The sequence below is a fragment of the Uloborus diversus genome, chromosome 8 (assembly GCF_026930045.1).
Source record: "Uloborus diversus isolate 005 chromosome 8, Udiv.v.3.1, whole genome shotgun sequence".
NCBI lineage: Eukaryota > Metazoa > Arthropoda > Arachnida > Araneae > Uloboridae > Uloborus > Uloborus diversus.
The window spans coordinates 95,829,388-95,973,566 of NC_072738.1; the positions used below are offsets into that span (position 1 = coordinate 95,829,388).

Consider the following 144,179-nt stretch of genomic DNA (forward strand, 5'->3'; position numbering starts at 1 on the left):
GCGCTTTTTCCCCTTCGATTCTTGAAGACAAAATTTATGAAAACCGCTAGAGGGCAGTGCGGTCGAGGTGTACGTTCAATTTCGCGGTGTTTACATTAGTAGACGCGGGATTTTGTAACAATTTAGTTCCGCGTTTCTCTTTTTTACCTTTATTTCGTGAATATTTCATTAAACAGCGTTTAAGGCTTTTAATGGAGGCATCAAAGTTTAATATTAGAAGAAGAAAAGCTTCATCTTGTTTCGTACCAGGGTGCAAAAGTGGATATAAAACATGCAAAGAAAAAGTTTCGCTTTTAAAGCTACAGCAGATGAAGAAAAACTAAAGAAGTGGAACTCGTTAATTCCCAGGTTAGATAAAGTTTTTAATAAATATTGCTCAATTTGTGCTCTGCATTTCGAAAAAATTTTATTGAAACGCATTATAAGCATATTATAAATGGTGAGGAAGTTTTGATTCCTCGAGGAAGACCTTTTTTGAAAGATGAGGCAATTCCGACAATTTTCCCAAATCTGCCAACATACTTTACTAAAAAAATACCAAAGCAAAGGTCCATCAGGAATTATGCAGTTAAGAAAAATGTTCCCTGTTTGAAAAAAATAAAACTTGATCTTTCCGCAGATGAAACTGAAATAACCACGTATAAATCTATTATAGATGAAATTGTTCATATTAATTTGCCTAACGAATATTGGGTTTGTATGAAATTTAAAAAATCTCCAAATATTGTAGTTTTTGTATATAATGAAAATTATGTGGAAAATAATATTGACGATAAAAAGATCATTATTGAAGTAGAAGAAAATTTACAAATCAATGCTACTATTTTAGTACAACGCTACGCCTGGTAACTGTAAGCGACCGACCATAAGACTTTCGGACAAACGGAATCAACGAGCACGTAAGTTATATTTAAAATAAAAGTTTTTTTTTCTTGAATTTCAGCTTTTTAAAATCCTGTATAAAGTTAATAATTATTATTGTTATTGTCCCTCGTTATCGAGATAAAAGGTATTTAAGTCTCCCGAAATTTTAAGAAAAGTGGCAAATTTAAACACTTGGCGAGAGATTGAAGGTACCAATTTCTCACAGACGATTTCCTCCTCTGCATGTGGCAGGACATCCATATCTACAGAGCGTGAGAAAGATGTCTGTCCCCATCGAAACTCGCTAAATTTGGAACAACGAGACTCGCTTTTCTTAAAATTCCCGTAGGCTTTAAAATCTCATATATCGACAACGGGAAAATATTTTTTGCGTCCAAAAACATGCATCACAATGTTCTTTTGATCGCTACTTCTTTAGATTTTTTAATTGTAACACTGTCTTGTTGTTTCCTGATTAAGGGTAGGGAGATTCAGAAGCTGCGCTTCCTTTTAAAAGAACATTTTAAAGATATCATAAGCAATGTTAGACAAAGGAGAGGGACGAGGAGGTTCAAAATTACTGTTAGCACAGAAAGTTTAAATTGTATATTTTTTGAAAATGGTTGGAAGAAATATTTTTACATACTTTTGTTTGTATACAGATTAGTAAAAGCAAAATGTAAAAAAAAAAAAAAAAAGAATAAAAAAAACTTTCGAAATAAATAACAAAATTTGTTTTAAGTTTGCTTTTTTTAAGGTTTTAATGTTTTTAATTTAAGATTGTTTTAAAATGTATGCTACAAGTTTGAAAGTTATTTAAAAAAAAAAAACTTTTTTTTTAAGTCTTTGGTATGAAGCCAAACCCACTATAAGATCAAAGAAAATTCTGTCTCGTAAACAGCTATAGGTTTAAGTCTACCCGAACATGTATTTTTTATTAAGCTTTTCTCAAAAATAAAAGTTTTCGAAAACGGAACCTAATCGTTAAATTTTATTTGTTTTAGCCATCTTTCATCAAAAAGAGTACTGAATTTTCTTCTATAACAAAGTACGTAATGGTCCTTTGGGCATATATGAACACAATGTTGTACATTCACCTTAATGGGCCACTGCAAGAATTACAGAAATGTTGCAACAGTTTCTTAAATGCTTTTCTGAACTCTAAGTTGAAAATCGTATAAATTACAGGATTAACACAGCTGTTGATGTAGCCTAACCAGGTGGTGAGAAGAAACACTGTCATGCCAGGACGCCACGTGTGAGATTCAAGTTTAATACAAATGGCATCTAAAATGTTGGCGGTAAAGAAAGGAACCCAACAGATCAGGAACATAGCTAAAAAGAAAAAGAAATAGTTAAGTGTTACAGTCAAATGTTCAATTTTTTACTGAAGTTTTTAAAAGTAAAATTAGCTCCCCAGTTCATAAAGTTTCTTCACGTTTAAATTATTTTTAAGAGTAGGTGTAATGGTATTTTCCCCCCTAACCCTTAAAAATTCGCGAATTGGTTTTTTCCCCACCCGTTGTTACATATTTTGCTATATCACGTCATTCCTTACATTGATAATGGGGCCCATCTGTGTAGCTAACGTTTAGCAATCCCCCAACCCTCATACAGAATTATGATAATTTATTTCGGTATTTCAACGTCGTATAAGTTTCGGAAATGTATTTAGGTCTTTTAGGACAATAGCAAAGCAACCTAGTCCGCTTCCCGACAGTTACTTTCTTTCAGCGTACGCTGCAAGTGTTTATTTTAATTATTTTTTTATGTATTAAATGTTATGTATTCTATTGGCTGAAGCAAACCCTTAAAGAAATCATTCAAAATTCTTTTTCATCTCATAGATCGTCAGGGCGTAGAAAAGACCAAAACGTGAGCACTAACGTAATAATATAAAGAGACGCGACTACACTCATGTTAACATTACACTCGTATCTTGTTACCTTTTTTTATTTTTGTAAAGGCAATAGATAAACCTTGGGGAAATATCCAAAACAGCTAGAAAACTTGCTGCTTCGGACCCCGTAACGAATCCGTCGCAAAATTTACAATAAAGACTGTCCAAGACTGTTTAGGCAGAATATTTTAATAAAATACTTATACTACCCTCAAATATGTGTGAAATCAGTGAAGTTGATCCTATGAAAGCAGAACACCTTATTAAGTACCCAAATCGAGACCTAAAAGCTCAGAGACTTACGTAAATATTGTTTTATGTTATTATATATTAGTATGTAAGGAAAATTTTGTTTATCTCAGTTAATATTTTCAATGCTTCTCGGCCAATCATTATACCAAACTTGCTAATTTTAAAGTTTTTTCGATTTTTTTAAAAATAAGAATTAAAAACCTTAGTTTCAAAAGTACCGAAAAGCTGTCATGTGGTATCCTTAGATTGTGTGCAAATTTCTATTGATGTAGCTCAAAGACTTATGGGCCATTCCACGAAAACAGGTATAACTCGATGGTAAATTCTAAAACTATTTTTTCATGAAAAATTTTGTTGTTTATGAAAAGTTAAAATATTAAATTTAATGTTTTGAGCAAGATATCAAAGTTTCTTTTTTCTGGGTTGGCAACACAGTATTCTAAAGATAGAGTGCAGTTGCGAGCAAGCGTGCTGCATTTCAGAGTCAAATTGAAGCTCTGATTTGGTTTTAAAAAATCGATTTAAATTTTTAAAGTCAAGTTTATAGATAAGTCTAAACTTTATTGTTTTAGCATTATTAAATGTCAAGATCCAAGATTCTTATTAATTACTATCATTGTTGCCAACTGCTTCGCATTTTGCGGAGTTGCTCCGCAAAAATGGCGAAACTCCGCAGCTCCGCAAAGAAGTTCTTTTGCTCTTCATTTCCCGGCCAAACGCTTTCAAGCTTAAATTTGACCATTTTACTATAACAAACGTGTAAATATAGGGAATTAAAGATGCTTATATTCAAAGATTGAAATAGTGTTTAAAGCTGTTTTATTAATTTAAAAATAATTATTTCTAGACTAGTGCTTATAATGATTATTAAAGCTCTAAAATAATTTTATATAAGGGATTTTAGTTATTTTATTGATTTTTATACAAAATTTTGAAGTGTTCCGCAAAATTTTAAATTGCTCCTCAAAATCAGCACAGATGCTCCTCAAATTGGTTCTCCAAGGTTGGCAACCTTGTAACTGCACTAACACATACAAAAACCTTAATTTTTGTGCCCAGCACGTGAAGCAAAAAATGAATATTTGAAGTTAGAATAAAAATGAAAGTCATTTATTTTGTGTGTTTTTTATTTCTAAAGCTAATTATTGTAGTACTTTTATGTTATGACAGTTTTAGAACTTCAAATAAACTTTGCTTAGAGAAAGTTCTGAAAACAAAACTGTCCCGTACGTGACGTATTATACAAACTAGCGGCAGATAAACAGTTACAACTTGAAAATACTGAATAAAACATTTTACACATAGTTAGATTCTAAAATATATTATTCTGGAGTAAGAACTCATTTTTATTTTACATATATACGACAATTTTTATTCACTAATCAATCGTTCATGAGGAATTTATTTTTAATCTTGAAAGTGTTTAACTTCATTACGGATTGCGCTAAGTATTTCAATAATTACTTTTGTTTTAAGAATATATTACTCATTACACACATACATATAACGCCGTATGAAAATAATAGTAACAAAATAAAAGTATTTTTATATTTTCTATGTAAGAACTTCTGGCGGAACAAATATATTCCGTACATGAAATACACCGCCAGCTCAGTCATTCCAACCGAGGACATATTTTGTGTTTTAAATATTGAATTTTTCCTTTTCATTCTTCCTTCTTTTTTATCACTGCTTAATATTTGTTTCTGTAGAAGGCAGGCGATCATTTTATTATTTACTAGCTGCGTCGGCCACTTTGCACGGTCTACCTCGAAAATAAAAGTTATGTCAAGTGACGCGTGTTCAATAATCAAACATGAAAAAAAAAAATCTGCAAAATTTTCCCGACGGATTACGGGAAAATAACCAAAAAGGGAAAATTTTAAATACTTAGAATACAGGAAAAGCCTCCAACGCATACCAGACATAACGCTGTGTGGGGATTTTGAGGAATTGGTTTCGGTTATGCCAATGGATTTTTTGTTCAAAATCTGTTTTTCTTATTAACTTTATGAAGTCAGGTCTAAATATATAGTTATTAACAAAGTGTTTACTTATTTGACAGAAATGGAAGGATTGCTCGTCCATATCGCGAACAGTCTTTTAGCAAAGTTATACACAAAACACTTACAGCTTTGCTCCATTCACTACAAAAGCAGTGTGCTGTGACACAAGGCTTGCAAAAAAGAGTCTGTTCTGCTATGACAAATTGCTTAACAGATGCACTGTTACAGCCAAAAATTGCCCTATCATGCTTTACACTAAGAAAAAAATCCTTTCTCAAAATAATATGAGTCATTCATATATTCGTTATTCGTTAATATGAGTCATCCCGAGATGAACTTATGATGCAAACCTCGTCAGAAAAGGTTGCTTCTGAGTCAAGTTTTGTATAAATGTCGGTGAAATTACAAGAACAATTCTTCAGAATATATTGTATTTCATATTCATTAGTAGTTCATTTAATTCAATTCAATTCAATTCAATTCAATTTATTTCAATCAGGGAAATATATATACATATATATACACACACACACACATATATATACACATATATATATACATATATATATACATATATATACATATATACACACACATATATATATATTTTACAAATATGCATTTCACATATAAAATAAAAAGAAATTACAAACAGAAATATATTTCTCTCAGTCGAATTGAGAATCCCTGATTGAGTAGATGGGAGTAAAGGCTATACAAAATTAATAGCACATTAATCTGAAATACGTTTCACTAAAATACTTTTTCCTTATAAAGTGTTTAGCAAATACTTTATTTTGTGCATTGACTCAGTTTCTGACATTCAAAAAATATGCTCTTGCATAAAATTTGCAAATGTCCTGCACGTGACAACTCTGTCCCGCACGTGATGCTATACATCATATTTTTTTTCAAGTTTAATTTATCATTTCTTAGGAAATTATATGTGTTTCATTAGAGCCTTGACTTTTAAGGCCTTTAGTTTGTTTAGCAATCGCATTTTTATTAGAGAAGAAATATTAACTAAATCCTGTAACAAATAGTTAGAGGTTGACTTTAGATGTCCCGCACGTGACGCTTCCATTTTTTTTTTAAGCAACAAAAATATGTAATAAAAATATAACTACGTGTGACGTCTCTTTGTACTAATAAATTTAAAAATAAGAAAATGTGATATCTCCAGTTTTTTTTTTAAATATTAAGCTCTATAACAAATTTTTGGTGAAATAATAGAGTGAAAATGTCCCGCACGTGACGGTTGAATGGCCTTTATACGCTTCTGGGGATGTTCGTTACGCAAAGTTCGTTAATTTGATCCTTTTTGCAATGCTTTTTTTTTTTTTTTTAAAGAAATTATAAACCACATTTTCCATAGTTCCAAAAAGTAGCCAAGTGGTTTGAATAGAGCTTTTGCAGACATTGGAAAAAACGATAAAATTAACGAATTTTGTATAGTGAACGATCTCAGACGTAGCTGAAGCCATTGACCTACATCAATAATAATAATAATAAAAACAGATGCTATCATGCGGAAACCTTTCAGCACTGTTGGAAATAATGATTATAATTTATCTTTTTCAAGGAATATATTGAAAAGACGATAAAAATTTTATCAAAAGTATAATGAACGACTCCATGCGCAACTGAAGATATTAACTCACATCAACACAATTTAGAACATATACCAACTACAACATAAGGTGGCCCAATTCCGCACTATTGAAACTAAGGATTCTAATTTCCTATTTAAAAAAAAATTATATTGGGAATTCGGGGGATTAACAAATTTTGTATTAAGCAAGTACCCAGAGTGTGTTAGGATTTCAACTCAGAAAAGCAAAATTTTCCACATTTACAAACAAAAATGTTAGGCAACTTTCCCACACTATTAGAAATTTGATACCAAAATATTTTTTTTCGGTAAAGTCAATGGGTGAAACACCAAAATTATGTTAGACTGCCCGGAATTCTAATAAACACTTATTGTTTGAACTCATCCCCCTTACCATTCTTTTGTGTATATCATATTTCTTTTATTTATTTACTGTGTTTCATTTTCTTGTTTCTTTTTTAAGTAGTGGAATGCAAGATTTCCATACATTGATTTCCGGTTCACCAAATGTGAAAGCAACATTTATTTTTATATTTTTCTTTGAAATTTAGAATCTTATATTTAAATTTTCTGCTTAAGTGTAAAAAAAAAACAATGGTGGATTTTTTTTCCCTTGTTACTCAACTTTTTTAGAAGTTATTTTTCTTTTAAAAATTACATGAAAATATTATTCATACACTTTTGGTCCGTCACGTCTTTTCCAGATGGATAAGAAATTGGATTTGTGAGTGGAGAATCATAGGTTTGAGGTCAGTTAGTCGAAAATTCTTCGTGTTCATTAATTATGACTAGAGCATGTAAAATATGTCATGTTCTCAAATTAAAAAAAAGAAAAGTTATCGATTTATTTTGCATTCATTGCTTTTTGCTTTTACTCACACTTTAAATAAATAAATTTTCAATGTTATATAATTATTAACGCATCATTTTAATATTTTAAAAGGAAATCAGACTCTCTCTCTCTTTGTTTAATGCTTTTTACATTTCTTGCTAATTTTATGCACCGTAAGAAGTAAAAAACATCAGGCGCAAATGCCTATTGTATGAGCATTGTTACTGCTTTTATTCATTTTTTAAGGATCGAAATTTTTAATGGTTTATAATTGTTAACATTACATCTTAATCTTTTAGAAGGAAATCCTACTATATCTCTCTTTGTTTTATATTTAACAAATCATACTCTCATATAATACTTTGAAATCATATTATCTCTCTTTGTTTTATATTTAATAAATCATACTCTCATATCATATCATACTTCGAAATCAGACTATCTCCCTATGTTTTACATTTAACAAATTATATTCTCAAGTCATACTTTGAAATCATAATTCCTCTCTTTGGTTTATATTTAACAAATCATACTCTGAAATCATACTTTGAAATCATACTCTCTCTCTTTGTTCTATATTTCACAAATCATACTCTCAAAATTACTGTTTCTTTTGCTCATTTTGTGCAACGTAATAAGGAAGAAACATCAGGTGCAAATAGTCATTGTATTACTATAAAAAATGGCATCGTAAATAGTTTGAAAGCTTTTGAAAATAAAAGTATTTTTTCCCCCAGCGATCAATTGTTCTATTTTTTCCGATTTTTTAAAAACAAAACTCAAGTGTTCTCCTTATCTTGCTTTGACACAAAATGCTTTCAAAATACAGTAAAGAGCAGCGCCCTATTTTTAGTCACTAACATCAAAAAATATTGTTGTCTTTTTTTAGGCTTGTAAATACTTCAAGAAAACTTGGCAGCCTCTTTGTTTGAAAGTCAAAAGAGAAAAAAACAATTGACAAAAAATATTTTAAATTATTAGAGAAACTAACACATGTATGTTTTCTTTTACATCCGGTTTTAAAAAGTATTTCATTAGATGTGAAAGTAAAACATAAACATCAATTAGAATAGTTTGTGTTAACAGCTTACACATTTTTAAGCTTAGTATAAGGTGAAATAAAAAAGACGTAATTAAAGATTGTGCAGTTTCATTATATAATTAGAAAGAGGCAAAGCTGAAGTGTATATTTAAATGGGTATACATTAGGGTTGGCCGTTAAAGGAAATCGAGAAGCAACTTCTAATAGCATAAAAAAAAATGTGTATTGCCATCCTAAACATGGCAAAAATACTCAAAAAAATTAATATTTATGCTTCTGATCGCGCATGGGCAACAAAGTTTGAAAAAAGGGTAAAAAAATGGTAAATTTTCAGATATTTTTATAATATCCAAATGTTCAAAATTTTGTTTTCAAAACCATTTACATGCTTCCATTTACATTCCTTTAGTTTTAGTCCGCGCATAAGCCGCAAAATTTCGTGAAATTAATTAAAAATCGACATTTTCAGCTTATTTTAAACATTGCGGTATTTCTTCTTAGAGATTCAAGTTATAATTTTTTTTACAATAAATGTGCAATATACAACTCTTTGTTGGAAATCCAATTATTATATTTTACTGCAATTGACCCAAAACCCACCACAAGTAGGTGGTTGCACTTTGTGTTCCACTTTGCCATTTCCAAGAAGACTGGTTTGCAGAACTTATACATTTGTAAAAAAAAAATATTCACACAAAAACGATAATATTTTAAATAAGTATCTAAGTTTCGATCAAGGTTTGAATTTGGACTTGTGACTCAATTTTTGCCTTGATGATCGCGAGTATAAAGTTTTTCACATTAATCCATGTCACGTATTTTCCCAAAATAACCAACCTACTGACTCACTAACCAGTTAAGTAACCCTTTCAACAGCCGGAGTGTAAAAGAGAAACAAAAACTGAATTATGGGGAAAGCTTCAATTGTTTTTTTATAATTATATACAATTAACTTAGATAGAACTCGGTCGGGAGAAATCGGAATTTTTAAACTGACTTAAAAAGCGAGCAAAAGTGTTGTCAATTTAATACAGAAATGAAAACGTGATATTGAACTCGATCTCCCAAAACCAACACCTTTCAATCATTATCATTCGTTAACAAGTGCTGACAGAGCACTAGGTCTGTATATTTTTCTAACTAAACTAGTAACAGAATGAGGACACTTGTAAAAATTTTGCATCTATGGCTTGATGAAATTTAAAGAAACGAACGTCCATGAAACATGGACCCGTACACTCCTTTAATGTTACAAAATCTACAAATGAGGTGTTTGATGATCCTTTGAATATCATGGATCTGGTGATTGAAATAAATGCTTAATTTGCTATTTTTGAGATTTTGTTATCGGTCATGGCAGTGGACAAGAGACAAAACATGAAGGAATTGGATTACAGTATCACAATACAACAGATTACCCATCACAAAATAGTTCTATATCTATAAGAGAACTTCATCCACCAATACTAAGAATTGAAGCTTCGAAATGTTACAGTTTAGTAATTGATCAACTTATTTACTTTCCTCTCCTTCAGTGATGATGTGTAAAACAAGGATGTTTTATCACTTCTGGAAACTATACATTTGCTTAAGTATGCATTTTTAAAATTCCGATATCACACTCGGGCAGGTAAAAGGATTGTAGAACTGGTCAGTGAATCTGTAGAAATTCATTTGAGGTATCGGACGTAAGAGATGGATTTATCTGAAAAACTTTTTATTCGGAAAGATCAATGCCAAAACTGAGTCGTAAGCTCAACTTCAAATCTTGCTCAAAACGTAGAAAATTGTTTAAAATCATATATTTATTGTGAATGTAAGTTACTTTACAAATATATAAGTCCTGCACAAAACTACTCTTAGGAAAAGCAGGGTGGAACACAAAGTGCAATCATCTACTTGTGGTGGGTTCTAGGCTGTGAATGCAATAAAATTAAGTTGTATTTACAGCCAAGAGAGCTGTTTAACGACATTTATTGTAAAAAAAAACAAAAACTGGGATCTATGAAAGAAAAAATGCTGCATGAGCAATATAAGCTAAACACGTCAATTTTTGGTTAATGTCATGTAACTTTGCGGTTTATGCGTGAACTATAGAAACTGCAAAGGAATGTAAATATTTTTAAAGATATATAAGGAACTTATTAAAAGGAAGCATATAAACGGTATTAAAAGAAAAATTTCGAATATTTGGATTTTTAGAAACAAAAATTGAAAATTAATTATTTTTTAACTTTTTTTAAAAAACATTGCTGCCAATGCGCGATCTAAAGACATTATTATTTTTTTTCAATATTTTAAAAGTTGTGTATTGCAATACACAACTTTTTTATATTTAAAGTTTAAACAATATACTTACCTCCTAAACTACTTTGCATATTTTACATTATCTCACTACGTAAAAGGTGATATAGGGTAGACCGACCAGTAAATAAACAGTTAAGCACACATTCATTTTTTAAAAATCCTAGTAATTTTAAATTCTATACTATATAAATCGTGATAGTTAAAACATTTTAATTGATCTATATAAACATCTCTAAAAAATCGCGAGAACCTAAATGGTACCGCTTCCGACTTTTTTAGGTGTTTAAAGAAAAAATGGCACAACGACCCAGTGAATTAACCCCTCGAGCCAGTAAATGAACACAAATTGGTCCAGTGAATGAACATGATAAATTTTGATTCAAAGAGAAACTAAGTTTCTTTGAGATCTATCTATTTATCTATATAACTATCTAAATCTGTTTATCTACCTATCTCTTTATATAACTATATCTATCTATCTATCTATCTATCTATCTATCTATATCTATCTTTTTATATCTGTATCCATCTATCAATATAACTTTATATCCATTTTTCTATCTACACACCTATCGGTCTATCTCTATGTCAATTTACCTATTTATCAATGTACTTATCTATTTTTCTATCTGTCTATCTACTTATCTGTATCTAGCTATCTATATATTTATCTATCTATCTATCTATATACATATATCTACTTATCTATATATCTATCTATATATCTATCCATCTATTTATATATCTTATCTATCTATCTCTCTACCTGTTTTTTTACCTGTCTATCTATCTTAGCTATCTATCTATCTCCTTCTCAATACATCTACCTATCTATATCTATCGGTCTATCTACCTGTCTATATATCTACTATCTATCTCTATATCAGTCTCTCTACCTAGCTATATATCTGTACATTAAACTCTCTATCTAGCTATCTATCTATTAACCACTACCTATTTATCTATCAATAAATCTATCAATCTATCTACCTATCTATTCTATCTCTATATTTATCTACGTATATATCTATTTACCTCTTATTTTTTACACTGTAAAAAATTTCAGAAACGTAACTGAGTATTTCCGTGTAACGTTTCGGGATTTCAAAGGTTTTTATCCTTTTCCTGGAAAAATCAAGTATCATTGTCAAAAAGTTTCCTGAATGGGGACAAGTTGGAGGAATGTATACTTCTCTCTGTTGCAAAAAAATATTTCTAGCTCCCAGTTTAAAGATTAACTGAGAGTATTTATAAGGTATATCGACATGTTTTCTATTACGGGTTGTCCGGACTGTTTAAGCTCCCAAAGGGAGCAAAAAAGTCTTTGGACTACTGAAAAACTTTGCGAAAATTGCAATTATTACTTGCAATTCTGGCTTAGCTTTGGCCATGATTGCAATACTGCTTATAGAGCTGTTATATTAGCCCTACGAAAGATTACTTTAAAGTTTTAGCGACACGACTGGCTATAAACGGGATTATTTCTGGATTTCTCAGGATAATTTCAAGAAGGTTGCTGAGTTTTAGCGGGAAAAATTCCTGGTTTTTGCGAGATATGTTACTGGCTGAACTTGGGCACATCAGCTGCCTATGATTTTCCGGGAACGTTTCTGAATCGTTTTTACAGTGTATGTATCTATCTTCATATCTTCCTCTATATATTTATCTATCTATCTATATACAAAATGCATACATATCTACCTATCTATTATCTGTCTTTGTAGATATATTTCCATTTCTCTATCTACCTGTCTATCTATCAAGAGAGATTAAGATATAGAAAGATAGATGTACACTGTAAAATCGATTCAGAAACGTTCCTGGAAAATAGTAGGCAGCTGATGTGCCCAATTTCAGCCAGTAACATATCTTACAAAAACCAGGAACGTTTTCCGGTAAAAGTCAGTAACCTTCCTGAAATACTGGGAAATCTCCCCTGTTAAAGCCAGTCGTGAACCTTCTAGAAAAATTAAATAGGTTGAATTTATTTGATTAGAACCTTCCTGATTTACCAAGAAGCTCCAGAAATATTGGAGCAACCACGGCCAAGCTACGCGAAAATTGCAAGCATGAACCAAGCATATTCCTTGCAATTCCTACCTCGCAAAGCTATCCAGTGACTTATTTGCTTTCACTGGAAGCTTAGTCAATCCGGACGGGCCATACACAATCGAAAGCCAATGCACTTAATAAACACGCTCCGTCAATATTTAAACTGGTAGCAAAAAATATTTTTCACACCAGTGCAAGGTCTGCATTCGTGCATCTTTTAGGAATTCAGGAAACTTTTTTGCGAAGATACTTGATTTTTTGGGGAACTAGGAGAAAACCTATGAAATCCCGAAACATTCCACGGAAATAACCAGTAATGTTTCGGAATTTTTTTACAGTGTAGGTAGATAGGTTAATATACAGATAGAGATATAGATAGATAAAAGATAAAACTCAGTAAATAGTGCATTGTTTGCAAAGATAAAAATAAAGAAATTATAAAGTATATAATGAAATACATAAATAAATAAGCATATAAAATCATCTGCATTACAAAAAAGTACGAAAATGAAAATACCTCAAAGAAACTTCAAATTTCTTTTTAAATCAAAAGAAATTTTGCCATTGTTTATTCACTGGGTTTTTGCAATTTTTCGTAACCAGTGACTGAACACCCCTCTACCTGAAAATTTACGCATTCTGCATTGACTGAAACAATTTAAATCCATAGCCTAAATATATATACTTAATTTTTCTTTTAGAGATTTAAAAAATAAAATGTATCGATAAAAATAATTTGTATCAAAATAATTGCTAGCACGAAACCAGTCTTATTATTTTGAAAGAGAGAAAGAACTAATTCACGGCAGTAAAAATTTCAAATTTTTTCCAGGAAAAAAATACGCATCCAAAGTAACCAATCAGGTGTCAGATAGCTTAGAATATCAATAAAGAACGCTTTTGTAGTGAATTTCTTCAGAAAATTTTTTTGGAAGTTTTTTTTTTTTTTTTTTTAAATAACTCGCTGTTCATTCACTAGGTTGTGTTCACTCACTGGTCGGTCTACCCTATACTGTTAAAATTTAGCATTAATGATTCGTGTTATTTTATTCAAATATTTTTTTTAACGGCAATGATTTATTTGAAATGACGTTATTGCTCCTTCCAAATGACATTGGCTTTTTTTTCTAAAGTCTAATTTGTGTTATTCTGCTGATAAGAACTATGTTTCTGATTTTCTGATATTTTATTAGAGACAACGAGGTAATATTCCAGGAAACAAACTTTGAGGAGAAAATTATGAGCGCAACCTTTTTAAATACAAAAGTAGGAAAACTCTTTAATAAAATTATTATTAAACAAAATGCTAGTTATGGTCTAAACCATCTTCTCCGCAATTTTTACTTTTTTATGAATTAACCTTTCTCTCTGTCTTTTTTTTTGCAAATAAAATTTTTTTACGGCTGCTTTATCTTTCGTAAAACAACACTGGCTTTAGTTATTGTCATATTTTTATAAATATCGTCAAAGATTGTTATCAGCTGAAATTAGAAAGTTTTCAATGAATTAATTTTGATTGAAATATTTCTTATTTTAAATATTGACTTTTCTTAGCGATTTTAAATAACTTATATGGGTGCATCCAGTTGTGGATTTAGAGGGGGACTTTGAAAACTATACCCCCTCATTAAGTCAAAACTATACAAAATTAAAATGTCAGATATTTTTATTGTTGCAACATTTTTTAATAGATATATACACCAAATTTTACAGTAGTGGTCCAACGGTGGTGGCGGAGGCAGGCTAGGGGGAATTTATGTCCTTCTTCCGCTAGGGTCAAACTTAAAACAGATTAAATATAGATTTGCAATAGAACAGAACGTTTTGGAAGAAACAGTTTTGTTCTGCGATCGAGGTCTTTCTACTGCAAAAAGGAATTGGTCGGAAATAAATTAGGCATTACTCTCAGAACCATAGGAGTTCAAAATAGAATCACTTTTGGAAAAAGGAAATGTAGATGCAAAAAAAAAAGCAGATTCTGATTGATCATATCACATTTTGAAGTCCAATCTCATCATACCAACACCAACTTTGAATAACAAATAAAAATGATGCATTAACTGGTTCTAAACACATAGAAAAGTATATAAAAAGGTTGGAAAAAATAGCCACCGATGAGAAAGTAGTCATTAGCCTCTTGACGCCTTGACGGGAACACAAGGAGCCTAAAACTGCGTTTTTTGCTAATATTTTCTTTTTTTTTAAGAGGGTAGGGGACGAAAGCCCACTTTCATTTATACTATCACCTGAAATTTTCACCAGAACATTTACTTCAAACGATTTCTGGAGGAAAGTTTCTACCCTTTTCCCCAAATTATTCAACCTTTCTTCACATACTTCTCCACCAAATATAGAATACAAAAGTGTTTCCGTCAATTATAAACAACTTTCGGTAGGAAACCGCTCCTTTCTTTTCCTTTTCAAACGTCAGACAGATTTAAAATGGGCTTTGAGGAGGGAGATGAGCCCCCGAATCTCCAACCTCTTTCTCTAAGCAAAAAAAAAAAAAAAAAAAAAAAACATGAAATTCCGTTCGTATAACCCCAATGCCAAGAATTTTTATGGAAAGCTCAAACACTCTCTGTTCTCCTAACATCACCGAGCAAGAATGAGATTTTAGGCGTTTAAATAATTGCGTTTTCAAAACTTCAATATTGAAAAAATTCTGAACTTAGCCCTTGAACCTGGATGAATATCGTCCAAGTGAACCTAACATTTGTTATGAAGACTAACTTTTGATAAAATTCTTAGAATGCATCCCCAAATCTTCATTTGCTTCCTAATATTACTTACCAAGATTGTCTAATTTTTTTAAAGCTTCAATTTTTAAAAAGAACCGCAGAAAAATTCCTAAATCCAAACCTTCACACCAAACGTCTTTAAAGATACACGAAAGTTGCGTTTCTAGGACAACAACCTTAATAAAAAATTCCGAGAGAGGAGCCCTAATCTCCCTCCTCTCAAATATTACCACAGATGACTTAATATTTCGTTTTAGAATTGTCCACGAGATAATGCCCGAACTCACTCTTTTTCTTCAAATATGACCTAAAAGTGATTGTGTAAAACAACACTTGTGAAGGGGGGGGGGGATTCTCTTTCGCGAGTTTTCCCAAACGTATGGCTAAGGTTGCCTCTTAAGGATGTCAATGTAGAACAATTTCTGTGGTATAGCTCTCTGACCATGGGCAACAAGAATTTACATATTTGGAGAGGTGAAGTTCTTATTTTAGTCAAAAACTCGCTTATTTTGATTGATCTGACTTGGAATTGCTCATCTACAGAAAATATGTAGACATTCTTGGTTTTTTCCTTTTGCAGCGTCTTGTCATTCGATGCCAGTCTTAATTTTTTGTACTGTGGAAGAATAGTGTTGCGAAATAAAATAATTTTTTTCAAAAATTTCTGAAAAGCGGGGGAAGGGGGGAGGCGTTTTGATACATTCAGTGTCAAAATTTACGATGAATGACTTGACACTTAAATATGTCGTAAGAAAGTCATGGAATATATCAATAGAAAGCTCTGTTTTTTTTAGACAAGCAATGATTTTTGAATTTAGATTCTACTAAAAATAGATTAGACGATACAGTCATTCGTAAGGAAACATTTTTTATTTTTTTATTGCGCATTTAGAATTTGGAACAATTTTTAAAACAGAAATAAAAACTGCCAGGAGTACTTATCTCTTCCTATGTGTCCTCCATACCAACTATTATTGAACTCGGAATTAATAAGTAAGACAGTATTTGATCCGACATGGAGTTGCTCTATAAGGTGCTTCATTTTGTATGTAAATTTCTATTGATTCTCTAATTGATGATAACTTTTTTTTAATATGTGCACAGAGAGTAATTTTGAATTTTAATGTTTCTTAACATAGGAAATGTATTTACATTTTGAGCACTTAGTGTATTTTAAGGTAAGAACTAATGTTACGCAGCATAAAATAATGATTTACATACCTAAAACAATAGCAAGCGTTTTCGTAGCTTTTCTTTCTCTCTTTACTGATGCCTTTTCTCTTTTCTTGCTGCTACTTTTATGTCTCCTACCTAAATTGAACCTAGATTTCTTTTTCCTCTCTACCACTATTTTATCGATTCCACCTTTTCCTCTTGATGTTGTTTTCACCAATATACCATTTTTCCTTGGCTTTGGCGAAATCTCTATATTGTTGCTTTTAGGAGAATCGTCTAGGCTACCTCTATGGTTGGGCATATCCGCCTTGGGGTTAATAGTAAATTGCGTTTCTTGCTGAGATGGGCCGTCATAGCCAGAGTCTGTGTTACTGCAACGTGTTGTCAACTTGACAACAACGGGTGTTGATCCCTTCGTTGCTAAAGGATCTTCTCCATCGGCAACAATCGTTAGTTCGTCATCATCTTCATCTTCTATTTCATCTTCTGGAAAATTATTGCTTGTTTGTGTGGTTATGGTTTCTCTTCGCGTTGTAACTTTTTGTTGGGACGAAGATGAAGCAGAAGAATTTTTCTGCGTGCATTTGCTTTTGCTTGTTGAAATACTTGGACTAGGACGATTTCCGCCAGTTGCTCTTTCTTTGTTCTTTTTAGCTCTTTCATGGATGGCCTGAAAACATTAAGATACATTTTAACTTCAAGTGTGAAGATATGATTTTTTAAATGTTATAATACACATAAATGTTTTATCCCGTGAAATTCTAACCATAAGGTTCAACACGTAACTCTGCGTACCGTCTCCCCAACAAGTTCCTGTTTTTTTACAAAGCTTTAGGTTAACGAAATAGCTCGAGAGAGCTGATATGTTCAGTTTCATAACTCGAACGAAATGTTACCCTGGATCATTGGGTGGACAGCTGTCCTAATAACTTAAATTAATGTTTTTTAACTGGTTGTACGTGAATCCGTTGGAGTACGTGTCAACATTTAAGGGATACGCCATTACCTACTAAAAGATATTTAATATAAGATTGATAGTAGTAATTGAGTTTAATAGTGACAAAAATTTGAATAATATTGTGTAATCTTACACAGGAAACAAAAGTATTGTTATGTTAACAGTATTGCTACTTTATTAATTGAATGATCGGTTGGAACAACGTTGGACATGTGTGTGTGTGTTTTTTCTGTTTTAAAATTAGTTTTTCGGTGAAATATATAGTTTGATTCATTGAAAAAACGTATTTGGGTCGTATATATCTTTTTACTTTGAAGGACAACGTTTATCACAGTGGGGCAACGTTGGATGGGACATTTTTTGGAGGAGCTTTTTCAAGCTTAATTGCGCTCTCAGAAAAACGCTCGTTCGTAAAATTTGCATTTTGTAACATACAACGTTGTCCCAGTCGACGATTCAATGAACATTTGAATAGTATAGAAAGTGAATGCAAGCAAGAAACCTTAATTGCAGCCAAAATTCTTTTAGGGTTTACGACTAATTACTAGTGCGGAAAAGGGTTTTCGAGTTTAATTTATCTGAAGTGCAGGTATAGAAACGAGTTTAATGCTGAGTAACATTTATGGCTGTAGTTGAGTAATCTGGAGTCATTGCTGAATTTGTAAAAAAAAATAAATAAATAAATAAAATGATAATTAAAAAAAATCAATAGTTATTTCATGAGACTTTAGATTCACGTCTGATTAGTAAAAACTTAGTAATGCATGTCGAGTACAATAAAATTGTTTTTAATTTAAATTACAAACTCTTTTTTTTAACTTGAATAGTTTAACAGTTAAATTTAATTAATTCTTAATAAAACTGAAGAGTTTTTGTTGGATTAACGTACAGTTAAAAATACATGTAAATGGATACACATGTTGAAAAAGATTAAGAACTCCTGCACTAGACAACATGGGACCGTCCAGCGGGCCCTGTATGGGTATTTAAATCGTACGTGTACGACACAAGATGATTTAATCTCTAAAACCCAGCCTGGCCAATAGTGATAGTTTCTGTTCATTGCTAATTTGCATGAAAATACGTTGTAATTACGTATTTGCAGCTTTGATTTATGAAAGTTGTAGTGACTTAAAGTGTAAAAGTTTAAGCAGTTTGACTTTCAAGTTTAACAATCTAGAATATAACTGTGACTTGTGAAACGAAAAACAAAAATTTATTTCCGATAGTAGGTGGTGCATAAAAAGTAACATTGGTGGAACAAAATGTACACAAAAATTTTAACTCCTTACGAAAATTCTGTCTACAAAAACTGTAATGCTCTTGTAAATGCTGTTCTTTGAAATTTTTAACGAATTGTGACAAAAAAAAAGTAATGTGGAAAAAACGCCATTTGTGACAATAAATTCTTATAAAATTTTTTGGAGAGTGTTGAAATTCCTTCAAATGCTGCAAAGGCATAGAATTTCAAGCAATTTTCTGATTTTTTTTTTTTTTTAAAGCTTGTAGTAAATTGCGTCAAAATGCTGAAATACTGTACGCTTCGGATGTATCTGAAATAATCATATAGCTTAGTAAATATTATAAATTTTTTTAGAAGCTTAGATGCAATAAAATAGCTATTTATTGCTTTTAAGTTCGAACAGGGGGTACATAGTGTTAGAAATCTCTGCACAATTGTCAGCTTGTTCTGGTTCAAAATCAAACAACCCATAATTTACTCTCACTGATATATCTGTCTAAGAATATAATATTTATTTCTTAACAGCAGTCGGGTGCAACAGCACTCCCGATGCAACCAGAAAAAATATAGCAGTGTCATTGCAGACGTTGAAAAATAAAATATAATAAAATAATGAAATGCAGCATTTGGTGTGCATTTCCATACGAATGAGCTCTGTTGGAAATTTGACCTCCGATCCGGACTTTCTGGTTCAATCGTAGTCAAGCTAATGGGATGTTAAAACTCACTTATTCTTCCGTTCTAGTACACTACTATCACGTTAAATGCGCAAAGGAAAGGGAAAACACAGAAAATTTCAGCCGTAGATCAAATATATATATACTTGATAGTTGTGCAATTGTTTTTCCAGATCATGAAAACTGCTAACCAGAATTTATACCGTATACCAAGGTGGCTCGCAGTTGCCTACAAAACTCAATACTTACCTGGTAACCTATAGTTATAGCCTGTTAACCTGTTAACCTACAGTTAACCTGTTAACATATAGAAGCCCTAAGATATATCGCGCTGTACATAATATGAGCTTATATGCCCGTATAGTTCTCCCAAAGAAACAATAGGGGTACGCAAACGCAAAAAAAAAAAAAAAAAAAAATTATCAAGTTTGATGTTAAAAAGTACTGGCATCCCAGCTGCAAGTACTTTTTATCGTGAAATTTTACGGTAGAAGAACCAACACGATGTGAAATTTGCGCCGCAGAAAAAAACGTGTTCAAGCACTGGGTTTCAAACTCTGGCACTCTTTTTTCGCATTACAGAGCGAGCCATTACCCTGGATTGCGGTTGGCGATCGTTTATTTTTCCGAAAAATTTCATTGTAAGATTTTTTTGTGCAGTAAGAACTCCATTTTGCAGTAATATTTACAGTATTATGTTCCTGCATTTTTAACAGTGAAGGATCTAGACAAATAAATAGCATGGCCATCTGAATACTATTGTCAATGCAGTTAGAACAATAGCAACAAATGAAAACCAAGATTTTTAAACGTTGCCATGAAAAACAACTAAACGAAAAATGTTGTAATTTAAAACAAGTGAAGATCAACAGAGTTCAAAAGCCTAAATTTCCAAAAATGGTTTTTAGGACTATGAAACGCTACGAAACAATATCAGCGAGCATCTAACTACGAAAAATCTTTCGTCTGACGAAACTGAAAGAAGCAGTTTTAAGAGCCATTATTTTGAAATTCAGACAAAAAACGGAAATTTTGGCAGTGACCATTTTTGATTTTCCTAATTTTTTCAAATGTCAAAGTACGTCATGAGAAGTGAACATTCTGAAATTTTTAGCCTTCCAAAAAATTTTTTTCGCTCGTTAAAAATTCCCAAAGTTTGACGTTTTGCAGAGCTTTTTAGAAAAATTCTAAAAGTCGCATTTCAGTGCGCTTTAGCTCTTTACAGAAACACCACCCCACGGTAATGTTTATATTAATTGGTTGTACTGTATCTAGTGATGACGACTTCATAGTTATTTTGGTTGGGGGTTGTTGCTTTCTTCAGATAAGGGGTCGCAAAGTATGGATTTTATCCGTTTTCGCGCAAGTTGATCCTGCGTTATTTCCCCCAAAAAGCCACCCCCCGAAAAAAATGTAGCATATACTGAAAGTTTATACTATGAAGAGAGTAAATGACACAAAATTTGTTTGAGGTTTAATTTTTTTTAGGAGAAAAATGCCCTGATATTTTTCAAATTATCAAAAACTGTGCTTTTTTTATCACAATTAACTCAAAACAGCATCACTAGGAAAAAAAAACCTTTTATATATTATGGTACCTGGCTATGTGTAAAACATCATGAAAAAGAAAGCAGCATGGGATCTCTTCTTGTTTTCCAGAAAATAATTTTTTTGTAGCTCATTTTATGCGTTTTCTCGTACGTAAAACATGTGTCCAGTATGCAGATAAGATCTTCTAAAACTTTAAGGATGTAGTAAGAATGTATATATGTGTGTATAGAGAAAGAAAAAGAGTAGTAATACTTTATTTTTCTGATTTTTACAAATTGATGGTATTTTAATTGCAGGTAATTCAGAAAACGATAAATCGATATCATATATATATATATATATATATATATATATATATATATATATATATATATATATTATCGTATCAATCCCAAAATAATTCGTTCTTATTTATGTCCGTAGCAATGGAAGAAATATCATGAACAATATCTGTTTCACTTTCCTCTAAATGCCTTTTTTCTATGTCATCTTCAAATACCTCTAAAAGGCTGTCGGTTCTTGATAAATCAGTATTATCCGCTTTTTTTTTCCTTTGTACATCGGTTAAAAGCAGCTTCAATTTGACTTTTTGTCAGATATTCGTTCGGTTGGAATATTTTTATGTCTTCAATCATCTCTATTCTCATTGCATGTTCTGCAACAAAAGAGAAAACAAAGAAGAAAACATTTTGGAAATCTCATGTGAGGGGTGGGCTCTCCCAACTCGTAAAAGTACACAATTTTCATTGAAACAAATAGAATTTCTTTATGAAAAGTTCCTTTATGGTAAAAAACCGGCAGAAAACAGACGTCCGACCAAGTAGAACATGCAATGAGAACAGAGATGATTGAAGACATAAAAATATTCCAACCGAACGAATATCTGACAAAAAGTCAAATTCAAACTGTTTTTTGCTGATATCCCAAGCAAGAAAAAGCGAATAATACTGATTTATCAAGAACTGACAGCCTTTTAGAGGTATTTGAAGATGACATAGAAAATAGAAATTTAGAGGAAAGTGAAGCAGATATTGTTCATGATATTTATATATATATATATATATATGATATGGATTTATCGTTTTCTGAATTACCTGCAATTAAAATCCCATCAATTTGTAAAAATCAGAAAAATAAAGTATTACTAGTCTTTTTCTTTCTCTATACACACATATATACATTCTTACTACATCCTTAAAGTTTTAGAAGATCTAATCTGCATACTGGACACATGTTTTACGTGCGAGAAAACGCATAAAATGAGCTACAAAAAAAAATTATTTTCTGGAAAACAAGAAGAGATCCCATGCTGCTTTCTTTTTCATGATGTTTTACACATAGCTAGGTACCATAATATATAAAAGGTTTTTTTTTCCTAGTGATGCTGTTTTGAGTTAATTGCGATCAAAAAAGCACAATTTTTGATAATTTGAAAAATATCAGGGTATTTTTCTCCTAAAAAAAAATTAAACCTCAAACAAATTTTGTGTCATTTACTCTCTTCATAATATAAACTTTCAGTATATGTTACATTTTTTTCGGTTGGTGGCTTTTTGGGGGAAATAACGCAGGTTCAACTTGCGCGAAAACGGATAAAATCCATACTTTGCGACCCCTTATCTGAAGAAAGCAACAACCCCCAACCAAAATAACTATGAAGTCATCATCACTAGATACAGTACAACCAATAAATATAAACATAACCGTGGGGTGGTGTTTCTGTAAAGAGCTAAAGCGCACTGAAACGCGACTTTTAGAATTTTTCTAAAAAGCGCTGCAAAACGTCAAACTTTGGGAATTTTTAACGAGCGAAAAAAATTTTATGGAAGGCTAAAAATTTCAGAATGTTCACTTCTCATGACGTACTTTGACATATAAAAAAATTATAAAAATCAAAAATGGTCACTGCCACACCTTGTCTGAACTTCAAAATAATGGCTCTTAAGAATGATTTTAGTTCAAGGCTCCTTTACAGCCCCTTCGTCAGCTGTGAATATAGAAAGATTAAAATAGTGATGCGAAAACTGCTAGTGGCCATGGTGGTGGATATACTTTTATAGCACAGCTGCGATAGAAGTAAAAGGGTTGAAATACGGGAATTAGCGACACTGTTTACAAAGTAGTGAATAAAACGCAGTTGGGATTGCGGGTGGGTGGAACTTTTTGTACAGCATCCTCTTTCTTTTTCTTCTTTTGAGTTCAGGGCGGTTATGACTTGGTTTTGAAAGCAAAGCAAACAGCGCTAACAAAGTCGATGAATAGCATATTTCAAATTTAATTACAGTAAATAGCAGATTTATAACATACCGAGCATCAAAAACTGCATAATACCTGATAAAATATGTAATTACTTCAGAAAAATACGGCGAAAACATTAATTCAACGTTTTGGCAAAATTTATGTAAAACGTTAACGAAACAAAGAATTGCAAATATGTCGATGCATTTGTGGCAAAGGAAGGAATTACACCACACTTCAAACTGATTGTAAACATTTATTGCACCCTTACAGTACCTTTCCACACTCCTTATAAACGAAAATCGTTTTATTTTTTTAAAACAAACTTTGCAAAAAATATCAAAAACAGCACTTGATTTAAATTTCAATGCAATTGCGGCAGATTAAGAAATAGCCCCTAAAAATATCATACCTTCTATGAAGGTACACTTTGCTTCCGCACTACCATAGTCGAAATTCGATTTTTTTTTCTTTTGAATGTTGATAACTGCTCAAATTTGAGTCCGTTTTTCAAGTGTGGTGACTTAAACAAATGGCTAAACTAGGACTAAACATTGATTTAAAAAAATAATCTTATGTGCTATTTAAAAATTGAGACAATGAGAAGCAAAGGAATGTAAGTGGAAAAATTAAAAATTTGGAGATAACCAGGACAACTGGTGGGTGAACTTCTCCTCTGTCATGGGGCACGAAATAGTGCTAGTAGCCCTGGTAGTTGCTGCTATAGTGATCATGACCGGAGAATTGAACTTTGTGGTCGTTACCGAAACTTCCATAAGACGATCAGCTCCCATAAAATCATCCACTGTCGCAATAGACTAAGCTTCAATGATTTTTTTCTTTCTGTCGGGCATGTCAAGTACAATGATTACAGCTCAAAGCTTCTTACAGTCAATGAGTTGGGAGCAGCCGTTGAGAAAGGATATGCCCAAATTTCATTAGGAGTCATTTGAAACGTTTTGGATTTCGTTGATCAGCATTGTCAGTTGTGCCTGAACCCCATTGGCCGGCCAATTTGAACTCTTTTGTTTAATGATTGTTTTCTAAATTGGCTCACTTTATTTTAAAATTTGAAACTTTTCTGTATCATAATTATTCAAAAGGGACTGCTTTGTCTTCAAATACCTGCTAGAGGACGCTCGGAGCGAGTTTCAGCACAGAACTCAAAATAGTTGTAGTAGTCGATAGGGCAACTGTGTATACGCGCATAGTCTGTTCTGTGTATCAGTGTATTATAATTTAGAATGTAGTTATGTATTTTACAAGATATGTATTCAAAATCACTAAATTGTTGAGTGCGAACCAGAAATAAGGCGTGAATTGCAGTCACTTCGAATATCTCGACGAAGCAAACTCTTCCCCGGAAGAAACCCTACAGAATGAGGTAGGGCTTTCAATTTCAGTATCGTTCAGTACGTAATTCTGAAAATAGTAAAATAAATTTTACAATAATTGTTTGTGTTCCGGTCATTCAATGAGGGGATACATTTGTTGGGACTCTGTATTTTTGCAGTACTCAGCAAAGTAGCTAAATGTAGTAGCAAAGTAGCTTAAATAAACTTTGTGACTGATGATAACCATATTATTTCATTGATATATATTCAGCTTCTAATATTACATTCAGTATTTTTCAGTGGTGCAAGTGGTGTAAATGTTTCAACTAGTTTAATATATGGTGCCAGTTACGAATGTATAGAAAACTTCTACTGTTTAGCAGTTCATAATTACAATATTTTCATAGTTTTTGTTTAATACATAGACTTTTTTTTTCTTTTGTAGATTTTTTTTATTGTTGAAATATTTCGAATCCAAACAGAAAAACAATTTGTTAGAAATAAACAATGAAAAGTACAATTAATTTTCTTATTTTCAAAGGAATAATATTTTATTATATTTTCTGTAATAGTAGTTTTACATTTAAAAAAGTATTATTTATTAATTTTTTTATTTATGTATTTTTAAAACAATTTAAGAAGGTTGTGAGGTAAAGTGTCCAGGGTCTATACCTGTTCAAATTAAGTGACCTACTATTGAGCTACATAACATTTTTTAAACGTTTAACTTAAAAACAGGAAAACTATCGGTAATTATTTAAGAAAAAAAAAAACCTTTTCTGCGGTAAGAAATGTAACTTATTTAAACGTTTTGAAATTTCAATCACTGATTTGCGATTTATTTAGCAGTAGTAAATTCAGGACACTATTCCTTAATTTAAGAGGAAAAATAAATTTCTGGTAATATAAAATATTTTTTGAAATTAGTCGTAGTCAGTCATTGAACTTATGGTACTTGGTTTCAAACCATAATTTTGATATAGAAGCATACTGTCATTATACCATAATTTAAATTTTAGCTAAAAGAGATACTTAGGTGCAAACACAGATTCGTTTTATAATATATCTAGCATGTGAAAATATTTTTTCTGTTATAAAGACAGCTATTATAAAGAAAACTATAGAACAAGTATGTATTTATCAAAGTATTACAGTCTCCTTTAATATTAGTAAACAAAATAAGTATATAAATGAATGAACAATTTAGCTTACCTTAAATATTTTGTAATAAAGACATACCATAGCAATGCATGGTATATAGAATGAGAACAGAGATGAAAAAATAATAAAATCTGAGTTGTAGAAAACACAAAGCTGAGGATCTCTTTCTGGAGAAGTATTTAATCCTAAAACGATTGGAGATCCAATTGCTGCTGCTAAAACCCAGACAATTGCGATGCTTAAGAAGACTCTCTTATTGTTTCTGTGCTTGGAATACTTAATTGGCTGGGTAACAGCAATATACCTGTAAGAGGAAAAATACTGAATGAGAGGTTATTTGCTAAACGGAGTAACTGAAAAGAAACTCGTCAAAGACTATGAGCCGTTGTTGATGCTCAAATAATAAGAAGTGAATGTAAAAAATACCGGGCGATTATAATTAAAAGTTACGATTTCGAAACTTTCAATTTAAAAACTACTGATCAGAATGACTTAATATTTCAAAAGGACAATTATGAGCCCATAGGAATTTGTTTTGCACAGGAAAAAAGATAGTTCAAATGCATGCCGTTAGATGGCGCAGTCAGGGTAATATGACGGAAGAGCCCACTTAAGGCTTCGCTAAACATGGAAATGTTGTTAGTCGAAAAGTATGAATGGTTGCAAATGTTATACGAAAAAAAATGTAAATCAACAGATAAAGTAACGTTTTACAAGAAAAATAATGACTGTGCCTAGAAAAAAATTAGAGCGTTATGAAGCATACGACTTACTGACTATAAATGTATAAATGTTTTGTATGATCTCCTTCTTCCAATAGCAGTTAGAAGTACAAAATGGGATTTTACGCAACAGATCGAAAGGTATGTGTGGGTGATTCTCCAAAATCCTAACAATATTATGTCACAAGAGCCTAGCACAGTGATTGTTTAACTTAGAATGATTTTCCTTTTTGTAATAGTTAGAAATACCTATTCCGATGCAATTCCATTCTTATTATTACAATCACTCATTTATTTTTGCCTACAAGTTTTTTTAACAACCAGATTTTTTTTCTTCTTTTTGTTGTTCAAACGAATCTTACAAAAAGAGATTTCTTGGTAACACATTTTTATAATTTTAATGTTGCTCGAATAAGTAAATGAAGTAATGAAGTAAATGAAGTATAGCAATTGTTTTCCTTTATTTATATTAAAATAATTGTCTATTATTGTGAGCATAAGATATTCAGAGAGAATAATATGGGAGCATGTATATAAAGGGACCGGGACTCGGAGAAATATTCATTAGTAGGGAGTGTCCGTTAAGAGATGTTTTACATAGATTCTGTTTTGTCATGTAATAAAACACTTAATGGTTTAAGTTACCATTATTTCTCTATTACTATAGTTAAATTTTTGATAACCTTCGATGAAACTTACTGCCTGTAACTCTCCTGGTGTGTGAGTTTTGAGTGGTGTAGCATTGTTCCCTCTTTATTTCCATTAATAAGTTTCTAACAAATAATAAGGGTTTTTTTTTTCAGATTTTTTGAAGCATTTTTATTTTTAACATTTTTGTGATTGGAAAATATCACATTTTTGGAAAATCACTTATGTGTTGATGCTATGCCTGCGATACGCAAGTTGCATGTAAGTTGTTAATAAACATTCACAATGGGCAATATTAACCCTGACAAAATCATCTTTCGAATAATTTTGTAGCTTTTTGTTTTTTACCAAACAAAATCCCATCGCCTCATGACTTTTTTGGCGAAGTATCAAGTTATTTTGACCAGTAATTTTTAAATTAGAAGGTTTTGAAATATTAATAATATTTACAATCACCGTGGATACTGTAAAACTACTTTAGTTGCTTTTTGTGCAGTAAGCAACATTTTTTTTCTTCAGGAAAGTAAGGATAGGAATTGAATTGTAAAATAACATTCCCCTCCCCCCATGTGGTAAACATAATTCTCTCTCTAAGATTCGAATGAATATTATTCCCAAGGATCACTGTAAAAACGATTCAGAAACGTTCCTGGAAAATAATGAGGAGTTGATAAGCCCAATTTCTGCCAGTATCATATCTTGCAAAAAACAAGAACGTTTTCCGCGAAAATTCAGCAACCTTCCTGAAACTATCCCTAGTAACCTTCTGAAAAGTTCAGAAATCTTACCGCTTAAAGCCAGTCGTGTCTCTGCAAATTAGAATAAACGTAGGACGGTATAATTAGCTTGTCACCTTCGAGATTTTTGAAGGAAGTCCAAAAGCAGTATTGCAAACATAACCAAAGCTAAAACAGAATTGCAAGTAAGTATCGATAATTTTACGCGCTTACAACTCGTGCAATGCTCAGTTGACCATATATATTTTCGCTCCTTTTATGAGCTTAATCAGTCTGGGCGAGCCGTAATCGAACTGAAGCCGACATACTTTATAAATACGCTCAGTTAATCTTTGAACTGGGAGCTAAAATATATATTTTACAACAATGAAAAGTCTGCATTCATGCAACTTGTAGCATTTCAGGAAAATTTTTGAGATGATACTTGATTTTTCCAATAAGTGGGTAAAAACTATTGAAATCCCGAAACGTAACAAGGAAATACTCAGTAACGTTTCAGATTTTTTACAGTGATGTTTACTATCATAAATACCTTTTAATTTTTCCTGTTACGAGTCGGACAAACTTAGAAATTCTTTAAAGGATGAAACAGTTGTTGCAAAAGAATATGAGAGATTATTTACAAATATAGACAAGAAGCTTGGTAAGAATTGCTAAAATGTCTGTAGCAATCAAGAAAACTTCCGCAATCACCGTAAACCCAAATGTAATACACGTATTTAAATTCAAATAAGCAAAATCCCTAGATTAAAATTGCAGCTATAACAGGCAACGGTCCTTACACGCTCTTAGCCGAGTCAAAAACCAGACGAAACTCCCATTGAAGCGGCTTCTCTTATAAAGCGTTGAATAAACTTTTCAATTTCCATTCAGAAATATAGTATTTTCTATTGAAGAATATTTTACTACTCAAGAGGTAAGATGCTATCCATTAATGACATTCCAAAAATGAAAAAAAAAAGTATCTTTATCGTTGAAAACATTCTTGAGAAATTAGTTTTTTTCCCGGTGAAAAGCATGATGAATTTCAAACGTGTATGTCAAAAATTAGAAAGCTGTATAAAGGAAGTAAATAGAAAAACCCACATCATTCAACGTTATGAAAAACTATTTTTTTAGACTGTACTGCTAAAGAACGAAACATAAAGATATGCTTTGCTTTTAGATTGTTAAAAAAAGTACGAATGTTTTTCTATATTTATTTATTTATTTATTTATTTTTTAGATTTTAGAATTGATTCTACATTAGTGCATTATTGCTGGCTATTCACGAAGATCCAATCATAGTAAAGTAGTCTAAAAATGAACTAAAAAGTGTAAAGACGGGAGAAGTATGCATAATTATGTTCGTGATATCCAGCTTTATTCCTTAAAAACCAAGGTTCTCAAAAAACAGCATTTTTACGAAGAAAAGTCAAGAGTTTCGACCACTGTCAGTGATTTTTGCACACAAGATGGTTAATTTTTGTGATTTTTATCCCATAGCACATCGATTAAAATTGTAATTTCAAACAAATTTTACGCTGAACGAAATTCTCGAAAACGCTTTTGTCTGAGAAATTGTCCATAAAGGAGTGTTGAAAGTACCTTAGTTGAAATACGCACTCATTTTTACAAGGTAAAGATATTTCCAAAAGAAATACTGGTGTCCAGTGGTCAAAAACTATCGTACTTATCTTTAGAAAACAAAGAAGACTCAGGCAAATACCTACCGCAGGTTGATGAGCGAAGCGGAGAGCAGCAGAGCTTCCTTTTTTACCAGGGTTGGCTTTCTGCCGGCAGAAACTAGTTTTTGCCGTGCCAGTGGCAGAAACTGGTTATAACCGGTAAAAACCGACAGAAACTGCCAAAAACTTAAAAGCGTCTTTAATAACCAAAGTAATTATTAAATGAGATTTGTTTAAGTTAACTAAAAAATGAAACTTCATTTCATCATTTTAAAAAATAAAATCCTATGCTAGTGCCCTTGATTAGGTTCAGATTGTCAAAATTCAGAAAGGAAATGCATTTTCTATTGTATGTCAGTAATTTGTTGTCATTTTGTGAGTTTTTGCCAGTTTCTGCCACAAATGTGGCAGAAATTTTGCCATGTAGGTTTTAACCGGCTTCTACCAGTGGTTTCAACCACCTCGGTAGAAACTTGCCAACCCTGTTTTTTACACTGTAAAAATATTCCGAAACGTTACTGGTAATATCCATGGTATGTTTCGATTTTTCACAGGTGCTTACCAATTTCCAGTGAAAATTAAGTGTTCTTGTCAAATCATTTCCTGAATTACTCCAAGTTACACAAATGCAGTCTTTTAGCTGTAGGGAAAAATATTTTTAGCTACCAGTTTGAAGATGAACAGAAATTATTTATTAAGTGCATTGGCTTAAAAGCACTTGGGGGTCCATCAAAATTGACTAAGCTCCCGTGAAAGCAAATAAATCTCAGGATTCCGTTGCATTGCAAGCCAAACCTGTTGCAATACCGCTTCTAGAGCTTTCCTGGTAAATCACTAAGGCGCCAAGCTGCCACTTAAGCTTTCTTTGAAGGTTCCAGAAACATGACTGACTTTAAACGAAGATATTTCTGTAACATCTAGAAATATTTAAGGATAAGTTCAGGAAGGTTTTTGAAATATATTTCAAATGTGTACTTTTATGATATTTCCTTTTTTATTACAGACATCCTTATATATTATTTCTGTAGCCTGTTTTTTGGTTTCTACGCCAGATTTTCCTCAACTCCCTTTCTTGATCGATTTCTTTGATTTACACTTTATTTTAAAGGTTATGGTGCTGGCTACTGACGAAAAATAGACCCATTGTCTAAAAATTGTTTTTTTCAGCCGAAAAACCTGTTTTAAAGAACCAGAATGAGGTTTTCGGTTAAACTTATAACTTTAACTTGCACTATGACCGACAGAGCTGAATAGCTTGATCGGCAGAGCGTTCTCCTCGTAACCAGGAGAATGAGCGTTCGGCCCCACGTCCGGACAATCTGCATCAAAAAATTAGAGAAATATCGCGCATTGCATGAAAACTTAATTAAGCGAATAATAAATATGAGGGAATAGAATAAATGGGAAAGAAACGCTCCTTGCTGTTATGAAAACTTGATGTGACTTTGTGCTGAACTACTTCTGAATTGTACGGAATTTTTTTTTTTCTTTTTTAAAGCTTTGGCTTTGGTAAGAAAATTAAAGCATAGTGTAAGCGAAAATATAAGTAACAGGTTTAAGATTTCAGACTACAATATAACTGTTTTTTGTTCAGAAAAAAAATAATAAAACGTATATTGAAACATATATTCTTCTAATGCGTTTTTGACTCTTTGTACAAAAAAAAAAAAAAAAAAAAAAAAACTACCTCAATTTGAAGGGTAAAATAGATATTTCTTCTTCTTTTTGCAAAAAAAAAAAAAAAGCTTATCACATTTTTACTACATTCGAAAAGCTACGCTTAAAATAGAGCATAGTTCAATTAATTTTGTATTTTAACCGTGCTGTTAAATGATGAACACGTGCTGCCATCTAAGTTATAACGGTTCAAGCAGCCTGCGGTAACGAATTGTAAAAAGTTTCAAAAAAATAAAAACATCTCTTCAATATCTTATCTTATATATTATTCCCTTCTCATTTTAAAACTTATCAGGCTGGCTAATGATGAAAAAACCTTGATGCAGGCTGTAGTTCTTATGCATTTTTTTTTTTTTTTTGCAAAGTTCTAATGCAGTTTTCCAATTTTTTACGTCGCTTTCGGCAAAAAAAAAAAAAAAAAAAAGCCTGTGTGTGTGTGTTCATATTTTAATAAAGCTTAAAAGCACTTGAATTAGTTGTTTGGTTAAATTGATAAGTTTTTTTTTTTTTTTTTTTTTTTGGTAGAGCGTTCGGCTATAAACTATATCAACTTCGGGCAAGCCTGGGCTCTCCGACATAATATCAAATTTATATTAGTATTACGCATTACATGTACTCATAACATACACATGAAATAAAATAAATGCAGTGGGAATGCTACTTGGTGTTTCGACTCCTTTATGTTAGGGGTCAGGCTACAGTTATCATTAAGATAAGTTGACTGTTAATCGAAGGGTGTTCTTCCTTTTTTTAAAGCTCTGACTACATCCAAATCACTCAGCATAATATAAACATAAAAAAGTATTAGATTTACCTAAAGGAAATCCTTTTTGTGCAGAAAAACATTTTCATTGTATGCTGAAATGTAGATGTTTCTAATAGCAGTGTTCAACCTTTTGTACAAATGAAAAAATACTACGCCAAATGAAAACTACGAGTTTCACCCAGTAAACCTTTGATTTTTTATTCGCGCAAATACGATATAAAGCATTAAAATTATTATCAACTTCATTAGCCAGAAATCATTTTCTACTCCTCTGCTTTCTGTTGAAAAAAAAAAACATTTTGTCTACGTTCGAAAAATTACACTTAAAAAACGGACTCAGTTCAACTGGTTTTGGTTTTGAATTTTAAGTGTTCGATTAAAAGAGAAACATGTGCGGGCATTTAAGCCGTAACGGTTAAGGCAATCTTCTATGTGAAATAGTTCAATATTCAAAGATAAAAACACTTATTTTCAATATAAATTATTACTTCTCTAGAATGCTTATTTCAATCGCTACGTGAGATCTTCGTCATTCTTTAATCAAATTCCATGCTTTACGAATGATTTTAAATTGTATCATGCTGGTTAATGACAAAATATAGAAGCATGATCTTATTATTATTATTATTTTTTTTTTTTTTTGGCAAAAAGCTTTTTTGCTGTTTTTTACTACGCATTCCTTCAATGAATAGCTTTCGAAAAGGAAGGCGCAATTGCTAGGTTTGTTGAGGTGTCAGGCTGTTAATCAGAATGGCGCCAATTCGAATCCGTGCCAATAAATATATCTTTAATGTTTCTTTTTTTCCCGTCAGATGCTCACATGGGCAGGACTGTATTTGCCACAACCTGTGTTTTTACATGCACAATTATTGCTTTTTCACGAGTCACTACTCAGCCACTTTTAATGATATTTATGTTTGCATTGAAAATATGTACGACCAAAAGGTGAGCGATGATCAAATTATCACAACGTTGTATTTAATGAGGTTTTGGTACTGATGTCTTTAAATTACATGCCTTCTTTTCTGCGCTTACTTGTTTTCGGTTCTTCTTCCTAATGTTCTTCCTTTGAAATTTTTAAAGAGCGAAATGCCTTATGAAACGATTCGAAGCACAGTGCGGAGTTCCGCACGGGTCGACTAGTAAAAAAATATTGTATGTATGTTCAAGTATTCACTCTCGAAGCAGAACTCGTTTAAATTTTGATTGCTTGTAATTTTCTTAACAAAGGAAATAACAAAGCAAGTACCCAAAATCGTGTTTCTGGTTTTAAATTATAAAATCTAAATATTTTAAAATTTCAAAGACGCATACAACTTTGAAATAACCACTTACAGCCATTCTAAAATTTAACATGTGAGCACATATGTTACATTTGAAACTGTCAGGATTGCCGTGATGTTATTAAATTCAGTGTCATCAAATACGCCGCAATATCTGATGCTCTGATTCTGGTTATTGAATCTGAACCACCCATTTTACTTCCGGCTGAAGAGCTTCTGATTTGATAGTTTGAAATCGCACTAAGTAGATACTTCAATCTAAACCTAACCACGTCGATTGACAAGATGACTGTCAGCTTTCTGATGAAACCAAAATAGCATAAATTAATACAAACAATAGTTTTAATCCATATCACATCTAGTGTTGTCATGTTTAGAATTTGATATCATTTTTGCTTGCGTAGTCATATTTCATTTGTTGGCTTCGCTCATAAAACGATCAAAAGATCTGCAATATTTGCTTATTGTAACCGAGTCTTCACAAAAAAGGGGGAAAATATCATACAAATCCTATAAAGGATAAATACATATTTTTTTTGCTAGTGTTTTATTTCGGTACAGTACCAAATGAGTTGTTTAACTTTCTTTAACTGCTTTATTATTTGTTTTGAGTTATTGTTTTACTGGAATTACTTATCGGCTCAAAAAAAAAAAAAAGATCACTCTATGCACTCCTGATTTCGAAATAAGTTTCCAGTTTTTCTGCACATTAAAAGACTCTATGTAGATGGTCAATCAGTTGATATAACTCAAAAAAGCAGCAATGTTAAAAATGTAGGTTTTACGCAATAGCAGTTTGAAAAAATTTAGTCTCAAAGATTACAATACGTGCAAAACCTAATAATGGGTGTTTACTGGTTGGTTTTTGATATCTAAATTAATTAATTATTAAGTTTCATTATTCAAGTTTTATTACTTCAAGTTTAAGCACGAAAATTTTTCTTTTAAATTACAGAATTTTAATGATATTTCATTATTGATTTTACCGTTTTGACATCCCCCCCCATCCACCAGTTATGTGTGCTAATTTTGTGTTAGTTTTGTGGCAAGAATGAGCGACAAACTTAGATTTTAAATCAATAGCTGGTATGTTTTGTACAAATTTTAAATTATGAAACTACCCTTGCTGAGATGCGATCTTTCGTTATTGTAGTCGCTTTTATTATTTTTGTTATTGGTACCTATTCCCCTGGTGTGGGAAAGACTACACCAGGTTCAAAAGGTTCCGACGCGCTAGATCCTGGTAAATAAGATCCTGCTCATCACACAACTGCCTCCATGAGGCGCCAGTACAAGCAAAAAGATGAGCAGGACTTCTAGAAAGGGAACCGGAACAATCTTCTCCCAGTTTAAATACCTTAAAGACTTTAAATGTCCACTACGGAATTGAGCCATGGCCGATTGAAGAGGGACCGAGGACCACTGCAAGAATTCGACAAACCAGGACTCATGGCTGCATACCAGTGGTGGGCCAGCGGAACGTGCCATTTCGAAAGAATTTGCTGTCTGGTCAAGGAGTGGGTTTCCGATGGTGTAAGCTCACAATAATTATCTTTCTCAAGATCATAACCATTTTTGTCAATTTTTGGCATCATTATTTTTATCTGCTTTAGTTTTAATTTGAGTTTAGCATTTCAAAAGTAAAAGTAAATTTGAGTTTCCGTCACAACATGCATAATTTATCACATGGGCGGATACAGATTACTGTTTTAGGAGGTTCATGGTGAAAAAACAATGACCCCCCTCCCTCCGCCATAAAAGAACATACGTTTTTTGGATTCGAAATTTTTCTGAAATTACATGGTGCCAATTAAAAGCTCCAAATCAGCCAGGAATAAGGTACCTAATAGGACACAAACGTTACTAATTAATTTTAAGAGCAATGAAAAGAACTAGTATTTCAAATATTTGCTTAAAAAATATGAATTGATAGTACGTTTACTTTAACTAAAGTCGTTTATATTTTATTCTTAAAGTGTTTGAACACATTATGGACCCATAATAATATTGTCAGCGGTTTGAGGGGGGAGGGGAGTTCATCTACCCTAACACCCTCTCCATGTACTCTAACCTGTGTTCTCACTATGACTCATGACTATCTTTCGACTAAATTCGGAATGTCAAAGGTATTTTCCAAGCAAGGACAACACAGCTGAAAGTTAATAGACATTTTATGAATCACAAATTTATTGTAAGCGCTTTAAGCGGGATTTCCTCGTTATAAACGAGTTATGCTCTTGTATATTTAGAACAGATCCAACCAAGTATTTATGATTTCCTCCCTAAATTCGGTTTCTTGTTAAATCAGGGCTAGTTATTAGCAATTTAACAATTATAGTATCACCTGGAGTGGGACTAAAAAAATATGTTGGTAACTTTACAGTTTCTCAAAAAATATATTTTTATTGTACATAAAAAGTAAAACCCTACTTATGAAGAATGAGAAATTTTTGTAAATGAAAATAAATAAAAGATTGAAAGTTTAAGCTTTGTAAGAAAAAAAATCAACTTTTTTATCTGTAGAAATTATCTACAGTTGCTCTGCCTAAATTATAACTTTTTGCGTCAATATTCAAGAAATTTCATTTTTATTGAATCAAATTTACAAATGCATTTTTAAATAATCGAAATTCATTTCTCTAAGAATGACTTCACTATCCCTAACAAATTATACGAGAGTTATTCATAGTTTGTCTCGTGAAATGTAAAATAATTAGAAGCTATAAGATGAAACACCAATAGTGGCCACTTCAAGTTTATTTATATACTTTGAAAAAGGAAATGAACAATATTTTTTTTGTTGATACTTAAACTATCATATTGTAACTATTATATTGAATCAATTTAATTCATCAGTTATTTGAATTTAAATTAAGTAATGAAAATTATTCGGATAGGAGCATGTCAGATGGCCACAACTGAAAATTTCAGATTTTGGAGTGGCCGTTAATGGATCAAATTTGAGTTTTGGGGGAAAATTGATAAAAAAATTTAACAAATTGAAATTCTGGCATTTTTATATCATGGGACAATTAAGAAAGATTTGGAATATAATACGCTCATTAAAATTCAAGAGAGGTAATTAATATTATACACCTAGAGTTAAAAAAAATTATTTCAGTGTGACCACTACTACTGTGTTTTAAACCTTAAAGTGGCTACTACTAGTGTTTTACCTTAGTTTTCTATATTATAATTCTATAAAACATTAAAGAAAATTTTCTTAGCGTTACGAAGGTTCTACGTAACTAGTTTGGAAATTCAAAACAATTATGAAATATTTAAAAATTTATACGATTAATCTCTGGCAAGTAACTCGATTGTTATATTTCTTACTTATAAATTTCTATTAATATTTCAAGCATTGCAATCTGCCATCAGAGGAAATTTTTATAATCACCAATTAAAATATGTCAAGATTCGCGAGATGAATAAATACATTTTTAAACGCAATTAAAAATAAAGACAATATTCAATCAAATTAAAAAATTAAAATCTTCTGTAAAAAAAATATATTTTTGATTCAAGCATGGAACTATTAATTTACTTTTTTCCTTAAACCAGAAAGTCCTGAAATAAATGAGAGAAAAAAACACCAAGTGCAAAAATGATGAAACTCAGAAAAAAATGTAGTTTTTGATTAACTTTAAAATTACTTACCATTTTCTACTTTAATCTGTTATTGCAATTTAGTATACTTTTACGTTTTTTGAATCCATAAATAGCATTTTAATTTAAAAATAATGTGTGACGGCTTTAGTTTGATTTTTACCCTCTTAGACGACAATTTTAAGTATGCATTTTTTATGCCATTTGCTGAAGAATTTCATATCGGATATTAAAGATGGTAAAAAATTAGAAACATTCTAATTAGGTAACTTCTGCAAAAAAAAAGCGAAGAAAAAATACATGGTTTTAGAAAAATTAATTGCACATGCTGCGATGAGATTAAGCTTTTGGAAGTTTAATTCCTTTTAAGATCAAGGTAGCGCTTTTTAAAATACAATAAAAATATAAGTAAAAATATATTAATGATAATATATTCATTAGAATTAAAGAAAATGTATTACTTTGTGTGGATATTAGTTAATGTAATTATTCCGACTTTACTATTAGTAAATAAGTCTGAACAATGTTGACAATGAAGTTCTTTTAGACAGCTGAATGTTGTGTTTTATTAAATGGATGTTGCAAATCTGTTCATAGTCCATTGTTACAAATATTTGCATAGCTTACGGACAATACACAATCTTATTGATCAGATAAATCATACATGTTTGCAAAAAGGTATTTATATATAAATTCATTCGGAAGTATTTCTTACTATCTAGTTAAATAATATAAGTTTCTGCAGTATAACAAATCTTGTACTTAAACCATTTAAATAAGTACGTTAAACTAAGTTAATTAAGATAAATTAATGTATGCGAATGGGGCATAAGTACATAGCCGATGAGAAACGCAGATAGCCAAAGTTTTTTCCTCACTTAAAAATTTTATATTTCATTGAAATTTTGAAAATAATTAGCTACGTTCATAAAGCTAAATAATTTGAGTTTAACTCGCATAACCTCAGTAGATAACTATTTTGCCTCTTACACGATTTATTTCTTACTTGTTTATCACTGACAGTTGAACCTGCCCACAAACCAAAATTCGTCAAAATGTCTCAAGATTTGGGAACTGTCAAAAGTATGGGCACTTGACAGTATTTAAAATTAGAGGCAGCGTCACAGTGCACTTGAAGATTTTGAAAAAAAATCCATGCATAGTTCAGCCACAATTTCTGGCACTGTACACGGTAAAAACGATTCAGAAACGTTCCTGGAAAATAATGGGCAGCTGATGTACCCAATTTCTGCCAGTAACATATCTTGCAGAATACAGGAACGTTTTCCGCTAAAATTTAGTAATATTCCTGAAATTATTCTTGAAACTTTCTGAAGAAATCAGTAATCTCCCCGGTTAAAGTCAGTCAAAAGAAACCTTACTTAGGTTCAATATTATGATAGCAGCGCCTTCTTGATTTACCAAGAATAAAGCCCCAGAAGCATTGTTGCAACTAGGACCAACGCTAAGCCAAAATTGCAAACACCTCTCGTGCTTGCAATGCTGCGGAACCCAGAGCCTTATTCGCTTCCTTTGGGAGCTTAAATCTAGACGGGCTATAATCAAACGAAACCGATACACTTAATATATGTACGCTCAGTTAATCTTAAAACTGGGAGCTAAAAGTATTTTTCACAAGAACGAGTGGTCTGCAGTCGTGCAAGTTAAAACAATTCAGAAAACCTTTTCACGTTGATGCTTGATTTTCTCAGGAAGTGGATAAAAACCATTGAAATCCCGCAATGTTACATTAAAATATTTAGTAACTTTTCGGAATTTGTTTACAATGTGGATGCCAACAACGCTAACTGTAAATTTTAAAAGTGTAACCATATTTCAGTTTCAAATTTTAATGGGTAGCTTTAACTGTTTTTTTCTCTTTCGTGTGAAATTGGTTTTCAGGAATACTTAGCAGTCGTTTGCAACCTTGACTTCCAGAAAAAGTTGAAGTTTTTCTACACCTAAAGCAGTTTTATGATTCCCAAAAATAATTCTTGCTTTCAGCCGGATTCACTCGTTTAGAGCGAGTTGTACTAACATTGACTTAACATTGCACTAAACAAGTATGTCAGATTCCTTCGCTAAATACAAGTTATAAGAAAGTTTGACTGTATATCTTTTCTCCACAACACCCCACCTCTTAATACATAATACTTATTGTTTAGAAATATAGCTATAGTTATATACCAAAATATGTTTTTTTTTATAACAGTATGAACATTACTGACTTTCAACTCTTTTTTGTTTGTATTATGCTTCTGTTAAACCGAAATTGAAAGTATTTTCAATCCTCTCAAGAACTTTGTGGTATAATTATATAATCAGATGTAACTTACCTGTCTACACTTATAGCAACAAGATTAAATATTGACGCTGAACTGCAGGTAACATCCACAGCAATATAAAAGTCACATAACGTATCACTTAATTCCCAATCTACGTTAACCTGTAAGAAAAAAGGACATATAAGACTCTTAAGCAACTTAAAAATACTAATACTCTGATTGGTATCTAGGTACACTACATCAATTTCAGATTTTATTTTTGTCGTAAATTTAATAACTTGAACTCATGAAAAATTTATAGTAAACCATATTATTTGCTTTTAAATTATCGTAATAAAAATATTGGATAGGCTTTGGGATAACAGTGGGTACTTCATATAAATCAAAACTGAATGTTAATTTCTTTAATTATTAGAAATATTTTTCTTGCACCATTATTCATCAACCAATACCCTAAAGAAAAATCAAATGACTGCAGTCCTATCAAAGTGTACAATCCTTGAGGTTTTTTTTTTTTTTAAATATTTATTTTAATCGGAGCCACTAAAATTTTGATAATTTTAAAGCGTTTTTGGCATAAAGTGGGACATTTTTCTAAATTCATTGTGTAGTTATCCCAAATTAATTTAATAGTAACTATTAAATCATCCCACCATTTAAGGAATTTTTGAGCCACGTCAGTGGGATGTAATATTAATTATTTTAATGAAAATAGTGCAACTTTGAAGTAGAAATTTAACTTTCTAAACTACGCTGCTCAAAAAGATTACGGGAGCACATGGTTTTAACAAAATTGGGAGAAATTTTTATCCGGAAACTATCTTCCAATAAAGTCTCCATGTTTTCTGAAAACATGAGAATAAAACGTAAACTTCGGAAGCAAATCAACATTTTTGTCGTCGAAAAGCAGAAAAAGGATACAAGTGCAGAAATCGCTATTTAGCAGAAGCCCATTTTTTGACTGAGCAATAAAAATCAACCATTTTTTTTTTATTCGAAATGCCACGACATCGTTATTTACCGGATTCCATGGCTTGACGTTTTATAGGGGGACTGGAATCCGGGAAAACACAAAGAACTGTACAGACGATGTTGGAAAGGCATACTTTCATGTTCGTTTCACTCTTCTATAGAAGTAAAGTTCCCAGTCAAAAGTTTTCTGCTTCTTTTTTGCAGTATTGCATCTAAGTACACAGGTAACCTCCTCTTTATGCCTTTTCAACACTGTAAAAAAATTCCGAAACGTTACTGGTTAATTCCGTGGAACTTTTCGGGATTTCAGAGGTTTTAACCTATTTCCCCGCAAAATCAAGTATCTTCACAAAAAAGTTTCCTGAATTGCTAAAAAATGCAGGAATGCACACTTTTCACTGGTGTGAAAAATATTTTTTGCTACCAGTTTAAAGGTTGACTGATCGTGTTTATTAAGAGTATCTGCTTTTGTTTAATTAGGGCGCGTCTGGGTTGACTAAGCTCCCAATGGGAGCAAATAAGTCACTGGATAGCAGGCAAGGGATATGGTTGGCTCTTGCTTGCAATTATTCGCGTAGCTTTGGCCGTGGTTGCGCTAATGCTTCTGGAACTTTCTTGGTAAACCAGGAAGGTTCTAATCAAATATATTAATTCTATTCAATTTTTGTAGTAGGTTCAAGACTGGCTTTAACAGGGGAGATTTCCTAGTATATCAGGAAAACGTTCTTGGTTTATCGGAACTTTTATCGGAAAACGTTCTTGGTTTTTGTAAGATATGGTACTGGTTGAAATTGGGCACATCAGCTGCCCATTATTTTCCAGGAACGTTTCTGAATCGTTTTTACAGTTAAGGCTACCTCATGACGGTTAATTCACTTTTGTGATTGCTCCCTTTATTGTTTTGAGCAACGTATTAAAGCAGCGTACCAAAGTTGTGTTTGATAGAAAACTTAAAATCTGAAACTTGCGAGATTTGAGGACTAAATTTTGAAGAACTTTATGTGTTTGTCAATAATTCAATGAATTAGCTCGAAACAGCAATTAAACAGAATGGAACCGACACTTCGAGTAAATAATGTGACGTGAAAAAGGACTGGAGCTTGTCAATGGTAAAGATATTTTTTCACGTATACCCTCATTTGTAAACCTCCATTTGATATTACAATTTATGTACTTCCATCTGATAGTATATCTACAACTACTCATGAAGAAAGATTAACAATTTAAAACGAGATAAAATCTTTTCGCAAAAAGATGCTCTTTGAAAATTGTTCTCAAACGGAATGATAAATAAAACTAATATAAAACTCCCTTCCAGATGCGATACAGCTCAAGCTATTTGGGGGGAAAATATACGATGAAACATCGTTTCAACCAATACCAATACAACGAAATATCTGTTACAGAAAAATAAAAATTTAGTCCCATCTGAAATGGCATTACATTGCTTCAATTACATTGGAACGTTGGGAATTTGTTACAACGAATAAAATTTGCGGTCCCATAAAGTTTACTGTAAAAGGGATTTCTCTGTATTTATGTATTAACAAAGCTTCGGTCAGAGAATTTTCACACAGCCTTTTTTTTTTTTTTTCATTTTAACTTTCCCTTTTTATTTTTTTCTCTTCTGAAGAAATTTGCTCCGCCTCTTTTTTCATATTTTGATCCAAATTGAACTTACCCCATAATGCAAACGTCTGCAATCTGTTTTTTTTTTTCTTAATCGCATTAAAAAAAATACTGAAAAAACAAGTAGGGGAATGTGGGCAACGTGAAATATCAGGAAAAGTGAAACGGTGAAATATTTATTCTGCTTTTATAATTACCTATTTGTTTATATTTTAACCCTGTAGTAGTCTCTTCCAGTCAAAAAAAGTAACAAGTAACCTCCGAAAATCAAAGAATATGATAGTAAAAGCAATTTTTAAAAAACGATAATCATACTGTTGTTAGTCAAAAATTATTTTTGTAATTCTAAAAATTAGAAATTAGCATTTAAAATATTTATTGAGACATGCTACTATTCGGTTCAGTAACTATGTACTTAATTTTGAGCTTACTTTTATTTTTAATGTTTCGTGCAATTAGTCAAGAGGATTTGGAGCAAAGTGGAGGGGGAAAAGTGACGAAGCTTATTTTGTTTATATATTTAATCCTTTATAAAATCACTTACGTATTCATTTATTAATTACTAGCTGCTCGTCACGACCTAGTTTTTGATTAAAAAAATCTATGTTATGCATCTATTGTAAAGGTATTTTTAAATTGGAAATGTTCTGAAATGAAGAAATATTCAGCAATTTATTGTGTTCCTCAAGAAAAAAAAAGTCTTGCCAAAAACAGGGATTATCTTTTAAATGTAACAAAAGCGCCCTCCTTCAGCTTTAATGTAAGCGTAAACTAGTACAAACAGAAATTAGTTATGAACGAAAAATTTACTCATACTTTCTACTTCTAAGACAACGTATTTCAAGGAGTTCATCTGAAGAAACATTATGAAGCGCGACGCAGTTTAAAACAAGTACGACGAAGCTAAGTGGCAACGAAAATGAAGACAAAAGCTTTCTTAACAAAACTGACATGAGTACTTAAATTTGAATGATAATTTTGATCCTGTTAACTGACAGTTAGAGATCGATGGTTATGGAGAAATTAAGGCGAAATCGACTTTTTGAGGGCAGTAATAGAATTCAAAGATAAAATAGTTTTGTGAAAACAAAGGATTAGCAGATGCAATGATAAATCAAACGCCTGTAGCAGCTTTTTGGAAACAAATGAAGTTTCTTCCATGGATTATGTGCGTAATTTGTCTACCCATAATGAAATAATCTAAGAGTTTAGATGCAGTTTACGATCTATATTAACGGTAATAAATCCCTAAAGACATTGGAATGTGTATTCTTAACGTCTCTTATACCTGATAATCTTTAAAAAGGAAATAAAATTTTCACTTCTATTTAAACAAGAGAACAACTACACTAATTGAAATACCAAAGAAACGCTTTCAAGAAGCTTGGAAGTTAATATTTATACGTATATGACTTAATGATTGCATTTAAAAGCGTGACTCTCTTTGTTTGTAAGCTCACTGGAATTTAGATTCTGTATTGATTTTTAATTAAATTGTATTTAAATTCCAACAAAATAGACGAAATTTACTTAAGAACGCACTTACGCACGTAAATATGTTCTAAAGGTTAAAGATATCTCGCTCTTCTTTTGTTGGATATTAAGCCCTACATGTAACTTGCTAGAAAATCATTCGATGTATTTACTATGATTAAGTGTAATGACAACGTTCTATGTATTGTCTGTGCGACGGAATATTAATTTTATGTTTATAATCATCGCGCGTTAAATCTAATCCGTACGGATGTTGTTGTTAATTTTAAAATGCATTCTAACTAATCTAGCTCTGTACAAAAATCGAATTTCTGAAGAACCAACTGTTGATGAATTGATTTAATTTTCAAAAGGAATCCATGTGTGCGCAAAAGCTACTTCCAATGTCCAATTTCGACATTTAAAAGGAAAATGAACTGTTCGTCTCTTTCTGGCTTATTACCTATATGATCCAAATCCATCAACATTCTTATTGCATTGTCAAAGCGATATTTCTTTCAGACATTATTATTTACTTTAAGCCCGTTCAAACTTGCGACGTGAACAAGTACCAAAAATGTACTACCTAAATGGAATAAAATGAATAAGAAAGCTATTAAATATTTTGTATTTAAATTAGAGAAGAACAGGTTCTGCCAGAATAATTCTCACACGTGAGTACTTTTTACATTTTGCACAAGTTCTGGAGAAATTAGAACTTTAGTGCTGCATTGTCAGAAGAAAACAATCAAGTTCTTATTTTGACTGATATGAGCTCTATTCAGACATTTTTTGTAAGTAGATGTCAGAAATCTCAGATGTTTAAAGCTTTTAGGTTCTCAAAAAGTACGTTTGTTTTTTCAACTTTCTTCCATAGATACATAAAAAAAGGTTTTGGATTCGTGAAAATTTTACAAATCATACGGATTTTTTACGTTTTGAGGTTTGCCGAGGCTTTATAGTTTATACTACTCTTAACAATGAATAGTTCTTACAAGTAACCCTATCCAAGTGTGAATCACGTATTGGAATAAAATTTTGCACGTCGATAAAACACTTAAAAATTAAGTAATTTTTTTTTTTTCAAATCGGCAACATAAACCTTTAACGGGATGAAATTTGACCCCTACACTGTAAAAAAATTCCGAAACGTTACTGGTATTTTCCGTGTAACGTCTCGGGATTTCACATGTTTTCACCTATGTCCCCGTAAAAACAAGTATCTTCACAAAAAAGTTTCCTGAATCGCTACAAGTTGCACGCGTGCAAACGTTTCACTGCTGTGGAAAATATTTTTAGCAACCAGTTTAAAGACTGAATGAGCGTGTTTATTAAGTGTATCGGCCTAAGCTTGCTCACGGCCTACGGCTTGTCCAGATTGACTAAACTCCCAATGAGAGCGAAAATGTCATTGGATAGCTACAGCTTTGCAAGGCAGGAATTGCATGCAAGAGATATACCTCGTTCCGTCTCGCATAGCCGTGGTCGCTCTGATTGTTATGGAGCCTTCTTGGTAAGTTAGGAAGGTTCTAATCAATTACACTAAACCTACTTAATTTTCTAGAAGGTTCTAGAGGACTAGAGTTCTAGAAGACTGTCTTCATAAAGTTTCAAGGTTAATTTCAGAAAGGTTACTGATTTTTAGAAGAAAGCGTTCCTGATTTTTCCAAGATATGTTACTGGAAGAAATTGGGCACATCAGCTGCCCATTATTTTCCAGGAACGTTCATGAATCGTTTTTACAGTGTAATTGTTGTATAATTGGGATATTAGACGGCACAATATCGTCGCTTCAGAACAACAGTAGGATATCTTAATGTTGTTTATGGGATTAGATATTTTACGGTTGCTCTGAGGCGTCAACGTAGACTTTTACTTTCAATTTTAATTACCGAAACTTACATAAGACTGAAAATTAAAATTAAAAAAAAAATGCCAACTAAAGTTTATGTTTTTCAGAATTTTTAAAAATACTATTTGTAGGGGTAAATCATCTTTCTCGATGTTACCCATTCTCGGTAAATGACCTTAGAACTTAAATCTAATTGGTCATGTTATGCATCAATAGAAAACTCGCTTCGTAATTTAGGTTCGTAATAGTTTTTGAAGTGTCATTATTCTACGATTAAGAGAGAAATTACAGTCATTTCACTAAAAAAAAAAAAAAAAAAATCCGAATCGTTTCTGATCATTTCTGTGGAATGTTTTGGGATTTCACAGATTTTTATGCACTTCCTGGGAATTCCGTCACTTGGTTAGAATTCCAGGAGAGTTAAATTCTTGGCACTTGCTTACAATTCTGTCTTAGCTTTGGTGTAATGTGTGCAATAATGTTTTGCGGCCTTCTCGGAAAATCAGGAAAGTGCCAAGCTATTATATTAAACCTACATGCTTACTCTGCAATATGTTTGTTGAATTGAAGAATTAACCGTCATTTAAAAGCTATTTCTATAAATTCTAGTCCATGATTTGCATTATTTTAAATTTTTATTACATGAGTATTACTTGCAAAAAAATTTAACAAATAAATAAATAAATAAAATAAAAATAAAATAAAATAAAATAAAAATAAAATAATAAACAATGAGAATATTTAAACCATAATTCAGAGTTTAATGTCTTAATCTTCTTAACATTGTTCGATTTAAGGAGCAGTTTAAATGTGCTGTGCTATGAGTTAGAGACAAATAAGTCTATTGGATACTCATTTCTCTCTTAGCCAAAATAATGTAGGTCATTTTGTTTCTCAATCTGAAGGAAAGTATTTTATATGATTGGTAGTGATATTTTTATTAGCAATTTGTCAAAAACAACAACCAATAAACATGATGTTCAAAACACGTCCAAATTACGCTTGATTACTCAATATATGAGTTTATCTACTTCAAGGATCAGTCGTAGATTGTTTTCTTGTTACGCTATTTTCTGTTTCTCGATAACAATTCCGAATGCCTTCCAAATCATATTTTTATTTTTGTGGATTTCATATTTCATTTCACTAGTGATTAGGTTAACTTTACCCGACATTTACTATGTTTTACAATTAAAAGATTAGTTTAGTTCCATCAGGGGCATCATTGTAGAAACAAATCCAGTATCATATAAACTGAAACATTTGCAGTAAAACATACAAATGTTTCAGTTTATATGATACATTTACACTGTAAAAAAATCCGAAATGTTACTGAGTGTTTTCGTGTAACGTTTCGGGATTTCAATGGTTTTTATCCACATCCTGGAAAAATCAAGTATCATGGTCAAAAGGTTTCCTGAATTGCTACAAGTTGCCAGACTTCTCACGATTGTGAAAAATATTTTTAGCTCCCAGTTTAAAGATTAACTGAGCGTATTTATAAAGTGTATCTGCGTCCTTTCGATTACGGCCCGATTGGACTGATTAAGGTCCCAAAGGGGACGAATAAGTCTACAGACCACGTAGCTTTGCAAGTAAATGAGCATACTGCTATTTACTTGCAACGCTGTCTTAGCTTTGGTCATGTTTGCAATACTGCTATTGAAACTTCCTTGATAAGTCAGGAAGGTGCCAAGCTATTATATTAGATCTACATAAGTAGTTTCTGAAGTCCCAGAGAAACGACTGGCTTTAATCGGGAAGATTTCTGAATTTTTTAAGAAGGATTCCAGGATAATTTTAGGAATGTTACTGAATTTTAGCGGAAAACGTTCCTGGTTTTTGCAAGATGTGTTACTGGCAGAAATTAGACGCATCAGCTGCCCATTATTTTTCAGGAACGTTTCTGAATCGTTTTTGCAGTGTACTACTTGTGCGTATAGTGTAATATTTGTTAAAAATATTATGCTTTAATATGTATAAGTTAACTTTAACGTATATTGACAATAATACTTTGGGCAGTGTCTTCGACACTCTTTCGTGTTGAAGAAAACTAATAATTAACTCATATTGAACGATGTTGATTATAGTTGTGTAGTGTTTGTGAGTGTATTTTTTGATTACGTTGTATGCAGTGGCGTACCTGACATGGGGGACAGTAATTTTTCGTGCCCCCCCCCCCCAACAAATGCAAAAAAAATGTAAACATGAAAACATGAAATTCATAGTTTTCAGAAACAATTACATTTGTGTTATAACGGAATTTTAAGTGGACCAATGTACAAAAGACAAATAAACATTATGAACGCTTTTTACATAACTTCCCTTAGACGAAAATGTACCGCCCGTCGAGAGGCCGAAAAATGTAAAGGTGTATGCATAAAATTGATGGTCCTTTAATTATTTCAAATGTATCTCAAACAAAGGGAAATGGGGTTCCACTTTTTTTGATATAAGAGGAAGTCGCTACTAGGCCTAAGTATTGACAATATCTACCTAGTTCTGAGTATAATGTTTACTGAATGATGTGAGAGGGATGAGGGGACCCAGGGAATCACCCCCCCCCTTCCGGAAAATTTTAAAATTTGTAGCCTTAAAAATGCCTTTTAGCTTCATATTTCCCAAAAACTTGCACTTCCGCTTTGGGTATCACCCCTGAAACAGGTGACACACAGGACGGACCCTCCTTCCATAGTGACGCCACTGGTTGTACGTGTAACATTGTTTTTCGTTTTAGTAAGTGTTATCTTATCTTTGAAAAAAAACAAATGGCCTATGAATTTAGTGAATCACAGTTAAATATATTTGTAAATATGTAATAAAGTAGCAATACAAACTACTACATTTAAGAATGTGTTATATTTTTTATTTGAAATTTTAAGAGAGCATAAAGTAAATTTGCAGGAATTTCATGTGCTTTTATGTCGGAATTGAACTTTGCTTAAACTAAACAAACAAAACAAAATACATAAGTTCATTGATAAACAGTTTCTTATATCGTAAATGATTTGAATTTTAGCAGTAACATGACATTTCAATCGTATTTTATATTTCCTCGGCTACGGTAAATACACATTTTTAGCAAGTTCCTTAGAAAGTATGTGCGAAAAATAATGCCAGAAAATATGTTTATTCAATATGTCAAAATGGAAACTGTTTACGTAACATATATATTTTCTCTTTGTTCAGTAAATGTCACAAAAACGAATTCGGAAAATGACGCAGTTTTTTACGGCGCAGTAAAAGGATTTGCTGTTAGATTCAGTCAATAAAAAGTCAATTTGTTTTTTGACCGTGAATGAACAAAGTTAAATATATTTTAGACTACAAATACCTTTCGCATAAAAAAATGAAATGGCTTAGATGTTACTGTTGGATATTGCAAAATATGAGGAGTATTTTTTTCTAAGTCCGAATTGTTGTAAAAGGTATACTAAGGTGAAAATAAAAGCTCTTTATTTTAAATGCTAAATATTTTAATATATCCAGCTGCTTTTCTACTTTGAGACTGTTCTTAACAATTAGAAATTTATCTATAGTGGCAAGTCTCTGCAATTGTCTGGCCAAACTACTGCTTTCCTAACCAGATTTTTGTTTGAGCGAAAATATGAAAATCAGAAGGAGTCAAGGCCAGAATATGATAGAGAGCCTGCATCATGAACGTCCCTCTTCAAAGTTTCGACACTACTTTCGCACGACACAGTCACTGATATAAGTTTTTCCGCACACGTTTCTCACTTGTCGATGAATTTCTGCTGTATTGCACCCATTTGTATGAATAAATTTGATAACAGCATACAGCAAGAAACTCGCACTTCGTGGGAGATTCTTATTGCTCAAAGTATGTTTATGTGAATATTTAAAAATAAGAAATTGTTTTCAATTAACTAATAGGCATACAAATTTTGAAATCTTTATTTTTTTTACTGTTTATTTAATTGTATCACAGATTTAACGATTATAACCAACATGCTATCGTATATGCGCTCAAAATCTGGATACCATGCCTAAGTTCAACAAAAGTCACATATATAGTGTTGTTGGCTGATCACAACACTACATACGTATAAAACCGCTACCCGAAGCTTTCTGCTACCATTTTCCTGACAAAATTTTAAAAAAAAAAATGTTTAAATTGGATATTTTCTGTTCGATAAGAGTAAGGCCTGGGATTGTCTTTGGGATATTTTGGCTATTGCGACCTACCGTCAAAGTAATGCCATTTTTGGTTTTTAACCGGACACGATTGCTTCAAAGTCCCCCCCCCCCCTCTTTTTTAAAATAGAATTGATGGATTCATTTACTTTTAGCCTATGTAGCTCTGGACTCTCAGTGAACAGTTTATACTTAGACACGTGTTTTGCACTTAAAATTTCAGGTTTATTGTTCAAAACTGTTGGGAAGTTAGAAGGCGAATGACATAAGTGCTAAATCCTGGCATTCGTATAAATAAACATTTCTGACATTGTGCAGTAAAACCATGTTTTGTCATTGTGACAATCATGATTTGCCACACCTGTCCCCAACTGCATTTTCATCCTCCACGCATGTGATAACTCTATCGCACCAAGCTGCTTTTTCTACCTCGCGGTTTCGACCATCTGTAACTGCAACCGCACAGTTAATTGTGAGATTCCGGCGTGGTCTCAGTTTTTCCGACTCTTCAGTTGTTCGTGGAATTTTCTACAAGAATGTAGTTTTGTTAAGAAGTCTCATCGACTCCCCGGCAGTCACGCACACAACTTTTGTGGAACTGTCTCAGCTGCAATGGTGTAAAAGAGAATTTTATTACCGTAGAGAGAGGTTTATTACCGTAAACATTTCCCGATACATTTTAGCTGAATTTGTAAACGAAGTTATCTTTCAAAATTTACCTAAAGTGACATTTTACTCAACTTATTATGAATATTTTTACGACATAGCAACGAACGAATATTATAACATATTTATAAATACTAGGAACGTGGTTGAATCCAATTCTGTCTTGGAACCAAAATGTTGGATAAGTCAGACTGTCCTTTTCAAGTGGCTTCAAGCCAACGCTAAGACAGCATTTTAAGTACCACGCATCTTGAAAAGCTGCAGAATTCAGAAAGTTATTTGCTCTCAATGGGACCTTGGTTCATCTGTAAGGATCGTAATCGTTCTTAAGCCGATTCGTTCAGTTATAAATACGTTCAGTTAATCCTTAAGCTGATAGCTGAAAATATGTTTCCCAAAAGTGAGAAGTTTGCATTCGTGCAACTTGTAGCAATTCAAGAAGGTTTTTGACGAACATACTTAATTTTCACAAGAAATTGGTGAAAACCTGTGTAATCCCGAAACGTTCCGCTGAAATTATCAACAACGTTTTGGAATTTTTTTATAGTGTAGCCAGCAGATATTTGTCACATTATTCAAAACGGTTACAAGTAAATCGTTGGGGTCATCATCATCAGTATCACCCAATTGCCACTGTTTTTCGTCTTCCTCCAAGTAGGTGTACAGTCATAGAAAAAAAAAACGAAACACTTTTAATTATTCGGCCATTTTTCATGCTAGAAAGGAAAAAAAGATGTCATCCGACTTAGTTTAAAGCCTTCTTTAAAACTACGTAGGTAAAATTTTGATAAGGGACCATATACAAAGCAAAATGAGCACCAACTCTTGATTTTCAAATGGGAACCCCTAATTTTTGCTACATAATTACGTTTAGACCGCAAAATACAGCCAGGATACGAAATTTCACTGCATTCCGTGCAGTAGAACAGGAGTTATTAACGAAAAACGTTTTAGGGACCATCACCACATTGAAAACGCTTCTTTCAAGGTCACGGTTTATCAAGTAACGGAAGGTGAACAATGAAAAGATCGAGATTATCCAGCTCAACTCATGCTTTTTTGAAGTTCTCTTTTCTTCCGTAATCCGATACTTTTTAGCCGATTATGTTGCGGCAAAAAGCAATTTACGGTCGTTTTTTTTTTTTTTTTTTGAAAAAAAAAGTAAAAATATTTACTGATTTTTGTCGACCTGCATTAACCTAAGAAAGACGGATGAGGTTTGGCTGGTCCATCGTATAGATCGTTCTTTAGTAAACCGAATAATGACAAATTAAAAGTGATGGAACTTTTTGACTTTTCCTAATATAAACCTATTGGATTCCTCATATAATCATTCAAGCCTCATAGAAATATAAATATTCAACCTTATACCTAGAAACATGATGTGAATATGTTTGATAAACGTTGCACCTATGTTACAGGTTTATTTTGGAATGAATAAAAAGAATGAATGAATAAATATTGTAAAATGGAATTGCGCGTTTTTAATTTCGCAGAACATCGGCAGAAGTTTGAGCCATCGCACACAAAAATATAAAAAATATACCGCACAACGTGGGAAGACGCAGCATTAAATAGATTGGAGACTCGAGCGAAGCAAGGTCCATTTATTCCGCGAAAACTTGCTCTAAATACATAAAATGAACGAAGTATCAATCTAAAAAATAAAGCAGAAACAGGAGAATATAAATACCCGTTAATGAGCAAACTCTTTATACTCGAACTTTATTTGGGAAAAATTTGGTTATTTGAATTAACCCAGTGGACAAACACAGTAATTGTTCTAGAGGCTTTTTTGTAATCAAAAAAAGAGAATTTGTTTCAAATCCTAATTTATGCGAAAGATCATAATGATTATTAAAAAGACATAACACAATCGGCGGTTTTAGTTAAACATGTAACATCTCTTAAAACCAATTTAGGAAAGTAATTTCCCAATGCTGTTTCTAGCAACGAGATTCGAGATGGTTCAACCCGTAATTTAAAAAAAAAAAAAGTCATTTTAATTTTAACCAAGGTGAACCGAAATCTGACTTCTTGTCATTTCTCTGATTTTGTAACACTACAAACAAAACTTAGCTTTATTTGATATTGTTTCGCGCACTAAATACCTACACACTAGCATTGTCTACAGCATCAGGCTGGCGCACCTATAGCAATACTATAGGCAGCATACCCGACAGGCGGGTTGAACTATCCAGAGGCTACGATTTCGTTATCGCTGCATATTTCGCATACTGGAATCGGAACTAAGCGTGTGGGATGCGGAAGTCATCTTATTGAAGCTGAGAGTGCGAATAAACTGGTAGGCAAAGTAAATTTATCTGCTGTATGTTTACGGCATCTCACTGGTGAGATAAATTTTCTTCATCCACCAGTTTTTAGGCACTCTCGGCTTCAATGACATGACACCTGCTTCACTGATCGGTTAAATCTAGTTCAGGGCTGTTGTGTTTGATATTAGGACTCACAGCAGCCATGGAATGGGAAAACTAAGGCTCCTATATAAGGGGACTTATCCGACATTTTGGTTCCAAAATTATCGGGCGAAAAAAATAAACATTTGTACAAAAGCCTCATTGCAGAAAACTGGTGTCCAAACTTTAGGTGTGTTGCCCGATTGATGTTTGATTATTTTATTCTGTGGATGAATACAATTTAATTAATACAAATTAAAAACAAATAAGGTATGAAAATGAGGTTTATTACCGTAAACATTTCCCGATACATTTTAGCTGAATTTGTAAACGAAGTTATCTTTCAAAATTTACCTAAAGTGACATTTTACTCAACTTATCATCAATTATTTTACGACTTAGCAACCAGCGAATATTATGACGTATTTATAAATACTAGAAACGAGGTTGGATCCAATTCTGTCTTGGAACCAAGATGTCGGATAAGTCAGCCTGTCTTTTTCAAGGGGCTCTAGGGAAAACCAATTCGCAGTGAAGACGCGGGCCGCATTCAGCCCGCGACGTTGGTCCATGTGGCCCGTTGTGTGTTCAAAGAATAAGAACAGGAAGTAGAATTAGTTCCAATGTCACAAAGTTGGAGCCAAATATCCAGATATTGGATTCTGAAAAAGATGCATTTAATAAAATAGGCACCCATTAGTTGAAAACAATTTTTTTTTTCACTTTCTTTCTTTGACGATATTTTTCCATGTTGTTCAAAAGAGAAGAAAATATTTTGAAATTTTATCATTGTCTTGAAAGAGTTATTTTAATGTGAAATGCACGCCAATGACCGATAAAGTAAATAGAAAAATAGTATTTAAATTATAATTAAGAATAAACAAAATCTCAACTTAATCTAACACGCAAATTAATGTTTTGTTAAATCTTTGACCAAGTCAAAAAAAAAAAAAAAAGTTCACAATTAGCCACAACTACTACTTTTGTGCAGAATACAGCTCAAAGCACGCGGCCTACTAATGCGATTGAGATTTCCTCTCCTAGATCCTAACGCATTGAAAATTATTCAAACTCTATACAAAAAAAATTAATTCCTAAAAACCAGTAAACTTATCTAAGAGCAATTATTACTTTTTGACCCATTTGGATACTGTTAAAGGAGAAACTTCACACTGTCGGCTATTTTTCGAGTACTTTTTCCCGAATTAGACAAGGCAATAATTTTTCCTTTTAGCAAATTATCACCGGGAAGAGCCACTAATTCTACACTCTATTGCAACATGACTGGCAAGACACTGGGGTTTTGTTGTATGTTTCTGTGAAAAAGTTTTGCATGTTAATTTTTTTGAGCAATCACGATTGCTTATTGCTTTCATTTGACTGTTTTAATGTGATATCACTTTATTTTCCCACCAGCACCCTCCGCAGCACCATCGTCGGCCGGCCGCCTCACGATGCTGCTCCTCTGGCGAGAACCGTCTCCAGGTCGCGTCAATATCCTACACACACATACACGCGCTCCTACACACACACATACACACACTCATGCCTGCACAGACACAAACACACATGCTTACATACACACACACACGAACGCCTACACACACGCGCGTACACACACATACGAACGCCTACACGCACACGGGCGTACACACACACACACACACACACGAACGCCTACACGCACGCACATGCATACATACACACACACGAAAGCCTACAAACACGCGCGTACACATACATACGAACGCCTACACGCACACGCGTGTACACACACATACACGAACATCTACACGCACCCGCGCGTACACACACATACACGAACGCCGACACGCACACGCGCGTACGCACACAGCACTGCATACACAACACGCACACACATGCACTTACACAAACACACACGCGCATACATACACATACACGGCTCGTGATTGCGAAAAACATTATTTGAATTCAAGATGCCAAAAATTCAAATTAATATATATATATATATATATATATATATATATATATATATATATATATATATATATATATATTATTTGAGCTATTGTTTTACAAAAGGCAATGGTTAAACGCAGGAAAAAAAAAGTAAAATCTGTGATCTACTTCCCCCAATTAATTCTAATTTGAATTCCGAAATTTTGAATTCAAATTATGTTTTTCGCAATCACGAGTTGCGACAAGACCCTACTGATTAGAGTTATTGTTTCTAGAAACGGCTCCCCCGCCCCCCCCCCCCCCAAGCATGTCCCTCCTCCTGGGTAGTTACGTGTGTCTAGTTGTGTGTGTAGGCTTACGTGCATACACGTATAGGCTTGTGTGTGTGCGTAGACCTGTGTGTATGCACTTAGGCGTGTAACGATGCGTGTATGTGAGCGTGTATATTTGTGAGTGTGTGTGTGAGTAAGACATGGACGCCACCGACCAGGAGAAGCGGCTGAAGTGGGACAGTGCTCAGGACCGGAGGTCGGTGGGCGGTGGTGCCGCAGACGCCCCTGGTCCAAGTTGAAAAAGGAACCACAACGCCAAGGACCGTCAAATGAGAACAATAAGCAATCGTGATTGCTCAAAAAAAAAACAGAAGTATTTAAAGTATAGCTTTTGATTTAAAAAGTTCTATAAAATATTCTTTTATTAGACAATGAAGTAGTGTTTCGCATTATTTACACATTGACGTCTGAACGATATCCACAAAAAACTGACGGCTTCAATATTGTGTTGTTCTTCTGCAGAGACAGCGCATAAATTTATGCATTTAAAAAATTCATAGGCGTAACTCTATTGTAGAAAAACCACGTTATAATTGGTTTGCTTAGTTTGTTGAACATTTTTTTTTTCTTTTTTTACGAAGAAACCAACTTTCATAATTTCTGTTTTAAAAAAGTATACGGTCCCCTAAAGTAGGAAAAAAGGAATTTTTAAGCATAGCGCAAAAACTACTGAATATTTTGAGCTCAAATTTTGGATTCCCTCATAAAAGCTCTTCTAGATTGTTTTTCTGTTAAAATTTAATATGGTTTCAGATCATATTTTTTTCAAAAAATATTAAAATAATTCATTAAAAAAAATTACATTTTGGGCGTTATAAATGATGTTTTTATTATTGGGTCAATTCATATTTTGATACAAAAAAAAACAATCTTTGCCGTGCCTAATCTAGTTTTTGTGTTATGAGTAAAAATATCAAAATACGTTTTAACATTACGAGAGGAATTTTTCAAAACTCGATTCTGAAGTAACGGCTGGATCGAATTAAACAAAACTTTGTATACAAAGTTAAAAAAAGATGCTGATTACAAATATGTGATAAAAAAAGGGGGTTCTCTTTGAAAAATTTGAAGTTGATGCTCGTTTTAATAAGAAGACGACCCCTTAACAACAATTTTTTACCATAATTATGTAGAACTTTTTATTCCTGAAACAATGACACCTTACATGTGTCTGTAGTATCAATAGTCTTTGAATACGATCGAGTGTTTCGTTTTTTTTTCTATGACTGTACATATACACATTTGCTAATGTGAGCATCTATCTGCCATAGGAAGGTAAAGAGGAGTTTCTGCAGAAAATAGTGTATGATAGATTTGAAGAAATGCGTTTCGTGTTATATTTATCAACAGAGAAACTTTAGAATTTAACGTTCTGCTTTGTTTTCAGAGGAAACCAAACAAGATTGCTTGTAACGAAATGTGGGGCAAAGTGAAATGGTGAAATAATAATCCTGCTTCTAGCACCACCTATCTGTTAATATTGTAACTATGTAGTAACACATGTAGTCTATTCCAGTCATAAAGAAATTGCGTCTGATGATTAAAGCATATAATAATACAAGCAGTTTACAAAAATGTATACCCAAATTAATATTTTGCTGTAAGTCAAAAATATTTTTTTTATCAAATGATAAAGTTCTTGTTATTAACATTTTAAATATATATTGAAACCTACAAATATTTGGTGCAAATTTTATTTAGTTAATATTAAGCTTATTTGTACTTTAAATACTTTGCACAGTTAGTTTAATGCATGCGGGGTGAAAGTGGATGGTGGAAAAAGAAATAGTTTTCATTTCGTTTACTCATTCCATCATTTACTAAATCACTTTTGTATTCATATATTAACTAATTTGGTTACATTCCACCATTTAATAATTCACTTATTTATTCATTCACTCATTTTTTATACATAATTTTTTTTATTCACCAGTTCATACCAGTTGATAAATTGACCGACCGTGTTTATTTAATGTATCTGCATTAAATCAATTACGGTTCGCCCAGATTGACTAAGGTAGAGGTTTGAGTCTTTACCTGCAATTATGTCTTAGCTTTTGGACGTGTTTGTAGTAATGCTTCTGGAGCTATCTTATTAAATCACGAATGTTCAAATAGATTACTTTAACCAACCAAATGTTCCTTGAAGTTCAGAGAAATGGCTGACTTTAATTGGAGAGATTTCCAAGATGGTCAGAAAGAATCAAGGATGAGTTCAGGAAGGTTATTGACTTTTTGCGAAAACGTTCATCATTTTGCCAAGATGTGTTACTGGCAGAAATTGGACGATTATTATATTCCAGGAACGTTTCTGAATTGTTTTTACAGTGCTACATATCAAGAACAAGACAGAAACATCCAGCTATGGTTCACTATATGTTTGAGTGTGGTGTTACATTTTGTGTCCACTTATTCATCATAGTTTAAGAAATATTATTATATTACACATGAAAATATAGCTAAGCATACATAAAATAAAAGCAACTGAAGACAAACTGGGCAAACAAGTGCTAAAACAAGACACAAGCATCAAGCGATGGTTCGTTACATATTGAAATGTTATGCCGCACTTTGTGTTTTCTCATTCATCATAACTTAAATTCATTATGAATTCATCTTCTCATTCATCATAAATACAATAAGTTTACGTATGAAACGAGAACCTAAACTACATAAGACAACTGCAGCTAAACAAACTGTACAAACATTTGCTAGAACAAGACACAAGTGTCAAACGACAGTTCAATTCATTTTTAAATGTTGTGTCAGATTTTAGTCTTTTCATCTTCATAACTTAGAAAATATGATAATTTTACGAATGAAACGAAAGTCTGATATGCATTTAACAACTACAGACCAACAATTGTTAAAAAAAGACAGAAGATTAACTTTGGTTGACAGCATGTTTGAATGTCGTATCGCATTTTGTGTCTTTTCATTCATCATAACTTAGAAAGTATGATTATTTTACGCATAAAAGGATAATCTATCATGAATAAAGACACTTATTTTGTTTATTTAGTAACAGTTTAGTTTAGTTAGTTAGTTTAAGTATGATTATTTTACGCATAAAAGGATAATCTATCATGAATAAAGACACTTATTTTGTTTATTTAAAAACAAAATAAGAAAATGTCACCTATTTTACAGTTTTAAACGCAACGGAAAACTATAAAATTATTTTATGTGTAAATTATATCACCTTGCTTGAACTAATTTTAAAGTAACCCCCTTGAATGTAATCATCTTATTCCCAACCCTGAATTATTGTTTTTTGCTAAAGAAGCAAAACATAAAACAATTTAATCCCACGTTGTTAACAAATATTTTTACAGCTTTTGATATATTTTTACTGACGTGAAAAAAAGAAGAAAAAAACTATCTTCATTTCGCCAAGGAACTATTTATTACCCTTCCAATTTGTAAGATGTGTGTCGGCAAAACGTGTAGAAAGAGCTCGTAACACCCGCTCATTGATATCAAAAGAAAATAGAAAATCCCTGCGTGGCGTCGAGTCACTGCATTAGGGTATGCCAATTCAATACACCACAGAACAATTGAGGTAATTTCTTTAAATTTACGACACACTCGTGTCGCTTTTTCTCTAAATTATTCGTTGTAATCTTCTTTCTAAGAGATTTAGTAGTTTCAAACAATTGTTGGAAGAAAATTGGATGAACGCAGACGAATTTCGCCAGGAAACCAAATAGTAAAAATACTCTTAGATCCTGTTTTATTTTGTTATAAAAGAAAGTTTGTAAAGTTTCTTTCGAGGCATAAAGTATCACATACTATAAAAATTGAAAGAATTGTGCTTCAGTTTTCGTATTTAATATTTTAAAGGTATGAACTTTTGATATGTTTTATATTTTCAACGCTTAAAATGGTTTTATAGATTAATAAAATGCACATAAAGCTGTGGAGATGAAGCAGAATGGTTTTGAAACTTTATTGAAATTATGAAAAATTTTTATCAACATAGTTTTGGTGGCTAACTTGTGAGAAACTTTTACTGTTTTTTTTTGCATAGAACACGGTTTTTTCGGAATGCATTTTCATCAATTATGTAGAAGTTGGCAATTCATCCTATTGGCATAATGATATTAATCAAGGAGTTTATTAATTAATTTATAAGTGCTTACTGAAAACTAAATGTCAAAACAGAACATGCATACACTTTGAAAACTTTGTATTTCATAGCGGTCGTTAAGTGATAAATCTGATAATTCTTAGTATTGATTATGATATTATATTAGAGACGAATATAAATGTCCTCTTTTTGTCCTATATCAAGACTAGAGGAAAAAAAAAACTACTACTATTATTTTTTTCCGAAAAACAATAAAATTTAAAAAATGAACTGTGATTTAATTTTCAATCATGGAAGAAACCCTCTAAGTTTTTATTTATTTGGTACGAATGACTGAATATTTAAATTGCTTCTTAAAAGCATAGAAACAAACACAATTGAATAACCGATGTTGTAATGAGGTACAGCATTCTTATCACCAATGAAATAATACATATATCCTCTTCTTAATGTTGACTGTTATTTTTTACCATTATAAACTGCTTTGAAACAAACTATGTATGCTTTTATATTTTCATAAATAATGCGAAGAAAAAATGCGTCAACATGCTTCCAAATGCCCAGCAAAAGATTTTTTCTGTTCAACAAAAAAGACTGATTCATGAAAATGCGCTTTTCAAACATGTATTCATCACAAAAAAAAAACCTTACCATCTGTGTAGAATGTCTTTGCTATTACCGACCTCAATTCAACCGGCACATGCTAACAAGTTTATTTTGACGATTTTTAAACACACATTTTCTTTGTTTCGATAAAGAGAGATAAACGGTTTGAGAAATAGTTTTAAGCTTCTTTTATTTTATTTTTTATTTTATCAACATAATTTTTTGAAACATACACATCAACTTAAAATGAATATAAACAAAACAGGAATTTAAATGGGGCAAGTTTTCTAGCAACAAAAGAAAAACAAAAGCTTTTGTTTGATATTTGTGAATAGGATGCGTTGAAAAGAGATTGTTAAAAAATTGCACCATTTAAGAAACGCCATATTTAAGAACCATACAACTGATAATGAGAGCGATTTAATAAATATATTTGCCTTTTGTACTTTGGACGAATGGTATATTCAATTGCTCCGAAAAAAAAATCGTTTTTCTCCCCAATTTTATTTTTCAATTTGTTGATGTTTTGGAAATGTGTAAGTATGTTGCCTTTTTTGAAGTAGTCAATATATAAACTATTCAAAATAATGTACGTAGCAATGACAAGCGTCACAAAAAATATTGCATGTAAAAAATCAGAAAATGTGTTCTTTTTAACGCCATCACAAGGTACATTTTTGTTTGAAGGATCATCGGTAAGCAATGTTTCCAAGAAATAATGTTTTTATTTGTAATAAAGAATTTTCCCGTTGTATGAAATATTATGTTAAGAAGTTGAAAATGGAGAATAATTTGAGATTATATTGCTTTGTGTTTGTTTTGTTTTGCTTTTTGTTTTGTCTTGTGTATGATTGTCTTTGTTTTTTGGTTTCGTTTGAGTTTTTCCTTTGCTAAATCAATTAAAGAATTACTTATATAGCTCTTTTTTAAATCCATTGAATTCTCCTATGTTTTAAAAATCTAAAATCGTGAAAAACACAGTAAACGCACATGAGTATTTATAGCATATTTTAAATCAAACTATGTACATTACTAACATAAAAAATGAACATTTCAAATATTAAAAATGTTAAACCCATTTACAGCGAATAAAACGTTTAGGGAAAAGTAGGGGAATGCCATTCACTTCCGCAACCACATCACCCACGGGAAAACATCAACAACTATAGTTCAAACAAAACTAACACCTTTGTAAAGACTATACGCAGATACTAATCACTCGCTGCCAGTAAATTCACTATGCAACGGAAGCTGACGTATCTTGCATTTTGGTTCCAAATACTGTCGGCGGACAAAATTAGTATTTGTACAAAGCCAAAAGAAAACTGGTGCCCAAGCTATAGATGTATTTCCTGATTGATGTTTGATTAGTTTTGTTCCGTAAATGAAGAACATTTAATAAATTCAAATTATGGTGTGAAAATGAGGTCCATTACAGCAAAGATTTCCCGATGGATTTTTGTTGAATTTGTGAACTAAGTTATCTTTCTACATTTACCTCAAGTGACATTTTGCCCAAATTATCATCGATTTTTCTTACGACACAGCAAACAGCGAATATTGTAACGTATTTAAAAATACTAGACACAAGGTTGGATTCAAAGCTGTCTTGGAACTAAAATGTCAGATAAGTCGACCTGTCCTTTTCAATGGGCTCTTGCTGCCAGGTGGGATTATTCCCAACTACAGTCAAATTTTATACGAAAAATTACTATATTTTTTCAAACATATTGCTACAAACTTTAACAGTAATTGTAAACTGTTTTAAACAAACGAATTTTCATAGAAGTTTATGTACTATTGTAATCGTTAATTTAAGTACACCAATAATTGAGCAGTAATAACCGACATGGTAGATTGATGTCAAAGTTTTGATGCAATATTCATGGTTGATTGGGCTTGATACTATGTATATTCTGTACATCAATTATTTTTCATCTATCAATGTCTGCAGGCTCGTCATTTCAAAGATTTTTAGATGTAAATGTAGGGGGTAGAAACTCAGTACGTGGTATCAGAAAATAAAGCCACAAAACACATACATAAATGTATTATTAAACTTTTTTTTTAATCCAGGGGGGAGGACCACCCTGATCTTCCAAATGACAGGAACGAGTGCTTAGATATTTTTTAAGTAATCTTTAAGATTAAGAATTAAGTCCACTAGGTTAGCTTTTACGCATCGCAATTTAAAACCTGCACATTTTTTTTTTCAGTTATATTAGCTAATTAGCTTCAATTTAACGGGATAAAATATTCATTGAAAAGCGTTTATAAAAAAACCTTCATTACAAAAAGCAACTTAAATAATGCCAAATATGGCTCTTAAGTAATGCGTTAAATAAATTTATTGCATCATTCCGAGTGTATATTATGCCAATTTGTCAAATAAATTGTCCTATAAAAACGGATCTGTTTTCAAATCCCTTGATAGCATCAAAATAACACTAGAGTGGAGATGGAATTTATTACCATTAGATTCTTGCTTCTTATTGGTTTCTTGACTAGATAAAATCTTTTGTATTTATGTTTCTTTTCGACATTCCGTTGAAAGATTTTTTACAGTTTTCGTGACTGTATAACGTGCTTTGGATGTTATGTTCCCTATATTTTCAAGGCGAAAGTATTTTTACAGGTACGGTTGAAGGTACGTGATAGCTGAACGATGATGGCAGCTCTGCAGACTCTTACAAAATTACTTTTCTTTTCCAAAATTGGAATTCTTTCGTTTCTAGAATGGGAGCTAAAAGAATGGGAGGTTTCTGGGTTAAATTACTAAATGTGTTCCTTTTCATTGTTAGTTGCATCATATTTTTGTGTTTTTGATCAAACAGATCCTTCCTTAATGTCAACTTTAAAACAAGAAATATTTTTTCAAACTGTTATATATTTTTTAAGATGATAATAAAGAATATAACTATAAATTACTTGCTTTGGAGAGAAGTAGTGTGCCATAAAAACCATAAGAATTTTAAGAGTAAAAATGACATCTCTGTACTTTATTAGCCAGAATGTTACGTAGCCAGAATGTTTTTCTTTTGGTCATTACAAGTCAATCTCTTATGTCCGAATTTTGGTCCTTAAATGTATTTATATAAAAATATCACCATACGTACGTTGCCTTAAAACCAAAGGTTCAATGGGTTTAACCCGCAAACCCCGTCGCAGCACCTTTGGTGAGCTGTATTTTGAGAAATAAATGAAGCTATTCACTGTAAAAAAATTCCGAAACGTTATTGGTTATTTCCGTGGTACGTTTCGTGATTTCAGAGGTTTTCACCTATTTCCCCAAAAAATCAAGTATCTTCGCAAAAAAGTTTCCTGAATTCCTAAAAGATGCACGAATGCAGACCTTGCACTGGTGTGAAAAATATTTTTTGCTACCAGTTTAAATATTGACGGAGCGTGTTTATTAAGTGTATCAGCTTTCGAATGTTTATGGCCCGTCCGGATTGACTAAGCTTCCAATGGGAGCAAATAAGTCACTGGATAGCTACAGCTTTGCGAGGCTGGAATTGCAGGCAAGGAGTATGTTTGGTTCTTGCTTGCAATTTTCGCGTGGCCGTCTCTAATACCTCTGGAGCTTTCTTGGTAAATCAGGAAGGTTCTAATCGAATAAATTAAACCTATTTAATTTTTCTAGAAGGTTCACGACTGGCTTTAATAGGAGAGTTCTTAATATTTCAGAAAGGTTGCTGACTTTTATCAGAAAACGTTCCTGGTTTTTGTAAGATATGTTACTTGTAGAAATTGGGCACATCAGCTGCCTATTATTTTCCAGGAACGTTTCTGAATCGTTTTTACAGTGTTCATCCACTTAAGTAAGGATAATTATTTCTACAAAAACTAATTGTAAATACTTGTCTATTTTCGGTGCATTTCATACTTGAATAATAATAGGAATAGTAACAATAAAGACACGCTTTAACGTACTTACATGTCCTTTTTTAATCGGGCAGTCAAGTTGTGGCAGTTTTATACAATAATATATCGAATATCATAAAGTTTTACACGAGGTCCATTAGTGGCATGCAGAAAAAAAAACAAAAAAAAAAAAAAAAAAACAAATTCAAATTCATGCTAAGTGCGTTGCAGTATTTCAGCAAGTATTCGTCAAACGGATTGCATAACTTATTATTCTAGCTCATCGATATCCGGAACTGGATTTGAGTACACTCAATTACGACAGATTTGCTTTCATGGAACCACAAAAGTTGCATTCATATTTTCTGTAGCGTAGCCATTTGCAGGCTGATGCAGTTAGTACATTTTCTCGATAAATGTTGCAGCGCCGTGTACCAGCTTATTTGAAAAAAGTAAAAAATTGAGAATTTGAACATATGTCGGTACTAAACTGAGCGAATGATATGAAACTGAAAATTTGCACTTAATAAAAATTAACTATAATTGTTCTCTTGAAATTGAATATTTGCTTTTAAAGTTATAAAGACAAAACCAATAAAATCAGACAAAAATATTGACATTTTAAAATTAGTTATTTTATTCCCATTACGCAGTTGAAGTATGCATTTTAATTCAAAAATTACGCATCTAAATTAATAGATTTTATTTGTTTTTCTAGTTCACGAGTTAGATAATTTACCGTAAGCGCTAACAAAATGCATTTAATTAATTGCTTCAGGCAAAAAAAAAAGTTAGTTGCTGAATAGGAAGTTTTAAAGTAATAGCATACCTGACAAGCATTTGCGAAGTATTTTACCTAAATAAGTTCTCCACAGAAGCAATATTCTCTCTGGGATACCTCATTGTTGATTTCAAACTGATTTTTCATAAATTACTACTAAATATTACTGCATTTAGGTAAAAAGTAAGATACAGTGAAATTCCGTTACAACGTATATCAATACAACGAAATTTCCGCTTCAACGAAATACATTTTCAGTCCCTATATAGTTGAAATTGCATTATTTAAATTCCATTACAAAGACATTCCCGTTACAACGAACAAAATTTGCGGTCCCTTGAAGTTCGTTGTAACGGGGTTTCACTGTGTTGTAAATAAGGATAGCTATCAGATAATAGATTATTTGACAACAATAACTTAATAAACACAAAATATAGCTCACGTACACACTTATACCCCACATGGGTACAGACGGTTAGATACATGCAGCTAATATCGATTGAAAACTAAAATGAAAAAATGCAGAAACTTTTGAAGAAAGAGATCTGGTAACAATAACTACTCACAGAAAACTGCTAACATATTTACAAGAAAAAACACATTATTTTCACTTTAAATACAACATTTTTGGAATGCATACTTAGCTTTCAAAAAATGTTATAGTTATTTAAAATATAACGTTGTCCTAAAAGACTGCCTCTTCTCACGAAAGGAATTAAGTCTTTTGTTCACTTTTCAATTATTTTTCTTCTAGCAGGTGCTTCACTGAAAGTAAAAGAAAAAGCAACTGCTGATAAACTTCCCGGAGTCACGGAAAGGTTTTAAAATATAACAAATGTTTTCAAAACACACCGTAAACCACGCATTTTTAGCAGTATAGCATACGTTTAATTCTCACATAGCTATATGTATGCAGTCATACAGTGACGATATGCGTCCATTACTATTAATTCAGATAAATAAAAGAGTTAAAATCAAGCAATTTTAATGAAATTAAGGTTTTAAATTGGTAAACATTTTTCTAGGTCCGATACTTCATGCATCCCCTGTCAAAACAATTCATAAACTTTTAAAAATAATAACAAAAAAAAAATATTTAGCTCAAAAAGTTAGGAAAACTATTGCGAACATAAAATCATTACAACATTAAGTTATTGTAATCCCAAGTTCAGGCGATTTTTTTTTTTAAATTTGCCAAAAGCATATTTCATAAAATAGAAAAAAATATACCTACAGAAAGCAAGAAATGGTTCGCTAAAATAATGGTTTAACGTGCAATATCGTTTAAACCCCAAAATAAAATACGGCGTTTTGGAATTAGTGGGAAAAAAATGAAGTTAAACTATAGAAACAAATAAAGCACCGCAAGAAACTGCATACATTATTACATTATATACACATTTGAGTGGGGTTGTTTCCTTCAGTCAAAAGTACTACTTTTAGTCACAGAAATTGATAAAATGAGCCAAAAAAAAAAACATGGATTTAGAAAATACTTTCATTTTTCCAATAGTTATTCGTTAATTAATTTTTTTAACTGTCCAGTTTGTCAAACAAGGCGTGGTCTTTATGAAGTCACAAATGATGTACTTAAGCACATCTTTCTACCATGTTTCCACGTTCTGATAAGCAAGAAGCGAATTTAACATTGTGCTCTACGCTTGCTATCAACCACATCGTTGCCAGTACGCGTGAGTAAATATGCGTATTAAATAGGGTGCTCTTCTGAGTGGCAAGAGTGAATGGCATTTCATCATTTGTGATGTCATTGGCCGAAATGTAAACAATAAAAGCGCACCGATTAAAATATTTTTTTTTTTTTAATATTAAACTTAGTCAAATTATTTTGAAAAAATGGTCAGATTCTATGTTTTTAAGCATGCTCTTTTAGAAAAAAAATAGTTTTAAAATTTTGCAAACGACCTCATTCTTTTGTTGCTGTCGCGCAATAATTTAATAATCACTTTGAATGTACGGGGTGCCATTGCCGCGAAAGATGGCAAAAGGTGGGAAACAAAACAACGACCTTCGGCATTCGAAGCGAAGCTTCTACCTTAGAGCCGCAGATTCCCAATATAAATTTGATCGTGCATAGGTATGCGAGGTACAACAAATTGCACTTTTGGAGAATTAGCTCCACAAATTATATTTATTTGCTTCACTATTGGCGAATATATAAAAAGGAATTCTAATCAGAAATTTAAGAACAAAATATTATGAAACGTATCATGAAACCCATGTGCCACATCAAGATACAAGTATGCATTAAAAAAAAAAATGTTGTCTTCTGTTTCATAAAAAAAGGAAAATTTAATTTAAAGTAAAGGATTATTTCCCTTTCACATTTGTAATTCTTGTGGTTAGCCAAATATCTAACTACAAAACGCTAATTTTTAAACGATGCAAATGTAGCAGAACAATTTCAAATAATCAATGCCAAAGAATAACGTGGCGGAGAAATAAATGGAGATTTTAGCACAATTAATGAAATAGATAGGGAAACATAATAATCTGTCTTTCAGCCATTTGAATGGGTGACACAGGTAAACAAAAAAAATATGTATGGGGTGACGAAAAGTAGACTTCTAAAAGAAAGTCACTGTTATCTGACGCTTACGACCAGGAAATGTCGCACGATGCACTGCACTATTTTTTGAAAACCCTTTTTTTCTAGTAAAGTCACTTTTTGTTTTGTAGCAAAATTTAAGTCTAAAGTTAACTGCATGATCTTTATTCTTGTATAGCTCAAGGGCGAAACCTGCTCTTGATTTTGGATAGTGTTATTTTCGGAAAAGGAGGTTATAGATGTTATTTTCGGGTAAAATAGGGTTTTAGAGCATTATTTTCGAAACATAAGTCACCGGAGCGAAGCTTTGTACTGACATGGGTCACCTTAGAGGGGGTTATTATCCACCTGACCTCCCTCCGGTACTTGGTGCAACTTCAGTAATTCGTTGATCACGTGTTCCTTACATCTCAAGAGAAAATGTAAATCAGCAAAGGTGGAAGCGAAACTCTTCCGCTGTGAGTCTAGTTTTTCCGTGAATCTTGATTATAAGCGTAATTTCTGTTCAAGGGAATAAGGAGATGGAAACAATCCCCTGCATTTAAGTAGCAAAATGTGAATAGTCGTTCTAATGGTGTGGAGTAGTATCGTGATAACTAGTCTCGCCAAAAGAATCCATACCAAACGTGTACTCGACGCTGGTGTATGTCTCTTTAGTTCGTATTCCATATCTAAAGGGACTTACTTAATATCAGGAACTTTGATATTTTTGGTAATGCTTTTTCAAATTATGAGATATACACCACCTCTTTACTTTACACTCTCGGCAATTCAAAGATCTATTTTAACATTTAACAGTCTTCTTTAAGCATGTCAGTGCAAGGTGTTTAAAACACTGAACATTTTTTATTATTTTACATCTGTCTATAATTTGCAAATTATATTGATGCTATTGACTAATTGGTGCGCATTAGTTATGGCACCAACTCGTCCAAACGGGTGTGGTGGGGGTCGAGCAATCGAACGTTTCCTCCGTTATACATGCCTGTAAAATCTCACGAAGAAACTGAAGGAATCCATAAAATGTCTCCATATGTTGATCATAGAAGGGATAGGGGCTGATTCACATTTGGTTCAAATACCCCAAAAGGATTTTACGCAACAGAAAGTTTTTCTCGATACTTATAGCTTCTATATCTGAGGAAATAATGAACAGAATCAGCTAAAAAATAATCAAAAGGAAAATGGTACAAAAGCTGATTCTATTTTGGCGACAAATGCTTATGACGGAGTAGTGCAATCAAAAGCTCTTCCTTTTCAATTGCGAGTGCTATATCTCACACTGTAAAAACGATTCAGAAACGTTCATGGAAAATAATGGGCAGCTGATGTGCCCAATTTCTGCCAGTAACATATCATGAAAAATCCAGTAACCTTCCGGACATTATCCAGGAAACCTCCTGAAAATTCAGACATCTTGCCGTTAAAAGCCAGTTGTCTCTCTGGAAAATTAGTGTAAACTTAAGAAGGTATAATATAATAGCTCGACATATTCCTGATTTAACAAGGAAGTTCCAAGAGCATTATTGCAAACATGGCCAAACAAATCAGAATTGCTGGTAAGTAACGAGAATTTTACTCGTCTGCAATTCTCGCAAAGCAACGAAGTCCATACTTACTCGCTCCCTTGGGAGTTTAATTAGCATGGACGGGTAGTAATTATATTGAAGCCTATACACTTTATCAATACGCTCAGTTGATCTTTAAACTGGGAGCTAAAAATATTTTTCACAACAGTGAAAGGTCTTCAATCGTGCAACTTGTAGCAATCCAGGAAATTTTTTGACAATGATACTTGATTTTTCCAGGAAGTGGGTAAAAACCATTAAAATCACGAAACTTAACACGGAAATACCCAGTAAAGTTTCGGAATTTTTTTACAGTGCAAGAAGAAATGCTACGTTTTAAACACAATTATCAATAAATGTGACCCTACACGAAAAGGGCGCTAATTCAGTTTGGGATCCATTTACTCCAAACGGGGCTGATTTTTGGCAATTTCGTGCGGAGGAAAATAGCATAAATAATGCAACAATGAGAAAAACTAGTATGTTGTGGCCATCACGAAACTTTCTTCTATATTTTTCTTTTTTTTTTCTGATCCCTCCCCATGCTTGACGAGGAAGCAATATTCCCAACAAAAAAAAAATTACACATGCAAAAACTTGACGACCATCCCAATGTCTGAATTATTGCAAAAGCAAAGCAAAGAGCGAAAATTGAAAGTTATTTTAAAAGCCTTGCTTGAATTAATTACAAATATTTTATTTGTTAACAAACATAATATGGCAACAGTTAAACATTTTAAATCATTGAGATAATATTTCCGATCATTTCCATACAATTAAAATCACGAGAAATACGCAGACGACAATCTATTACGATTTATCTTTCTTATTGTTGCATTAATAAAGCTATTTTTATTCGCAAAAAAAAAAAAAAAATCAACACCTCTTGGAGCGATTGGCGTCAAAATTGAACCAAAGCCTGTTTACGTATGGATTCACATATATTCCAAATTTCAACCAGAACGTAGCATTACTTCTTGAGATATGGCACTCACAATGGAAAAAAAGAACGGGCGATTGCGCTACCTCCTTTTTAGCTGTTGACACCAAAATAAAATCAGCTCTTATACCCACTAAGGGCTATTGCCGATAAATTTTTCTTTCATTCCGTTCATTATTTCTTGAGATACAGCAGTCACAATTGACGACAAAAAAACGTTCTATAGCTCAACCCCCGTTTGAGTTATTGACACCAAAATTGAATCAGCACCTGTTCCTGTTAATGGCAACATATGGACCAAATTTTGTTTGATTCCGCCAGTTACTTCCTGAGGAATAGCAAGCACGCGTAACTCAAAAAACGTCAAATTGCTCCACCCCCCTTGGAAGAATTCGCGCCAAAAACCAATGGGCACAAGTTCACATACGGGCACATATGTGTACCAAATTTCGTTCGATTTCATGCGGTAGTTTTTGCTGTAGAGCGGCCACAAAAAACTGGTCACACACAGACGTGACACACATACATACACACACACATACATACATACACACACACACAGACAGACAGACATTTTCCAAAAATAGTCGAAATGAACTCAGCACACCTCAAAACGTTCGAATCCGTCAAAATTCGAAATTCGAAAATCTGCACGAATCCAATACTTTCTTCTATATATTAGATATAGAAGAAAGTAATAAATTACCTTACAAATCTCTTCAGATTTCATATTTAGACTTCATTTATTCGTATTGTTTTGGTAATGATTTAATATCACTATTTTACCCATTAAGTTCGTTTGTTTGCAATTTTATGTTGTTGTGAGGAATGTGACGAAAATAAATTAGATGATACAGGTTTTGATGATTTATGCTTATAGTTTTGTGTTAAATTAGAAGTTAACGAATTTTTGTTTCAATGATACATGATACTACTTTATGAAGTATTAGAATAGTTTTAAATTGAGCAAAAAAAAAAAAAAAAAACTGATTACTCTAAATAAAAAATTAAAAAAAATATATATTCAATTATCTTTTTTGCACACACTTTCCCCCCGTTTGTGTAAAAAAAAAACAATCCCTGCTGGGGGTTTTAGTTAGACAGCTCTTTTACTGCAATTTATGCATTTTCTAATAAACTGGTACCTAAAATTAATTTCAGCTAAAAAATCTGAAAAATTACTTCGTTCAACGCAGCTACATATATATTTTCTTATACCAATCGTACAAAAAGTTTTAACTTTTTTAAAACTAAAGTTGCAATCAAATCTAGTCTCCCCTACTGAGAAATAAACCCGAATAAGTTGCAAAGTTGAAATCAATATAAATCCTACATCTTCATTTTTATAACATTAAGGCTATTTTTTTTTTGCTTGAAATCACTTTTAATTGTTAAAAATACATCTTTAACGCAATTTGCAACCTCTGCTAATTGTGAAAATTGCTGTTAGTACACGGGAAAGCAGGTTCGTTAGTTCGTTTGTACTTCGTTTTCAAATCTATGTTACAAATCCATAATAGTACAGTAAACATTAAAGAAAGTTGCATAAAAATTTTTGCAATAGTTATTTCTTGAAAAAAAAAAAATCGTAGCAATTATCCCTGGTCTACCCTACTTTATCAAACATTATTTTTTGGAGTCTAAACAACAGCTAATTTAAAATAAATGTTTAAAAGGGCAACTCTAGGTAGCTAAAGTCATGTCATGAAAATTGGAAAAGTGAACTGTGCTTTTTTTTTTTTTCTCCAAAATTTTAGCAAAAGAGAATGAAAGTTACTCCGTGCAGAAAGAAACTATTCACTCAGCTCCAGAGGTATACAAAGCCTCTAATAGAGGCGGGCTTCCTTCAACCAACTCTGTTGTCCATTCACTGCGATTCTTGAAACTCGTTATTTGACAGCTCTGACAAGCTAGGTCAGCGAGTTTCCTTTTTCTGTGTTAAATGGTCTGATGTATTGTGTCTGAAAAATCCAATATATCGCGTTTTACTACGCTTAGACTAAGTAAAACTTTAAGACTTTGGCGATACTGTCTTGTTTCTTTTTTTGCCTATCTTTTTCTACTAAAATTTTTTTTTCTACTGTCAGTTACTTCATCTCATTGGCAAGCAGTAAAAGTTAAGTTATAAATATATTGCACATTCTAAATATAAACTATACATAGTAACAGCAACAGCGATTTCAATAAAACCTTTAAAATATCATACATATTTAGTAGCTTTATTCTCTTTTCGGTAAAAAAAAATCTGACTTGTTATTTGAGTTTTCAACTACATCAATAAATAAAGTTTTGAGCATATTTTCTAAAATTTTTTCAATATTGTTACCCGTATTGCATCGTTATATGTACGAAAGAGACAAAATGAGTTCTATACATATGTTGCACTTAAAAGTTGAAAAAAATCTAAATTATGCCCAATATGGTTTCCCCTGTAAATCATTACTTTTGGAAAAAACTGTCAAGAATAACATTACGTTTAAAGTTCATGTCACAGAAGCATTCTTTTTTTAAAGAAAATTGACTGTTAGTTTACGCTACAAATAAGTGAATTTTGCGTCTTATGTATATACGAAAAATATTTCAGTTTATCTGTAATGCAGTCGAAACAACAAATAGAAAAGACTGATTTAATTAAATCTTGGATATAACGAGGTAATCAAAAATACTTTATTGCACTGTAAAAAAATTCCGAAACTTTACTCGTTATTTCCGTGGAACATTTCGGGATTTCAGAGATTTTGACCAATTTCCCCGTAAAATCTAGTATCTTCGCCAAAAAATTTCCTGAATTCCTAAAAGATTCTCGAATGCAGATTTTCCACTGGTGTGAAAACTAATTTTTGCTACCACTTTAAAGATTGACTTAGAGTGTTTATTAAGTCATTGGCGTTAGCACGAAGCCGGCCCGTCCGGATGACTAAGATCCCAAAGGGAACAAAAGAGTCACTGGACAGTTGCAGCCTTGCGAAGCAGGAATTGCAAGCATGGACTGTGCTTGGTTCTTGCGTGCAATTTTCGCCGGCCTTGGCCATGGTTGCTCTAATGCTTCTTGAGCTAATGCTTCTGGAGCTTTCTTGGTGAAGAAGGAAAGTTCGTCTCCAATAACATTAAACCTATTTAATTTTTTAGAAGGTTCCCGAGATATGATTTGCATTAACAGGGGAGATTTTCCAATAATTCAGAAAGTTTCAAGGATAATCTCAGAAAGGTTACTGGCTTTTATCAGAAAACGTTCCTGGTTTTTGCAAGATATGTTACTGGCTGAAATTGGGCACATCAGCTGCCTATTATTTTCCAGGAACGTTTCTGAATCGTTGTTACAGTGTGGTACAATGTTAAATCTATCAGAACCTTACTTGTTTCTAGCGAGCCAGACCCTGCTTAAGGCGAACAATAATTCATGATCATGATATTTCTACCAACCTTCAGCTTAGATTATCCTTTCTGGAAAAATTTCTTTTAACTTTCCAAAGTCTCCCGAAAGTTAAGAGTTGAGTCATAAATGATGAAAACAATTTTTGAAGGCAGGGCGGGGTTGAGAATCGTTTGAAAATTGTATATTTGTTGATGTCAGTGTTATAAGTTTCTGAAATACTTTTAAGTGCATCAATATTGTTGGAAATAAGGTAACATTCCTGGTCCCGTGCCTTCTATCCTCCATGAAAATTTTTTTCTAAGCTAACTTTGGTTTGGCATCTATGTTAAAATACTAACTGTTTTATTCACTTCGAAATTGAAGAAGAAAGACATTTTGATTTGCATGTAACGAAACAGTCGCATTAGCGATCCAGGTATCGCGGCTAGGTGCACGTAAGTGCAATTTGTAACGAAATGCCAGGATGGCATGTTTTTCAGTTTCTATAAGTGTTTTACGATTTTAGTTGAATAAATTTTTATGAAAGTTATTTTGAGAAGTTTCTGTGATTATTAAAGTAGAATTTCAGTTCATGTTTCTCATGATTGCCGACTCTGCAATACATATTTTCCAGCAAATATTCTAGATCAACTTCAAGCTTAAACAGATGTAAAAAATAATGAAAGCCGCAACGATAATGGCAAATTTAAAGGTTTCCAAGCTGAACTACTATCTAAAAAAATACAAGTTTTTTTGAAGCTCAGGGTCGCAAAATGACGATGTTTTCCGGCCTGTGAATATTTCTCTAAAAGAAATGACAAAAGAAACGGACTGGAAGACTGTTAGTTCACTGCAAATTAACTAATTTCTTTGGTACTCTACATAAGTGAAAAAAAGTACATAATGTACGTATTGCTATGACTTACGAACACGTTTTTTACAAGAAATCGGTGAGGTCGAAATCGTAACCGTTATAAACAAGTTGGACAATTTATTTGGCTAAAAACAACTATTTTCTTTACTGTTTCTATAAGTAGTTCTATAATTTAGCACTAAGCGAGTTGATGTGTGCATCACGTGATTTCCTTTTACTCCAATTTAACGTCATTTCCCCATTATTGGCAATTTTAGTTTCATTCAATTCTTCACTCTCTAAATATCACCAACAGTGGCTAAATTGAAACCAAATTTTAAAAAAAATCCCCAAGTTTGTAGCCAAGTTGGCGATAAAACTTGGCGAACAGAAGACTGGCGATATATCGCCGTCCAACAAATTATAACACCACTTAAGTTTACATCAAAATTAACAATGATTTTCCCCCAAAAAGGAGCAAAAGACCCCCTTAAGAACATCCGAATGCAACCAAAAGAGGAGATGCACAACTAGGCCTCACTAGGAGTCTACGTACCAAATTTCAACTTTCTAGGACATACCGTTTTTGAGTTATGCGAGATACATACACACATACAAACATACGCACATACATACGTACATACGGACGTCACTAGAAAATTCGTTGAAATTAACTCGGGGGTCGTCAAAATGGATATTTCGGGTGTCTGTAGATTCCTAGGCATCTATCCACGTTTGATCGGGTCGAAAAAACTGAACATTCATTCGGGGGTGAGAAAAGTGGAAATTAAGACCAATTTTTGAGTGAAAATTTTTTATCGAATACAATACTTCCTTTTTTGTAAAAGGAAGTAAAAAGGAATAGGTTTTTTGTAACTCTTAAGCATGTGACGATAATTTAGTTCCAATGGCATATAGGTTACTTTAAATGATCAATAAAATTCTAATATATATTTAAAAAAAACAATGTGTTATTTAAAAAAAAACGATATTAAAATATATGAGGGGCAATTTTCTACGATAATTGAGTACTTTAATGCATGACTTAGTTCAAATTGAAACAAAATAAAAGGCAAAATCTCTTTAATGCTATTCATTCTTTTAAAATTAAAAAAGAAATGTTTCAACAGTTCAGTTATGCTTCTGAGTCAGTTTCAAAGGCATCAAACATCAGAGATGACTTTCAAATTTTTAAAACCATGTCTCTTACAAACTAAAATGCATTGATACCTTAACAGCATAAAATCTAAATGCAACATTTCATTTGTGACGTGAAGCTTAAAATTGCATTTCAGGTCTTACACTGATTCTTACAATAATATGCATATTACATCTTACAGAAGGTGTACAAGAACGAAAACCCCTGGAAGGTAGAATGACTCAAAAGTTTCACTCACGTAGAAAATTAAAATCTCAAACATAGTTTATAAACCTTGGTAAGTTTTAAATTGTGATTTACATTCCAGTAAATGTTCTGCCTGAAGATAATGGCCTTTCGAAAATCACTATAGATAGGTATTCAAAAACACGGCCGACACGGAATAGCAATTTTATATCGAAGAAAAATAACTTTTTTTCAGAAGAAGTCGTTGGCAGAAATGAGATTTTTCAGCGAATTCTGCGTATGTATTGATATTTTACTTGAAACGCAGCAACTAACCAAAACGTTAAAGCACAGTTCGTCCGTAACGAGTTGATACATGTCTTTTATGTGTGATGTGAGCAGAAACGATTCAGAAACGTTCCTGGAAAATAATAGGCAGCTGATGTGCCCATTTTCAGCTTGTAACATATCTCGGAAAAACCAGGAACCTTTTCCCCTTAAACTCAGTAACCTTCTTAAAATTATCCTGAAAAATTCGGAAACCTTCACGTTTAAAGCCGGTCGTGTCTCTAGAACTTCAAAAGAATCTGAAATAGGAGTTACATAACAGCTCCAGAAGCAGCATTACAATCATGGCTAAAGTTAAGTTAGAATTGCAATTTTTGCAAAGCTCAGTAGTCCAAAGACTTATTCGCTCCCTTTGGGAGCTTAACCAGTCAGGACGAACCGTAATGGAAGTAAAGTCGATACACATTATAAATACTCTCAGTTAATCTTTAAACTGGGAGCTATAAATACTTTTTACAACAGAGAGAAATAATTCTGTATTCCTGCAACTTGCAGCGATTCAGGAAACGTTTGACAATGATACTTGATATTTCCAGGAAGTGGATGGAAGCCTTTAAAATCCTGAAACGTTACACGGAAATACTGAGTAACGTGTCTGAAATTTTTACAGTGCGGGTGCAATACCTATGTAATGGTAAATACGTAGAAGAAACGTGTGCCATATAAACGATATTATTATCAATATTTTGGCAATATGAACGGACTTTTAACAAATTTCATAAATAAGGAATTAATCAATAAATTGCAGTGTCAGATATAATTTCATTACATCATAATAAAGGATTAGCATACAAGAATATCCCGGTTTTAAAAATTTATATTTCTAATAACTAACTATTACACTATATTAACTATTACACATAAACTATTACAGTTAGCACTATAAATTATACATTAAAAATAAAGGTAAACTATGAAAGTTTTTTTTTCCACTCACAAATGTTCGATTTGTGCGCCTTTCGTACCACGATACATATCTATAACATAAATTTTGGAGTGTTTTACTGTGAATTTTTCGCGGTAACGTTACACACATATGCGATCATTCAGTTCTTGCAATGTGGGTTGGTTTGATTAGGTTTTTTAGCGCGCGGTTATGTTTTTGGCTTGATCTTTGGTTTTTTTTTTTTTTTTTTGTATGCACTAGCGGTGTAAAAACAATGTCTTTGACGAAATCTCGTAAAAAATCACTTGGATTAGGTTTGGGGATCTGGCTGGCCAACCAACCATCACCTGAACGGTCAATCCAGCGTTGCGGAATGTCAGTGGCGCAGCGAAGTGGGAGGGGGGGAGACACCCCCCAGAGGTCATTGTTTTAACATTGTTGCCAATCCTAGTAAAGAAGTTAAGACAAGTGTATTACATGTAGTGATCAAAAAATCCCCTCCAGAAGGAATTTCTGGCTGCGCTAATGCAGAACGTGCACGTTTAAGTAGTTACGTACGTTTAAAAGACTTTCACAGTTAATCTTTATTTCTATGTATCATTTATAGTGCTAAGTGTAATAGTTTATGAAATATAAATTTTTAAAACAGGTATATTCTTTTATGCTAACTCTGTATATTTCAACTGAAATTGCTACAAATTGCTTGAACTGAAATTTTTGATTTCGAAAAACTGATTATAAAGTTATTTTCCAATAGCCGTTCTTTAGTTCTTTGTCTAACCTCTGGAAATAATAGCAACGCCATTGTTAATCTTTTTATCCAAAATATCCTGCAATTTTCAAAACACTGATTGACACTCCATCTGTAATGCTACTTTCTTCCGAAAAAAAAGCGCATATCATGTTCAAAAATAAGTATACCCAGGCAGCTGCCAATTATAAGGAATTAGCGTCAGCATGAAATTTCCTCCTTATATGACATTGCCAAACGATCTCGACGTAATTGTCCGCCCGAAACTTTCCTTACGTTTCCTACTCCACTTCACTTACGCTCTCGCGAAAAATCGAAGTAATTATTAGTGTCAGCTTCTTACAGTGCATTAAATAGAAATTTATAAAAACGTGTTTCAGATCGCGCCCTTTTATTTATTTCAAAGTTATATGATTAAGATTTGATTTTGAAATTTAACATGCATGAAAAGATAAATTATTCGAAACGTAATATTGCAATAATGGCTGAAGTTAAAAAAAAATATGTTCCCCTTAAACTGTGAATGTATCCAAAGAGCACAAAAGCGTGTAATGAGCAAATTCTATTCTACAATTTAATATTATTACGTTATTGTGCAAATAAAATTTGAACAATAAATTTATACAGATGTAACTTATTTTAACGGTTATTTTTTTTGTGAAAAAATATCAAAAGTATGATTTAAATGAATTTAAACTTAACACCCAAATTTACCTTAAAATTATTTTTATTTCAAGCGTTTTTCAGAAGTATAATATACTAGCAGCACTTGTGCGGATTTGTTTGTAGTAGAAAATTAATAGGTCATTTGGTTCGCCTGTATAATTTCAAATAGTCGATGATGAATTTCTCGCCAATTTGCTATAATCATTTGCTCGTGCACGTCATGAGAATTTACTCGACCACATTATGATAATTTACTCTTCCATGTTATGATAATTTCCTGGATAAAATGCTCTTAAAATTAGAATAGAAAGGAATAAAATTGACTTTTCGAAAAATCTCTTCGAAATGCTCGCCCCCATGCTACGAACTAAATCTGTGCCAAATTTCAGAAAAATCGGTCGAACGGTCTAGGCGCTATGCGTGTAACAGACATCCAAATATACAGAGATCCAGATATACAGACATACAGACTTTCAGCTTTATTATTAGTAAAGATTTCACCATAAACACATTGAAATATATTTCGGTAGTTGAGATTTTGGTACAATCGCCAAGTTTTAAACCATATTCGTTCTAATTTTTCCTACATCATCAATAGATCGATGAGCACTAATTACCATTTTATGAATCTTTACTATCTCATCAACAGTTAAAAACCTCGGCTGTTCAGTTGGTTTCGGTTAGCTGCTCAGCTAAACGAAAACTTTCCAAAAGCATTATTGAGTATTTACGTGTTTGCATATACACTCAAACCTGTTTTTGGGCGGTAGATATCGACCGCATACAAAAAATCACAAAAAAAAAAAGTTCGAATCTTCACGGGTAGCTGTAAAAAATAGTTTTTGCAGCACAGTTAATTTCTTGAAAAAGGAAATTTTGGGAGGTCACAATGATCTCTCATCGTAGTGATATAAACTCCAACTTGATTGAAATTTATTTTACGTTAGATTATTAAATTTTAGAATTGGTTGTTTCCATCAGTCAAAAAAAAAAACTACTTTTAGTCACTGAAGTTGATAGAATGAGCAAATATAATAATAATGATAATAATAACAATAATAATAATAATATGGAGCGAGGAAAATCTTTAATTTTCAAAACGTTTAGTTTTTAATTATTATTTTTTTTTAAATATCTGATTTTTCAAATAAGGTGTGGTCTTTATGGCGTCACAAGTGATGAACATTGGCGAGCTGAATGCCTACGCTTGTTGTCTACTGCGTTTCTATGATACGATAATTCAGAAGCGAATTAAACATTGCGCTATACGCCTGTTATCAACCATGCACTGTAAAAACGATTGAGAAATGTTACTGGAAAATATTGGGCAGCTGATGTGCCCAATTTCAGCCGGTAACATATCTTGCAAAATCCAGGAACGTTTTCTATTAAAATTCAGTAACCTTCCTAATATTATACTGGCAGCCTCCTGAATAATTTAGAAATCCTCTCGTTAAGAGCCAGTGGTGTCTTTGGAAAATTAGAGTAAACTTAAGAAAGTATATTATAATAGCTTGGCATCTTCCTGATTTATCAAGGAAGTTCTAAAGGCATTAATGCAAACATGGCCAAAGATAAGTCAGAATTGCAAATTAAGTAACGAGAGTTTTACTCACCTGCATTTTCTGCAAAGCAACACTGCAAAAAAATTCCGAAACGTTACTGGATATTTCCGTGTCACGTTTCGGGATTTTAATGGTTTTTATCCACTTCCTGGAAAAACTAAGTATTCTTGACAAAAAGTTTCCTGAATTGCTACAAGTCGCAAGAATGCAGACTTTTCACTGTGGTGAAAAATATTTTTAGCTCCCAGTTTAAAGATTAATTGAGCGTATTTATAAAGTGTATCGGCTTTACTTAACGTACGGCTCGTCCATGCTAAATTAACTCCCAAAGGGAGCGAAAAAGTGTGGACTGCATTGCTTTGCAAGAATTGCAGGAAAGTAAAATTCTCGTTACTTACTTGCAATTCTGGCATAACTTCAGCCGTGTTTGCAATGATGCTCTTTTAATTTCCGTGATAAATCAGAATGATGCCAAGATATTATTTCCACGGACACGACTGGTTTTAAACGGAAAGATGTCTGAATTTTTCAGGAGGCATCCAGGATAATATCAGGAAGGTTACTAAATTTCTGCGGAAAAAGTTCCTGGAATTTGCAAGATATGTTACTGGCAGATATTGGGCATATCAGCTGCCCATTATTTTCCACGAACATTTCTGAATCGTTTTTACAGTGAACGTAGTTCATACTTATTCGCTCTCTTTGGGAGCTTAATTAGCACGGGCGGGCCGCAATCGAATTGAAGTCGATACATTTTATATATATGCTCAGCTAATCTTTAAACTAGGAGCTAAATATAATTTTCACAACAGTGAAAATTCTGCATTTGTGCAACTTATAGTAATTCAGGAAACGTTTTGGCAATGATACTTGATTTTTCCAGAAAGGGGACAAAAACCTTTAAAATCCTGTAACGAAACACGGAAATACCCAGTAACATTTCGGATTTTCTTTATAGTGTATCGTTGCCAGTACAAACGAGTACAGAAGTGAATTTAATATTGCGATCTGCACTAATGGCATCAGTGAATGGAATTTCCTCACTTGTGATGTCATGTGCTGAAGCGAAAAAAATGATTAAATCTGCGACCCGATTAAAATAATTTAAAAAAAAAACTTAGTCAAATTGCTTTTAAAATCGTCAAATCCTATGCTTTTACGCATGCTCTTTCAGAAAAAAAAATACTTTTAAAATTTCGGAAACGACCCCATTCTTGATTGCAAAAATTTTTAGTTCGTCAGAAAGAAATGTAAGTTTTTTTTCGCAGTGTAAATGGTCGGTGTATTAAATGCAGAGGTGAAAATTGGTTATTTTTGTTTGACGAAGCAAGAAGGGTGGAGTGCGTGACGTATAAACAGACGATAGAGGCCTTGGTTTTAACATAATGCTAGTTCTGTTACAATAGTTAATAAATAAACAAGGACTGCTTTAACCCTTAACAGGGGAGGTGCGGTCTCGCAAACCGCTCAAAAGTCCATCCGATCTCCCCTATTTCAGTTTCAGTCCGATTGAATGGTTTTTCCTAATAGCTTTTTGTTTTGTGTCCTTGAACATCCTCCTTGCTTATGAGTATCTTCAGGCAAGTGCATCTGGTTTAAATTTCATTGCATTCTTAGAAGCGGTTTAAGAGATTGCACCTGCCCTGCAGTGTTACAATTTTCGTCAGTAGTAGACATGGCTCATAACGTTAGAAACCGCGGATATAGGTTCATTTAATCTTATCTACGATATGTGGAAGAGATGCAAAATAATCTAGATGAGGTTGGGAATTGTTTGAATGTTCACAAACATTATTAATTATGATCTAGGGGCAATCAAGACTAAATTACTTCTCGAAGTACGACGAGAAATGCTAGTAGTTAAATGGCTGTCAAAATTTTCCCTTAACTTGATATAATTAATTTTTTGGTACTAAAATGTTTGTATATATTAAGCAATTAAAATGAAATCATTAATAAATAATAGATTCATTTTTATTACGAATAATGAGTTATTTACTGCAGCATACACTGTAAAAACGATTCAGAAACGTTTCTGGAAAATAATAGGCAGCTGATGTGCCCAATTTCTTCCAGTAACATATCTTGGAAAAACCAGGAACGTTTTCTGCTAAAAGTCAGTAACCTTTCTGAAATTACTCTTGAAACTTTCTGAAGGAGTGCGAAATGTCCCCTGTTATAGCCAGTCATGTCTCTAAAATCTTCAAGAAAAATTATCGTAGGTTTAGTGCAATTGATTAGAACTTTCCTGATTTACCAAGAAGACTCCATAAAAATCAGAACGACCACGGCCAAAGCTATTCAAGAAGGAACCAAGCATAGCTCTTACCTACAACTCCTTCCTTGCGAAAGTGTAGCTATCCGCTGACTTTTTCTGCTCTCATTGTGAGCTTAGTCAAACGGGACAGGCCGTAAACAAGGTCAGGCCGATACACTTAATAAACACGCTCATTCAATCTTTAAACTGGTTGCTAAAACTATTTTCCACAACAGTGAAATGTCTGCACGCGTGGAACTTATAGCGATTCAGGAAACTTTTTTGTGAAAATACTTGTTTTTGCGGGGAAATAGGTGAAAACGTGTGAAATCCCGAGACGTTCCACGGAAATAACCAGTAACGTTTCGGAATTTTTTTAGTGTATGATTTTCTCGAAAAATCTTAAGACTCGTGCAAAATTTCCTCGGAAAGGTATATTTGGATTCAAAATTACAAAAATATTTTTCCCCATGCCAATAAAATTTCAAAGAAAATCTAAGGGAAATTACGGGACTATATTTTAACTACACAATTTTAGGAATTTTTTAAATAAAGTGGTCTCTGAGACCTCACGTCCCCTGTTACGTCTTACTTTTTCACCTATCGAGAAGGCATTTCTGGTTGCGCTAACTTCGTCACTGGTCTAAAAGCTCTGAGTCAAGCTTGTTGAAAGAGTTACATCTGTTTTGTGCTTTTCCTATGTATACTAAATATTTTTAGCTACCATTATGAAGATAATCTCTGTTTATGCTTCAGGCTCATACAAAACTCTTCTTGGCTGTTAGTAAACTATGAAGGTGAAATTCCAGCCAGCAGTTACTATGTACTTCCTCTTAATTCCAATGTAGCATATTATCATGATTAAATCATTGTTCTTATATCGTAAAGTTATTAATTATTTTTAACGCAAAGCTTAAGTAAAACATAATGTTAATTTACAGTTAATGTCTTCTCTGTTATAATCAACTATAACTGACAATGATACTAGAAATTAATCCTTAAATCATCATGTTCCACAGAAAAAAAACACCGGTTACATAGAGAAGAAAATCATTTATTTTGCATATCAAGTAATTAATATCGACATGTTAGGTTTCATGTTGACTTAATTAAATGTCAATATGCTTAAAGAGCAACTTGTCAGAGTTTGTTAATCTTACATTTTCAATTCCTCCTAAGAATTGTCTTAACAAAAGAAAAAGAAAAAAAAAAAAAATGCGCATTTAATTTTTCAAAGCTTCACCTTTTTTAGGAATTTAAACAGAATTTGTTAAGCAAATGATTAAAAAAATGTACATATTTGAATAAGATTGTCAATGGATATTTTACTTCTTTTTACTAAAGGAAAAAAAAACTCTGCTGTCAAATATTGCTTCTGCATAACTTAAGAAGAGATATCAAAGCAAATATAACTGATCATACACGTCTCAAAAAAACTTATATTTACAACAAAAAACTTTTAAAAAAAAGACTCAAAAAACATTCCAAAAAAAAAAGTTTGAGAAGATTGGGGAAAAAAGTACATTCCTTTGTGTAATTAATTGTTTTTTTTTTTTTTTCGTTTGATTAAATTCCGCCGAGCAACGCCCCCTTCTAAAGTCAGCTCTGTTACAGGATTCATTTGAGATTTATCTTTTGATTAGATGTTTGAAATACAAGATATTCGACATTGTTGTCCAGTTTAGCTTTGATCCGTTGTTAAAAATCTTATGGATACTCGCCGGTATGTTATTAGTGAACATGCAATTAAAAGTTCGGACTGATGTCTGTTGTTTGGAGTATAATAAAAAATGACATGCTAAATTTAATTATATAGCGCTGCTTTAAACAAAAGAGCTTACAAAATAATATGACATCTATTATTTTTAGTTTTATTTTCAAAACTAAAACTAAGATGTCGATTCCTTGAAGACAAGAAAAGTTGATTAATACGACTTTTCTTAAAAAATTTTAAATAGAAATGCGTTTTCGAATCCTATTTTCTCGTGCATGTTCACAAATAAAATCAAAACAGCTTTAAGAAAAAAAAATAAATTAGAAAAGTAATGTATTAAAAAATGTGTAAAGCTTTAGTTCGTAGAAGAAAAGAAAATGCTTCACCCTTGACGAAATTATCACTCTTGAGCAAACAAAGAATTTAATTAAAATAAGCTCATGCGCTTTATTTCGGAGTTATCTACTGCATATGATGCTGTGAGAAGCAAAGGGATGTAAGTGAACGCTTTGAAGCTTTGAGAAAAACGCATTTGAAGTTTAAATCCTAGGTAGACTTTCATTGATTTTTTTTCTAAATAATGCTGTATAGCAGCACCTACCAGAACTAATATTCCTCTCTTGCCCCGAAACAGAGAAATGGTTCTCCTACTATTTCTACTGGTTATCTGCAAATTTTTAATCTTGTCACTTACACTCCTTTGCATCAAACTGCCTCATATTTGGGATTTCGTTTACTTCTTCTCTTTTTTAAAATAAGAATATAATAAAGCTTATTGCATTATTAAATTTTTACTTGCTCTCATTCTGAAAAAAAAATGTGTTTGTTTTTCTCTTTTGTTGTGTATGTGAATCTTGAAAAGGGATTGAATTTCCCTAAGCATTTTAAAATATATTTTTTTAACTGTGTTTTTTTTAAATAAATATTACATAACATGAGTGTATACTTATTCATTGGGATAAATAAAGATAAATGTATATTTATTTGTATTTACATTCAAATTAATTTTGATATTGCTTGTTTCAAACTACAAAGGGCTTTGGAATTTAAATTTTTACAAAACAATGTTTTTTTTTTTTTTAATCACCGTTGTTAATTTATTATCGTTCTTTTTCATAAATATTATGTTTTTCTTCTTGCTCAATTAATTATCTTTTCTCTAGGGTGTGTTGTTGACTGTTAAACATTTATATTTTGTTACATAAGCAATTAAAAAATTGCTTTGATATTAATTTTTAATCTTCAGTATAAACATTTAATCATTATTTATGTTAAAATGTTTAAATTCCAATGCCTTAGCTTTCAATAATATACTGAGCGTAACAGTAGAGAATGTTGGGCAAAGTGAAATAAATCAGGTTACTTAACTTTTTTTTTTAAATGAACAAATTTGATTTTCTTTATTATTATTATTATTATTATTATTTTTTTTTTTTTTGAAAAAAAAATCTTTCTATTACAATATTTTCTAAAAAATAACTTTCTTTGGAACATTATTTTTTATTTTTGCAGTGAAATTTAAATAGTGGAAATGCCCCCCCCCCCTTTTTTAAATGGGACAAAGTGATATTTTTCTGATGAAATATTTTCTGTTTAATTATTGAAAATACTTATAATCAAATGAATGAGTAAATAAAAGAGGGAGTGAATGAATAAAAAAAATAATGAAACAATAAACAAATAAAGTAATGAATTAATTAGTTATTAAATGAGGAAAACAAATAAGTGATTCTGTGAAAAATGGATAAGAAAATAAGTAATTAATGAATAAAATAGTGAATAAATGGATAAAATAACTTACTAAATGAAGAAATGTAAATGATGTATTTAATTAATGATTACGTAAGTGATTTATTAAGTAATTGAATAAGTAAGCAAAATGAACTACATGCGATGTACCGAAAGTCTGCACTGTAAAAAAACTCCGAAACGTTCCTGAGTGTTTCCGTGTAACGTTTCGGGATTTCAATGGTTTTTATCCACTTCCTGGAAATATCAAGTATCATTGTCAAAAAGTTTCCTGAATTGCTACGAGTTGTCCAAATGCAGACGTCTCTCTGTTGTAAGAAATATTTTTAGCTTCCAGTTTAAAGATTAACTAAGAGTATTTATAAGGTGTATCGGCTTCCGTTCGGTTACGGCTCGTCCATTCTAAATAAACTCTCAAAGGGAGCAAATAAGTATGGACTACGTAACTTTGCAAGAATTGCAATTCTGGCTTAGCTTTGGCCATGTTTGCTATACTGCTTTTGCAACTTTCTTGATTTATCAGGAAGGTGCCAAGCTGTTGTATTATCACTACCGAAGATTACTCTGAAGTTCCGGGGACAAGACTGGTTTTAAATGGGAAAATTTCAGGGTTTTTCAGGAAGATTACTGAACTTTATCGGAAAACGTTCTTGGTTTTTGCGAGACATGTTACTGGCAGAGATTGGGCATATCAGCTGCCTATTATTTTCCAGGAACGTTTCTGAATCGTTTTTACAGTGTGGTTATAATATCCGGAGGTACAGTTTTATCATTCTTATAGACTCATTAGTCTCGAATAGAGACCGATCTGAAGGCAAGTGCCATCTCATTGACGTGTTGAACCTTACCAATCTTGAAAACCTTCATCATTGTCCTAAATTTACTCTTTGATTTTGTTCATTTTAATTATATTTGTTTGTGTTTGTGTGTGTGTGTGTGTGTGTGTGCGCGAGCGGTTTTTTTCTTCCAAGCAATTAAAAATCTGTTTATGGTAAAAATTTATATTAACTGCATTGTTTAAAAGGTGCAACTACCATACTTTATTTGCTCGTCTATTAATTTTCTACGTATCTTTTTCATCAGATGAGCGAGACATATTTTGTTTTCAGAAGTTAAGCAAAAAAATTTTAAAATGCATGTTTGACAAAATTTTCACTTTCAGCTAATTAAGATAATACTGATTAGATACTAGAAAGTCGATGTAGGTATAACAGGAAAGTTCTGGTCGGAACTTCTTGTCCTGAAAGAAATCTTTCGAGCACAAATTGTTCAACACACTTATCTAGAGCTATGAAAACTAAAAATTATAAGGAGTCCGATGGACAAAACTTTGCTTTTATGCGTATTTTTCGCTATTATACGTATTTTTTAAAGATATTTTAAGCTATTACGCATCCCCCCCCATTTCTCGGGTAGGAAGAGATTACAAAAATTAATAATAGATCTTTCAGATAATCATAAATCATTCCTTAAAATATGACTAACTTTTACAGAAAAGTCAATAATAATTCATACAAAACATGACCTTTTAGTAGATAACCCACATGCTTAAACATCAACTTATTTTATTGATTTCACTACCATATTTTTTCCCTCATTACTGTGCAGTTAATATACAAAATGTAACTCTATCGCTCTATACGTTTAAAACTTACTTATAACCACAGTATTGTGTTCACTGAACAGTACCCTTTTCTTCTGAAAATCTTACCCATAAATATCAGAATAAAAATGCAGTTTTTTAAATTCTGGAAGTTTCATTGGTTTCCGCTTTGAAACAAGAGTATTTTATATCTTTTCTTTCTCTGACAGTGATTTAAAATTCAAATTTTCATGCGCATTGGAGCAAAGTATTAAATTCCTTGTATTACCTATGTGCCTCTTTTCGAGTATATATTCATGTATGTATTTTGATATACAGAGGGGAAAAACAACAGGTATGCTGCTGGTTACGGCTTTTAGAAATCATGAATAGTTGTGAAATGCGTGAGGAATCAGCTTTTTCGGATATTGTTTTTACACTGTAAAAAAATTCCGAAATGTTACTGAGCATTTCCGTGTAACGTTTTAGGAATGTAATGGTTTTTACCCACTTTCTAGAAAAATCAAGAATCATTGTCAAAAAGTTTCCTGACTTGCTACAAATTCAATGAATGCAGACTTCTCATGGTTGCGGAAAATATTTTTAGCTCCCAGTTTAGAGATTAACTGAGCGTATAAATAAAGTGTATCGACTTCTAATCGGCTCCAGCTCGTCCGTGCTGATTAAGCTCCCAAAGCGAGCGAATAAATATGGATTACGTTGCTTTACAAGTATTGCAGGCGAGTAATATTCTCGATACTTGCTTGCAATTCTGGCGTAGTTTTGGCCATATTTGCATTAATGCTTATGGAACTTTCTTCATAAATCAGGAAGGTGTCAAGCTATTTAATCATATCTACTTAAGTTTACTATAAAGTTCCAGAAACACGACAGGCTTCAAACGGGAAGGGATCTGAATTTTTCAAGAAGCTTCCGGGCTAATTTCAGGAAGATTACTGCTTTTTAGCGGAAAACGTTCCTGGTTTTTGTAAGGAATCTTACTGGCATTATTTTCTAGAAACGTTTCTGAATTGTTTTTACAGTGTACCTGCTAACCAGGATAGGTTGTTTCCGTCAGTAAATATACATTTTCTTTACGTAGATTTAGAAGTATGTTTGTTACAGTAAGTTTGTGCGTGTGTGTATACAGGTATAAACCTAGCATAGATAACACCCGGGGTAGTAATATGTGGTGTCACCCCCCCCCCCCTATTTAACACAAAAAAAAGTTTGATGTTCTATGTAAGCATAAAATTGAAATTCATACAATTTTTACAAACAAACAATTTTGGCAAACAACTACATTTGAGTAAGTGATCTAGTATACAAAAGGCAATTTTCAGAAACATTTACATTTGAGTTATAACAAAATTTTTAGTGGGCTAATGTACAAAGACTACGAAAGCTTTTTATATAACTTGGCTTAGACGCATACGTGCAGAGCCGTTGCGAGATCAAAAAGAGTAAGGGGGTGTATGAAATTGATGGCACCTTAATTATCTCAAACGTATCTCAAATACTATGAAAGATAATCGGATGCCGTTTTTTGGTTTAACACTAAAAAAAAAAAAAAAAAAAAATCCGAAACGTCACTGGTTTTTTCAAGGTTTCGTTTCTTGCAAAAAAACAATTATTTTTCAAAAACGTTTCCGGAATCGCAACAAGTCCACGAATGCCGATTTTATACCGGGGTTAAAAAATTTTTAGATCCAGATATTGTAGGTCTGAAGGAATCGATAGCAATTCCTTCTTTTAGCTTCGACCATGTTGCTTTGGGAACCTGGGGGGTCCTGGAAAAACAGAAATGTGCCAAGCTGCTACTATATACATATGTAAATGTTCGCTGAAGTTCCAAATTTAGTCCAGAATTATGACTGATTTTTACTGGGAAGGTTTCTGAATTTTTCAGAAAGATTCCAGACTAATTTCAGGAAAGTTCTGAAGCTTTCCTCTTTTTTTTTTTTTTTTTTTGCAAGATACGTTATTGGCAAAAATTCGGAACATTAATTGCCCATTATTTTCCAGAAGCGTTTCTGAATTGTTTTTCAGAAAAATAGAAGTCACCAAGTATTTACAATATGAAACTAATCCTGAGTATAACATTCACTCCATGATGTGGAGTGGGGAGGGGAGGGGGGTTCGTCTTTCGCTAATAGGTTTTGTTTGACTCTTAGAAATATAATGAAATTCAGTACCTATCTGCCTCTAGTCTTAAGAACCTTTTTATGTAGTACAAAGAAGGAGTTACCTTTTGAAAATTTAGAGTTTGGGTTCATTTTATTTTGTAAATCATCGCCTCAGAGCAACAGTAGGATATCTTAGTGTTATTTCTGGGATTAGATATATTGCTGTTGCTCTGAGGCAACAATATGGCCCCTTATCAAAATTTAATTCACGTAGTTTTAAAGAAGACGCCAACCCATATCGAATAATAGCTTTCTTTCTGTTCTTTCTACCACCTATAGTGTACAAAAATTTACGAGCATTTCGCTTTCTTTTCTATGACTGTACAGAAGTTGCGACAATGGTTTTGTTAATTTAACAGATAATTTTATACATTTTATAAACGATGCTATTTTGTAAAGTTGATATATTTTGAACGTTAATCAACTTAAAATTTTATATATTGAAATAATCCACTATTAAATGTTTATAAAAAAAATGCTCTTACAAGATATTTGTTTGAAATGTCAGCAACAACTAGTCTTAAGAAAGACTGTTCTAAAAATGAAGATTTAACGAGGTTTTCAGACTAGATATGGAAACAAACTTTATACTTTTTTATCCTTATAGGAGTTGCATGAATACTGCGGCAAAAGTAATCAAAATACAAATCTTGTTGACGCTTTCTAACAAAAGTTACCAAAATGTAAATAAGGGAAAATGCATAGGCAGTGCATATGTGCTTGTTCTTGCAGGTGTATAAAAATGTGTCTCTTGAAACTGAATTTACATTTCACGTTGCTATGAACAGAAAGAATAGCTTGCCTTAAACCTCGGGAAAGATTTGAAGTTGTGTAGTCTCTTTCTTAAGATGAAAGCGGGGATTCATATCTTTGTGCTATGGTCCTAGCTATTTAAGATGTAAATTTTTTGTGTTCGCAGACAAAACACTTAAGCGTTTGCCCTTGCATTCCGTGCTTTAGTTTTTTTCTTCCGTTCTTACGCACATGAACTTTTTAAAAATTCCTGAGTTTTTTTTTTTTTTTTTTTTAATCCCAAAATCTGACTTTTATACATTTTCTGTAAAAAAATATGGTTCAGAGCGTAATGTGCAAGATCTTTGTCTTGATGTGTTGTGTAGAGCGTACACATAGAAAACATATCATCGCCTCAGAACAACCGTAAGATATCCTTGTGTTATTTCTGGGATTAGATATCTTACGGTTGCTCTGAGGCGACGATATATTATGCACATGGGTTATTCTAAACTCAAGGGGGATTTTTTGTCCGCGTAACTGTATTAGCTTAATGTTTGCTCTTTTTAATGAGGATATTGGTTTTTAGTATAAAGAAGCTTACTTATAATTTTTTCTGTCTCTGTTCTATGTTTTCTTTTAATTTTACATTTTAAAAAATTCAAACTATGAGACGATCTTGCAATGACCCTCAATGAAATGTCCCTAATCCTGCTCTGATAATGTTAACTGAAGGGGGGGGGGGGGAACCGTATAAATAATGTGCTTGTGGGGAAATTGTAAAATAAATAGATCGGTGTCTATGAACCATATTTTATTAACAACAAATAACATTTCAATCTGTTTTACTGTTTTTTTTTTTTTTTTTTGAACACAAAAGTTGTCCACGGGATGCTTTCGAAACCTCCAATACAATGCAAATTTAGTACACATTTTAAAAACGTTAGGAACAATTTATTTCAAAATTTTCAGATAATTTATATCTATAAACATAAGTAGTGTTAGTTACACTATTTATAACTCAAGAACGGCGGAACCGATTTGGCTGAAAATTGGAGGAGAGGTAGCTTAGAACCAGGAGACGGACATAGTATACTTTTTATCCTGTTCGACCGCGTTCCCGAAATATTTGGAATTGCAAATTAATCGTTTAATTTATTGTTTCGTTCTATGAATTTCTAATAGATGGCGGGGTAAGTTAACTCGAGAGGACACTGGCCGGGAGTGTCGATAGCTACGCTATTATGGGACTGTTGTGGTCAGCGAACTGATTTTTGAAGACTTTTTTTTTCGATATTCAAGTACATAATATGATTTTGTAGGATTTTTCTAATCAGTTTTGTTTTTCTTATTTCTACAACGTTTGTTTTTGTGCTTACAGTTTAAGTTTTCTCTATGTAAATAATATTTTTTGTCCTATTATTCAAGTGTAATTGTTCTTTATAACATTTTTACCGTAATGTTGTTTATAACGCAAAACATTTTAAATTTCTGAAGAAAAAAAAAACCACTTCACTCGCTAAAAGGCAGGGTTACGGCTAAGGTTTTTTTCTACTCCGGTTTTTCAAATCCAGGTTTTTTCAACTCCAGGTTTTACAATTCCAGGTTCTGCTGCCGCCGTGTCTTAAGTGCATGTTTGACTGGCAAGTGCATATCATTTCTTTTTCAAGGTCTATTTTGTGATTGTATCTTCCTTTTGATGGTTCACCTGAATACGCTTTCGTTCATTATTTTCCAGGTTTGTTGTTTTGTTCAATTTTCCTCCAAGGCTCTCGGGGAGGGTAGCAAGTTATTGGAACCTCCCTCTTGCTAAACAGAAAGGACCTTGTCAACTTAGGGACCGGTCCTTCCCTAGAGAAAGTGTCGGTCCCTGGTTCACCTTTTTTCATTTTTATGTTCTTGCGTTTTGCAACTTCAATTTTATTTAGATTGTTTATTCATGAATATGTTTATACTGTTTTTGTTTCTAGCAGCTTTGCGCTGGCATAAAGTACACTTTAGTATTTATTCTTTCATTTTTTCAATGTCTTTGAATTTATATTTAAAATATGTTCTTAAAATGAATCTCATGTTGTGTGTGTATATATATATATATATATATATATATATATATATATATATATATATATATATATATATATATATATATATATATATATATATATATATATATATATATATATATATATATATATATATATATATATATATATATATTTAAATTTTATGTACAGTTTTTTAGAATTCAAAGCATCCTTCTATGCAAAAAAATACTTTACCTTTCTAGTGAATTAGTGTTTCTTTCGAAACTATGAAAAATGCGACGTCGAATGACAACGCATAAAGAAGAAAGCAAACAAATGCATCTTCCGTGGGAAACAGCTTTATTTAATTATGAAAAATACTACCTTGACTGTTTGTGAAGTACGATTAAAAATTTAATAAATGGAAATGAGAAGTAAATGTAATTAATGACAGTTACAAACAAAAATAATTCATAAGTACGTTATAAGCTAACTTAATCCTCTTTAATAATTTACTTGATTGTGACAAGTTACGGTAAAAGTGGTTTAAGCATAAAGCATTGCTGAAAAAGCGCTGTTGTATTAATTAATATTTTTGTTTTCAGTGCGCTTACTTATACAAACATTTGTTCAGGAATAATTAGTTACAAAATGGTATACTTATAACTAGTAAACTGATTGCATAAAAGAATACATGGTTACAACATGTTATGCGGAAAAAATCATTCTAACACTTTTCTGTTTTTGCCCTTACGAAAAGGTTTTGACTTTACAAGCATGTTAAATTATAATGACTAAGTAATTGAAACTTTCAATGAATTTGGTATTTTTATTTAACATTTAAACTAAACTAGTTTCTATGAAAAGGCTCATTTGTTAAAAATTCTGAAGATAGTGTTTGGAATGATTTTTGAAACAAATTGCTACTTTTATACTCTTCTCCCTGCATTCAAAAAAGGTTCTCTTCCACATCTGAGAAATCTGCGGTGAATTTAAAGCCTTTTCTTCCGCTACTACGGAATTAATAAAGTTTATAGACTACAAAAATAAACATTTTTTGAAAGGGAAAATAGTAATGTTATTGACAACTCTTTTATTGTATTTCTTGATAAATTCCTATAATTAATTAGCAATAATCTATATTTTTTTTTTACTTATGACGTGCGCTATGAAATGACTAATGTGCAAATTGTACAGGGTGTCCAGCAAAGGACTCCATGGTTTCAAAATTAAATATCTCGAAAATCAAGGACGATATTGGAATAAAATAAACGGTATGTTTATTGTTAAACCCATGAAAGTCATATACAGGAACTTGGAAATTAGTTTTAAAAACTGCCAACAGGTGGCGCTGCACAATGTAATTGCAATAGGAGTCTCTATAAATAGTGCTGCGAAGAGGTTAGTTGTTTCAGCGGTAGTTTAGTCTCTCAAATATACTTACATATACGCTAAAAATTATCGTCCAATCTCTTCGCAACACTATTTATGGAGACGTCATAAATTCACGTGGATGTTTGCATAATAGTTTGCAGTAATTAAGTTTAGCTTATTGATTAGGTATAAAATTACATACAACATCTGCTTAAACATAGAATTTGTAACCACATAAACATGAACTGGTTCATTACTCTAAAAGTTTTGCCAAGCAGTAGGATTGGTACCCGCAATTACTTGAAAGTTTTTTAAGATTTATTTCTTGTTTTTATACCAGCAAAACATATGTTCACGTATGCCCCTTGCTGCTTACATGTGCCCCCCTTTCCCCTATATGCCTATTTAAAGTGATACAGTTTGAAATTAGCAAATTTAATCTAAATAAAATTTTAACTTAAAAATTTATAAAATTTTAAATGACCAGTTGGAGAAGGCGAGGATAACATGCTAAATTTTTTTCTTCAATAATCATTGCACCTTTCTCAAACTTTAATACGATTATTGAATAAAACAAAAATAACACATTTTGACTACTTATTTGTAGAAAAAATAATTCGATAGGTTTTTTCAACAAAAAAAAACAACATATTTTTAGCAAAAAACTACCATTTCCTTCACATACCTCCAGTGCATTCACTTTTTCACAATTTTAAAAACTTTTTCTGTCTATCTCTTCGTTAGATACCAAAGTATGATCTTACAATTTAGAATTAACTTATTAAAAACAGTTTTATGGGTAAATGTTTGAAAAATTCCCCCAAAAAACGTGCTTTCCCCTCTAAGTTTAATAGTTCATTATTTGAAAACCACATATTGCATGTACATTATTTGACTAAAGTTTATATCACAGTAATATGTTCAATTACTATTTTTGCAAAGTTTTAAATCTTTACAGTTAATAATTGTTTCGTCAAAGCTGTTTGCATCAAACAAACTTTTAAAACGTGGCTATGAGAAAATCACGAAAAATGAGTTCAGTTGTAAGCAGTGCATTTGAGTTGAATAAATGTCTTTTAGTTTTCTCAATAGCTTATCAGTTTAAAAAAATGCGGATTTAGAAAGAAGAACACTGGGGTTCACTACATTTTTCAAAATCTCAAAATCGATTTTTTCCGAAAATTACGGTGTTTGCCTATCTTATGAACTTGATTTACGAAGGAAATATATTTTTTTAATATTTATCTACAATATATGTCACGATACTTGAAATATTTATTTTTATCATTTTAATTTAAATTTTAATTTTTCTAAGTACCTAAATCGAAACCATGAATATCATTAATTTAACTTCAAATTGTTTTCAAATAAATACCAAGTTTAGAGCTCAACGGCCATATAATGCGAAATTTCCACTGCATATTCAAAAGGGGTAACTTCCGCACGCTGAATGATCCTTTTATGCACTAATGGCATTGAAAGACAAATCTAGTCTTCAATAATATATTTAGCATTTCAATGCTGTATATATAAAATGAACCTTTTAATGGGTGGCATTTTCGAATGACAAATGATGAATTGAAGATGAACTATCTATTCAATGTGGATGCGATAAACGAGATTATAATGTACTCTGGTAGGTTATTTCAGTGTTGTTAAACGAACTGCAGCATTGCCTGATGAAGCAAAAATATCTTAAGATTAGTCTAGCATAATACTCCCATGTGAGATTGGTGGGCTATTTTTAACCGCATATCAATACCGTAACTGCTGAGAATACCTGCCAAGTTTATGTGTGTAATTTTGTTGCTTAATCGATGGATGGGAAAACATATTATTTAGAGGTTGGAAAGATAATGCAAATGACAAACAATGAATGATTTTGAAATTTTATTTTTTTTTATTTATATGGGTTATTTACAACGTATTGGCCTTAGCAGTTTAAAAATTTAGTTATATTTATACCTAACCATCGTTACTAATTAATGTTCGTTATTATAGTTATTTGTTCAAATTAATTTTTGCATTGTAAACAACATTAAATGAAGTAAACACTTGATCAATGATTTTGTTTGCACGTTGTAGGTTTGCATAAAAATTTACGTAGGGTCTGGTGGGGGAAAGTGGTCAATGGGGTAAAGTGGTCATACGTCAAATAAATGGCTATAGCTTGGCAATAAATGTTCGAATGAATGTGAAAATTTTATTTTAGAGTAGAGCAGTTGGAAACTACATTTTGAATACAGAATTTTACAACTAGCAAAATTTTATTTGGTAACAAAAAATATTTTGCGTGAATATGAAAAATTTTAAAATCTAAACACCTATTTTAATTTCCTTGGGAAATTTTGTTTGTTAGAATTAGGAACAGATTGACTGCACAGGAAGCTTCCTACATTTTTCAAGAACTCTTACTCATTAGCAGTTAGCTGAATCTATTTTAAGCAATTTTTTAGAACAATTTAAGTAAGATGGGGTAAAGTGGTCATAATATTAGGCTTAAAACGAATATTGTTCTTCTAATGGTACTTAATCTTTAAGTACAAGGCAGATACAAATTAAATATTAATTTTACTTCATATGTATTGTTTTTACAGTAAACGGGGTTAAATATACGAGTATATGCACATATATATATATATATATATATATATATATATATATATATATATATATATATATATATATATATATATATATATACTCGTGTTCACATAAATGCGCCAATAAATACGTATATGGGTATCTGCAAGTATTTTTTATACGTACAGCTATACATTCTACTCTACACGTATATGCTCGCATATACTCGTATAGATAAGAACACTTATATACTCAGGTAGACACGTATATACGCGTAGGTACTCGAGTAGACACTTACATACAAGCATAAGAAATACAAGTATACAGGGTGGGTTTAAACTCTTGAGCTAATTATTAAAAGGTGCTAGAGATGAGGATAAGAAGCAAGAATTACATAAGGAACATATGGTCACAAACACAATGCTGACGCGCTACATGTACGCAAAGCCAGAAACTGATGGATGCAAAAAGAAGTCACAAATTTACACAACATTTTTGGTCTTAAGAAAGTTTTAATGCGATTGATGAAATTTGAGGCCTGCAGCTGTAATACAAATGTGTTGCATTCACAGATCACTCTCCGTTGCAATAACGATACTTTTGAAAAACTTTCATCAGTCGTTGTAGCTTTGTTGCGATGCGTGTATTAGAGCTACTACAGACCGTAAATTCTAACAACTGCTCTAAATATTTCTTAAAAACTAAAATGTAAGGTAAAATCATCTTTGTGTAACAAATTTGTGCCCTGCTTTGTATCCTTCAGTTTCTGGCTTTGTGTGCATGTAGCGCGTCAGTGATCATAATCTTAATTGCGTCTTATCCTACCCTCTTACACCCCTTTGATTTTTGCCCCAGAGCTTGGATTCACTCTGCAGGCCGACATGTATATAAGCATATATTCTCGTGTATACATACATGTACTGGAGTATATGCGTATACATGCGTATATACTCGTGCTTCCACACTATATATACGTGAGTAGATACTTACAAAGACGCACTGGATGTATCCACGAATTAACTCGTGTATATTTATATATGTATGTATGTACACACTTATATATGCGTATATACGTCTGCTATACACATATATACTCAAATATGCACGTATTTTTTCGAGATACAAGTTCATACGCGCATATGATGTTCGTTTACATGCGTATATACTCGTATATACACGTGACACGTATATACAAGTGACGCGTATATACATGTGACACGTATGTACTCATGCAGACACGTATGCACACCTGTAGGTAATCACGTATACATGCTTCTATACTCGTATATATGCTTATATACTCGTATATACACGTATATACTTGAGTAGGCACGTGTATACATGTATCTACTCATATAGGAACGTGTTTACTCGTGTATAACACACAACACGTATATATTCTTGTATACACGCATGTACTCGTGAGTATTTGTAACTATAAAAATAGCCGAAATATACAAGTATTAGGGTTATTGATAATGGTTTTGCATCTATTTTTAACTATGACCACTTTACCCCATGCTATGACCACTTTCCCCCACACCATGGGGTAAAGTGGTCATAAAAACATAGGGAAAAGAAAGTGCTATAAAACTACTGAAATCAATATTTTTCATCTTTAAACTCAATGTACCGTGTTCTTTAATAATGCAATGTAAAATAACAACAAAAAAAGTTGAAGTGTTTAAAGAATGTGTTGTATTTATTATCCACCTAAGCTGAAAACCTACGATTTTATGACCACTTTACCCCACCAGACCCTATAGTTTAGAGCAGTAATGCGAACCTTTTTAGGGCCGTAACTAAAAATAAAATGCATCTCGCAAGTCAGAACACTTATAAAATTTCAATATATTTTATTTTTTTTAATAACATAAAAAAAATTGAAAAAGAAAAGTACATTTTCAAACTAATAATTTTAATACCATTACTAATTGTTTTGTTTTTTTAAACTCATATTTTGATAAACAGATTTCTGAATATTTAGCTCTAAGTTGTGACATTGTCATTAACAGTGCATTTCGATTTGTAACAATGAATTAAACAAATGGCCACAAGGATCAGCATCGCAGGCTGGATGTGACCCGCCGGCCATAGATTGGGCACCACTGGTTCAGAGAAACTAATCATTGTTTTCGCTCATAATTTCGCATCAAGTCGAATCGAAAGTTTTTTTAAGGCTTGTATTTCCGGAGGCTGACACTATTTTCGTTCAACCAAAATAATTTTATTTGACTGGCAAGCAGAACGATACACAATAATGTGGTACTATCGTCACATTCTATAAATATAGGTTGACGACAGTGGGTACACGTCAAGTTCAGTGTTAAAACCAGGCTCAATCGATTTTCATAAATTAAACAGGGGAGGGTTTTTCGTCGTGGCTACATATTTTTTTGCGAAAAATATTTTATTTCTTTTATTTAGAAAACAATCTGTGACAGACTTTATTTTTGTTTAATTTCAAATTCACAGTGTTATTTCACAATTTACGGAAAACATTATTTAGTTTGAACTTGTTTTGAAATAAATCGGTCGTCTCTTTAACATTTCTCGTTTCAAATTCTATTGAATTAAGGTATTGTTACAGTTTTTACAGTGTCCTTCATTGAAAGCTGGCTTTAATGTAAACCGGTTTTTAGCACTAGTATTCGACCGGACTAAAATCGATTCCCTTCAAGTCTCTTTGACGCTGAATTGTATGGACTAAGATGAATCAAATAATGGGAAAAAAAGACTAAAGAAAAAGTGGAATAATTTCGAAAAGTTATGGATAGTCCTGGTTTGGCACTAAACGCCTCAAGTCATGCAAATTATATTAATTTTTTTTATTTTTTACTTTTTTTTTACTCTTGTATGCCAGCACATTCGAGTCAAAAAGTGAAACTGTTTGCTTCAAAAACAATTGTTTTTTTTTTCCGGGAAATGAAAACTTGTTTTGCCCAAGTTTTTGATTTTCTAAAAAAGTATTTGATAACATGATGGTGTATTTGTAGTAGTATGTTTTTAAATGAATTGTTGAGTCGCAAAAACGTCAATCGGTGGTGGATCACAAGTCGATTGGTCCATCAATCAAACAGTCTCTCAGACCAATTTTTGGACGATCCTCCTAAGTCAGTGGTGCCAAACCTGTGGCCTGCGAACCAAATCAAGCCCGTGAAGCTGATCTGTGTGACACATTGTTTTGTTTAATGTTACAAGTCCAAAACCACTATTAGTGATCATATCACAAATTTGGATCGATATGTCTTCTGAAAGACGCATGCATTATATAAAATAAGCATCAAGAAATAGATAACAGGAATTATTGATTTGTGATTGTACGTTTCCATATTTTCCTCTGTTATTTAGAAAAAAATGAAACATTCTGAAAATTTTTACGTCATCTGACTCGAGATATTTTTTTTTTAAATATAAGGTACTGTCCTCGAGAAAATAAAAAAGGTTGGGCACCACTGTTCTAAGTTATAGAAAAACTGTTTTAGTATGCCTTGGTGTCTTAGCGTTCTTCGTTTCAAAAAATAACGAAGAATTGGAACGTTCTTCTTTAAGAAGCATGCTTACGAAATATTATTATGATTATCGTTGCCCACGAATTTTCCACAATATAATTTTTATCGAAAATGGGTCAAACTTCTTCACTATATCTTCTTTGTCATAAGTTTATTGACTTTAGAGCTATATTTATTTAAATAGTGTTTTAGAAATTTAAATATCGTACTTAGAAACTAATATTTTAATTTCCCTAAAAGTTTTTGCACTTTATCTTGGCGACAACTCTACTATAACGGAAAATTCTAACAGTAATGCAGGGCTGCACTGTGAAAACGATTCAGAAACGTTCCCGGAAAATAATGGGCAGCTGATGTGCAATTTCTTCCAGTGTAATTTCTTCCAGTAATTTATCTTACAAAAACCAGGAACTTTTCAGCCGAAACTCAGTAACCTTCCTGAAATTATCCAAGAAGCCCCCCCCCCCCCCCCCCACCTGCTCAAATATTCAGAAATCTTCCCTTTTAAAGTCAGTCGTGTCTCTGGAACTTAGGAGTAAACTTAGTTAGGAATAATATAAGTGGTAGGCACCTTCCTGAGTTTCCAGGGAAACTCCATAGGCAGCATTGTAAACATGGCCAGAGCTAAAATACAATTTCACTGGCTCGCAATTCTCGCAAAGCTACGACGTCTATAGACTGATTACCGACCCTTTTGACGCCTTGTCTGTCTGGACAAGTAACAACAAAACAGAAGGCCGATACACTTTATAAATACGCTGAGTTAATATTTAAACTGGGAGCTAAAAATATTTTTCACAACAGTGAGAAGTCATCATTCTTGCGACTTGTAGCAATTCCGGAAACTTTCTGACTATGGTTTTTCAAGGAAGTGGAAAAAAAAACCCATTGAAATCCCGAAACGTTTCACGGAGATACTCAGTAACGGACAAGATTTTTTTTAGTGTAGCTATTCAATTTGTTTTTAAATAACAGACAAATTAGTGATCTTCAACTTACTCAAAGTACAATTTTTAATTTTTAAGTTTTTTTTACCTTCAAATAAATACATAGGGTTTAATATGTAAGTGTTTCTTAAATCATATTATTTGAATTACTTAGGCTTAATTTATTGCTCACATATTTTAAGACAACAGTCCCTTTCACGAAATATGAACCCGTTTTAGTTCATGAAATTCAGGGAGAAAGTATTTCTTAATGATACCTGCTAAAAGAGATACCACAAATTCCAACTCCGAATACTTTAAATTGACATTTTCCGAATCATAGTATAAATGCCTCCAAGCTTGTTTATTAATTCTGACTTTTCAAAATAATCTCATTAAAACTTCAACATTACTTTACAGTGATCACATTCCAAACTGGACTCGAGACCCGTCCTCTACCGAAAAGGTTAATATTTCAGCATTTTGAGGAAAATATGTTTCTGTACTCAGATAGATATTTACAAATGCAATGCTTAAAAGTCTAAATATATATTGACATTTCAGTTCACTGACGTTACGATTGCACAGATACATTTTACTTTACAACTCATTTAATTCGTAGATGTATGAATATGTTTTGTGGATGACGAAGAAGTATTTAAGTATTAGAATCTGTATAAATTACATAGTTTGTATGTGTGTGTGTGTGTATGTAAATGTGCGTGTGTGTAAGTGTGTACGTGTGTACACGCGTGTGTGTGTGTGTAAGTGTGTACGTGTGTGTGTAAGTGTGTTCGTGTGTGTATAAATGTGTTCCTGTGTGTGAAAGTGCGTGCTTATGAATGTGTGTAGGTATGCGTGTGTATTATCTTTCCCTTCATACCGAGATTAAGGGGCCAAGAGTTCAGTCAAAAGATCATATTCTCTGTACACTGTTAGAACCAGAGGTGCCTGATGGGTGCTGTTTTTTGCTCTTGGGAGCAAAGACAGAGCTTCAGGCTGCAATGGAAGCTAGGAAAAGAAAATTTAATTCCGATGCCTTTCGGAACCTCAATGGATGAAGGACGTAAATGAAGGAGCCATCTGTCAAACATTTTTTTTTCGCTGTGAGGGAAACCGCTTCGTTTGCGCATGCGCTTCGGCATAAGCTCAGCTCAACAACTTTCATGGTAAACGACGAAGCTACAACGTAGTTTTAGCTACTAAAGTTTTATATTGAATAGATAGCGAAATTGGTTTAAAATTCAATATTTCTTGGACAAATCTTTAAAACCTTGCGTAAGTACAGGCATTTAATCATGGTGTAACATTTAGCTATTTCCAACAGGCTTAGTGTTTCCAGAATTATGTTTCAAAGTAAACTGACTACTTTTTACTGTTCAGTTCACCGATATAAACATTGTAATGTCTGACTACTCCTATCATATGTAAAACATTGTGATATTACTTGCTTGTTGCGCAAGTGATCTTTACACCATTTACCCAATGTGATTTTACCCAAAAATATTTATTGTTAGCGATATGAGGTAATTAAACGAAATAACGTTACTGACTCTTAAATCAGATACACTAAACGTCTATTTCTTTTTAATAACGTTACAGCGTGGAGATAGCTGTCTGAGGAGCAAAGAAAAAAAAAGTTTGAAAAAGAAATCTCTCTGTGTGTTTCAATGTCATGACTCATGAAATACATATCGTGTTAACGTGATCTTTCGTTCGTGTTATTGTAAGAAACGTATGCAGTGTCTACGTGTTTATTTCTATTTTTTGTGATTTCTGTTACTAGTGCTTTACATCAGGTAGAATAAATAGATTGCTAAACATTTGTTTTGATTTTAAATGTCAAAAAAAAAAAAAAAAAAATCCTATTTAAAAAAGAAAAGTGCTTTTGCATTACTAATGTTCAAAAAGGATATTCAAATGTCGAACCACATATACATAACAATATGTTATTCTTTTTGATTAAAATATTTGGAACGTTTATGAAACGCCTGCTATTTATGCAACGATTTGGTTTTTCCGTGATTGTATTGAAAAAATAATTTGTGTTGAAAACTTACTGATTATTTTCGGCTGTGCCAGTAAATTATTCGTCAATACCTACACTCTGAATTTTCGGTATCATGCTGTGGTAAATGTAAATATCACTTAAAACTACTGAGCAAAATCCAAGAGTATATATGAGAGTTAGAGCTCGGATAAAGGAATTGACACTTATTAAACATGAAAATGACCATGAACTTTTATTAAACTATTTTGGAAAGTCTGAAATGTGATTAAATGTCTTAAAGAGAAGTTTTAATTATAACTGAATTTAATTTGAAAAACGTACCAAGACATCGTGTATCGTAAATCAAAGTAATGAATAGAACGCAATTGTATGCAAAATCGCACACAATATGGTGGGAGGGGGCAGGATCCGCTATAGGAAGCAGTAAAGGGGACATTTTTTCTCTCGTTAGGTTCCATCTTTCAACCCTGATGCACGTTGAGTTAAGGGTGCTAGTTTTTCACCTTTGCAAAGACTGCAATTTCGACTCCTTATTGGGTGCCGCTGGTGCTACAAGAGTTTCACCCCTGAAAGGATCCGAAAGCAACCTGTAGTTTTAACAGTGTACTAAGGTAAACGTATCGGTAGTGGCCGGTGCTTTAGTAATGGGTACTTCAAGGTTTATATTTAACTAGTGGTACCCGCACGGCTTTGCCCGTAATAGAAAAATTAAAAGGTCTTTTCGTTCGCCTGTTTATTTACGAATAATGTGTGATGAATTTTCTCGCCAATTGACTTGTACCCATGTTACGGTGCCACGTTATGATAATTTCGTATCTCGCCAATTGGCTTGTGCCTATGTTACGGTTCCACGTTATGATAATTTCGTAATTTACTCGTCCATCTTATGATGTTTTTGTTCTTAAAATTGGAATAGAAAAAGAACCAGATCGAAGTTTTGAAAAATCGCTTCGAGGTGCACACCCCCATGCTACAAACTAACTTTGTGCTAAATTTTATGAAAATCGGCCGAACGGTCTAGGCGCTATGCGCGTCACAGAGATCGAGATATCCTCCGGACAGAGAGACTTTCAGCTTTAATATTAGTAAAGGAAACAAATAGGATTCCAGGTCTCCCAATAGACTTAAAAGTGCATCAAATGTGTAGGAGGTTTTTTATTGTACGTATAAGTTTTTTTTTTTTTTTTTCAAACTGCGTTTTCACGGTAGAAAAGCCAGGCGGGCTGCAGGTGACTGGTTTGCATACCAGGATACTGCACATACCTCTGCCCAAACACTCAGTTACTGTCGTTTCCAATCTGCTATTTCCTGTTGAACTATTAACACAAAAACATGGCCGTCTCTATCGAGTTTCACACCAAATGTGAATTGAGAAGTGTTATTCATTTCTTGCAAGCAGAAGGTAACAGTGCAGCGGAAATTCATCGAAGAATAAGTTGTGTATATGGAGACAACTTTATGAGTGCATGTGTTGTTCGTATCTGGGACCGACAATTTAAAGAGGGCAGAAGTAATTTGCATGATGAAGGGGATCAGGGACGCAAGTCGTGGCTACAGACGATATTCTACAGCGAGTCGACAAAGCAGTTAAGGAAAATCGAAGATTCACGATAAGTAAATTATCGATGCAATTTCTAGAAGTTTCAAGACCGTCCCTACATTCTATAGTTATAGAAAGGTTGCGCTACAGAAAACTTTGTGCTCACTGGGTCCCAAGGATGTTGACTGATAATCACAAAACTCTCCGAATGGGTGCAGCTGTGTCTTTTCTTGAGCGTTACGATGTTGATGGAAATGGTTTTTTGAAATCCATTCTGACAAGTGATGAAACGTGGGTTTAATATGATGCTTTCTAAACAAATCACCAATGGATGCAATAAATGCCCACTAATTCACCGAATCAAGCCATAAAATTCAAGTAAACCCTCAACAACCATTAGATTATGGCAACTCTTTTGGGATACCAAATAGGTGTGTTACTTCTAGAGTTTACGCAGCCGGGAAAAACAACTACGTCATATTATTACTATGAAACGTTGAAACGCTTACGGAGAGCTATTCAAAACAAACGAAGACTCATGCTGACTTCAGGAATTGTTCTGATTCATGATAATGCTCGTCCTCATTGCGCACGTCTAACACAACAGCTCCTTCAGAAATATCATTGGGACATTTTTGAACATCCACCATATGCCCTGTTAAAAAAATCTGAAACGTTACTGGGTATTTACGAGTGACGTTTCGGGATTTTAATGGTTTTTATCCACTTCCTGGAAAATTCCAGTATCCTTGTCAAAAAGTTTCCGTAATTGCTACAAGTCGCACGAATGCAGACATTTCACTGTTGTGAAAAATATTTTTAGCTCCCAGTTTAAAGATTAACTGAACGTATTTATGAAGTGCATCGGCTTCAAGTCAATTCCGGCCCGTCCATGCTAATTAAGATCCCAAAGGGAGCAAATAAGTGTGAACTACTTGGATGTGCAAGAATTGCAGGCGCGTAAAATTCTCGTTATTTACTTCAATTCTGGCATAGCTTTGGCCATGTTTGTAATAATGCTCATGGAACTTCCTTGATAAATCATTAAGATGCCGAACTATTATATTATACATTCCTACGTTTACGCTAATTTTCCAGACACACGACTGGCTTTTAACGGAAAGATTTCTGAATTTCTCAGGAGGGGCTACCACGATAGCTTCAGGAAGGTTACTGGTTTTAGCAGAAAATATTCCTGGATTTATCAAGATATGTTACTGGCGGAAATAGGGCACATCAGCTGCCCATTATTTTCCAGGAATGTTTCTGAATCGTTTTTACAGTGTAGTCCCGACCTAGCTTCGAGTGACTTTTATCTTTTCTCTCAGTGGCTTGGAGGGCCGCGCTTCCAAACTGATTTGGAACTCAAAGACACCGTCAAAAATCACTTTCAATCATTGACGGCATCGTTCTATGAGGAGGGAATAGAAAGTTTTGTGCACAGGAACGACAGATGCATAAATCGTCAAGGTGATTATGTGGAGAAATAATATACATTGTGTACCTTACTTTTGATTGTGAAATCTTTCTTGTACATTCACCCGTTTCTTTTTATAGCTAAATTGATCTTGGGGGGGGGGAACAATTCTCTTAAATAAACTTCTTTAAAACTAGAATTACGGCGGTCTTCTGATACCTAGAAATACGATATAATTTTTTAGTAAAGGCTCAGCTCCATTCTCTTGGTTGTCTGTATGATATAATCAACGTGAAAAAAGTTCCAGCATGAAACTATAGTTATTTTCCCAGTTGTGTGCCGTCTGTTTTAGTTGTAGTCGAATTTATATCTACATAACTGTCCCGTTCCTAGCGCGGTTGATACGAGGCTCTGTAATGAATGAGGTCACACCTGCTCCCCCAAAATAAACTGTGTTTTGTACCAAAATATGTAGTTCATACACTTTTAAAATTAGTTTTTATTCCGAAACTTTGAGTTCGCTAATCTATATATATATATAAATGAATGTTTGTCTGTATGTCATCCATGAACTCAAAAACTACCCGGCAGATTTGGCTGAAACTTTCACCGTTTGTTATTTTTGGTACTGGGAATGTTTATAGACCAGTTCGAAAAAAATCCGATCGATAGTTCCTTTTTTATTCCAATTTAAGTCACAATCCATTGGATAAATACGAATAAAATTATCGGCTGCAGAAATTAATTCGCGTGAAAGATCTCATTGATCAGAAGTTAGCTGTTGCCATTTTTCTTGAGTTTGAACAAATAAATTCTTTCTTTATTGTTTTATCTCTTTTCATGCAACGGGGGGATTTAAAACTTTTTCTATTTGATATTTTTAGCGATTGATTAATCTGGCAAACTGCGTGTGTACAAAATTTGAGTATAGTCACGGCTTCACTTGATACCTGGACCGATTATTATGAAAATTGCTATATATATATGTATTTTTTCACGGAGAAGGTGCATAATATGCTCATTGAAGCCACTCGCCACCAGGTGGCACTGCAGAGTAGCAACTTCTGCCCCGTTCAACCGATTGTCATGAAAATCAGTATAATGATGTATTTTTTGTTGGCGTAGCAACGTGCGTCGGGTACAGCTAGTTTACAATAAAAAAGAGGAATATAAAAATTATATTCTCTAGACGCATAAGTAACCATTCAACCCTAAAAGTTGTGCTTCATGTCCTTCAGCATGTCCTCCAAACAACTGTTTGTAGAAATTATTCTTTAGTGATTCTATTGGGTTAAAAACATTAAAAATATTGATACCAATCGAAAGATTTTTTATGTCTGCGTATAATGAAATGTGTTTATAACTTCTACGTTATAAATACAGGGTGTCCTGAAATATACTGACTGTTTTCAAAAGTGTATAACAGGAAAGCGGTTAGTAATGAAAAAATATATATTTCTGGCCAGAAGTTCATTGTGGTGGGCCGAAAGTTTTTTCACCCCCCCCCCCCCCAGAGTTCTAAATTTTAGTTCATGAATTTTCCCGTAGATAGCGCTGCAGATCGTAAGATCGAAAATCAAAGAAAAAAATAAAAAATTACTCCTAACTTTTCAAAAAATGTTTTTATAAGCAAACTTACGCAACAATATTTTCAAAATGTTTTCCGCCAGCTGCAATCACATGTTGCAATCGAAGGAAAAATCGGCGAATTTCAATCCTTCTTTTTTTACTTAAAGGCTTACTAACTGCACCGCCATCTATTGAAAAATATTTGAACTAAAATTTAGAACTCTGAGGAGGGGGGATTACGGTCCCCCACATGAATTGTCTGTTCTTTTATAAATTTTTGAAATCTATCAGTCTATTTCAAGACACCGTAAAGTTTTACATTAAGCAAGCACTTTTCGAAAGTAGCCCAACATAGTTTAAAAACCTCAATTTTAAAAGAAAATATGTACAATTGGATTAAATATTACAATCAAATGGTTTTACAGAATGGGCACTAAATAAAACAGAAAAAAGTGTATTATGTCTTGTTTAAAAGCTAAATAGGGGAATGTGGGGCAAAGTGAAATGGTTAAGATGACTGAAATTTTTCAAAATGAACAAACTGGAAATTTATTTTAAAAATTACAGTACATAAATAAAGAACATTCTATTTTATAGTAACAGTTACATTGAAACAGTATTTTTTTATTTTTAGCAGTAAATTTGCGACTTCAAAAAAAAGTCGAAAATGTTCACTTTTTTTTTCTATGGGGCAAAATGAAAAATGAAATATTTTCCTAATGAACTATTTTATATTCAATTATAGAAAATATTTTTGTTCAAATGAATAGTAAATAAAAGGATTAGTGAGTATATGAAAGATAATGAAACAATAGACTAAAAATTAAATTATTTAATTTGTTAATATATGAAGAAAAATAAATGAACAAGTAAAAGAGTGAATGAGTAAAAAAATAAGTGAATGAATGAATAAAACAGTGAATTACTAAATAGCCGAATGTAAATGAATGAATTAATAAATGAATAAGTAAGTGATTTAGTAAATAAATGAGCGAGTAAACAGAATCAACTCTTTCAGTTTGCCCCATCCATTTTGTCCCGCATGTACTTGGATGATTGTAGAAAATATTTAAAATACAAATAAACTTAATATTAACTAAATAAATATTTCAGAGTAAAAAAAAAGTTTTATTTAATATTTAAAATGTTAATAACAAGAATTTTATCATTTTATAGTAACAAAAATAATTTTTCACTAGAATAAAATATTATAATACGAGTATTAATTTTTGAAAATTTCCTATATATAAGCAATATCATATGCTTTAATCTTCGGTGGTATGTTTTCTTTCTTGATAGGAATATGTTACATGTGCAAGTATATAGTTAAAATATTAACAGATAGATCCCGCTAAAAAAGAGTGAATATTTCAGCATTTCTCATTGCCCTGCTAGTTCACTTTGCCCCATATTCCCCTACTAAAAATTCAAAGCTGCAGTTGCCCGTTATTGAAATAAAAAACTTTAATAAAAGTTTTAAACGAGCATTTTACAATGTCCTAGAAATCACACCTAAACCTAATTTCAAGGTATGGATTACTTTAGTACATTATGTGACAAAAGTGGCCCACAAATTGCAATTTGTAAAATTTAACACAATTCCTTTTTCTTACAAAAGCGTTTAATGAAAAAAGTATGTTTAGATTTAAAATAAAATTAAGTAAAATCCTAATTTAAAACAAATAATCGAATAGTCAAAACTATGGTTAACTTAGACGAAAAACAGGACCATCCTTAAAATAATATACAGTGGCTCCCAAAAGTCTTCGTACACCTACGACTTTCAACGAAATAGGTCCAAATCCATTGGTTAGAATTAATATTTCGAAATAGGTATTTAATTATAAGATCTATGATCAATTTTCAACAAAACTACATGAAAAGTTTTTAAAAAATATTAAAACTTAATTTTTTAAAAATCAAAAACCAAAAAGTGCCGGAAATTTTACCTCACAAAAGTCTTCGTACACTTTATAAAATGTCTATATATTATTGAATAATCTAACTTTTGATTAAGTTATTAATTAGTAGAATATCATACAGTATTCATAACACCTTTTAAACGTCTGGGAATAGATTTCATTCTTTTTTTTTTATTTTTTTGCTTAATTTCTGAGTAAGTGTTCAACCACACTTCGAGTCTTACTGTTTCTAGCTCTATTTTCGTTTCAAAGCCGTATTTTCGTAATCTAGCCTAAAGATATCACTAAATATGTTACATTAAGTTCAAATCTGGAGATTGAAGGGATATTTTCTAAACTTTAGGACAATTTTCGAGGCACTATACGCAAGCGTTGAAAACTGTGTGCTTCTCATCGTTATCTTGATAAAAAAACAAAGTTGTTTCTGATAACCAAATTTTTGGCTAAAAGTTTAAAATTGGTTTTTAAAATATTTAAAGGAACAGCATGATTCATTATTTCATCAAAAAATTACATACTATCAAGTCCTGATGCTGATATGCACCCACACACTAGAACACCTCTACCGTCCTGATTAACTGATCCAAATAAGTTCTTAAGATTAAGTTCCTAATTTTTTCTTCTACTTAGAGTTACACAACAATTTAACCAAAAATGTTGAATTAATTTTTATCTGTAAGTAAGATGTGATTCTAAAACGTTTTAAGCTTGTTTATCATTGATTTTGCGACGAAAAGCGTAAGCTTTCTGTTTTTCGCACTACCCAGAAAATTTCTGCGGGAAGAGATCCCATGTAATCCAGCTAATCAGAGAACTTGGCGAACAATTTTAGGTGAAAATTAAATGTAAAATGCTTCATTTAACTCTGCAGAAACTTTTACAGCACTCAAATGTGTATTTTTCATAAATTTTTTAACTTAAAATATCCGATCACGTTTAGTCAACTTTGCCGGTTGACCTTTTCTTACCTTGTTTTTGGTCCGATTCCTTTCTTTAAAACATTTTATCAAGCACTTTACTATACAAACAAATAAATTAACTAATTTAGAGACATTTCAAACCAATTTACCACTGCTGTGGGGAAAAAAATCAAATTTTGAATGGTGTCTGCGGTTTTTCGCGAATACCAGTCATTTTACAGTAATAAACACAATATTAAGGAATAAATAAACAAAAAATTTAAGCCAAATGACTTATAAGGGTCAACACAATGCAAGAATATTAATAAAACGGCATATGATAATTTTAATCATGAATTTATTCGAAAATATTTGAGTGTACGATGACTTTTGTGGCGTGTTATTTCTCTGTTTCTTCGTTTTCTGACCCATTTCAAAAAGAGGATCCGTCAATATTTTGAAAAAACCAATGGGTTGTATTTAGAATGACATAGGAATGATGTGAAAAAATATTGGACTTCATATTCGAGTTCAGTTTCGAGTTATTTTGGTTTTACTAAAAAATTTCAAAGTGTACGAACACTTTTGGGAGCCACTGTACAGATTCTCAATAATCTTTAAAATATAAGAACTTCGTATTTTACATTTAGTAAGATATCAGCTTTCTCTTTTTTTTTATGGAATTTAAGATTAAAAAAAATCAACTACTCTGTACAACAAGTCGTAGTTATATTATTCCATTAAAATTAACGTAAAAAATGCCATTTTCTTAATCAACTTTCTTGCGATGAGAAATTAGCAGGTAATTCATGCTAAGATTTCCCGGATACCCACAAGGCCGTATAAATCCAAACTTACAAAAGTTATTCTTTAATTCCCTTCCCGCTCCACTCTCTTAATATCACATGAATAAAGAATTCTGACTAATTGGAGCTGGAGCCCTATGCCCCCGTTATGCTGATCTTGAAATATATCTTCCCCTAAGCATATGTTTAATTTAGAAATTCAGTGAGCCTGGATCAGAAATATAAAATGGATGTGTCTAGGAACGACCATTACAGCGTGTTTCTAAACACCAATCTCATTACGAGCAGGGCTTAGGAAGACTCTGCATTCCCTCTCCCGAAGCAATGACAGCGTACCAGGAGCATATAAATTCTTGGTTAATGAAAATCTTAGAGAAATGCGCATTAATACTTGTCTAATTTTGTGCTTTATGGAATTTTGAATGAGCTGGGTATGGCGTCCTGCTAATGAGGCACGTGCACATTTAGTTATTTGCATACACAATGTATGTATGTAAACATTAGCTTTGAGCATTGAAATTCTGTGAAAAATGACAAAGTAGAAGTCAGCGCGAAGAATTAAGCGTTGTTATAAAAGTGGTTATTGTTATGCTTAGTTTGGTGTTACTTTTTTTCCCTAATAAGTATTGATTTGAAACTTTTTTTTTTTTTTTTTGCCTTTTAGATTGTTTAGCATTGGTGGTGAATCATGTACAGTACCTGGAACGCGAGCATAAAAGTAATATTGTTAAGAATAAAACTTTTGTGGAAATTATAAATACGAAGTAATTAGAAATATTTTACAAACATTTAAAAAGTGTGGTATTTGTAATGATGTGATTTTTATACTACTAAGAGTTTACACGAAATACACTTGGCCACTAGTGCAGCCAGAATTGACCTTCTGGGAGGGGTGAATAATGGACCTTACATGTTTTATATAAACTAATATGTTAGGATTGGCCTTAATAATAAAATCAATGGATCCGGGGTTTGATCTTTTCGCTGCGCCAATGTTATCGACTTTGACATTAATTGCCCAGCATGTAAGAACATGTATGGCTTGTAGAAAAGGATCGCGTACACCATAAGTTTAGGACAAAACATTTTCTATAAAATGATAAGTTAGTAGCGAAATGTTGAACTTGGATTATAAGAGTATGGCAATTTTACTTCTATGTTCGAATTACCTTTGACAATTAGTAATAATTTTAAAACTTGTTTTATTTTTAAATTAATTATCTACTAAGAAATGCATATCAAGTGGGAGTATTTACACTATCTCTGTTCAAATGATATACCGTTCTGACTTCAAAACATTTATGAAATAAAAAAAAATATTACAAGCCGAACAAAGCTTGACTCGAGACGAACAATTTTGTTATAATTTCTTATTCAAGTGCGATTTCATCTTTTCGTAAATTGCATTTTTAGCATCACTTTGAGCAAACCTACAATGATTTGTTATAAGTTATAACAACTGAAAAATTTTAAGGAAATGTAAAATACCCAATTTTTAGCCAAGTGTGATTAAAAGTTGACCGGCGAAATATAATGCTGATACGTCACTCACATCCATCTCATTCTAGAAAATGAGTCTGTCTTTGGGCTTCGTAAAACATGGTATACTGCACATATAATAAATACTTCTTCCTCTAACACAGCCAATCAATTATATTACGCATAAAAAAATATATATGAGAAATCCACTTCAAATAGAGAGAGCCTACGATACTGTAAGCAATTAAAAATACATTAATTCCCAATTTCATTAATCAATGTGATTGGATTAATCAGAATGATTCCAATGGTTACAGAACCGTGAAGATGACAAAGAAAAAAAAAAGATTTTATTTGACACTATTTGGGCTATTTTTATAATGCATTTTCTTTTAATTAATGTTCGCATGGCTTTGGAGGTTTTCTACAATATTGAGGGCAAGGAAAAGATACGCTGAAAATGTGTAGCTGTTTCAATTATAGAAATCGTCTAAACAAGCAGTATTATTAATAACTCATCACATATCATTTATAATTTGTTGAAAGTAGCATTTCTATTTGTATTTCTTTTGAATTAAATTATATTCATATGACACCCGTTTTGAAGCGATTTATTTTAATATTTTTGTCAAGAATTTCATTAAAACTGAAAACAAATGCATTTGCATAATTTACGAATCTATCTGACATTTTGCTGAAAGAAATCCAGAAATATTTTCCCTACACCCTCCCATGTGTTACAGTAAATGCTCATTTAAATCCTAATCAATAATTACCCTGCATAAAACCTGTCTACAACGATACTGTTGGGACCTAAAAAAGATTGTTATAGGCAGGTTATTGTTATGGACAGTTTTGTTATTTATGCTGACATTTTGCTAGGATCAAGGGCAATATCGTTATAGAGAGGTTCATTGTTTTAGACAGTATTGTTACACACAGGTTCCACTATACTTAGCTGCACTGATTAATACAGTAGAATCCCTCGATCTAAACACTCATTAATAGGAACTCCCCTATATTCTGAACCCTTTCATTGGTACCGGCGAATACACGAAAACCTGTCTACAACGTTGGGACCTAAAAAATAGGTTTGTAGACAATTTATAGTTACAGAAAATTTGATTATTTGTGCTGACATTTTGCTATGACCAAGGAAAACATCGTTTTAGAGAAGTGTATTGTTATAGGCAGTATTTTTATACCCATGTTTCACGGTACATACGTTTATACAGTATCCCTCTGTAATGGAAAAACTCATAATCTGAACACTTTTATTCGGTTCCATGAATGTGCAGAATAAAGAGAGTCTACTGTACTTGTAATGTACTAACCTTGCAGTACATCAACATGCAATACGTAATTTATGTAATAAATTTTACCAAACATAACCAAACATGACTTACCAAAACATAAACTGCAAAAGGCATCACAACTGCTGCAACTAACAAGTCCGCACAAGCTAAACTAACTATGAAGTAGTTCGTAACAGTCTGCAGAGACTTTTCTTTGTAAACACTAAGGATAACCAGGATGTTTCCAACCACAGCAACCAAAGGAAGTGGTATAAGCAGCAACGCCCAGAACACTTTCTCTGACACGGATTCTGATGATGACGACACTTCCATACACGAGCCATTTTTACTGTCATTGCAAGAGAGGTTGACTAGATTTAGCTTCTGAGAAAGATTAATGAATTCGTTAAAAAAGGCGAATGGGTTTGAATCAATTCGTACCATACTTTTGAACGGTACAGCTCATAAACTTCTGATTTCCATTTTGTTCTGTTATATATGACACGTTTCAGTTGCCATGTTTTTCCCTTAATTCCATCAAATTCTTGAATCTAAAAAAAAAGAAAGCGTTTTAGCATCATACTAATATTTATAAAAAATAATATACAATCTTAAAGCTACACTACAAATCTTACAGATCTTCAGATAAATTTTAAACACGTTTTGAACACGGGCACTTATCCCTTTTTTTAAAGCATTTTGAAGTACTCCTTTGGAATCAGTTTTCAAAATGCTCCTCAGAACACTTTTCAGAACATTTATTTAGCTTACTTACTTTTAGCGCTTATTCGGCACACGTTTTTAAAACTTTTAGGGACGCATTTGTAAACATTTTTGAAAAACATTGAAATAACAGTACTTTTTTAAAGAATAATTTCTGGCATACTTTTTACAGCATTGAATCAACATTCTGTTGATTTTACCAGTATTTGTTGCTTTTAATTTTACAGCGACTTCGCGGGGCAGCTATCAACCGCTGCCGGCAAATAGTCTTCGACCAGGCAAGGTCATCTTATTTTATTGATAGCATTTGCAGCACTAACTAAGAACAGTTCATTAGAGTAACATTTCTAGTATCAGCCATTGTGTGGTGATCAAAAGATGTTACTTACTGATCGTTAATGAAAGCTGTTATAGTTTTACAAAAGAAAATGATTTCAGAAGAGTGCCAAAATGCGTTTCTAATCTACTTTAAAATGGCCAAAAATATGTTCGTAACATTGTAAAAATGATTTGAAACGTTATTGAGCATTTCTATGAAACGTTTCGGGATTTTAATGGTTTTTATCCATTTGCTGGAAAAATCAAGAATTTTTTTAAAAACTATCCTGAATTGCTACAAGATGCACGAATGCAGACTTCTAGCTATTGTGAAAAAAAAATTAACCTCCCACTGACCGAATTTATGAAGCGTATCGGCTTCAGCTCGAATGCGACCCGTCCAGACTGATAAGGTGACGAAAGGGTGCAAATCGTTCTTTGGACTACGTAGCTTTGCAAGAACTGCAAGCGAGTAAAATTCTTGATACTCACTTGCAATTCTGTCAGCTTGTGCCATGTTATCAATGCTGTTTTTAGAACTTCCTTGATAAATCAGGAAGGTACCAAGCAACCTGTTATACCTACCAAAGTTTACTCTAAAGATTCAGACACAAGACTGGCTTTAAACGGAAAGATTTATGAATATTTCAGGAGGTTTCCATTAAAATTTCAGGATGGTTACTAAATTTTAGCGGAATACGTTTCTGATGCTTGTGAGATAGGTTACTGAAGAAAATTGTCCAGGAACGTTTCTGAATCGATTTTACATTGAAGTGTTCCAACTATTAAATTTAACAGATATGTTTAACGGGACACATTCGGATTCGATTAGGAGCACATCTCAACACTTTATCTTTAACGGAGCACATTCTAGTGCACACCTGAACTCATTTAGTGCAACTGGGACACGTTTCTTTAATTTAATTATTAAAAACGTGTTTCCAATGTGTAATGGCAATTTGCAGCGTATCCATTCAATTTGTCGTTTGGTTCAAAAACAATTAATAAAGAGCACACAGAAGGAGTGGTAAGTTTATTATTTTCAGTGGTTGAGAAAGTCACTTTCGAAGTAAAAAGCCCTAACATTGCTTCATTAAACAGTAAACTTTTGGGTATTTTTAAAACTTGATCCTTTTCTTTTGTTTACTTGTCTACACTGTTAAAAATCATCTGCTTGGAAATGAAAACATTTATCTTCTCATTTTTTCCAAGAAGTTTTGGCTTAGAATTAAGTTAATGTCAAATTTAAATTCAAGTAAGCAGATCATCTCATAAATAGCGCATGCGCAGAAAGGAAAGCGGAAGTTAAATGTCTTACTGTTTCTCACTGCAGACTTCTCACTGTTGTGAAAAATATTTTTGTCCCCAATTTAAAGATTAACTAAGCGTATTTAAAAAGTGTATCGGCTTCAGATCACTTACGGCCCGTCCAGTCTAGAGTTCCTTGAAATAGGACAGCTGACTTATCCGACATTTTGGCTCCAAGGCAAAATTGGATCCAACCTTATTTCTAGTATTTATAAATACGTTATAATATTCGCTGGTTGCTCTGTCGTAAATTAATTGATGTTAAGTTCAGTAAAATGTCCCTTAAGGTGAATCTAGAAAGATAATTTAGTTCACAAATTGAACAGAAATGCATTGGGAAATGTTTACTGTAATAAACCTCCTTTTCACACCTTATTTGTTTTTAATTTGTTTGAATTAAATCTTCTTCATCTACGGAATAAAATAATCCAACACCAATCAGGCAACACATCTAAAGCTTAATCACCAGTTTTCTGCAATGAGGCTTTTGTATAAATACTATTTTTTTTCGCCCGACAATTTTGGAACCAAAATGTCGGATAAGTCAGCTCCCCTTATAAAGGAGCCTTAGTCTAGACTGTTTAAGTTCTCAAAGGGAAGGAATAAGTCTATGGACTACTTCGCTTTGCAAGAATTACAGACGAGCAAAATACCATACTCACGAATGGGGCAAAATGTGCTTAGTTATGAGACATTCGTCTTCTCAAACTAATTCCACATGCTCTCATTTACGAAACAGCCCTATTCTCAGAAATGATACTGTCTGTGATTAATTCTGAGTAGAGCTGTATTTCAAAAATGAGAGGTGAATCGTTTTTGAGAAGAGGGTACATTTCAAAGGTAAGACTGCTTTTCAATTCTAAGCCAAATTGTCTCGGAGCCATTTTGAGTAAGCGATGTTCTCAAAAATAAGCGGTTTTGTGTCAATTCTAAGAAATCGGTTTTAACAGTGTAAATATAGCAATACATTATATTCTTAAAACCTACATACGTCTTGCTCTCATCGGTCGCAGTTTTTACTTTCGAGCACACGTTTCTACGTAAATATTTAACTGACCAGCACATTAGACTCGTAAACAACTTTTTGAAACACCCTGTATGTTTGCATGCATCATGACCGGTTCCGAAATATTTTTTATTCGAAAATCGCCCGTCAATTGCTTTTACATTTGAACGAAGCATTTACCTGCTTGATAATATTTTGATAGCTGAAATTTTTAACCCTAACTCTAGTGGATTAACCCTTCTTCGGTAGATTGCATTCATTGTTGACCGCTTTTACGTTTTTTCATTCCCCTGAAATAACACAGTCTTACCTGTAAAATAGTTAAGTTACCGGATCCAATTCAGCCTTGTCACAATTAAGCCTTTCCCTGCATGCCAAAAATTACCAAAACGTATTATAAAATTATCATGCCGTGGCGTGAGTTTCATTGCTGATGACGTCTGGAGCGTTACTCGATCATTGGCTGTTATATATATATATATGATGATGATTTGTTCATTTATTTACACAGAAGCTAATAATTCCCATATATTGAGGACTGCGTACAAAGCGCCTTGCCTCTGGACACACAAAGGAAAGATTTACAAACAACACAAGAGAAGGAAATAACAGCTAGTGTACCTATGGGAATCGAACGCTCAACCACCGACTTTGAAGACTTAACGTCTACCACAGAGCCACGGATGCCCCTTTTGGAAACATTGCGCAGCTTTTATATCTTAGTATGTGTGTTTTGTATTCTTACATAATGTAAACAGCACAATTTAACACTTTTTGTAAACACAACAAACACGTTTAAATCATCAAAAGGTGCTTAACGTATTTAATAATCACAAATCTCAGCATAATCTATGACGAAAACACTGAACATTTAAACTAACGTGTATTTATTTTGTTTCTGCAAATGTACTAACTATCCTTTCTACGCAACATATGCGTATCATTATAATTAAAATTTAAACTGAATGGTCATTTAGATTCGCGTGACTCGAAAACTCTGCAACATGTTCCTGTATTTGATTTCAGCCAACGGATTGGAAATAAATAATCTAAAAGGTAAGCGAAGTGGAACAAATGTAAGCGTAATCAAGTTACAAATTGTTTTCTACACGAAATGAAGTGAAATATTTAATGAAGAACAAACGGGTCATGCCTCACTAATTTATTGAAACTGTGTCATTACTTTCAGTTTGTTAGTCACCAGTATTTGCGTGACCCGTAAATTTCACGAGAATATCATTCTTTTCAAACGAGCTCAAATGAAAGCTAGTAAAGGATTAGTGTTGCAAATTTTGTCGAAAATATCACGTGTATTATTATTTCTGAACAATGAAATGACAATTGTTTTCTTAAAAAAGCGTTGTTAAACAGTTTGATTTTTTATAAATCATTTAATAGAGTAATTATAACGAATGTAAATAAGCTCTTTGCAATTCGGTAATTATATATTTTCATTCTAGTATTTGGAAAACATTTTTGAATTGAAATTCACTTTATATTAATTTTTGTGATTTACTTCCATTTTCATTGTTGTTCCTGGTGATAATCTTTACTAATAATAAGCTCAAAGTTTGTCTGGATATCTGGATCTCTGTCTGGATATCTGTCTCGACAAGCAGTGACGAGCACAGCAATTAAACCATTTGTCCGATTTTCTTGAAATTTGGTACAACATTAGTTTGTAGCATGGGGGTTTACAGCTCGAAACGATTATTCGAAAATTCGATTTTGTTCTTTTTCTATTATCATTTGAGCGTATTTTATCGAGCAAATTATCATAACACGGACGAGTAAATCACCATAACATGGGCGAGCAAATTACAATAACATCATTGTAAAAAAAATTTGAAACGTTACTGGGTATTTCCGTGTTACGTTTCAGGACTTTAATGGTTCTTATCCACTTCCCTGAAAAATCAAGTATCATGGCCAAAACGTTTCCTAAATGGTTACAAGTTGCACAAATGCAGACTTTTCACTGTTGTGAAAAATATTTTTGCCTCCCAATTTGAAGATTGACTGAGCGCATTTATAAAGAGTATCGGCTCCAAATAAACTGCGACCTGTCCATGCTAATTAAGCTCCCACAGGGAGCGAATTAGTATGGGCTCCGTTGCTTTGCAAGAATTGTAAGCGAGTAAAATATTCGTTACTTTCTCGCTTAGCATTGGTCATATTTGCAATAATGCTCTTGAAACTTCCCTGATAATTCAGGAAGATGCCAAGTTATTGTGTTATACCTTTAAGTTTACTCTAATTTTCCAGAGACACAACTGGCTTTTAACGGGAAGCTTTCTGAATTTTTCAGGAGGCTTCCAGGATAATATCAGGAAGGTTACTGACTTTTAGCGGAAAACGTTCCTGGATTTTGCAAGATATGTTACTGGTAGAAATTGGGCACATCAGCTGTCCATTGTTTTCCAGGAACGTTTCTGAATTGTTTTTACAGTGATGGACGAGCAACTGACATAAAAAGTGCGATCAATTTAATATAGCAAATTGGCGAGAAATTCATCATCGATTATTTGCAAACATACATGCGAACCAAATGACCTTTTAATTTTCTATGGCAAAGACGTGCGGGTACCGCTTGTTTCTAAACAAAGTACACGGTTACTAGGAAAGAATGTCCAGATATTAAAATTTTGTACTTTTGAATCTAATCAAAACTTAACGTATACGTAACTCTAAAGAAAACTATACTAAGGTTGTTTTCAGTACAAATATGCAATGTTTCTTTTGAACAACAATCATCTAACCTGTAATCCAGTTTTCCCACAAATTACACAGTATCACTCTATCAATGGCACGCAATGCTGCACACAGGAACGCTGCACCGAACTGAACTCCACATTTTACCGAGTAATGATAATTTTGCCGAATAGAAATACAGATATTGCCGAATGATGATAATTTTCCGAATCGTCTGACAAAATTTGCCGAATATCTGTTTTTTGGGAGGTCACGGTGACCTTATACATTTGGGGAGATTCTGGTTGCACTCTTATGTAGCATTACTTTGCCGATGGTTATCAATGCTGTACAAATGGGTTTTTGAAGATTTTGTAAAATGTTTGGCTTTAGAGAGGTTAATAAACAGCGCCTCTGACGTGACCATATAAAAAGAAGACACCACGCGATTACGAGTATAACGAATTGGGTTAGAAATGCTTTGCTTATCGTCTAACAAAAGGATGACTTTTTGAATATTTACAGATAAGAAATACTTGTTTATATTTCTAATTTATTTCGTGTAGGGTAGAACGAGGCACGTTTAAGCAGTGCTCTTTTTTCAAAACGAATTATAACTGGAGAGCCAACAGTCATAACGTATTGATGCTGCTCTCTAGCACATATTCGCAAAAGTTTTTGAGTATCAGTAGAACTTTGGTTTAGCATTTAGAAAGAATAATATGTTTTCTACCAAGTTGATTACATTTTGTGTTGAACGTTTTGAAGCTTATTGTGAATAAATAATAATTTGGTAAGAAAGGACAAATATATAAAAATTATCAGAATTTTATTTTTTTTGAGAACTGTATTTGAACTGAAATGATAATACATTTTTTGCACGTTAAAAATAAATCCAAACTTGGCGAAGGGGCAAGTTTACGCGTTGATTTTGAGGCACTTTTACGCACGTTCTTACTGTGTCTTGTTTAAACATGCCCCTAAAACGCTTTTCGCTCCAAACTGTCTCGAACCCTTTTAGTATTTTCTGGCTATTTAGGTTTGAAAATTACCATTTAATTGCTAGAGTTGCTAGAAAGCAGTTAAAGCCTCTTTTAATGTTGATTTTCTTTGGGCTGGGTGTCTAGTGGGGGGAGGGGCATGACTCCGGTTGCGACAATGAAATTTTCAAAAGGGATTCTTTAGATTTTTTTTTTTTTTTTGCTTCTTTGGGGTATTTCGTTTCTTCGGAAGTTCAGTAGTTTCACAAGAGATGTGTTCTTGTGCCCTGGGGGCAGCCCCCCCCCCTGCTTTATAAAACTCTTTTTTTACAAAAATATATTGTTTTACTGGCAGGAAAGAGTAGTGCTTTTTTTTTTTTTTTTTTCACTTAGAAGTTTTGAGTACCGCACGTTCTTCCACTGGAGGAAGCGATTGTGTTGGGGGGGGGGGACTTCATTATTCGAAACTACGATTTTGAATAAATATATTTATTCAAAAGAAAAAAAAAACAAGTGATGATAATTTCAAAAATAGATCATTTTATTAAAAAAATGGAAGCCCAATCTATAAAAATAACTATACTAAAGAAATTATCTGAAAAAAAATGCTTAAAATCTGTATTGCAGGCTCTCCCTTTCGAGTTTTATAGGCTCAGGGGGGAATGATTATAAATTATACCAGAAGAAAAAAAAACAGCAAAAATCACTCTCACATTAATTTTCGAAAGCCAAGGGGAAATGACGTGCCAACGGCATAATATGTCAGTAGAAAACTATAAAAAGTTTTTCGAATGGTTGAATTCACTTCTCAAGTTCTTGCAATGTTTTTACAACGTTGAACTGCAATCATTAAAAATTTGAAAAGCCATGAGCGCCCATGTGGGGGAAGGGGGGCAATTGGGAGCTCAAGGCCCCCCTCTTTAGAAATTAGAACTTACTTGCTTTAGTACTTTTTTCTTTGCAAAAAAGTGAAAACGTTTCTTCTCCAGCCGTTAATGAATGAGTTATTAAAAATGCTAAATTTTTGTAACTCTAATCTACTGAAATCGCGGTTTGCATGGGGAAAACATCCTGTAAAACCACAACGAAAATATTTGAGGCTCCCCCCCCCCTCCTTAAAATTTTGCATATGGGCGCCGATGCAAAAAGCTGTACATTACTAGAACTTTCCTTGCATAAAACTTGTATTTAATTCTCCTTTCAAAAAACCTGTATTGATTATCAGTAGGAAATTTTCTAAGTTCAAATTATCCTCGCAACGACTGCATCTACCTATCAAATTGTCAATTACCTGCGTTGTTTTACGCGAAGTAAAATTACTCTCCTAAAACTTGTTTCTTACCTGCATTGTCCCTGCATTAAACCTGTATCCAAATTTTCCCTTCGAAAAACCTGCATTAACCTTCCTGAAACCTGTAGTTCAATACAGGTTTTATGCTGTCATTTTTTCCTGGGTTACAATCATATAGTGCTATCTTCATACCATTTCAGCTTTAACTTTATACAATATTTAGTCTCTAAAAAAATTGTTTTATTTTAACGATGGTAAGACATTATGTCCGAAACACTAACAGGAACCACGTAAGACTTCAAAATAAATATGCGTAAACGTGCGCCGTGTCCGGAGCAAGTTTACGCAACCGACTTGGACTCGCAAATGACTTTTTTAACGGTTAAAACACAAAGCTCTTCATAAAACCGCAATGTCTAAAATTCCCTTAGTTAAAACGTAAAAATGAGAAAAATCATTGAAAAAAATCCGCGTAAACGTACCCCGATCTACTCAATCATTCATTTTAATATGCGTAGAAAGTTAAGAAAATTTATAATTTTTAATGGAGGCCATGGAGGTCATGCATTAACCTTGCATTATAATTTTCAAATATAATGGTTATAATGCTTGTTTTACGGTTACAGAACATTACAATAGTAATAATGTTTTTGTTTTTTCTTTTTAAAACAAATTGTGTGTCGTAAAGACACAGGATAGAAGTGAAAATTCTTTCTTTTTTTTACATTCTAAACTGACGTTTTTCCCCCTCACGCAACGTTCTTGTTCTTTTTACGCTTGACTTATTCATATTAACGACGAAATTGCATATTTACATAAAGCAAATTTTTTATAAACAACGAGAAAACAATACAGTACTCGAAACCCACTTTTTAATTGTTGCCAAAAACAATGGCAAGTAATAGCTATTTTAAGGTTCAATTTGTTCACAAACATTAACAAACTAATTTCAAGGCTTGTTTTAGGTATTCTAGAATGCCACTTTACTTGAATCAAAGACATTTTCAAAACCTGCATTATTTAGAAGGTTAAAATGGCCAAAATATATGCTTTATTAAGTTAAGCCTTGAAATTAATTAGAAATACTTTATGATTATTGTTATCGTTCATTGGTTTTGGCAACAACTAAAAGCGAAAGTATTTAAACTTCATAAAAACTATTAATTTTTTCCAACAATTAAAAAACAACTGAATCATTTCCGCCACACAAAAAAGTTGTGAATCAGAATTTCAAAGCCCTCTCATAAAAAGTTTCATTTCAAGAAACACTCATTTAATTGCCTTGATCTTTTGTTTATATCAATTCATGTTCAGCTATGAAACAAATTACACCCAGTTAATATGCTCCATGTAAGAGTTGATGTCACAAATAGAGTTTCTGCCAAAGAGTTCTTTATTCCCACAGGCATCGTAGTAAAAGAAAATGAGGTTTCACCTCGGCAGAGGTCAAAGCCTTGTATTGTTTCATTTTTCTCATTTCTACCGTCTATCATAGCAGTTTCCTCAAGAGACCCCCAAGTGTTATTCTCTTCCTCTAGATTGCTTGTGATTTAGCTAACACAGTAATGGTCCGAACAAGATAAACAACCTAAGATTGGGATATAGACTGGCGTAACTCGAAGAAAGACAATGGATTATATTCGTGGGATACAAATTGTTTATTGTATTTTTCAGATAAAATGTCATTCTTTGTCGAACAAGTAACAATTTTAACCATTTTCGAAAAATTTAAGTAAAACCTAACTACACGAATAGAGTTTTAAATAATATTGAATTACTAGCGCAGTCAGAAATATCTTCCGAAAAGGGGTTTTTGATCATAATTCTGAAACTGCTTCTTTTATAAATCAAAAAACCCTCAGGGGGGATTTTTTGAAGAAAAATACCTACTGGGGCGTGTTTTTTTTTAATCAAAAATACCTTCTGGAGGGGATTTTTTGGTTCAAAATACCTTCTGAAGGGGATTTTTTGATTACAATAACCTTCTAAAGAGGATTTTTTGATTAAAAATACCTTCTGAATGTTTTTTTAAAATCAAAACAGCCCTTTCATATGCATAAACTTATGTATTAGAATTTGCATTTACGTTAAATCCAATGGCTCTGGTGGGTGTTTTCACTCCCTCCCCTTCACTGCACCACTGTATCGAAAGCAGTTTTAGTTGAATTTGATGAACTGATGTACCGTGATTGAAACCTGTTTGAAGTTTTTAGATATTAATCAAACTGTAAACATAAAACATTTTCCTGATTTTCAAAAATAAATGTACATCAATAGTGCAATTATAGGTGTCGTCATGGTGCAAATACAGTTATAAAATGTTTTGTGTGGTTTGTTTTTAGGCCCCTTTGTCTCCATTTGGAGAGTTTTACTCTCCGAAGGGGCACGCAATCGCTTTGGAGGTGATTAGGTCATACCTGTTTATAAGTATTTTAAAGTTTGTGTTCTGTTGCTCAATTTGTGCAAATTACGCATAGCTTTCCAATTGGCCTCTAATATTTATATACGTGCAAACAGGGTAAGCATATGTAAGAGGTCAAATGTGTAAGATTTGTTTGATTGTTGTGTACATATCGCAATATGCTACTTTTCATTATTGCCTGGGTATAGAAAACATTATGTAAAAGCAAAGTTGAAAACACCGAAATAGACACAGCACTCACCGACTTTGGTTTTAATGTACCCAGTCGAGTCCCGACTTACGCGAGAGATGCGTTCCAAGACTCCTCGCGTAACTCGAAATTTCGCGTTGTAAAAAAATATATGCATACAATTTTTTTAAAGCATACCAAATACTTTTAGACACTTATAAACACCCCTCAAATTACTCTAAAGCATTCCTTAACCATACACTACAGTTTCTTGCATAAAGAACTAAATTTTCACTGCATTTAAAAAATAAATAAGTGTTATTCAAGATGAAATACTTTCAAATGGACAAAATGAATGACCAATGGGAATGAAAGACATATAGTAAAACTACACGGTACGCACAGCATGTAGTAAAATTAAATTGATGCACTATAATAGTACTGTAAAGTAGATATAGTAACAATATTTAAGAGTTAAAAAATGAAGATAGTGATGATTTATGCTCCGTGATCAGATCGTTATTCTTATCTAATACATTTTTAAATATGTTGCTTCGTCCCTATCTTTTATAACGCTTCAATTTGTGGCAACATCGCCCCATCATGATCCATTTATTAATCCACAATACAAGAACAGCTTCCATTTTTATAACATTTACTTTGCTAGACTGCTCTCGAAGCTTCAATACTGAAACTAAGTTTTGAACTTTTACGGATATCTTTTTGTTTTGACTTTTAATTGTATGTATGGAAGATCCACTCATATTTATTGTCGTGCTACCGTCGACGTTTTGTAGTTGTGCAAGCATATCGAGAATCTTAGCCTTTTTTTAAAAAAAAATTATCAGAAACTTTTTTTTTCTTCCTATTTTCTCAAACTTTAGATGAAAGTGACACTATTGTGCCATTATATTTCACCAACTTTTATATTAAGAATGAAAAAATAAATAAATAAATAAATGAAAGATTCTGAGAGGTTATTTGATGCACTAGAATAGTTTGTTGCGGGAACTTTGGATGTAAGTGATGCTTAAAGGGATGTAATAACACATAACAATCAATATTTAAATATCCAATAACGAAGCTGATACTTCCTTCCAAAAAAAATCGTGTTGTTGGCGAAAAATTCGCGTCAGCTCTAAAACTCGTTGCCCGTGAAAAATTCGCGTTAAAGCTATTTCGCGTAAGTCGAATCGCGTTGTAGCGGGAGTCGACTGTAGTTGGAAAATCACAACACGTGCGTGTTAGAAATTAATTTTAAACTAAAATTGTGAAACGTAGTAGTCACGTGGTCCCTTACAATGGCGTTGCATAAATTAGCATCGTACGTGAAGTATGATGAATACTGAATAAAAATTACGCAAAAAAAGATAATGTAAATAAAAATTTCAAAGTAAATGAAACTAAAAAATATATATAAATAAAACAAACAATATGTGTGTATGTGAGTATGTTCCCTTTACAAATCCACAGTTTACGTTGGATCTCAATCAAAATTGGCAGAGAAGTACTTGATCACCGGAGAAGGAATGTAGGGAGAATTTAATTTTTAGAATCCGAAAATGGCATTAATGTCCCTTTCTACTCGAAATAATTATCCGATTTTCTTGTTTTAGGTCCCATTCGAATGCCAGCAAAAAATGCCTCTGAAATTGATTTGCTTTCTTCGAATTAAAAAAAGAAAACGACGCTTTAAAATCACCGGGAAAAACTTAAAAGCATTTTTAAGCCTAATGGAACAGCATTTTCACGTCGAAAAATTATCGTTTGCACAATCTAATTTTAAATTAGCGCAAATAAAACCATTCAGAAGTTTGTCACTTATTTTCTCTCGACTGTGACTAAATAAAATTTTGTTTTTGTTTTGAGGTAAAAATTTCTTCTTTTGATTATTATTTGCAATTTAATTTCTTTCTCTTTTTTTTGTCCTACCAGCAAAAGATAATCAAGGATTTTAGTTGTATTAATGGAGGGTTGCGTTTAATTTATTCGGGAATTTTTGATTTGCTGATTTCTTCCTTTAAGAATGATTATTTTAACGGGAAACTTCACAGTATTTTGTTTTTCTCTAATTGAAGCATGTTTGTTGAACATGTGTCGCTTGACACAACTTTTATTTTCGAGGTAGACCATGCAAAGTCGGGAAATGCAGCTAGTACTGAATAAAATACGCAAAAATGATAATGTCAATAAAAGTTTCAAAGTAAATAAAACTAAAACTTTAAAATAAAAGGAAAGAAATGTCAGAATAGGCAAAAATAACGTGTAGGAACTATCATCGGATGGGTTTTTAATTTTTCACTTCAATACTGTGAGGTTAGGAACATTTACTTGAAAGTTGCATTAATTAAATATTTTTTCTCTGAGTCCTGCATATTTATTTTTCAAAAGTAAATTTTTATCCCTCCCATAATGAAATAGAATTAATTTTCCAACTTGTTGCTCTATAATGCATGATAGCAATATAATGCATGCGAAACTTCTAGGAATTTGCTTTCAATTTGCTAGGAATTTTCTTATTTTTTTCAAATTCTTGCGTATAATTTACGTTGTCAGGAAAAAATATCAAAGTGAAAAATATTTAATATCGTTTACATAGTTTGAAATAAATGTTTAATTATTTTAGCTCATTCTGAATTTCTTTCTGAATAAAAGTCCTTTTTTTTCAGAAAAACATCATACGTTTAACACACATTTCTTTAAGACGCTGCAAATATTTCTTACAATACTGCTTTTTACAACACAAATAAGAAAAAATAGGAGTGTCATTTTGTTTTTCCAGTATGAAAGTGTTAAAGCGTTTATTAGGGAATAAAAAAATAAAACAGCTGTGAAGATATGCGTTTCATAATCTAAAGAAAGGTTTATTTGTGCACAACATGTGTAAAACATTTGCAATGTTTTTTTCAAAACAGTTATCAACAAGTTTTCTTTTACTTAGCATTAAATTTTAAAAAAATGCTTGTACACATTACTTAGCATTAAATTAAAAAAAATGCTTGTGCACATTCAAATCTATATGGATTGTTAAAAACACTAAAAGCAAATTTAAAAGAAAAAAAAAGAGCACACACATACAAGAAAAACTGCTTTTCGATTTGCCCGTTGGATGTATTTAGAAAAGTCAAAATTGCATTGAATCACTATATTAACTGCATATTAAAATCGAACATTAAGAAGACATGTAGGTTTCGAGGTTAAAACCTAGACTCAAAAAAAAAAAAAAAAAAAAAGAAAGAAAGAAAGAAAAACTTCAGCATTATTGCACATTGATGAATTAAAAAACAAAAGCACGATTGTTGTTAGCGCATTGAATAAAACGTATTCATGCGTGCAGCATAGTAATTTATAATTTTTGCAGAATCAAATGTTCATGTTCTTACGGTTATTAAACCTCTTTTTTTAACATCTCGACAAAAAAAAAAATCAACTATATTTTATTTGTTTAAAATAAGCAAGCATCGTTTATAAGTGAATAGTAGAGTAAGTCCGGCAATCTCGCCCCACCTAAGCAGAAACTTTATTTAAAAAACATACAATGACGAAAAATAAAAAATGCTTTCCGTCTCTTTTAATATAGGTCTAGATAATGTATAAAATGTATTATGTCTAAAAACTGTGAGTTAAAATTTTTATTGCAAAAAAACTAAATCGTTACTTTGGGGCATATTACCTTGACAGTCGGACAATTCGCTCCACTACATCATGTTAAATGCCCCACTTGAGGTAACATTACCAAACTTCGTATAACAAGCAAAAAGCATTAACAGTTACCTAAATGAATGCAAATAAATAAAAATCATAATGCTAACAACGTAATAATTGCTAAATTACGCAGAAACAAAATTCTTAATGCATTTTATTTATGCGTTATAATGTTTGTAATATGTAATGAATTTAGAAATTAGAAAAAAAAACTACTATGATTTTTAACATATTTTGACGTTTTTAAAATTATTTTACTCAGTTCTAGATTTTTTAAATTTACATGCATTTGTGTAAAGGCATGGCACACAAAATCAAATTTCATTAATCTGCAAAAAGTTAAATAATACAATTAGCTGTTGATAAATAAAAAAATAATAACAGCTTCTTTGAAGTAAATTTAAATAAGAAACTTTCAGGAACAAAATCAAATGCAAGTAGCATCGCTACAAAGGAAAATGAAAATGATGCTATTTTGTTTCTTCTTTAATAGTTTTTTAAACTGAGTGTACAGAAATACACCGACGTATACTATACCGAATCACATCAACTAGGAGTTACGAGGTCTCTTAATTTTTATCACATGGCAAAAATAGAATGCATTCCCCGAATGCTTTAGCGGCTTTATTGGGCTTTAATAAACAAATAATACCAATTTAAATATGTTACCAGTAATATTTATCAACCAGATATCAAACGTTTATACATCAATTGTTTAAACCCAAGCATCGGTAGCTACCAGTTTTTCATATGCGTCGCTTATATTTTTATACTTATTGTGAAAAAAGTATGACTACCATATGGGAACAAATAATGCAAAGTTCAATCTGATCTCGTGACTTGTATTTACACGCAGCAATGCTAAATATTGGACTCACTCACAATTCTTATATTTACGTTGCTAACGTTTGTTCGTTATAACGATGATAAATGATTCGAAAATACTGTGTTCGACTTACGTAAACTAAAAAATTACACGCTGCTCTCTCAAGGTCCCGTCTATACTATAACTTTGAGGCATTACTGTTTTATATATCAGAAAAGTTAGAATAATGTTGTGACCCAATGGTTCCCCGCAAACCAGCCTACGGTTTTAGGTGCAACCAATTTCTTAAATAGAAGGGTGTCAATAAAAGACTGTAAAAAAAATCCGAAGCGTTCTTGGTTATTTCCGTGGAACGTTCCTTGAATTCAGAGGTTTTCACCTATTTCCCCGCAAAATCAAGTATCTTCGCAAAAACGTTTCCTGAATTGCTAAAAGATGCAAAAATGCAGACTTTTCACTGGTGTGAAAAATGTTTTTTTGCTACCAATTTAAAGGTTGTCTGAGCGTGTTTATTAAGTGTATCGGTTTCAGTTAAATTACGACCCGTCTGGATTTGACTAAGCTCCCAATGGGAGCAAATAAGTCACTGGATAGCTGCAGCTGTGCGAGGTAAAAATTGCTGGCAATTATTCGCTTAGCTTTAGCCATGGTTACGCTAATGCTTCTGGAGCTTTCTGGGTAACCCAGGAAGGTTCTAACCAAATGCATTAAACCTATTCAATGTTTCTAGAAGTCTCAATGTCTTCACGACTGGCTTTAGCAGGGAAGATTTCCTAGTATTTCCAAGAAGGTTACTGACTTTTATCGGAAAACGTTCCTGGTTTTTGTAAGAATGATACTGGTTGAAATTCGGCACATCAGCTGCCTATTATTTTCCGGGAACGTTTCCGAATCGTTTTTACAGTGAAGCATTAAGGCGGGCAGGAATAAGTTGGTTGGTGGAGAAAAAACGAAAGTAATTAATATTTTAAACAATATGAAGAAGTAGTAAATGTTCACTAGAAAGGGAAAACAGAAATCGTTTATATTTTATTCTTTGAGTGTTTGAACAAAATATGGACGGATAATATTGTCGACGGTTTTGGGGGAGGGGGGGATCATGTCCCCATGACCCTTCCCTTGTAACCGATCCTGAAAGGGGTTGCGACTCTCAGGTTAGGGAACACCAATGATTTAAAGCATCATTTTTAACAATTAAACTAGCCGAATGTTGTGTTTCATCGAACAGAAAAAAAAAATCCTCAGAAAAGAATTCTCCAATCCAGAAAGATGTTCATCTTAGTTTTTCAGTTTTACAAACATTTTGTGAGTTTTTTTTTTTTTTTTTTTTTATTTTTTTCTTTCAATATTGGGACTTAATGTCTTATTTTTTTTTTCTTTTACATTTAAAAATAAAAACTTCCTAATGCAGACACGATTGCAATCTTACAGTCTTCTGGGAAAAGAAAATAAGTATAGGTAATTCTCGGACTTATATCAACACAAGTAAATAATACTCAATGTGTGGCACAATACCCTGACGATCCATGAGTGAGGCAAGTAATCTGTAACCAGGGGGGGTCATATTACCATTTTGTCAAGGTTAATCGCCTCACAACCTCTTGTTCAAACATCAATCCGATTTTGCTTTTAAACAACGATAAGAGCCTTCTTTATTGTGTTCTTTCATAGGCTTGCCAGATTTCTGAAATGTAAAACCGGGACACCGGAATACCCCCCCCCCCTCCCCCTCCTCGTCGCGAGTATTCAAAAGGAAACCAGGGGTGATAGTGGACTCAAGTAAAATTTTCTGAAGACAGTGTGAAATTTTCAGAAACTATGAGGAACTCGATCCCCCTCCCCCCCCACCCCGTAAAAAATTTTGCAACATAAATTATTGAAAAGAAACATTTAAAAAAAGTTTTCTTTTTTTCTAACAATTTTTCAGCTTTAAAATGTGTTTTTAGCCCAAAATGTTTGGAAATTTCGGATTATAAACACCCCTTAAGGGAACACATCCCTGGCTGGTTCTTAGCGAATTTTAGAGGGTAGTTCATTCTTAATGCAATGAATAAATACTAATTATGACCCTAAACCAGGGTAGTAATAAATAACACAAGCAGATAAATTTGAACATTTTATTTTTTACCTGTTAATATTTATTAGTTACTTTAGTAAAAAGAAATACTTTGAATGAGGAATAAAAACTTGAACAATATTTATATGTATTTTGCATTCGCTAGGACTTTTTTCGAAAATACTTTTTTGGTTTTAATGTTGCCGTAAAAATCCTCACAAGCTGATTCGATATTAATTTTCTAAGTCTATGTTTCAAATGACAAAGTAAACATCCAAAATAATCCTTCACAGTTAATATTTTTTAGACATTTTTGGTCATCTAATCAAATTTATCTTTTTCCGGGACCTGAAGTAAACCGGCCGGAACACCGGGATTTTCTCTGAAAACCGGGGAATGTCCCGGTCAAACCGGGACGTGTGGCAAGCCTATTCCTTCACTATATAAACAGATAACTTAACAGAATATTGGAACGCTAGTTACTTTAACAAAAGTTCTTAAAAGTACTAACTTAGATCAAGCGTCAAAAAGTGTCGCTCTTATCTTTCATTTTGCTATAACTCTGTAATTTACCCTTAAAAATTCATTAAAAATGACTTAAGTGTAAGCATAAAACTTTTCATACACAAATACGTTTTAAAAATTTGACACGGGCGCACCCCATTTCTGAAATCGTAAAATACAGTTACTGGGGCAAATTATCTGACGGGGCATGATACCCCGACTTACTCTAAGTAGTACCAAATTATTTTGATCGTTGAGAAATGCACATAAAACAAAAATTAACCGATATGCAAAAAAACGAAAACTGTCTTTCATGTTGATATTTCTGTATATACATTACCAACACAATTTTAAACGCCGGTAATCTACTGAGTGACTAAGCATTATATATATTCCCAGACGTTTTACAGCAAAGTATGAAACATTAGAATAGGTGATATTTTTTTTAATGTTCTATACGAAATTTGATATTATTACTGTTTTGCTATTTGTGAACAATGAATTTTATGTGTGACGAAGCGATTCCAAAAGAATTCTCGCGACGAAATTTCAAAGCAGGATTCCTCAGTTTTGATTTCACTTTCTTCATTTTGAAAATGGTTCTTCACTACGATAAGTACTGCCAAGAAGGGCGTTTACAGAAATCTTGGGGGCCCGTTATATATGACTATTATGGCCTCCCTCCATACTGTTTACCCCTACGTCTCTACATGTATTCTACTCCTCATTTAAAAAATCTCGGGCCCCGTTAAGGCCGGGCCAACAGGTGCCCCCCCCCATCGGTGCACGCCCCTGACTGCCAAAAAGGGACGTTGCAAACAGAGCATACCTTTATTAATATGCAATGAATAAAAATGTAAGAGTCCAAATTAAAACTTCTCCTTTGAACACTCTTGCATTAAAATGCTATGTATTTTTCTTTTGATGCAATAGTGGTTATTGAAATGCTAGTAAATATGGAAAACACCCATTGAAATTACAGGGTGTCTAGAAATAGACCTGACTGGTTTTAAAAATTTATAATAGGAAAACGGTTAATGATGGAGGGGGAAAAAAATCTTGCAGAAAATTCATGTGGTTGGCCGACATTTTTTTTTTACAAAGTTCCAAATTTTAGTTAAATTTTTTTTCAGGAGATGGCGCTGTAGATTCTTTTTTAGAACCCTTTAAACCAAAAAAAGAAGAATTGAAATACTCCGATTTTTCCTCCGTTTGCGACATGTGATAGCAGCCGGCTGTGGACATTTTGAAAATATTGTTGAGATGTTTTTTTTTAATTAAAAACATTTTTCGAAAAACTATGGTGTACTTTTCTATCTTTCTTTAATTTATGGACTTACGGTCTGCAGAGCCATGTATTAGAAAATTCTTGAACAAAAATTTGAAACTCTGAGGATAAAACGTAAGGGCCAACCACATGAATTTTGTACAAGATTTTTTTTTATTTTGATCTTTGACCGTTTTCCTGTTATAAATTTTGGAAAACAGTCAGTCTACGGAATTATGGTCTTTATGGACTGACGGTATCCAGAGACATCTATTAGAAAATTCTTGAACGAGAATTTGAAACTCTGAAGGCAAAACTTAAGGCCCACCGCATGAATTTTCTGCAAGATTTTTTTTATATATATATTTAATATTCCTGTTATAATTTTTTGAAAACAGCCCGTCTATTTCAGGACAGGTAAATAGTTAGAAGTGCCATTGAAATGTACGCAGCTGGAAAAAAGGTGGATCACGGGCCACGCGTTGAAGAACACTCCTATATAATATCTAGTTTATTAGTAAAATAAGAATCATATCATACATTGCTGACTAATTTAAGGCCATATATATAATAACCAGGATTTCTATAAAAATCCTAGGTTTGAAACTTTGCTAGAAACAAATACAATAAGTTACTCTAAAAGTAAAAAATTGGAGAAATTTGATTCTCACAAGTGATTCACCAGCATTTTTTTTTTTTTTTTTTTTTTGACGATAACTTTGGCATGTTAGTGTTGACATTTACATAATAATATTAACTTTTTACTACTATTCTGACTTTCACTGTAACATATATTTTTACTTCGGCGTAATGCAAATGAATGCTTTTAATACAAACTAAAAACCATTTTTTAAGCTGGAAGCCAATTGAATATAGTTTTTCATAATTCATTCTCTGCCAATCATGATTAATTAAACATTTCAAACTTCATTTTTCATTTTTCGTTTTTAATTTATTTCATTTATAGCCATTTAAAATGCCGAACATGCATAGCAAACTTTTTTCAAAGCCCATTAAGCAATCAAAGAAAAAAAAATCTTACATGAATAAATATTATGCAAAATAAGTTTCACAAAATACCCATAAATTACATATTGGGGGAACTGCGAGGATATCCATTTATTCCATGCGCATCCAATAAAGTATATCATGTTCATCATCTTTGTTTTCGACCGAAAATTTATCCACTTAATATGCGTGTTGTAAGAATTTGACGTCATATATTGAGTTCCCAGAGAATTCCAATATGACGCTCGGCTATTTGCTGGAGGAAATGTAGTTTGAAGCCCTAGAGCTCAAAGTACCTCGAGCATTTGTGCTGATTCATCTTCTTCCTTTCTCCAGGGAGCCCTGTATTGCTCTGCTTTTCTGAGTCGCACGTGATTTGATTTCTTGAGTTTTGGTGCGAAATAAACCATTCTTCATGACAAGAGGTTTTTGCTGTGTTTATTCAGGGCTGGAGTGTTTCTAATGAATAATATATTTATGAGTTTGTTTGAGATTTAAGGAGGATAAAATGAATAATCTTTCCGCATTGTGCTCCTTAAGATTTTTTTTTTTTGCCTATGATTGATGAATAAAAAATTTCTGAAATAAAATATTAAAATTATGTTTATTTTTTTATTATTACATGTTCCAAAGAGGTATTTGAAATCAACAAACTAATATTAAGTAAAGGAATGATAAGAAGGTTTTGATCATACATGACAACTTTCTTGTACTTGATGAAAGCACAGTAGCTAAAACCTATTTAAAAGAAAAGCATTAAGATAAATAAATACGTTTGTGCTGAATAGTAAACGCACAAATTGCAGATTACAGCAGACACGTGTTTCGGCGTTACAAGGAACGCCTCTCTCAATGCAAAAAGTAATGAGCTTATTTTCATCCATAAGCTCATAACTTTTTGCATTGAAAAAGGCGTTAATTGTAAGGCCGAAACACGTTTCTGCTGTAATCGGCAATTTGTGCGTTTTGACGTTATTTCTTAATGTAGCATGTAATTTATTTTGTATTGTTCTGTGACTATTGTTTTGGTTAGATTCCAAAATGCGGGTACATATGTGAAACTCAGCTTTTAAGTATAAATAGTTCACAAAACAGTACTTAAATCTAGTATACTTTGGTTGAAAAAAGTATTAGCGTTATGATTTTTTTTTCATTACTGCGGAAATTTTCAAAAAACAAAATTTGCAGGAAAATGAAGGAGTTTTATTATTTAATTGACCATTATAAGATTTTAATGACATTTAAAAGAGGCATCCTGTACACGAAGCGGTTAGTGGCATCAACTTTTCGGAAAAGTTGCCTATTAATTAGTTAAATGGCATTTTTCGTAGTCTTCGCATGAGGCATCTCTAGTTGAATCAAAATTTTTTCTTATAAGTCGAATTTATTCGAGCATCTGCTCCACAACTTCGCTGAAACTAAAACCGAATTGACTGTCAACCAGCTAACTCGTGTTTAGAGCAAACAAAGACCACTATATAACATGACCTGTCTTATCCGACAATTTGGTTCTAAAGATGTCGGGGAGAGAAAATTAGGTATTGGTACAAAAGCCTCGTTGCAGAAAACTCGTGCCCAAGCTTTAGATGTGTTGCCTAATTAATGCTTGATTATTGCTTTCTGAAAATGAAGAAAATTTAGTTCATAAAAATTAAAATATAAAATAAGGGGTGAAAATGAGGTTCTTTGCAGTAAACACTTCCCGAGACACTTTTGTTGAATTTGTGAACTAAGCTACCTCTGTGGATTAACCTTAAGTGACATTTTACTCAATTTACTATCAATTGTTTTACAGCATGGCAACCAGCGAAAACTATAACGTATTTAAAAATACTAGAAACAAGGTCATATTAAAAGCTCCCTTGAAACCGAAATGACGGATAAGTCGGCTTGCCCTTTTTCAAGAGGCTCTATAGCAAACGCTTGGCACCATAGACTAATAATAAGAGTAGACCGAGCTATGGCAACCCTTTTGCTGCTCATAAACCAAACCATGTGACTGGTGGATATCCTAGCAACAGCGGGCGTTGATCGTAGCAGACGATAATAATAAACGAGAAATAAAATAAATACAATTGATGGAACACGGAAGAATGATCTTTTATGGAGTGCGATTTGTAAATTTGTTATTCTAAGTTGTAAATATTTTGTTAATATAGTGAGTTTTTCGTTTAGATAGTATTGTGCATTTTCTTTAGTCCATTGCAATCACTCTCTAAGGAATTAAAGATGAAAGCGCCCAAAAAGAATCAGCAAACGGTAAAATTTTTACCTACAATTTCAATTTAAGATACCGATTAGTACATTTTTGCGTTAACGCAAAACGTTTACGCCATTACGTTTACGACAACGCTGACGTAGCAGTTCCAAATGAAATAAAAGTTACTGAAAACTGTGATCGAAAACTAATTACTAATGTCAAAATAATTCATAACTAAACGAAAAACAGTTCAATCTCTGCACCTGGAAAAAGAAAAAAAACTATAATGAAAACACATTACGTCTTAAAATATATGTTGAGTGCCAAACGGTAGATAATGCTGCTATCTAGCAACCATGCTGCCAAAGTTTTCGCCAAGCCTTCCACCAGTCGCATGATGTATCTCTGAACCAATTTCTTCATCATTAAGTCTGGGAAAGCTCGTTCTACTCTTATTATTAGTCTATGCTTGGCACTGTCTCTACAAGTGTAACCATCTAAAACCCTGGTTACACTTCTCGGGATGAGAATAGTAGTGGCACATGTGCTGCCTAGTGTCCCGAGCACAGCTGACACAGTCGTGTGAAGGAGAACAGGCGATTCCTTCACCTTTATTACTGGTAATACTTTCTAATAACCGCCCGTTCGAAAGTTGGGTTAACAAAGTCTAAATTTAAATAGCTCTAAAGATTCATTTATGTTTTGACTGGAATCAACTACAGTTTGGCCACGGATTGTATGGACTTGGCAAGTGTCGAGTTAAACCGAGTCTATCTGGATGAGTGGGGAAAGTAAAAATTTGACACCAGTGTTCCACTGATTTAAACGTGAATCTGCTTCATTTATAGTCTAACACACATCTGCAAAAGCTGGCATCGCTAAAAACTAATAGGTGCGTCCATTTCCGTCTGTAAACCGGAAGTTTGCCTTTCCATCTAATCGTTGGTCAAACTGTATGTATTTAAGATTATTTTTAAAACATTCCAGTTCAGTGGCGATGAAAATTTAAGTTATTTTAAAATCTCATTTTACCCCACAGTCCCTTAGAATGAAGGTTTTAATAAAACAAACCGAAAGGTAACACAATATCGCGCAAGTAATTAATTAAAACTTATTTAGCGCACTCAGGAGAGTTTTGCAGGTGATAAGTAAAAATCAATAACAATAATTTATGAAATAAAAATACCAAAGCAGTCAATTTGTCTTTCCACTATCTATTGTATTAGTAAAGCAAATGAGTGATTGCGATTTTTCTCTCTCTCTCTTTTCTACCGTTTTATGAATTTTTAAGCAAAAAAACTTACGAAACACAAATAACTAATGATACCATACACTTGACATTAAGAGCACTTCAAAAAGCAGCACTTGCAAGATGACAGTCATTGTTATGGTCAATAGCTTTGGCAGTGACAGTTATAAGCATGGTTGAGCGAGAATTCGCCGTGCTAATAAAAATAAGAGAAATAAAAAACAAAAAAAAACATAGCATATTTTTAAAATTTTTTTTTCTCATTACATATTATTTTTAAATTAGTTCCAAGTGAGGAATAATGGTTACACTAACTGATAATAATCTATGAGAACGCAATTTAATATCAATCAAGTGTTCAGGAAATAAATTTCAGAAATACGTTTTTCCTGTACTAATACTAATCCTGCATATTGCATTAAGAAAATTTTATCTGCAAAATATGATCAAATCTAAAATACAATAATGTTTTTTTTTTTTTTTGTATAAAAGATAAACAAAAGACAAAAGTGTCTCTTCAACAAAAATTCAATATGCTTCAAAAATATTACGGTATTATATCATAAAAAAATTGCACATTATTATATTATTATTAATTATTATCCTGAAATGTAATGCTATTTTTTAAACGGTGAAAAAAACTAGTTACAAATTTTTGAAAGAAATCTTTGTTGCAGATAAGAGATGTAAAAAAAAAAACATAAAAATTAGTTAACAGTATCCAAAACATTTTTTTATGTGGTTCTGCTGAACATTACTCTTATTTTAAGGAAGATAGTTAATCACCAGACTAACACTTCTATTACATTTTTATCTATGCTCTTTTTCCATTCAGAGCAATAACAAACGCTAATTAGTTCATTTCATATTATTACGTTGTATATTAAAAAACATAAAAACAAGAACACATTTTTTTTAAAGAAAATTAACTTTTTTGCCAGCGTTAATCTCCGTTTGCATAAGACTGTACGCATTGTTCATTGGTCCTTAAGAAAAATATGGCAAAATATATGTTTCGCTAACGAAAATTTTTTGTCCCTTATTCAATATTAGACGCCTTGCTGAAATTCTCTGCACTGTTTTAATTTTGAGAAGAATTTTTGAAATAAACAGATTTTTTTTCAAGCATCGGGAAACATTAAAAAAAAAATATATATATAATGTTTTCAGTGCTTTGAATCGCTTTTTAAAATATTTTAACGAATGCATTAATTCTTTGTCCAAATGCTCTTTGTTGCTATAGTTTTACAGTTTATAGTCTATGCTTTCTCATAAAACTGTAAAGGATATATGTAACAATAAACATTTTTTTTTTCAGCTTCATGTGTTACACTAAATGTTACCGTTTTGATGGTGTGAGGAAATTATCAAGCATGAAGCAACACCTCCCATTAATCCAGGTTTTATTTCAGTTTAAAAGAAACCTCTCATTTGTTGGTGTCAGTTTAATTGTTAAGAGGACACATAGCTCATGAAAGTCATAGTGTTTGGGAAAAACATTAAATCTGCTCTAAACGGAAAAGTTTTAAATAAATAAAACAAATACCACGTAAACGACTCAATTTTTTTTCACAGAAATGACATAAATCCAAAAAAAAAAAAAAAAGAAAAACGTTTCTAGTAGTAAACTTCGGTGTCATCCTGGCAATATCAGGTGAAATTTTACTAGAACCCATGTTAACCTTTTTCTGTGTTGACTGTAGCTGAAAAATTATATTATTTGATTTTGTTCCATGCGCTGAAACTTCTGTGGAGGAATCAGGCTTTGTTTAGTATTATGTTCTCTACGGTAAAACTTGAGCTCGAAATATGCAAAAGGTATGCACTAAAAATAAAAAATTTTTGTGTTCTAGAGATGAATTCTTGACAAAATATTCGCTAAGATTTTGAATTCAACTTAAACTAAATTAAGAATCAATTTTATTGCATTGTCGTCTACTAAAGACAAACCCTCTATTGCAACCAAATCCTCATATATAAATAGATATATATGTGAGGATTTGGCAAGCCTCATAAATCCCCAAAAAATCTTCATAATTCCCTCCCCCTTTTGCTCGAGTCAATGATCGAGTAACTTTCCTGACGTCACCAACTATAAAACTCGTTTCATGACATGAAAGTTTGATAATATGTTTTAATAATATTCAGTAAGTTACCACCCATTAGCCAGGGTTAAGGCAGAAATACATGAAATACACCGCCAGCTCACTCATTCCAGCCGAGGACTGCAGTTCCATGTTTTTTCGCACTCATCAGCCCGGCATAGTAAGTGAGTGAGAGGGAGGTAGGAAAACTCTTAAAAAGCCAAGAGTGCCAAACAAAATGGTAGCTAATACAGAATTAGTACTGACCAGACGACTGCCCGAAACAAAATAGTTCGTTTCAAATCGAAGAGTGAAGGCGTGGCATGGTATATTCCGTAAGTTACCGCCCATTAGCTAAGGTTAAAGCAGAAATACATGAAATACACCGCCAGCTCAGTCATTCCAGCCGAGGACTGCAGTTTCGTGCTTTTTAGCACTTATCAGCCCGGCATTCAGATTTCATGAAAGTGAAATTTCTCTCAAGGGTTGATTCAACGGGTTGGTGCTCTTTTCTTTCATTTCAACCCACAAAAAAAACCGTAATCAAAAAATGTAAAAGCTCTCCAAAATTTTTAAAAATAATGATCTTTTTAATAAAATGTTTTTAATATCATGTGTCAAATGTTGCACTCTTGAATGATGTTTTTAAATCTTGAAAACGAAATTTCCCTCAAGTGTTGATAGGCTGGTCGGTTTATCCTACATCTTATAAACCTGATAAAATATTACTGATACATAAAAGCTAATATAATCACGATATATATGACCGGAATAGACATTGAATATATCCAATACTCTTAGCCAACCAATGTGTTGCGGTGCAAATTAAACGCATTATGGTAAAGCCAGTACTGGTAAAGTAATTCCAATGCGCGAGCATAATAAACATGATTTGCATAATGCTGCCTTCGGCGTTGACACTTCAAGATCGACTCACTCCAGATAAAATTATTGCGACGAGTTCAAAGGGATCACATAGAAGCAATTTACGGAATGCTCATTGGCTAAAATATATGTCAGAGTCTACAGTAGTCATGCACAAGCTGGTAATTTAACCCTTGCCTTATCTATTTTAATACAGACTCCAATTAAATATAATAAACATATGAGTATAATCATTACTGCGCAAGTCATTAAGGTCTGACGAAGGGATTATTTTGTAACCTAAACATAATGGGATCAGGATGCTGCAATAGCGATGCTATTTACTAAATGGCATCAAAAAGGGCAAAGGAAATGTTTAGTGGAACAGAGCTATCTTTAGTGAATTTAAGTGTCTTTGCTAAACAACACATTTATATCATTAAACTGAAGAAGAAAATAAAGCGCATTTTGTTTAATCTCTGAAAAGCCGTTTCTCTCCAAGAATAGTAGCATTTTTGTGGTGCACGTGAATGCTCTAAACTTCATTTCAAATTAATCGCGAGTAAGAAATAAAAATTTCTTTGCTTCAGAAATCACACAAATAGGTATTTTTGTTAATAAAAAATGTCAATTATATTTTTAAACATTACTTTCGAAATGAAATCTAGACTTCTACGGGTAGGAAATATGACTGAGCTATCGTGCAATGAGCCATAGATCATCGGAGAAACTATACCTATCGAAAACGGAACTGTTTGCCCACGGTTGAAACGGAATCGGCAAACATCCAGTTAAGACTAGTGAGTGCCGGATCGTCAAAAAAGTAGATCCGCGGATACGGATACGGATCTGTTTTTTTTTTTATCCAATTCAACTATCCAAGTGTTTACTTTGTTACGTAAGGTATTTCCGTCAGAATAATAACACTGCTTCTTCAAAAAAGGTCATCTATGGCGAAAATATAATCAAGACTATGATTTATTCTTTAAAGAAATCTCCGTTAAAATTGAGGGAGAGTTGGAAGGAACGGGTCAACTCTGCATAAATGCTTAAATAGAATGTGATAAATTATTTCTAGCTTGCTCGGTAGACGAAGGATACAGGAGCAAGAGTGCAAAGCTGCTACGAGACAGGCTAGAAATATTTTTCGCATTTTATTTCAGCAGCGTTGACCCATTCCATCCAACTTACTCCGACCGACAGAGCCGGAAACACCTTTACAAACAGTAAATAGAGAATTTAGTCTCACCTTTTTTGAAGAATGCCGAGAAAAACCAAAATGAAGAATAACAGAAACCCCAAATCCATAACAGAAACTAATATTTAACTTAAAATTAAAAAAAAAAAAAAAACATGTCCCAGACGGCCGACCTGATATTGAGATGGATTTCGCGGTTCAGAACACGCATTGTTAAAAAATATGAACTGACAGCGGATAGAAATTTTAAATCATTGAGCTTTTCTCCTTATCCGACTATGAAATAGCTACCGATCATGAGTATAAAGACTTTGAATAGCATTTAAAGTTTCCTTAATACGATTATAGCTTTTACTGTATGAAACTTGGAAGTTCCAAACAAATATCAAACGCAGAAAACTCAGTTCTTTCAAATTGGGGCCAATATTGTTAACGTACGGGTAAGTTTTTACTACCATAATTCTGAAATACGTTAAGTCGGTTTTTATTAATATTTCCGGTAGTTCAAGTTCTGCAAAAATGAGACCAAGCTAAGAACACTTTCGATCAAGTCACCTTTTGAACGAAAAAAGAACTATCAAAATCGGTTCATCTGTTTAGGAGCTACGATGCCACAAATAGACACACAGATATACTTTTAAAACTTATTACCCGTTTCTGTTTGGAACGGAGGGTACAAATTGGCTTCTGAAATGATACCTTATAGTTTAGGGAATAAAACCTAATTTAAACGAAATTGAAGAATCTTTTATTCAAATATTTAAGAATTTTTAGAATAGAAAAGATCCGTTTAAGATTCGTCAAAAAAGTAGCGGATACGGATACGGATACAGATCTTTATTTTCCCTCGGATATCCACGGATACGAATACGGATACGGATATCCGGAACATCACTAGCTAAGACCAGTCAATCCGAATAAGAGGTAAACGTAAAAATTGGCTACGCGTGTTTCACTCACTTCAATGTGACTCTGCTTAACTTTGAGGCTGACACACATCCGTAAAAGTTTTCATCCCTTAAAATTATTAGATGCATTCATTTTTGTCTAAACCGGATGTTAGACTCTCCATTTCATCGCTGGTGAGACTGTATGTCTCTGACGAATTAACCATTTCAGCAAATCGAATTACAAAAAGCTTCAGAGACCACTTAAGTTAATTTATCATCGAAGTAAAACTATTCTGAGCTCTCACTGGATAAAAACATTAGATTTTTTTAAAATTTGAATAAAACATTGATTTGATTCTAACCACGAAAATATGGACATAAACAACTGATTTTTTTTTTTTTTACATTTACTTGGTTTTATTAAAAGCATAACCTGTATAACCATCCATTAAACAGACCATGTTCTGCCAGGAATAATTCGAATATTCGTAAGGACATTAACACACACTTTGATGCTTTATAATAATTCAAAGATCACAATAGATACCTGTTTAGGAAAGCTTCATCTTCACCCTGAAAGGCGTGAGTATAATATGTAATTGTTTAAAACTGCATACATGTGTTTTGGGAGCATAATGTACTTCTTTTTCAATTTAAAATAAAGGAGTGTATAGAGGAAAAGACATTCGACAAAAGGCGACCAATAGTTTTTTCGGATGCCTTTTCATTTATGAGCTCGCTTATTTTGCATTGAAAAATGGGTTCATTGTAACCCCAAAACACGTTTTTATAGCAATATGTAATTTTGAGCAGTTAAAGGTTGTTATTTCTTACTTTACTTATCTAGCACAAAATTATTTATTCAATTTTACGTGCATACAGTTAATTTTTCACATTTTTCGTCACAATTTTCTATTTCTAGTATAAATATCTGCGTACAAACACACACATTTATTACTTGAAAAAAGTGTGTATCAGAAAATTTAAAACATTAAAAACTCCTTATTTTTAATGTTTTAAACCAAAATAAAATAAAAATTAATTAAAAATGTGTTGCAAATATTTGTTTCAACTCTTCTAAACTTATTTCAACTAAACGAAACATATCTTCCCTAATATACATCATAACCATTATCTCATCATCATACATCTTAACCATTTCTCTATAAAGCATATCGTCCAACGACATTGAAAGAATGAGTTACAATATTGTCCGAAACGCATTATATCGGGCATTAATATTATCTTGAATAGCCCTCTTTTATTGACTTACCGATTCGGAGAAGGACGTCAACAAGCAGTTTTGATGTCGTTCAACAATACCCATTAACAAGTTTATGTAATGGGTTACATTTGTTGCCGAATGTCAATAAATACTTCGGAACATTCGACTATCAGTTCTTTAAACTATTCTAAGCTCCTCAGCTAACTATAGTTTGGAATTCCTTTGAAACTATGTCACTTCCATTTCTCACGTTTGGTGGTTGCCATGGGACAGAGAAATACTTTCTCGTTTTAAAATCAACTGATATAAACTTTATTGTGTGATTCTAGAAGAAATAAATGTTTCATTGAGTTTTAAATAAATATTTGTCATAATGATTATTCAGATCGATTTTTGAACGTAGCAATCACACTTCGTCCTTTCATATTTGAGAAAGAATAGTTTGGAAGTCGGCCGCCTTGTCTAGTGGTCAGAGCAGTCTGACTGCGATGGGGAGGTCTCGGGCTCGAATCCCGGCTCGGGCATGGATGTACTTTCTTTCTCCTGTCCTTGTGTGAATGTGGTTTTTGCTGTGAATGAAAGCTTACCCTATAAGCGGGTCCTTGTGGCATATGTGTTCCGTGGAAGTCGGACTTCACACCAAATCAGGCTACAATTGGAAAAAGAGAAGCAGCGCACCTCCAAATTGCCAGCCTGCCTGGCACATGGCAAAAACAACAACAATACTTTAAAAATCATACGAATCATGTTTAAGTTACAACAAAGAACACACTGTGAAAAAAAAAAAAAAAAAGAAAGAAACGATCCTGAAAAATAATGGGTAATGTCTAATTTCTGCCAATAACATACTGGCAAACTCTAGTCCTTCCTGCTTTACCGGAAAAGCTCTTTAAGTAAATAAGAAGAAGCTAATGCGATTTTGCAAGCAATTCGTTAAATACTACACTATCCGAAGACTATTTTTCACCCTTGATTGAACTCAGTCAAACTGCAGAACTCAATCAAACTGTTTTCGAAAAAAAAAACTTCGTTTTTTACAAGAAACTGACGTAAACATGTGAAACCCCGAAAAGTTACCCGGAAGTAATCTGTGACATTTCGTTTTTTTTTTTTTTTTTTTTTTTGAAGTGATAATTTCTTATTGGAGGGTAAACCGATTTGTGACATAACGCGCGTAACGGCGCAACTCTCGTTTGGCATTTATTTCGTTCGCGCATACTACAGAAGCGCGCATGGTCGGGGAAATTTTGTTTCTTTACTCTTTGGGGCAGCTTTGAAAGTTCAGTGATAGTAGATAAAGTAATGATACTAACAGAAGATGGATGATCGTCGCAACATAACACAATATCCTAACAAAAGGTGAGTTTAGATATACAATATACTTGTAAACTATTTATATTCAAAACGGCAATCAATCTTTAAATTTATTTTCAAAATAAAAACATTTTTGCGATTAGTTATACTAAAAATATCTCGCTTCATTTAGGGTTTTTAACTGTAGTAAGGTGTACGTATTTTAAACGAACTTCATCCCCGCAGACTCTGCAACTCGGGGGGTTGGGGATGGCCGAGAAAACAAAAATAATAAATAATCATTTAATTTGTTCATCACAGAGTAAAATCTAAAATGTTTCGTGAGTTTCAGTGTTTTTTCTGATGAATGAAATATTTAGAAACG

General features: G+C 32.6%; 1 protein-coding gene across 1 annotated transcript; it reads right to left on the minus strand.

The window, feature by feature from the left end:
* Nucleotides 1–1,957: 1,957 nt before the first annotated feature.
* Nucleotides 1,958–120,891, minus strand: LOC129228495 (dopamine D2-like receptor). The gene is made up of 6 exons (XM_054863176.1): nucleotides 120,886–120,891; nucleotides 112,629–112,901; nucleotides 39,392–39,501; nucleotides 25,998–26,250; nucleotides 16,830–17,454; nucleotides 1,958–2,199 (listed from the first exon to the last, which is right to left on the minus strand). The coding sequence occupies exons 1-6, from the start codon at nucleotides 120,889–120,891 to the stop codon at nucleotides 1,958–1,960; spliced, it is 1,509 nt and encodes a 502-aa protein (XP_054719151.1).
* Nucleotides 120,892–144,179: the final 23,288 nt, after the last annotated feature.

What these genes read in the sequence shown, in the direction of transcription:
- LOC129228495 (XM_054863176.1), bottom strand. An exon ending in GTTGCTATAAGTGTAGACAG is followed by an intron (nt 26,251 to 39,391) that starts GTAAGTTACATC and finishes TTCCTCTTACAG; the next exon opens with GTATATTGCTGTTACCCAGC. An exon ending in TTTATTACAAAATATTTAAG is followed by an intron (nt 17,455 to 25,997) that starts GTAAGCTAAATT and finishes TAATGTTTTCAG; the next exon opens with GCCATCCATGAAAGAGCTAA.